Below are 141,391 nucleotides of genomic sequence, written 5' to 3'. Positions count from 1 at the left end.
CCTGGGTGGCACAGCGGTTAAGCGTCTGCCTTCGGCTCAGGGCGTGATCCCGGCGTTATGGGATCGAGCCCCACATCAGGCTCCTCCGCTATGAGCCTGCTTCTTCCTCTCCCACTCCCCCTGCTTGTGTTCCCTCTCTTGCTAGCTGTCTCTATCTCTGTCGAATAAATAAAAATCTTTAAAAAAAAAAAAAAAAAAGAATTCCCTCTGTTCTGTGCATTTTCCCCAGAGGCTTGTCCTCTTACTCTGCCTCTGGCATTCTGTTCCGGGGGTGCCACATTTCTTTAGTACTACTTCAGCCTTCCTGGAAAAGTCAAGGGGCATGCCTTCTCTGCTGAGCCATACAATCCTTTGCCTGACTCACCCCAGTAAATTCTGTTACCTTCTACTCATGGAGAAAATTTAAAAGTCTCAGGTGTGTATTCCCTGAACTTCTTGCTCTCCCATTATATAAACTCACCTACACCTGTATCCGTCTGGGTCTTCAAATATTTCTTGCATTGATGTGATAATGCTTGTGATCAGAAAGAGGTTCTCTTTTATATCCAAACTTTCTATTGCTGCATCTGCTTAATCCCCTACAATCCTGACACAAACCTGTAGACAGTACTCTGACAAGCCTGTGACCAGTTTTCATCATTTAAGAGTTGTGAAAGCTTTTTCTCATACGGGGGTATAGCGATGACTAAAATAGACATGACCCTACCCATCATGAAGCTTGAAGTCTAGTGGTGACTTTTTAAATCTTTATTCTTTTAATAGATTAATATTATCATCATTGAAATGCTAAGTAAGATTTTTTAAAGATTTTATTTATTTGAAAGAGAGAGAACAGAAGTGGGGGGGGGGGGCGGCAGAGCGAGAAGCAGACTCCCCGCTGAGCAGGAAGCCTGACCCTGGACTTGATCACCAGGACCACCAGGACGGTGGGATCACAGCCTGAGCCAAAGGCAGACACTTAACCAACTGAGCCACCCAGGTGCCTGCTAAATAAGGTTATATAGGAAGGTCTCCTAGCCACTCACTTTCTCTTCCTGAGAGATTTTCTATGTATATAAGAAAGTGAATTCATTCTGCACATTTTTCATCCCACAGTATATCCTGGAAATGAGTCCCTTGTTGATGGGCATTGAAGTTGTTTTCTAATTTTTTTTCAGTCCTTTCCTCAATGACTTCTTGTGCCTTATTTCAGAAACCTTTACAGGTGTTTCAAACCAATGCTTCACCATTGGTACCACTCCTGATTCTTCTGAAGTCTTTTTTGCACATTCCCCAGGGTTCTGTCCTTGGTCCTCTTCCTAGGGGTTCCATCCTTCCACTCGTTTCTGCCCTGATGACTCCAAATACAGAACTGACAGTCCTCCTCTGCATCAGACCACATGTCCAGTTGTCTGGGGATGCTTAAACCAGACATCCCAAGGGAACCTTAAACTCAGTATCCCTCATGGTATTCATTATATCTGCCCCTCAGAAAACTGTTCCCTACTTATTTCCATCTAGCTACGTGGCTCCCATTTCTTTAAGCCAGACTTCAGCTTCCCCTCCATCATCTTCCACACCCAGCAAATAAACCTGCAGATTTGAACCATTTAACATCTTTTTTTTTTTATTCTCCCAATTCCCTCCTCTTGATTCCTATTCTGCTGTTGGTTCAGCAAACCTGTTTTAGCTCACACTTGAATCTTTATGGTAGTTTTTGATGACTGTAGTTACAGTGGAATTTTACCAGTTGAAAGAAATATCCGAGAGGTGATTTCACCCAGTGAGCCGGGAGGCAATATGGCTACTCTAGTCCCTCCTCACTTGGCTTTTGGCATATTAGTGTCATTCTGTATAATAATTTGGATTCTCTGTGAGATACAGTCATAGAAAATCCCCCAAACCGAATGAGAACTTTTAGTTGTATTGCTGGATTAGATGTGTGAGCAATTACAGTTGACTTTATTTTTATGGTTTGTTGGTTTTACTTTTTTTTTGATACAAAAGAAATACATGCTTATAAAAAGCTCAGTACAGATATGAATAAACAGCAGAGGTCCCTGTCATTCCTCTCATCCCTTTCCCCAGAGGTTACTTTTTTAGCTATTTAGTATGTTCCAGGTGCTATTCCTCTGCAACTCCATGCCGTTGAATACTATTATCTCCCCTTCACGGATGACGAACTGAGGCACAGAGAAGTTAAGTGGCTTTTCTGAGGTCACACAGGTTGTTAAGTGGTTGAGCCAGGATATGACCTTGGCATCTGTTTCCAGAGCCCACCCCTTCTCACGTGACTCCTTAAGTTTTCAGATGTGATTTTCCCCAGAAAAGGGGAAAATGGCAGAGTGTGTAAAGAAACATGGAATGAGGGAAAGAAAGAAGTAAAAGGTGTAATTGGCCTGCATGTATCCTAACTGTAACCAGGGCTTAGGAGGAGGAAGTAGACAGGGTAGTGAGAAGTAGTAAAGAAGCAAGTGAGAAGTTGTGGTGTTGTGGGTATCGCTGACTCTATCTCTGTAAATGGGGGGGAGGGTGTGGTGATGCAAAGAATGAGTAAGTTCACCGTAAATGATAGCAATTACCAGAGTAGTATCATTGGATTTTGTATGGGAGGATGAAGACATTATTAGCTCATATTCTCATTTTAGAACTATGAGCATCTCCTTTCCATATACATGCTTGATTAATGCTGTTTAACATGGTAGATTCACTGCAAGAGTGACTTTGGCCGTTAACTCTAATTTGCATTACTGTAAGTTGACCAAAATGTGTTTAAAAGTTGCAAGTTTCAGAGTCAACCACAGAGCAAGAATGGAAGTAGGGATTAACATGGTAGATACACAGTAGACTGTTTATTAATTGATCAGTATTTAAAATTGTGGGGCGCCTGGCTGGCTCAGTCAGTAGAGCATGCACTCTTGATCTTGGGGTCAGGAGTTGAAGTCCCATGCTGCGTGTAGAGCTTACTTTAAAATAATAAATACAAATAAATACAATCTTCAGATATGATACCCTTGGATGGATTGGAATTCTGAATTTCAGGACCCACAAAGGAGGAGATTTTATGGCCTGGAAAAGGAACCTAATTTAATGTCTAACAGTTTTCTCCCCTGGCAATACACATGTAACCCAAATTGATCTTTGTTTTGAATTAAGGCCTCTTGCATCTTGACCCCTTCTGATTATCAAGATAAACTTAGTAAAGATTAATAAAACCGAAAGTGGACATGTATAGTGCAGAAACCTGTTGCCAGAATCTCTTAGGAATTTGATAGGAAAAGTAAAGTTTTCCTCTTTTCCTTGTGTCAGTCCCCTGGGCCTTGAGGGAGACTCAGCCAGTGGGGTAGGGGGGTAGTGTCTTCTCTGCTTTTATAGTTATAGCTCCCTCTTGGAGAACAGACTTGGGAAAAGGAATATGGGGGATATAGTTTCTTCTCTTATATTTTAAGAACTGTAGTTCTGTCTCTGGTAAGTAAAAAGTTTAAATCTTTATACCATGGTGTAACATTCCATCCTTGATATCTATTAGTATATTGTTACTAAAGGCTTAATCATTTTTCATTTATTTATAAGTGTGATTTGGGTCTAAGTAGAGGCTGCTGCTGTATGTGGATGCTTTTGCCGGGTGTTCATGGTTGTAGGTTTTGCTTTATTCTTTGTTTTATGTATGTCTTTGAAAGCTGCTTGTTGTTTTTTTTTTTTTTTCTTTTTTTTCCCTTTGTCATCCACAGGTTCGAGAACTTGTCCTGGATAATTGCAAATCAAATGATGGGAAAATTGAGGGCTTAACAGCTGAATTTGTGAACTTAGAGTTCCTCAGTTTAATAAACGTAGGCTTGATTTCAGTTTCAAATCTCCCCAAGCTACCTAAATTGAAAAAGGTAAGTACTTTTTCCTTAGCAGTAAAAAAGACAATATCCTGAGAAGGGAAACATCCATGATTTTACCTGTAAGGAAGCAGTTAGTGTAGCAGAAACCACGTGGCCTTTGGACCTGGGCATATCTGGGATTGAATTCCAGCTCCACTAGTTCCCTGATGGATGATCTTCTGCAGGTTACTTAATCTCTCTAAGGCTCAATTTTCTCACCTGTAAACTGGTGATACCACCCAGCCTTATAGAACTGCTGGAATGTTTAGAAATAATACATGTTAGATGCTCATTGAATATTAGTTATGAAGAATAATTATTTTGTGCATAAGCTGTGACTTGTTAATTGCTATATGTTACAATGTTAGCTGTGTTTTTGTCTTAGTATGCTCTGGTTTAGGAACCACAGGTGCCTCTCACTCTTCATGTTTTATGTTTGTTGATTAAGGGTAAGTTTCAGTAAAGACTTTCCAGATTTGTAGTCTATGATAATTCAAACCTATTGTGTTATTCTTAATGACTAGAAAGTTTAAAATGTGTTGTGACTGCAAGAATTCATTGTAACAAAGCCACTGTATTTCCCATCCTAGCTAATGGCTCATTGTTAGTACTTTATTGGTCTAATTATAAGCCAATCACTACTCCCCCACTACCAATTTTTAAAAAACCCTAAAGAAAAATGTTTTCTCACGTCCTTGCACACATAACTGTCTCAGAGCTCCAGAATGTCAAAATTGGAAGAAACTTTGTCTTCTAGCCTAGTTCCTTGCTTTATAGGCATAGCAGTAGGCCCAGAAAGGTAGAGTGATTTGCCTAAAGCCACCTACAAAAGAGGTTAGTATTAGAGCCAAAACTAGAAGCTGTATCTCTGATTTCCTAAACCAGTACTTTTTCTATTACATAATGAAAAGTATGTGTAAGTATTGCAGACTTTTCCACTGTTTTGGTGTTCACTTTATTAGGGAATTTAAGCAGAACTTTTATCCAGAGGTACACATAGAAATCTGCAATCAGATTTAGGCAAGATGCAGGTAGGCTGTTCTGTAACTTGCTTGAGTCTTGAGAGGAGATTTTTTTATTTATTGCCTTATTGAGGTAATGAATGCTTAGGCAATCCTCGTGAGTTTCAGGTAACTTAGCTTCCTATCAGAAAGAGTAATCCTGTTATATTTAAATTAGTATATTGTTCCCTTTCTTCTGCTAAGCATCTACTTTAGAGGTTCAGGTGTAATCCTTTTATATTTACATGGGTTATTGGTAACACTGGGCGCTCTGATTAGCCCATTAAACAACTGATGGCTTTCTAGCATGTATCTGCATGAACTGGATGCTAGTATGATCCTTGTATTTTGTGTTCTGTTTTCCTAGCATCCTGATACATTTTCCTGGTTTACTGTGGTCTGTGTACTTTCAGACTTAGAAGTGAATCGGGGACCATCTGTGTAGAGGCTTTATCAAATCCTTCTGAAGTCTTGTTAATCACTTACAGAGTTAGGGAGGAGTGGAGAGATCCACAAATCAAAGGCAGATAAGACGTTCTCACAACTGATGCAGACTTTATTTTCTTCCTACCCTGGAGCACAGATTGTTTTTTAAGAAGAAACAGGTTCTGAAAGAAATTTTGGTGTGTAAATATCACAGGTTTCCTAAATTTACACTGATTTCATTTCAAAATAAATATGCCACTAAATGCTTTGGCATATTGCCTTGTTATCTCTGTTCCCTTAGATATTCATGTTGAAAGGATAGGAATATTACATATGTGTGATATTCTAACTAACCAAGGGAAGTGGTCTCTGTTTTTGTTTTGATTTACTGAAATCTCAATAAACACTTGAATCTTTGTTGGTAGACTTGTAATTTTTTTTAAGGAGTTTTTATTTATTTGAGAGAAGAGTGAGAGAGCATGGGCCGGGGGTGGGCAAAGGCAGAGGGAGAAGCAGACTCCCTGCTGAGCAGGGGCCCTGACTTGGGGTTCCATCCCAGGACCCTGGGATCGTGACCTGAACCAAAGGCAGACGCTTAACCAGCTGAGCCACCCAGACACCCATAGACTTGTCTTTATAAATCGAGAGCATGACTAGATAATTTGGAATATCCCATGGGAAGGAAAAGAAATATTTTTGAAATGTTGCATTTCCACTTCTGAAATATTTAGTAACACCTAAGTAGGAGGCTTGAGTTGTTTTTTAAACTCATTCTTTCAACAAACATTCAAGTTTTTTAAAGTTCCTCTGTTCTGCATCATGTAGTTCGAACATTTCATTGTATGCCAAAAACTAAATTACATGAAGTTTCCATGCTATTCTGAGTACGTAGCATAGTGGGAAGGGCGAATCTTCTGAAGCTAGCCTGCCTGGCTTCAAGTCCTTGGTCACCTCTGTAACGGCTGTGTGATCTAGGGCAAGTTACAGAGTTATAGTTCATTTTCCTCATCTGTAAATGCGGGTAATAATTCTACCTACCTCATAGGGTTATCGTAAGAGCAAATGAGCTCATATGTTTCTAATGTTTCAGACAGTGTCTGGCACTTAGACACTGTCTTAGAGTTAGACACAGTTGCCATTGTTGTTGGCACTTAAACTAGAGAATTTAAACCAGTTCTGTGGCTTGAGTTTTCTCATCTGCAAAATGAAGAGTTTGAATTATATGCTCTTGACTGTCTAATTTTTCCGGCTCCAATTTCTTACACTTCAGATTCTCATTCCTTGGTGAAGGCTCATTCCTTCATTGGCACGCCAGTTGCTGTGCTACTTGACCTGCCACTAAGAAATTAGAGTAGGTTCTTATAAAGGCTAGTGCTGGGTTTATGCAAGAAGTGGCCTCCGGGGAGTTGGTTTCAGCAACCCTGAAGCTGTTGCCCCACTCACTTTCCTAGGTCATGGAGCTTCTTTAAGGGCTTGCTTTAGGACCTGTGCCACTCCTGTAGCCTTCTTCCAGGTAGAGAACCTTCCAGTGTGTCAGAACTGTGCAGAACCAGATCAGGTTTCAAGTGGGCATAGTGAGCTTTGTTTGGCACGTGGAATAAGCTGCTTAGAATGCACAGACCATTTACCCTTCCTGGCAGGTATAGACTATTGCAACTTCTCAAAGAATTCTAATTTGCCGTGACCCACTTTTTAGGTTAGAAAATGGATTCACCGATGTTAGGGGCCAGATCTTGAGCAAACTATTTAATTAGCAGCTGGTTAAGGAAATGCAGCTCTAATCCATCCTGTTTCACCGCCTCCCCTAAAATGTTTTTGGGATCTGTAAACTACTTACCTGGTTTTAATCAAGCAAAATGAACAAACATGCCCTAATAGGAACAGAGATTATTTGATATTGATAAGTATTTAAGAACTGTGTTTGCTACTTACAACGCCTTAATGATAAGTGTTTCTCTGTGTGTATTTGTGTGTATGTTGTATGTTCTCTTGCAGCTTGAGCTCAGTGACAATAGAATCTTTGGAGGTCTGGATATGTTAGCAGAAAAACTTCCAAATCTTACACATCTAAACTTAAGTGGAAATAAACTGAAAGATATCAGCACCTTGGAACCTTTGGTAAGTAAGTGAGAACTTGGAAACCAGGACTTATTGGTCATTTTCATTTTCATATTTCTTTATAGTGAGGGAAATGCTCGGAAATAATAATTGATCAAGAAGGTGGTGGTTTTTGTTATAATACTTTCTGTAGAAGTTTTAAAGATCAGGGCCTCTCTAGTTATGTGTTCCTGTGGCTTTGCTCTCCCTGCCTGATACTGTGGTGGTTTCCTTCAAAGGGGAATTCTTTTCTTTTTTTGTCCTTTTTAAGTTCATATATTGACCATAGACTTAAACATTAATCTTAAATTTTTTTCCTCAAACTGGCCAGGCTATTCTATACTTTTATACTTTTACAGAAAAAGCTATTCATACTGGATGGCATATCTGAATTGTAGATGGAACAGTCCAAGGACAGCTCCAGTAAGTTTTAGGTCTTCTAATTGATCTTGTGCCCCAGCTGGATCACTGTTGCCTTGTTTTGCATGGGAACCCCAAAGTCCTCAGTCTTCCTACTGGGATAAGCAGTAAAAAGTTAAGTGCCAGTTGGGTTACAGGCTTACTGTGTGACCTTGGGCAAATTGCTTCTTCTCTCTGGGCCTCAGTTTCCTCACTTATGAAGCAGGGAAGATAATAAGATCTGCCTTACTTAGGAGTTCTGAGAATAAAATAAGGTAGTGCACTTAACTTTGCTTTGTAAGTTGGGAAGCTGTGCTAATGAGGGTCCGGTCCATATGGAAGTTGTAGGGGAAAAAAGAGCTGGAGAGAGAGGTTAATGTAAGATGTGGGGCAGCCTCCCAGGCTGTTCTGTATGGCTGCCACCTGGAAAGTGGTATGAATTCAAGATTGTTAAGTGACTGATTTGCCTAAATAAAACGTTCTATAAATTTGGCATTGAGTTCCATTTTAATAAGGCTAACGGAACTCCCAACTTGTTTCACACTATCCAAAGAAGCCTATGGTTTCTTCTGTTTTTACGTATACATAAAGTCAGTGTTTCCATTTGACTTACCATGCAAACATTAATTGGGAGAGGTTTTTGCAAGCAGATACGAGCTGTCTCAGGATCCAGAAAAGCAGAACCCAAGAGGATAAGGCATCTTTCTCTACTATCACTATCTATTTTGATGTCACAGTACATTAAAATATTTGCGTTTCACCTAACTTGTACAGAATGCTCTGTCGATATTTCAAGGGAAGATAGAGTTAAATTGTGACTTCTTTTAACAAAGAGGGTTTCCTGCCAGAATTATAGCATCTTTTTCCTCCTAATCAATAATTAAGGCTCTGCTCCAACATACGTTAAATCGCCTTTTATCAAGTCCCTTTATTTTTATCTTTCATTCAGTGGACCATGTTTAGCTCCTGTGTCTCAAATGCTGGGAGCCTGCTTCTCACTTTTGCTTCTTGAATTTCCCCCTTTGTTCCGTTATAGTTATACCCAGATACTTGGGCTCCTTTCTTTTTACTAGTTCTATTCTTTACCTCTAACCCAATCACCATTTCCAATGTTTAAGCAAACATTAGTCAGTTTGACTGTATTCAGGGACATTAACATTGGTCCTTTGTATCCTCCTGTAACCCAGAGAAAAAAGAACAACTGTCCCTTTTTTAGAGATGAGGAAACCGAGTTCAGAGAGCTTAAATAATTACTCAGTGGCCACAGGATAAGTGGTAAAGTAGAGATTCAGATCCAGCTCTACCATTCTTTCCACTGCCCTTGGGAACGTGTTCTTTTTGCCTTCATATTTATTCCATACCCAAATTAACATTAAACTGGGAATTCCAACAGGAGCACTAAATTAAGTGCTGGTGTCTCCCAGTTGACAGGCTACCCTGAACCTTTCTTTACTGTTTTTGTGTCAGTGATAGGCGTATCGATTCAGGGTCACTGTGAGCATAAGAACCCCTTTTTTCTGGAACAGAGTGCCATACAGTAACCCCCCCCCCCATGCTGGATCACTGGCTGTTGCCTAACTCTCATGGCAACCCGAGTCCTCTTTGATGTTTCACCAGAAGCCTTTGTCCGTGTCTTAGCACACAGAGGCAGAGCAGAAGCAAACGTTATATGGGAGTTTTCTTAGACGTTCCTGACCTAGTCAGTGATGTATGAGGGCCCTTTGGTGGCTGTGACAGTCTAGCTCCCCCAGAATAGTGAAGAATAGGAAATGATCATTGTTGTGCTTACCATTTTTGGAGGATCTGCTATGTACCATACACTGTAGTAGATGCTTTACGTATGCTATTTCATTAGTAATCCTCAAAAGAACATTTCTACAAAGATAATAGAAATAACATGACCCTCGTTTTATGCATGGGGAAGCTGAGGCTTGGGAGAGTCCGAATTCCTTGTCCAGAGTCACACACCTGGCTAGCCAGTGACAGAGCTGCAGTGCTGCACACCAAGGGCCATCTGCAAAAGCCTGACCTCCCACCATTCTTCTGAACTTGCTGTTCAGATGCTTGGGGGGTGCTAGGTAGGTCTCCTGAAGTTATATCGTGGAGTAAAATAAAACTGTAGGAGAAGGTGAAGGGGGGGAATGTTGGGTCCATTTTGTCTTCTGAAAGTATTCTTCAGTGGGAACAACACCATCCTCATCCTCATTAACCACGTACATTTTGAGCACCGTCTACTTTGAGCCCAGTTCTTACAGTCATTGCAGTGATTGTGAATGCCTCTGCTTGCTACAGGGACATTAATCGAGAGACAAAGAAGGCATCAGTTCAAACTTCCTTGGACACCTTTTTTAAGAGACCTGGGCCATCCAAACCATCCCCCAAAGCCCTTCTAAATTCTAAGAAGGCAAGCAAAATTATTGTTAATAAAATGTTTAATGTTTATTATGGCTAGCCTATTAGTTTTAGGCCACATTTCTGGTGTGGTAGCATTCTGATTTTTGGGCGTTTTTTGTTTCTTGTTTCTTGTTTTTTTTGTTTTGTTTTTTAGCAGTATTTACACATTACATTGGGTTCCTGAATAATCTGTGGGTAGTATATTTTGGGCCTTAAAGCACAATTTTATTAAACAGTTTAGAGTACTACAGTTACTTGGAATTTTGTTGTTTATTTGCTTTCACTTCGTTTTCTAGCATACCGTTTGGCATGTTTGAATTATTCATAATGGGTTCTTTTCTCAAGAAGTAGCCAAAAATCTCCCAGATTCACGGAGTTTCAGAAATAGGCAGGCCTTGGAAGCCCTGTATACTGTGACAGGAGATGGAACTAGAGAAGGGGCTTGAGGCACTGTAGAGCAGGAAAGATCAGAGGTTGTACACATTTTTCTGCATCCGTTTCTAGGGAATAATTTTGAGAAGTAAATGGCTCATTCCCTTGAGTGAAGAATTTTTAGACTTTGGGAAAGCTGCCTAAATTTGCTTGTGGTCGTATCTTAGCTGGTATAGAGAGACAGCCTTTCTGTGAAGAGAAAAGAGTTCCCAATGTGCCAGCTAGTTGTCTGGGGTGGTATTTCAACATTTTTTCCGTCTTGGCAGGAAGTCCTACCTGGGCTTCTGGAGGTCAGGGCCTGCCCAGTAGGGAATCTAATCTGAAAACGACACAACATAAAAGCAGCTCTCCCTATGATTAGAAGGTCTGGGGACAGCTTTCTTAAGACCTCAGGGGACTAACTTACATAAGCACATTGTACGTTGGTGTTTTGAGGAGTGCATTTGCCTGTTGCCGTAACCCTGCTCTGTGTTCCCTGCCTGGCTCTCTGTTCCCAAGGGCTGCTCCGTGAAAATAAAACAAGTGTGGGAACCTCTTCTTTGACCAGGAAGATGAAGATTCTGTAAGTGTAGGGGTCAGCAACCCTTCCTCAGCAGGGCCAGATAGACATTTAGGCTTTGTAGGCCGTGTGGTCTGGTGCAGCTACTCAGCTTTGCCATTATTCTCGCACAAAAGCAGCTGTACATAGTACATAAACGAAGTGGCTATGTTAGAATAAAACTTACTTTACCAAAACAGACAGTGGGCCAGGATGGGCCAGTCGTCTTTTGCCAAGCCCTGCTTTAGGGTAGAGATTTTTAAATCATTTTATAACTCCTGAATCACTAAGATACCTCAAGTCCTGAAGATAAGGTTTTTTTTGTCCGCATTTCTTCCTGGGTCTTTGTGAATGTTGAAATAGTTTTCCCAATAAGGCATCAAAGCCTTTGAACAGTGTTTATTTTTTGCAACTTACTTCATTCAGAGATCTTAGTTTTTTTGTTTTGGTACTGCTTTCTCAGAGAATACCAAGCTTTTTCTCCTGATTCAGAACCTTTAAAAGTGACATTTACGAAGCTACATGTCCTATGCCCTCCGGGCTTATTGGCCCTATTCTGGAGGGTACGAGGCTACATGCTACTTGATGTTCTGTGTTTGCTTTTTAAACACTTGCCCCTCTTCTCCTTCCTGAGAGGGTCTGCTGTTACTTCCTGCTGCTCTCTCCTACTTGCCTATAATACACTACCTCTGTCCTCCTAATGTCTCCCTTCATCCTTAGTCACAGTTTACGAGAGCTGGGATTGAAATACTAGCACGCAGTTGTAATAACAAATGAATCTCCTGAGTAAAATACATGGACGTTTTCTTATCCATTTTGGCTACTCAGAAAACTTGCCTTGGCCCAGGCTTTCAGATACCAATTACTTTGTATTTTAGGTAGATTAAACCAAAGTTCTAAATAAATGAGGTATTGACAACAAAATTTGAGGGTATGGTAAAATCAGAAGAAGTTTGTATCAGAAAGGTCTGGTAATGGTGTTGATCCTTTCCCCCCAAATTAAAAAAAAGAGTATTTCTTTCTGAAGTTTCAACTCTGAATGCCCCTTCCTTTTCCCCAGCCTGTACTGACTCCTGTCTTCCCGGAGAATTGCTGTATCACTACACTTCTTGCTTTATTATATGCCATTCTCTAGTGTTTCACATCTGTGTATTCGAATACAAATCTCAAGTACTTCAAGATTGATTGCCTTGATTAATTGAATGAATTTTTTTCCCCATCCTGCCACCCCAGAGCTTTGAAGACTAGGCTTGATATCCAGCAAGTTCTTGTTGGCCATTTGATTACTTGAATGTTAAAACTTAGTTTTGAACCAAATTTATTAAAACTCTGATTTGTCTTATACCGTGAAAAGATCCAGTTTTAACAAATATTTTTTCAAATTCATTTTTCTTAAAACTAACGCTGCCAGAAAAAGTTCTCTGAGAAGGTAGATGTAGAAGGTAGATTGTAGAACCTAAAATCTAGTGGCCTGTTATAAAGTTGCGAAGGACTTGAAATGTTTTCCTATGTATAAAGCTGAGTCGGTAGCAGCTAAATGAATACAGAGCCTAGAATTTTACCTCTTCGGGAGATGGGTTTTGTTGCTTTTGTTCCTTTGGTTTAGAAATTTTGTTTCTTAATCCTTTTCTTCAGAAAAAGTTGGAATATCTGAAAAGCCTGGATCTGTTTAACTGTGAGGTTACTAACCTGAATGACTACCGAGAGAGTGTCTTCAAGCTCCTGCCCCAGCTGACCTACCTGGATGGCTATGACCGAGAGGATCGGGAAGCCCCTGACTCAGATGCCGAGGTGGATGGTGTGGATGAAGAAGAGGAGGATGAAGGTAAGTGGGTGTAACATCCACTGAACCTAATTTCTGCCTATCAGAGGTCGTGATAAGCTATTGAATATTCTTGCTGTTGAGAAAAATAATTACTATCCATGGGTATAGGCATTTCCATTAAATTTGGAACTAGGACCTCTATTTAATTTTAATAAGTTCTTAGGACATTGAAGCTTTCAAATGATCAAAATAAAAATGGTGCGTTAGCCTTGAATTTGGAGACTGTGCCCTAACACACTGAAGTATTTGTGGTTTACAGTTTACTAAAAGGACCATCATCTCGTGTCTCCCTGCCTTGTTCGTTACTCCCCTTTCTTGGTTACTGTCTGACTTTATCCTTACAAACTCAGCTTTGTCAACATTTCCAGATTGCATTTCCTGATGCCCGTGAGCTAGGTTAGGTTCCTGGTGCGTGCTGAAGCACCCCTTTGCTTACCTCTCAGCCTGTCACTCTCTGCTCTTCTTGTTCCTTTCAGCTATGCTATGATGATCGTCTTGGGTAGGAATGGTCTTTTTCATCTTTATTCACAAGGCCTAGCACTTCATAGATACTAGGTACAGTCCATTGTATCCAAATGTAAATAAAATAGCTTTCCTGATGGGCTTGTGCTCTCCTTGCACTGTGACTCACTGACTCTGAGCCACTCAGGATAAATAGTTTCTCGCCTCTCCAGTGGCTTAGAGGAAGCAGAGCGATCAGTTTTCACATAAGTCAGCATGAAGAAAAGTTACTGTCCTAGAATTCCTAATGTTGCTGGAATTTGTGGTATTACTGTATTTGAAGCGTTATTTTAAATTTCTTTAAAGGTAAAGATACACAAAACAAATGGTCAGGAAAAGTAGAGGAGGAAAACATCAGGCAGCTTGGGTGAAATTAAGGGTGTGATATTCTGGTAGCATCTTGGCAGATTTATGGCAGATTTGAGACAAGGCAAAAAAGGAGGGTATGTAGAATGGTAAAGTGGACACAGTAGGACGTCTCACTTTGTTCCGTATGTTCACATCACTTACTCCCTTCACTGAAGTTTCACAGGTATTCCTGCAAACTCTCGTGCCTCTTGTCATCTATTTAAGTTCGCCTTAAACAGGTTGAATGGCCACGTGTGCAAGAGCCTATTAGGAAATTCCTTGGAGGGTGGAGAGCAGCTCCTGAGAGGGAGTATCGGTCAGGCAACAAGTTTGAGCATTTCTTATGCACCAGGGCCCGTGGAATATAGTTTTGAAAGTAAAAACCGGATATGGTTCCTGTCCTCTTGGTCTTTACAGTCTACTGAGAAATGCTAAGTAGTCACAAGTGAGTAAAGCTTGTGATAATGGAGAAGTATCAGGTGCTCCTGTGAGAGCAAACGAGCTGGGATTAGGAGGTCTGGCAAGTCTGCCTGAGGAAGTGATGTTTAACTGAGACCCAAAGGTTTGAATCAGTGTTAGCCAAGCAGAGAAGAAAGGGAAGAGCATGCAGAAACTAGGAAGCCGGACAGCACAGCAGGCTCCAGGACCAGGAGAGGTAAGAACCGCTTGCCTCCAGGCCTGCACCGGACGCATTGGAGACACGGAGGTTGCATGCAGGTGCCTCTCAGCCTGCCTCTTGTTCCCCGCTCACCCTGACCCTCCCATCACAGGCTTATGAGTGTTTCTCAGGTGCCTCTCTGGCATCTGGCTTTGTGGTGGTACCCTTACCTCCAAGAAGGAGCTCATTGTTATTTATTTATTTGGGGGGTGGTGTGTGGTAACTTTTTACTATGGAAAATTTCAGATATAGACAAAGATAGAAATAATAGTAAAACTAACTTTCATGTTCCCATCAGTGAGCTTCAACAATTACCAGTTCATGGCTGATCTTACATTATATGTACACACCCATACCCACTTCCCCCTTTATTTTGAAGCAAATCCCAGGAGTTCTCCTTTCATCAGTAACTTTGTAGTGTACAGCTAGTGCATCAGGACCCCTGGCCTCCAGATGTGAAGGGACTCTGATGAACAAAGGGACTGAGTTGCTGCCACCTGGGAGAAAGGGGGCAAGTGCGGTGCACGGGTTTCCCAGGCGTTGGTGTAGCCCAGCATTTGTCTCGTGGACCGACCTAAAGCGCCCCATCACCTAAGCAGGTGTGCCTCGGGGGCCATCGAGGGTATTTAATGAATTCCTTTGGACTGTTTCAGAAGGAGAAGATGAGGAGGACGAGGAGGATGAGGATGGTGAGGAGGAAGAGTTTGATGATGAAGAGGATGAAGATGAAGACGAAGATGTAGAAGGGGAAGAAGATGAAGATGAAGTCAGTGGGGAGGTTGGTGTAGCTGTTTCCTGCTCTGTTTCCTATTCGTAGTTAAAAACATGGAGGTCTTTTTTTTTTTTTTTTTTTTTAAGAAAAAAGGAAAGAAAAGAAAGGGCTTCTGTGAAAGTAGTAAACTTGTAAATAGACTAATAGTTTGATTGATTTAATTCTTACCCCCTTTTAGTAAATACTAAGCGGAATGCTTACAGAATGCTAATTAGACACAGTGCTTGGCTCTGCAGGATGTTTTGACCCTTTAACTTATTGGGAGGAGGTAATGAGTTGAGTGTCCTTTCCATAGGGTGAGAAAACTGGAGCTGTTGAGAGCTGATGGTTTGTCTGTCCCTTGGTTGTGTTGAAGGGAAGGATATGTTCACCAAGTCTGAACTTATTCTCGTATGTTCAGCTTAATTCAATAAATACATCCTATGCCTGTTGTTTTAAAGAGTTGGGGATGCAAAGTTAAACAGGAATGTGGTCCTGTCCTAAAAGAGCAAGTAGTCTAGTTTATAGGATACCCAGTGATACAGTATCTCTGCGGAGCTGAATGCCATGGAAGGACAGGAGAAGGGAGTGACTTCACTCTGACAAACCTCAAGGAAATTGTGAAAACAGACAAAGAACATGAGAAGTCATCAAAAAGCACATTTCTTTGTAGTACAAAAATGTGAGGCTGTAGTAAGTAAAGTTCTGAAAGCAGTTTTTAAAGAAAATTTTAATTTAAGCTTATTCAGAAAAATGAACAGATTTTGGGACATTAAAATAGATAAAGATAATATTAAAAGTTTTCTCCTTGATGAATTGTTACATTTATTGGTAAATTATCTTTTTCTCTGTACTTCTCAAGTTGGCAAATTAATAGCACTCGCTGTGTACTGTTCTTCAGGAGGAAGAATTTGGACACGATGGAGAAGTTGATGAAGATGAAGACGATGAGGATGAAGATGAGGATGAAGGTGGGTCTAACTCATGCACTTAGGTCCCTCTCAGTTAAGAATCATGGGGAAATGTCCATTAATTTCTAATTGGAAACTACAGAGAACAAAATAAAATTCCCTTTGCGCCGGTGGCCTTCACAGGCGCTTGTAAGCGCTGTCAGTGCGGCCGTGCGGGGCGGGACTCCTGCCGCGCAGCAGTAACACCCGCGTGCAGGCCGGAGGCTGCCCTCAGTCCCACGCTTCAAGTGTGTTTTTAGACCCCATCGTTTGGATTACTGCCACACGTGAGATTTCTGGTCTGGGAATTCTTTCAGTAAAGTCTTAATAACTGGATCATAACTTTTGTAGAATGTATAAATAGCACCTTCCCAACTTTATCACTGTTATTTCTTTTCCCTACCACAACCAAAACCAATGAAACCTCTGTCTACTTGTTAATCACTGCAAGTATAGATTCTCACCTGTGTGGGTTTCAGAGTACCAGATTGTTTGCTCTGCTTTCCATTGGTTCATGCTTTCTCTATGTCTGCTGTCTGTGCCAGGCACTGCCTAATTTAATTTACACTGAGTACAATAGGTAGGGCTCAGTACCTGCCTTTAGGGAACTTTTAGGAACATCCTGCACGTTCAGGTAATTTCATTGACATAGCCATGAATTTTTACTTGCTGGAAAAAGCAGGACGATATCTAGGTATTCTTGGCTCAAATACCTAAGGATTCTAAGAAATACCTTTTGAGTTAATACTCACTTTTACAATGTGAGTCAAAGACAGCAAATTAAAATGGAGAAAACTGGGTTAACTTTGCTAACATTTTAGATGCTATTGTGCATTTTGCCCTTCTTCGTTCAGTGGTTGCTATTTATGCTTTTTGTTAATACCTCTTAAAATCAGCATCCTACCAACCTAATCAAGTTTACATTTTTTAAATCACCTAATCGTCAAAAGTTCGTTGTTGTTACCTCCATTAGCAATAACAGGCAAATATCCTTCGATTTTCTCAAAGTGAATTTTTGTTATTGTGCAGAGGAGGAAGAAAGTGGGAAAGGTGAAAAGAGGAAGAGAGAAACAGATGATGAAGGAGAAGATGATTAAGACCCCAAATAACTTGCGAAGAAAGAACTGTTCAGTATTGGTTGGACTGCTCATATGGATTTGGTAGCTGTTTTAAAAAAAAAAAAAAAAGTAGCTGTGATACAAACCCCAGGACACCCACCCACCCAAAGAGCCAAAGAATAGTTCCTGTGACATTCCACCTTCCTCCATTTAGCCCCTCTTGGAAATTCACCACCAAGCTTGGGGACTTCACCCCAACAAAATTGTAAGCATTGTTAGGTTTTCGTGTCAGACTTGCTGTAGCGTGGAGAGCTGTGATTGGTGAGCCGGCCGTCTGGGGCTACCAGTTACATCGAGACTGTAACAGCATTTTTACTTTCTGTACAACAAAGAAGCTTTGTAAATAAAATCTTAACATTTTGGGTCTGTTTTTTCATGCTTTTCTTTTCTTTTTAATGAAATTTTTTTACATTAGGACATTTTATGTGTCAACTGCCAAAAAAGTATTTTTAAAGACTTTAAGTGAAATAAACACGTTCCTCTTTGGTAAAGCCTAGTTTGTATGCTTACATTTTTAAATTAGACTTTAATTGTAAGCCCATGTTAAAACACTAAAGAACTGGTTTCTCTGATATTTTTATGGAAATGGTTGTTGAGAGGAAATGCACAAGTGTATAGGATCTTTGAACACTTAAATCTGATTCTCATTTCTCTACCGTGGGAGTAGACTTTTTTTAAAAAACAACGTTTGAAACTCAGTGCTCTGGAGCCCCTGAAAGCCAAAAAAAAAAATGTTAGATTCAAGTAATAGATGAATTAAGAAAAAAAGGATAGTATAAAGGAAAAGCCTTACCCTGGGTTCTGGGAGATCCTAATTCTAATTCTGCCTCTGCCACTGATTTCCTGTGTGACCTTACATTGACCTCTAGATCACCTCCCAATCTAAAATTGAGGGGGTGTGACCAAATGGCTTCTGAAGTCTCTTGTAGCACTGATGGTCTGTGACCCTCAGTGACAGGAAGGTCTAAAGAAAAAAACGGGCTTTGCATCAGGGCTGAAACATACAGGGTTTGACTGACAAGTGAACAGAGTATGGTTTGTTATCAAGACAGGCGTGCTAAGGAGGAATGACATGTGAAAAGCCTTGCCAAGGAACCGGGTAGGCACTGCCCAAGGTCAGCTCAGCTTTTCCAGAAGATGGAAATTTTCTCTATTCTTAAAGGGATTTGGAGGAGGGGTAAGATGTTCTGCAGTCTGTGTGTTCAGTGGCTCAGCCATTTAATAGATGCGTGACTTTGTTGTCAATATTTTTTGTAGTAGAAAGTTGAGGGTTGTTTTAGTAAATCTTAAACTATAAAAAGCCACTGGAATGAGTAGGGTTTTTAGTGTTAAAGACTGAAAGATTGAGTATTGTTTAAGATAAATATATATGAAGATTTAGTAGTGTTAAAGATCGGGCTCTAATTTGAATTTGTGTCTGGAAAAGTTATGTAGTGTTAACGGCGCCCCCAGATCGTGTACTTTAAAATGGGAAGTCTCTAGGCTTTGAAGTGGAATTTGCTTTTTGCAAAGGAAATTCCAAAAAATTAAATTTGATTTCTGGGTTAACGGCTACTATGTTTTCCTCAGCCACAAGGCCTTTGCCGTTTGGCAAATCTTCGATACATTATGAAGCAGTTTCTTCTGTAACTGGGTTTTGCATGTATTGCCAGATATCAAACAGTGACTTTGGACAATTGTTTTCCTGCCTTTTGACGTTTATAGAACTTTCCAGTATCTAACCAAGAGCCTAGGCTGGGCCAGGGTCCTTGACTGGACAGGGGGGAGAGGACTGGGACAGAGACAAGCCAACTATTGGGTGCTCACAGTAACTAGTAGGAAAGAGAAGACAGGCAGGAGTGATACTTATTAGGACCTGGAATTAGAGGTCCCTTAAGGGTTAGCGGAATTCAGAGGCTGGAAAAGGGGCATTCAACCAGGAGCTTTGGGGGTGACTCCTAGGAAGGAAAATATTTGAGCTGTACATGCTACCAGTACAGGTTTCGGAATAAAATAGGGTTTAAAATAAGAATGGGAGAAGGAGGGAGGAGCATGACTGAGCTGGGGTCTGAGGTGGGCAACTGCTGAGTACATTTAGATTCAAATAAGCAAGTATGCTTGGAGGATGGGAAATGCAGGAATGGCAGGTGAGGCTGGGGCAGTAATTTGGGACCTCCTCCTAGAGGGCCTTTGAAGGTCAAACCTTTCTTGGGCATTCATTTTGTAAAATGTCCCTTTGACCTACTACATGTGCTAGTGAGGATGTCTAGGAAATTATCAACCCAGGTTTTCATTTCTACCCTGTTTTTCTTTTAAGATGGGGTTTCCCAGAAGTCTATGACATGCTGACCTCTGGGAGGCCTTTGAGGCTCAGCTGCTCTTGACTAAAGACTATTTTTAAATTCTTGAGAAACAAGCTTTTTGGTGATGAGGTCACAGAGTGGACCATATTTCTGGAGTTGTCTCCCATCTGAAGGAGACCCTCATTGAGCGGGTTTGCTTCCAGCTTTTGCAGTGAATGAGTTACAAATGTGCAAAGATGGGTGGGAGCTGTGTTGGGTTGGATGGCTGGTGCAGGGTGTAAGGGGATGTCTCTCCCACACACCTTCCCTCCAGCCACAGCAGCTGGTCTCCCTGTGTGATATGTTGGGATGTCATGACTGCATCTGAAACACTTATCCTTTAAAAATAAGAGAACCAGTACTCATTGCAAAGATGGGGAAACTGAGGCACAGGAGAGCATGAGTCAACGACTGGCCCAAGGTTTCCTGGTGAAGTGAAAGAACCTGGCCAAGAAACCGCATGGTCCTGTTTTCAACTTAATGCCCTTACCTTCATTTTACTCATTCTGTTCTAGTAACCCAGGCCCAGGAGTGCTGGCCACTTGTGATGGGAACGCAGACCATCTTGTGTGAGATGCTGGCCCCCACCCCCATCACCACTGCGGGGACTCCTGACTAGTGCCCGCATGAGGGTAGTTACAGGGGAGTCCATGTTTCCATTCTGGCATTCCTACTTGGGCTACACTACCCTACCCCCAGAGAAAGGTGAGACAGAACCACGAAAGTAGTTCTACCGTTAGGCTATGACCTTCCCTTTTCTCCAGCCCTGTCAAGTGGTGCTGACATCAATTTTAATGAGGCGGATGATAGCGCTGTGTTGACAGTTTGAGAAGGGAGTCAAGTTACCCGCTGACTTAGACTTAAGCTTAGGTCGGCCAAACAGTTGCTCTGCAGGAAAACCACCAAGATTGCAGCAAGTGTAGAAATTCTTCCCAGAGCCAATTAGGTCAGCCTCATAATCTCTGACCAAGTATCTTCTAACTTGTCCCAGAAGTGTTGGGAGGGCATATAGAGAAGAAGTTACCCTTGGAGTTACTCTGTCTGATGAAAGGGACTTAACCCAGGTCAGGAGGGTTTTGTGAGGGGCCAGGTGTTCATTATGGCACAGCCCCCACTCAGCCCTGGGGAGCCAGGAGTGGAGTGTGGTGAGGAAGCCTTCAGTGAGAATCCAGAGATCTGTTTTAGCCCCAGCCTGGCTACTGTCTGGTATTTGACCCCCCACCTCCCCCCCCAACTTCCCTTCTGTGAGTCTCCAGTTCCTCTACGGAAAATATGGGGCCTGAGCTAAATGAGCTTACAGCTCTGTTCCAGCTGTACAAATCTGGGGTACACTCCAAGTTCTATTCAGCAACAGGGATGCTAGTGTCCAGTTACTCATGCCCTTCCGCGGAATAGGTAGGGGTGTGTTTGGGCTGGTGAAAAACGTCAGCTGTATTTTAGGCTGATGGAATACAAGGGCTACACCAGTAGCAGGAGACCAGTGAGGACGCTGGTAACAGTTATCCAGGCTAGGCTGGATGAGAGCCGCAACCCCAGGACTGACTGTGAGTAAGGTGTCTTGCAAAAACTGCGATAGGAATATTAGTAAACCGTCTTACCAGTCAGACTACTGCGCGCTCTGGAAGCAGCATTACAGACTCGGTAGCATGAGCAGAATGTTTATCTGTCACTAGAGGGCACTGCAGCTTCCACTCAGAGAAGGGGCAGATGGCCATTTATTGAGAAACAAGGATTCTGTCTAACCCCTGTGAAAAAATACACCATCATCCCCATTTTACGGATGTGGAAACTGAAGGGATTCTAGGCGAAGTGCCCTACCCAGAGTCATGTAGCCACTAAAGAGCCGGTCCGGCTGGGATTCTTTTTTTTTTTAAGATTTATTTCACAGACATAGCGAGAGAGGGAACATAAGCAAGGGGAATGTGAGAGGGAGAAGCAGGCTTCCTGCTGAGCAGGGAGCCCGATGCGGGGCTCGATCCCAGGACCCTGGGATCATGACCTGAGCAGAAGGCAGATGCTTAATGGCTGAGCCACCCAGGCGCCCCCCCCCCACCCCGACCTGGCTGGGATTCTAATTCATCTCTGCCTGAATCCAAAGCTTCTGCTCTATGAATGTGCCTCCTGACTCTGTTCTGATGAGCAAGTGGGCATGTTTCTTCCTCCTCCAGTCTGGGAGCGAAGTAGAGGCTGGCTAACCAGGCCCCGTTAGTTTGGAGGTTCAGGACACAGTAAGAATAGCGAAAGTTTTCAGAGTTGAAACCACAAAACGCTTAGGAGGACAGGCAAACTGAGCATTCTGTAAGTACTGACAATCAGCATTATTAATTGTTTCCCATTGTGGGAGGCAGCCCTGCCATATACCACCTTGGTGAACTTGAAAAAGACCCTTTGCTTTTTGGAATTCTGTTTTCCCATTTGTCAACTGGGAGTGTCTTGCCTATTCTGTCTGCTGAGTGTGAAAGTGCTGGACACCCATGAGGGGTAACTTCTTGAGAAGAGCTGGGAACAGCCTATCCCAGTGGTCTCTGTTGGTGGCAGACTAAGCTAAGCACTCATGTGACCAGGGTTCCCACACAGCTGTGCACCTGCAAGCGAGGTAGGTGAGAAGTGGGCATCTTAGAGGGGTTGGCCTGGCACTGGGGGACTCTGGGAGTGGCTGGCAAGACCCTGCAGAAACTTGAGAAGTCCGCAGGACCCCAGCCAGCCTGTAGTGTTGGGAACTCCTGTCAGGCCCGTGGCTTTGTCCTTTCCAGTGACTGGGCCGTCTTCTGCCTTATCTCTGATTGGCCTTTAGGTTCCCCTCCTGCTGGGACATCGGCCCATTGTGCCCCTGCTTCTGAGGCCACTGTGTGCCCTCCACAGCTACCTGTCTAAATCCTACCTACAGCCACCCTGCCAAGCTCAGGCCCAACCGGCTCCAATCTGAACTGACCTGAGCCCCACTGCTAACCAAAGAAATGCTGGTCCTGGTGTGTCCCTGGCACACTACAGTTTGGCTCTTTTACATCCATTGCCTTGCTCAAAGGAGGCAGTGTAAGGATTCTGACCCCATCTTTCAGATGAGGGAATTGAGGCTCAGGGGGACTGTTGCAAGACCCCAGAGTGCAGAGCAAGGCCACTTCACTTCCCACTTTGTGCTGTTCCCAGAGAGGATCAGGTGAGAGAGCTAACAGAGGGTTCCTCATGTGGATGGGGACTTCGGAAAATCAGAGCTCTCCACAATACAGAGGCTGCACCAGGTGGCAGATAGAAAAAGAAATGAAGCGGAGGAAATCCAAGTTCCCACATGGGCCACTTGAGACCGACCGTTCACTGTCCCACCTGGGACCTGTCATCCCTACCCTTGTTCAAGGGACCTCCCCACAGCCTGGCTCTCCTCATGCAACGCAGGAACTTTCAGTGACACTCCTGACCCACAGACACGCACGCAAAACCTCCCCGCCTTCCCAGCCGTACTCCTTGCCCCTTAGTCCCCACGTGTCCTCCCTGGCCCAGCCATCCGCACATTCCTGCATGTTTCACTTTGACTTTGTTCATTCTTCCTCCATCTGTGTGAGCAAAACCCACTCCATCTTCAAGAACCAACACAGAGCTATTAGCCTTCCTCCCTGGAGTCCTCCTTGATGAGCTGATGACTTGTCATCGCCGTCCTGGCACTGGCTGCTCTGCTCCCTGTCGCCTCCCCTGCAGATAGTGGGCCCTCTGGCCATGTATCTGATTCCTTTTGCTGTGCCTCACACGCTAGTACTCTGAGCGCATTTCCTCAGTGGTCAAGTGTATCAGTGTCCTGGGGCTGCCATGACAAAATACCCATCCACTGGATGGCTTAACAGAAATGTATTGTCTCGCAGTTCTAGGCGCTAGAAATCCAAAATCAAGGTGTCACGGTTGGTTCCTCCGAGGGCCATGAGGGAAGGATCTGGTCCAAGCCTCTCTACTAGGCTTGTAGGTCCCGTCTCTTCCCTGTGCCTTCTCCCATGGAGTTCTCCTTGTGTGCATGTCTGTGAAAGTTTTCCCTTTTTATAAGGACACTAGTCACCTTGGGTTAGGGCCCACCGTAATGACCTCATCTTCACTAATTGCAAATGTAAAGACCCTTATTTCCAAACAAGGTCACATTCTGAGGGTGCTGGATGTTAGGACTTCAACAGACACATTTGGGGAGGACACAGTTCAACTCATAACACCGAGTGAGTGAATTGTGGAAACCTTGGGGCAGAGAATGACTGTCAGGTGCTTAATCCACCCCCACCCCACCACCGATTGGGTGTTTGGACATACAAGCGATGTGATTAAAACTGGGGACTCCGCGTTTGAGAGCAGAGTCAAATCCTGATTTGCCTCCCATCAGCTTCGTGATCCTGAGTAAGACAGTTCTCTCAAACTACATTTCCCTCTCAAACCATACTAATTCACATTAATTCTCTTACTCCCCTTCAAACCCTACTAGAAAAATGAGTATATTTTGAGGAGCAAAAGGCCAAAGTGGCAGCAGTTAAATATAAGTCAATACATGGGGCGCCTGGGTGGCTCAGCCGTTAAGCATCTGCCTTCGGCTCAGGCTGTGATCCCGGAGTCCTGGGATCAAGTCCCACATCAGGCTCCTCTGCTGGGAGCCTGCTTCTTCCTCTCCCACTCCCCCTGCTTGTGTTCCCTCTCTCGCTGGCTGTCTCTCTCTCTGTCAAATAAATAAATAAAATCTTTAAAAAAAAAATGTAAGTCAATACAAGGAAGTCTGGAGACCCCAAAATCAGAACCCACCCATCCAGAGCTAACAAAGTTCTCTATCTCCAGACACCCATGGAAACCTCCAAAATGCAGGGAAATCCCGGCTCCCTAAACCAGAAGAAACCGGATCTCTTCTAGTTGAATCCCTCTACTAATCCTGGACCCCCCTGGCAACATGCCTACCTGACTTTTGTTGGATACCTGAGTGATGGGGAGCTCACTCTTTATAAGACAATGTATTGCATCTTAGAAAAACAGTTCTTTAGTAAGGAAGCTTTAACTTTATCTTGTATTATTATTGTTAGTTAGGTAAACAATCCTTTAAAAAAGCTCTTATTTATGCAATTTCCTATAACATTCTTGGGTCTAATTTTGCCCCGTGGAGTGATGGGGGGAACCCCAATTCAGCTTTTTAAATGGAGTCCTGTAAATATGTGACGATATCCATCATGCCCCCCAAACCCCAACCTCTCTTCCTCACAATTTATCTTAGTTGAATGTTTTTTTTAAAGATTTATTATTTATTTATTTGAGAGAGAGAGACAGAGAGAGGGAGAGTGCATGCTCGAGTGTGGGGGTGGGAGAGGGGGAGAGGGAAAGGGAGAGAGAATCTCAAGCAGACTCCACGCCGAGCTCAGAGCTTGGAGCCTGACACGGGGCTCTATCTCACAACCCCAAGATCATGACCAGCTGAAATCCGGTCAGACACTCAACCAATTGAGCCACCCAGGTTGAATGTTCTTGAAAATTTCAATTAATGACTACTCATGTGGTGAGATTCCAATGTCAGGTTCAGCCATGTTGGAGTATGCATTAGTACTTCATTCCTTTCTAGTGCCGTAATATTCTGTTGTATTACATTTTATTTATTCATTTTATTGATATTTGTGTAGACATGCTTTCATTTCTCTTGGGTATATATGGGGAGTGGAATTGCTGGTGCAAATGTTTACCCCATGTTTAACCTTTTGAGGAACTGTCAGCTGTTTTCCAAAGCAGTTGCCCCATTTCACATTTCCAGCAGCAGTGCACGAGGGCGCCAGTGTCTCCATGTCCTTGTTATTACCTGTCTTTCTGATTCTAGACATCCTCATGCGCGTGAGGTGGAATCTCATTGTGGTTTTGATTTGCATTTTTCTGATGGCTAATGATGTTGAGCATCTTTTCATGTGCTTATTGGCTGGAATATTATCTTTAAACACATGTCCGGATCAATTTGGTTGGCCTCAGGTTGGCAGTATCACATGGTTGAGAAAGGATTGCTGCAGAGGATTCTGAGCTACTGGGCGGTTTTTAGAAATGGCTGTGAACTGAGCGGACAGCCAGGGAGAGAACTCTGTCTGGGCTGGTGATGAATGTCTGGGAGTTGCCCATGAGGACACAGGAGATCTTGAAGCCCTGTGAATAGGGGAGATTGCCAACATTTCGAAGTGTGAGGGGAGAAGAAGTAAAGTTCTTGAAGCTTTGAGGACTCTTGGAAGTTAAAGGTGAGAAGAGCAGATGGAGACACATCGTAGAGGCCCACTCTCCTCGTCTGGGTGTGGGGTGGGGCAGGACCCATCAGAATGGGAAGGAGATTTGGCTGCTGATAGGCATGGAACCTCAGGATAAGGTCTGAGGGTCGGCAATGTTCCAGCAGGCCACAGGTAGTGGAAACAGACCTGCCAGAGTTTAGGAACGAGACCCATCCCTAAGTCTCGGGGCAGTACAAGAATCCGGGTGGACAGGTCTGGGGTGTTAGCGGTCTCACACCGATTCTTGTGCAGTCCTCACTACTGCCCTCTGGTGGTGGTTGCCTGTCTGTCACGGGAAGTTGAGAAGTTCCTCAGCAGGGACTGAGCTGGGAGTGGAACTCAGGCCTGACTTGTTCCAAACTCTGTGCTTTTTCCAGGACACTATACTGTCTCAGCACCGTGTGGTGACCCCACACAGGAAGAGATTATTTCATCTGGAAGGAATTTGGGATGGGGGGGTTTCAGCTTAAATGTCAACTCTTCAGAAAGATTCTTCCTGACTACCTATGAAAAGGTGCTCCTCTTATTAGTCTCAACACAGCACTCAATTCGTTTTCTATCATTGTCCTTATTATAATAATTCATGATTTTATATTGTTAAATAAAGAAAACCTCAGGCCCAAAATGGTGTCACTTAGACCCAGTTCCCAAACTGGGGCTTAATACCCAATCTCATTGCAGGTGCAACCTCCTCCAGAAAGATGGCCTTACCAGGTCATTCAGGAAATTTTTCTTTCCATCAGAGCCAGCGACTCTGTCACCTGGATCCTCTCCATCCCCCGAAGAAAGATGAAGGAATCTGCAGGATAAGATACCTTATCTTTTCCCCTGGCAAACAGCCTCCTCTGGAACAATCCTTTTCTTTTGTGAATAGCTTTCTTGCCCCCACCCTCTGTCTATAAACCCTTCCATTGTGCACAGTTCTCCAGAGTGCCTTTCTATTTGCTAGATGGGTGCTGCTCAATTCCTAAATCATTTCATCAAGCCACTTACATCTTCACACTTACTTGGCTGAATCTTGTTCTTCAACAACATCAGTGTGTGAATATAGTTTACTTTTACTGTGAACTACAGGCTACAGAAAAGGACCATACTCTTGTTCCCTTTTTATTCCTGGTGCCTGGGTGAGCTGCCTGACACACAGTAGGCACTCAGGAATGGTTTGTTGGATGGGTGAGTCAGGTCGCATTTGGAAAATGGAGGCAGGTGAGGTGTGTGCACAGGTCAAAATCCTCCGATGGAGTCAGTAGGAGTTGACTTTCACTTTCCAGAGCACCCAGGGTGTGATGGTGGGCTTATTTTCTCAGAGACAGTATAAAAATGATGTTTATGTTATAGGAATGAGGCCCAAGGTTGAGGAAGCAGGAAGTAGGTGTGGGTGAGGGTGTGACTAGCAAGGGTGCCTGTAAATGGAACAACTGAGAAACTTGGGAGAATCAGACAACTTGGCCCCTTAACACCAGGGCAGGTCCTTGGCAGCTGGGGTTGAGAAACTTGGGTGGATCAACAATTCACTTCTTTCTCAGAGGAACTTTCCAGAAAGCTGACTTCAAGAGCAACTTGGGCAACAGTCATGTTTGCCTGAGAGACTGAATGTGGCCTGAGTAAACATATGAAGTCAGTTATGTCTCAGTATTCACTGTCATCCTTCCTTTTCTGCACTTGTGCATTGAGCAAATATTTATTGGTGCCTATTAAGACCTAAAGTTCTGTGCTTGGTGCTAGGGATACAGTAGGAACAGTCCAGGTCTGCTCTCAAGGAGCTCCTGGCCCTGCAGGACACTTACAATACAAGGATCTAAGCGACATAAGGGCAGAGGTATGGTCTGTCTTGTTCACCATGGTTTCCCTAAAGCTTTGCCCTGGGTTTAGTGCTGAGTAGGTGATCCAGATGGTTTCTGACCCAAAGAAGTTCACAGCCTAAAGGGAAGACAGACAAGACAAGGGGCAGTTACCATAAAAGGTAGTAAGTGGGCAAATAAGAGTCTCACGGGAGCCCAGAGAAGATGGTTGGGGAGAGAAAGGTCTGAGAGGAAGTGACTTCTAGACTAATGGACCAGCAGGTGGTCAGGCATGGCTGAGTATGGTGGAGGTGGAGGAGTGGGAAGCCTACAGACTCAGGAAACAGCTTATGCCAAGGCCTGGAGGTGAAAGAACATAATCTTTCAGGGCAACTCCAAATAGTTCAGTAAACCTAGAGCACAGAATGGCAAAACATTAGGTAGGAGCGCCAGGTCATAGGAAGCTTTATAGGAACCAACTTAAGGAAGGGCTTAGCATAGTAGGGCTGACCACAGGCGCCTCAGACTCGAGGGTCTCAGGTCCGGGAACTGGGTCTCCATCCTCTCTCTACCTTTGTCCCCATGCCCCAGCACTCTGGACTACCCTAGTTTCTCCAAAACTAAGTTCTTCCTTACCCTCTCCTGCCAATGACAGAAAAGAAAAACAAACCCTCGATGGTTTTAATGTGTTTTTAAGACCTTCCCGCATACTCATCCATTTCTACATATCGAGCATTGCTTCGCTATCCAAGCAGAAAAAGCAACAGAAAGTACTGGAAACTGGCTTTTAAAAAAAGAATGAGCATGAAATGAAAATCGTGTGTTTTCCTCCTTTCTGTAGTAAGATACAGCACTATTTTAATTTACTGAAAGTTTTTATTTAATAATAAATAACATCAGCCTAACTTGCTTTGTGGGAAGGTTGTATTTTATTTATTTATTTATTTATTTATTTATTTATTTATTTATTTATTTATTTATAAGGTTTTATTTATTTAATTTAGAGAGAGAGTGAGCGCAGTGGTTGGGGGGGGCGCAAAGGGAGAAGGGGAATCTCAAGCAGACTCCGCACTGGGCACCAGGCCTGATGGGGCTCAATCCCACAACCCTGAGATCATGACCTGAGCCGAAATCGAGAGTCAGATGCTTAACCAACTGAGCCACCAGGTGCCCCTAGTTGTATTTTTAAATGTGATTTCTCCTTTTTTCCCTTTAAACTTAATGTTCACTTCTTCACAAATTATTCAAAACCATAATGGTTTTTTCTTTAGCACAAGTAGCACTACTTTAGTGCTGAGTCAAATTTTAATCTTCTCTGGACTCAGGCAGGGTCTTTTGCTCAGCCTCAGATGTCCAATGCCAGTTAAACTCGACAGACCGCACGTGCCACCCAGTCTAGCACACCCACATATCACGAATAAGTGAACCCTGCTACAATCCCTTTCTCTCCTTTGATTGCTTCCTCCTGGCCTCCCTGGTGCCCTTCAGAAACCCCCAACTCTAGGACCCCATCTAGCCGAGGGTCTATTTACCGTCTGCTTTTAACAACCAAATGTTCCCCAGAAAAGGTCTATTTGTGTCCCTTCTGTTTCCTCACCTCCCTTGGCCAACAAATCTGCTCCTTCCAGCGGCTCCCTGATCCCCAAGTTCACTGGTCTCTTCTTTCTTGTTCTCCTGGACTGCTCTGGGCCTTTGACCCTGTGGGTTTCCTCCCCTCAGGACCACCCTGGTTCTGTCACCTGCTTCTAGTCTCTTCTCCATTCCTGCCGTGGCTGCTGCCCAAGCTCATTCCTCCATGTTCATCCACACTGTTCATCCCTCTGCACGCTCTCTCCTACAGAGGTCTAACTATCCCTTGTCTTGTCCTCATTCAGAATGGCTCAGGTTTCTCTCCGGCCCAGAACTCTACTGAGCCTCAGACCTGCCTTTTCTCCCACCTGGTGGGCAGTTTCACCTGCATATTTATACCAGTGTGTCCAAATCCTACTCTTCTCACCTTCCATCCAGAGGTGCCTCCTCCTTGCCTTTTTCTTATTAATTTGCTCATCAGTTCTGATTAAGTCAAGCTGGAAATTAATTTTTTTTTTTTCCTTCAAACTGCCTCTTATTTCTGAACTTTGCAACCTAATAGCGTACTGCAACAGCCCTAGACTGGGAGGCAGACCAAGGCCCCGGTCCCAGCTCTGCTCTGGCTTTCTGGATGGCTTTGGGCAAGTCAGCCGAACTTTTTGAATCCATTGCCTCTCATAACAAGATTGGAGAGCACTTATTGAAACCTTACTACAGGCCAAGTACTGTGATCAGGGTTGTCTATAAATCATCTCACGAACCTATATAATTTTCTCATTTTGGGGAAAAGGAAAATAAAGTTCAGAAAGACTAATGTATTCATGATCAAGAACCGGTTAGTGGGAGGACCCGTGCTCAAACCAGCTCTGTAATTGCAACTCCATAATCCATTTTTTCCATGACACCGTAGGGCGCGCTCTCCCCGCGCCCAAGGCAGCCGTCTTCCCCTCTAACTCCCCTTAGGAGAATGTTGACTCACAGGTGAAGCAGGGAGGCCGCGACCATTACGGGCCTTGCTACCTACCCGGCCGGGAAATGAGCACAGCTTTACAGAAGCGAGCTAGATTGCCCAGTCCCGCCGCACCGCCCTCCTCGAGGGAGGCTCCGCCCCCTGCCTCGATTGGCTGGCGGGAGCGAGTTGGGGCCCGCGGATTGGCTGCGCGGTCGCCGGCTAACGTGGTGGAACTGACGTGGCCGCGCCGGCGCGTGGTCTCCACTGGGCTGCGGACCGGACTTCAGGCAGGCGGTGGGGCGGTGGAACTCGAGCCGTCGCGATGCCGCTGGAGCTGGAGCTGTGTCCCGGGCGCTGGGTGGGCGGGCAGCATCCGTGCTTCATCATTGCCGAGATCGGCCAGAACCACCAGGGCGATCTAGAAGTGGCCAAGCGCATGATCCGCACGGCCAAGGTGAGGGCAGAGGCCGGGAGGAAAAGGGCGCCGGCCGAGGGCGGGGCCGCGGGACAGCCTGCGGCGGGGAGCTGGGACCACCTTCCTCTGCTTCTCTTGGTAGCTCGCGTGCGGCCTGGCGTCCAGCTCGCCAGGTCCATTTCTAAATCTTTGGAGTCCTCCTCATCCCTCCCCACCCTCCTCACTTGTCTGCATTACTGCAGTTGCCTCCTAACCCGACCTTTGCCCCCTTCTGGTGGCAGAATGATCTCCCTAAAACACAGGTTTGATGAGGTTGTACCCCTGCCACGTTCAATGGTTCCCCATTGTCCATGGGTAGAGTCGAAACCCTTTAACATAGCCTTCAGGACCTTAATGACCTGGTTCCTTCCTGCCTATCAGTTTTCATTTCTCACATCCTTCAGCGACATTGAATTACTTCCAGCAAGTTCTGAAGTTCCTGAAAGTTGCTGTGGTCTCTCACTTGCCATTTCTTGTGTTTGGAAAATGAAACGGTTAAAATGCCAGGACTCTGGGTTCAAATTCAGACGCCACCACTCACCAGCTATATGAACATGGCCTGGTTACTTAACCTCTGTGAGCCTCGGTTTCATCATTTGGAAATCGGGTTGATGATAGTACTTACCTCGGGGTTGTAAGGACCAAATGGAATGACTTATGTAAAGCTCTTAGCACAGTATTTGCAGAGGACTCAATAAATGTTAGCTATTAGCGATAGGTTTATGAGTATTCAGTGCTCCCTCTTGGCAAATTTCTATTTCTGTTCAGACCTGTATTCATGTACAGGTCTACTTGGATGCTTTTTCCAATCCTTCCCCACAAGGCTGGGCCGGGCCCCTATTACTGCTCCCTTCGAATTGCATTGTCGCTGTCCAAATTTCTTGCTCTCTGTTCTGGCTCACTCCGTCTCCTCCCCTCCCCCCCAACCCCTTCAGTGAAAGCTGTTCACCTAATCAATTGTGATTAGGTATTTACCTTGCTCTTCTTTCAGGATTAACTCTGCTTGTATGGAAGCCTACTGGATCATAAAATACTTTTAAAGAGTGACAGCTGCACTAAATGGGCTGAATGCTTCAATTGCACCATCTCCCTTCATTCCTACTACACAATGTGGTAGATGCGATTGATTTCATTTTAAAGGCTCAGAGAAGTGACTTGCCCAAGGGCATACAGTAAATACTGGATTTCAGCTCTTTGCTCCTAACCAGTTATAGCCTTCGTGGTGTAACATTGCTTTCTAGGGGGGGAATTCCTGCTCTTAATTTAGGTAACAACCTGTTTGTGGAGGTGTGACCTCTGAATGCTGAGGTTGTAAAAATACCCTGAGATATTGAAGCCATAGAAACAAAGTTTTCGTTCTCTCTTAATTTTGGAGGTTGGTTCTGGGGTGAGGGGAGAAGAATCTAGAGGTTGAGCCTGTGGTACAGTGGAAAGAACACTGGACTGGTGTGAAGATACCACTTACTAGCTGAATAATCCTGAGCAGGTGACTTTTCCTCTCTGGGCTTCAGTTTCACTTATTTTATAATGTGCGTGTTTTTAAAATTAAAGCAGTGGAATCTTGTGAAATTCTTGTATTTTAGGATTTTTTTTTTAGTCTTTGTTGCCAAATAAAGTCACATTCCCATGTTTAGTTACCCAGAGTAGCTCAATGAAATGAATCTATTTGCAATATTAAAAGTTGAGTTCATTCAATTATTTTTATTTTCTTACAACAAAATATATTATTAGAAGTATGTACTATAAACTATAAATGTATTATAATTAGATTTACTAACTGAATATACTTTAGCTTCCAATTTTTTTTTTAAAGATTTTATTTATTTATTCGACAGAGATAGAGACAGCCAGCGAGAGAGGGAACACAAGCAGGGGGAGTGGGAGAGGAAGAAGCAGGCTCATAGTGGAGGAGCCTGATGTGGGGCTCGATCCCAGAACGCCGGGATCACGCCCTGAGCCGAAGGCAGACGCCTAACCGCTGTGCCACCCAGGCGCCCCTTAACTTCCAAATTTTGCTGCAAAGGGAGCATCACACCTTGGCCCATCCTGGGGTTTTGTTGCTTGTTTTGTTTTTGAATTTTGTTTTGTCAGGAGAGAATCAGTAAAAACTTGAACACCATCAGCATTGTGGTAAAACAGGGACAAGACTGTGTTTTCTGAACCTGGAGCTCACCATAGAATTAAACAGAGAAATCACTCAGTTTTAGGAAAGAAGCTGAGGAAAGAAGAGGAAGAAACTGCTTTTCTCTCTGAACAACTGCTGTCATGTGGAATGTAGTAGAACTTTATCTGACCTCTTGTCTTTAGTAGTTTCTGCGACTTCACTTTTATCGTCTTCCTGTAAATGAAAAGTTTGCCCAGAGCAGACAGGCTCTTCCACTCCTTGCGATAGAGCTGAGAAGCAAAGGGAACGGGAACCGACGCCCTGTGAAGGCCTCTCCCTTAGTTTGCCGGACGCCTGGCTGTAGCTGGCATCCGGGAGGCAGTCATGGGCCAGGAGCCGGCATCCGGGTGGCAGTCATGGGTGGGCCAGGAGACACGTGCTCTGCAGCCTCTGCAAAGCGATCTTCTCTCCAGCTCTGCCAGAGACTCACTGTGCAAGCTCGCTCAGGTTACTCTGGGCCTGGGGATCTTCCTCTAGACAATGAGAACTCTGTTGCCCAAGGTCACTTTCAGTTCTCATGTTTTTTAAACTTTCCTGACCATGCCATCTTGTGGTCTTTCCAGGAGTGGGAGCAGCACTGTTAGCACAGATATTTCTGGAAGTGAGGTTTTTAGCAGCGTGAATAACTCTGTCTGCAGAAATGTCAGTGAGCTGGAGACTTTAGAGGGTTTTCCTCTTTCTGTTGAGTGGTTTTTAAATGCAGTTTTGAGAGATTGGGGGGCTGACTGGCAGTAGAATTATAGCTTTTATAGCCGGGCGATCCAGGTTTTATGTTACAGCTTCTGTTCAGTAAGGCCTGGGCCTTTCTAAGTCTTGTCTGTGTACTTTTTGCCCCAGAACCTCTTGTTCAAACAAGGTGCCATGCAGAAAAGCATAAGTGCAGGACAGTTAAAGCAGAGTTGTTTGTTTTCTGCCCCACAAGGGGGCTCCTCAGAACAGCTGCAGGTCCTGGAGTGAGCCCAGAGCAGCTCTTGATGTACACGGAGACGCTGAGTCCTGAGAGCAGGTGTGACTTATCCAGAGTGAGAGTCAGATCCTGACTTCCCCTCAGTTCTGGCCCAGTGCTCGTTTTGCTATTCTCTGTTGAGTTACTCAACTTAAAATCTTCCTTAGCTGTTTAATTATTTTTAATGTCAAACAAAGTGAAAAGCGCCTTTTCTTTTCTTTTCGCATTTTAAGGGGGAAAAATAGGGGGAAGCCCCATCCCCAGCCTTCTCTTCCTTTGAGACTTTCTTGCTTCCCCTGTTCCTCTTTGCCTCTGTCAGTCGGCCTTATTTTTAAAGATACTGATGTCAGAGCAGTTACCCCAACATTTCCCTTTTCTCTGAGAGTCCACGACAGGTCACTGAAAGGAGCCCTGTTGTGTGTTGCAGGAGTGTGGGGCCGATTGTGCCAAGTTCCAGAAGAGTGAGCTGGAGTACAAGTTTAATCGGAAAGCCTTGGAGAGGCCCTATACATCCAAGCATTCCTGGGGGAAGACGTATGGGGAGCACAAGCGCCACCTGGAGTTCAGCCATGCCCAGTACAGGGAGCTGCAGAAATATGCCCAGGAGGTTGGCATCTTCTTCACGGCCTCCGGCATGGATGAGGTGAGTCCTCTTGGGTGCTGCTCCGTCATTTGCTAGGGGACAGCAGGCGGCCTTGTGGCTTTTGGCCTAGAGTCAGCTCCAGCCGTTGCTTACCTGAGACTTTTTTGTGCTTTCTAGATCTGTAGTTCCCAATCACATTAACTGTATTAATGCCCAGCTAAATGGGAGGCCAGGAGGAGCACAGGTGAGATTTTGTGGGAGGAGTACCAGAAGTTTCCAAATAAGTTGTCTTTGGGAGTAGGGGGCAGCCACACTGGCATCCCTGAGTCCCTAAGGCTCGTGGGAGACCCCTACCAGACCAGTTTTCTCCCAGCGGAAAGTGGCCTGGACTAGGAATCAGGAAACCTCCCTTCTGGTAGGGATCCGCCCCTTGCTGAGTGGCCTTGGCGGATTTGGGTGGGGGGCATTGGTAGTCATCCTGAGTGGCTCACAGAATGTCATGCTGACATCCTGGAAGGGTCCAGCTGGTGCCAGGTCTCAGGTCCTGTCTGCTCTGTGACCTGCCTCTGTGAGATCCCTTCATGTACTCTGTTTTCAAATGTAAAAATTTTAATTGTAAAAATAATAAATATCATAGAAAGTTTAGAAACAGGAAAAACTGACCCATAATCCCTATCTGGTAGCTCTTTTTATAGATTTCCTCCTGAAGTCTCTTATGTGCATGTTTTATTGCCTGGTTGCTATATTTGTGAATATTTAGTTCTGTGCATGCTTTTCCCATTTAACATTATACCATAAGCTTTTACCTATATCTGGATTTTCTTCCCCCAACTTTACTGAGCTACAATTGACATATAAGTCCCCACATCTTTTGCTTAAAGTTCTCTCTCTCTCCTTTTTTTTTTTTTTTTTTTTAACATTTATTATCTTTTAGAGCACCTGCGTGCATGTGCATGGGCTGGGGGGGGGCGCGGAGGGAGAGGAGAGAGGAATCCTAAGCAGGCTCCATGCTGGGCTCAGTGCAAAGCCTATGTGGGGCTCGGTCTCATGACCCTGAGATCACGACCTGAGCTGAAAGCAAGAGTTGATCGGCCAACCAATTGAGCCACCCAGGCGCACCATGCTTGATGTTTTTAATAACAATGTAATACTTCTTTTTTAAAAAATACTTGAGAGAGAGAATGTGCACGAGGGTGGGGACAGAGGGAGAGAGAAATTTAAGCAGATTCTGTTGAGCACAGAGCCTGACGCGGGGCTCAGTCTTACTACCCAAGATCACGACTTGAGCCGAAACCAAGAGTCAGATGCTTAACTGACCGCACCACCCAGGCGCCCCAGCAATGCAATACTTTTTTTGGGGATTTATAACATACCTAACCATTTCTCTGCTTTTGGACACGCAGGTTACTCTGTTTTTTTGTGCTCATAAATAATGCTGAGATGAGTATCATTTTTCTGTATTTTGTGTTGTTTCTTTGCTTTGCAGAAGTAAATCATTAGATGAAACCTGCAAGCATTTTTATGGCTCTTGAAACATTTGGAATGCTTTTGGTCAATCCAGAGTATTTGAAGTGATTCCAATTCATTCTGTAGGCCTCCCTGACTGTTTGTGTCCCTGTCCCAATCCCAAACTATGTCTGTAAATTGAGTTGAAAAGAAACATAAGTCTAGCCTAGGCTGTTGGTAGTTTGCACAGGGGCGGGGGGGGGGGCAGAGAACCTGGGCATCTTTGGGAAACGATAAGTCCAGGCCTCAGTTCTGTAGGACGAATTCCGTCCTTAATGCGCAGCTTTCATAAGCATGACAGTCTTCAGATCCAGTTGTGCATTTGATGACCATAATTTCCTGCTTTTGAATTATATGTTCTGGCTTACAGAGCATCTTCACTTACAGTAAATGTATTTTATTCCTACTCTGCCCCACTCTGCAGATGAAGAAATGGAGGCTCAGAGGGGCTGGGAAGTCTGTACAGAGTCACACAGCTAGGAAATGGGTCTCGAAGGTATAGTGTGCTTTCTCTGGCCCTTCAACTCTGCCTGGGCATCAGTCCAGGTGTGTGTGGCTTCGTGGAGCTCAGCAGAGTCTTTGGGCTTCCCCCTCGCTCTTTACCGCCTTCATGTTGGTGGTTAGAGAGCCTCCGGGCCCCAGAGCTGCTCTGGGGACCAGGAGACGGATTTTTTGAGGACAGCGTTCCTACCAGTTTTTTTTTTTTTTTTTTTAAGATTTTATTTATTATTTATTTGACAGAGATAGAGACAGCCAGTGAGAGAGGGAACACAAGCAGGGGGAGTGGGAGAGGAAGAAGCAGGCTCATAGCGGAGGAGCCTGATGTGGGGCTCGATCCCACAACGTCGGGATCACGCCCTGAGCTGAAGGCAGACGCTTAACCGCTGTGCCACCCAGGCGCCCCAAGGACAGCGTTCCTAAAGAGGTTGCTGGGCTTTTCTTCTGATCCCAGCTTAAAGAACGCTTCCTCAGGGAATTCTTCCTGTTCCCCAGCTTGGTTCCCCAGGCCCCTCTTAAGTTGTCCTGGTGCTCGTGGAATTGTGTGTTAACGCACCCAGCTCCCTCCCAGACTGCTAGCCTGGCCCTGCCTGCAGTGGGTGGTTGGGAGACATTTGTTGAAAGAATTAAAGAAGGAGCCAAACAAAAGAGAGGGTTGGTGGTTTTTATCAGATTCTTAAAGGATCTGTAAATCAAACAAAGTTTAAGCAGGAAAGAGCATGTGCTTTAGGACCTGAAAGACTTGGGTGTTGTTTTTGGTTCTACCATTAACTAACATTTCTTGAGTATTTATGATGTACCAAGTTCTGTGCTAGGTATTTTGAACATAACAACTCATTGACTCAAGTCTTAACCTCTTCAAATAGCACAGTTATCCCCCTTTCACAGGGAGGGTGTCAGTGGTCACTAATCAGCTAACTGCGCCCACTTGACCACACTCTTCCATCCTCTCCCTGGGCCTGTTTCCTCTTAGGGAAAGGGCAAGGCATTGATTAAAATACCTAACGTGCAGGCCTGTCTTCTGGAGCGCGTGAGCCCGTGTACACAGAGCACACGTCTCAAGATGGGGCCCTGTCTGTGTGTTCCCCGTGAACCCAGATCCTGGCACTTAGTCCATCCTGATCTTATTAGCACATCCGGATCTTAGTACACACTTAGTGCCTCGGTGGAAGGAAGGTCACAGTTGGAAAGTGACCATTTGTTTTCCTTATGTGATTGTTTCATGTACTCTGGGTTGACAGCATTTTGGGATTGCTCTTTGGCAATCCTCTAGAACTCAAACACTCAGAGACAGCTAAGCCCTCATCTTAAGAGGGCAGGTTTGGGTTTAGGAAACTACTAATCCTTCTTGTGCTGAATGTGAAACTTTTGGTCTGATGGGCTTAGTAATGAGTCAGTAACGAGACAGGGCCCGCAAAGGTCCGGAGAGAATTTCCAAAGATTACGCCAGTATTCTGGGTCTCTAGTGTTGTCTTTGGAATAGGCATACAGCCTTTCCCAGAGTCACAAATTTGAGAAGCACTTTCATTGGAGGACTAAGTCCTGACCTGTTTGTTAAAAATAATTAGTCTTGGGGCACCTGGGTGGCTCAGTCAGTTAAGCATCTGACTCTTGATTTTGGCTCGGGTCATGATCTCAGGGTTGTGAGATCCAGCTCCACCTCGGGCTCCACACTCATGGGGAGTCTGCTTGAGATTCTCTCCCTCTCCCCAGCTTGCATGCACACACAGATGTGTGCGCTCTCTCTCTCTCTCTCGTGAGAGAGAACATGAGTGAGGCAGAGGCAGAGGGAGAAGCAGGCTCCCCACTGACAGGGAGCCCGATGCAGGGCTTAGTCCAAGGATCCCGGGATCATGACCTGAGCCAAAGGCAGATGCTTAACTAACTGAGCCACCCAGGCACCCCAATAAATAAATCCTTAAAAAATAAAATAAAAAAATAAAAATAATTAGCCTCAGTGGTGTAGTTATTCCCCCATCCTCCACCACATAGTTGCTTCCCCAGGACAGTTTTCCTAAAATCTGACCAAAGAAAGGGGAAAGTGGAAGAGAGGTCACGTGGGAATTCCACTGCAGTGACACCTGAGAGCAACAATAACAGATAAGAATAATGGGAAGAGTATGACAGTGGTTCTCAAAGTGTGGTCCAGGAACCTCTGGGGGGATCAGGCGACCTTTCAGAAGGTCCACCAGTTCCAAACTGTTTTCATAGTGATACCCAAATGTGATTTGCGTTCTTCACTGTCATTCTCTCCCAAGCGTGTAGTGGAGTTTCCAGAGGCTGCGTGATACGTGATGACATCATTCCCCTGGCAGTGGCTAAGGGAAGGTGTGCTATGTGCTCTTTTATTTTAGTAACAACCTCTGTCCCAGGCCACACAGCTCACCAATTACAGTTTGCAGTTCAGTTGTTTTTAGTATCTTCAGAGATGCGGTGGCCTTCAGCACAGTCGACGCGAGCGCGTTTTTACCACGTACCCATTCAGTCATTTCTCCAGCCCGAGGCAGCCCCTCTTCTGCTTTCCGTCCTTGTACATAGTCACCAGTACAGACCTACTACACTTTATTTACCCACTTATCCGCTGATGGGCATTCGGGTAGTTTCCACTTTCTGGCTAGCAGGAATAAGGCTTCCGTGAACCACACAGGTTTTGTACGGACGTGTTTTTATTCTCTGCGGATATGTGGTAAGTCTGCATTTAGCTTTTGAGCGGTCGCCAGACCGTTGTCCAGAGCGGCTGCACCAGTTTGTGACCCTCCCGGCAGTGCAGGCGCGTCTGGGTTTCGCCATGTCCTCACCAACATTTGTTATGATCGGACTTTCTGATTCTAGCTGTCCCGGCAAGTGTGAGGTGGCATCTCATTGTGGTTTTGATTCCCATTTCCCCTGATGTAGCGTCTGTGCACGTGCTTATTGGCCATTCGTATAACCTTCTTCGGAAGAATGTCTGTCAGATCCTTTGCCAGTTTTTAATTGGGTTATATGTCTTTATATGTTCCAGATATTAGGAGTCCTGAGTCAGATACACGATTTGCAGAAGTGGTTCCCATTCTCTGGGTTGTCTTTCTACGTTTTGATGGTATTCTTGGAAGCACAAACATCTTTAATTTTAATGACATCCAATTCATGTTTTTTTCTTTTGTGCTTGTCTATTCTAAAATTTCTCAGATTTAGGGGCGCCTGAGTGGTGCAGTCAGTGAAGTGTCCGACTTGGTTTTGGCTCAGGTTGTGACCTCAGGGTCGTGAGACAGGGCCCTGCGTTGGGCTCGGTGAGCTCTGTGCTCAGTGAGGAGTCTGCTTGAGATTCTTTCTCCCTCTCCCTTCCCTCTCGTGCTTTCTCTCTCTCTCTCTCTCTCTCTCTCGGTCTCTCAAATAAATAAAATCTTTTAAAAAATTTCTCAGTTTTAAACCACAATGTCGTATCGCTACAGAGCTATCAGTCTGGTTAAAACAAAAAGCCACGATAACACCAAATGGTGGCAAGGATGCGGAGAAAATGGGTCATTCGTTCATTGCTGGTGGGAATGTATAATCACTCTGCAGAATAACACGGCACTCTCCTTTTTCTAAACACAACCTTATTTTAACACAGTTCACATGCGGTATCATATCACAATTCACTCACGCAGTATACTGGTTGTTTTTTTACAAACTGGACACAAAAAATTTTGCATCTGTGCGGGGATGGATGTTAACTGAACTTATGGTAATCATTTCACAGTGTATATGTACATCAAATCATGTTGTGCACCCAAAACTGATACTGTTGTGTCAATTATAGCTCAATAAAAAAATAGCCATTTATTGCACACCTAAAAAAACAACACAAATGACACGCTCAGCACGTAGCCCTCCAGATGTCATTTGGTAATTTATCCCAAAAGAAATGAAAACTTAAAATTCACACAAAGCCCTGTACATGCATGTCCATGACAACTTTATTTATTTTAAAGATTTTATTTATTTGACAGAGAGACAGCGAGAGAGGGAACACAAGCAGAGGGAGAGGGAGAAGCAGGCTTCCCGCTGAGCAGGGAGCCCGACACCGGGCTCGATCCCAGGACCCTGGGAGCATGACCTGAGCCGAAGGCAGACGCTTAACGACTGAGCCACCCAGGTGCCCCCATGACAACTTTATTTGTAATAGCCCCCAAACTAGAACAACCAGAGAGTTCTCTAGCTGGTGAATGGTTCCAGCCATAAAAAAAGAATGAACTGCTGATCCGTGCTGCAGCTTGGAGGGCTCTCCGGGGTATCACGTTGAGTGAAAAAGCCAGCCTCAGACGGTGGCGTGCTCTACGGTTGAGTTTATGTAGCAGTCTTGAAATGACAAAATTACAGAGGCAGAGAACAGCGGAATGGCTGTCAGTGGTTCGCGAGGGGAAGGGAGGTGAGTGGATGTGGCTGTAAAGCCTTGGAGTGATGGCGCGGTTTTGTATTGTGACTCTGGTTGTCGCCAGCCTGCACATGGTCAGACTGCATAGTTAGACGCACAAAGGGATACATGTAGAAATGGTGACCTTGGAATCGGATCATAGACTTTGTCAACGTCACTTTCCCAGTTGTGATTTTGTACTCTAGTTTTGCAAGGTGTCACCATGGGGAGAACTGGGTGAAGGGTACATAGGATCTCTCTGTGTTCTTTCTTTTTTTTTTTTTTTTAAAGATTTTATTTATTTATTCGACAGAGATAGAGACAGCCAGCGAGAGAGGGAACACAAGCAGGGGGAGTGGGAGAGGAAGAAGCAGGCTCATAGCGGAGGAGCCTGATGTGGGGCTCGATCCCATAACGCCGGGATCACGCCCTGAGCCGAAGGCAGACGCTTAACCGCTGTGCCACCCAGGCGCCCCTCTCTGTGTTATTTCTTAGTAGCGTCACGTCAAGCTGTAATTATCTCAAAATAAAAACTTTTAAGTTAAAAAAACCCAAATCCCTTAGTTTTAATTTTTAATTCCGTAAATACGAGTAGGGAGAACCTACATAAACAAAAACCCTGTAGAGTCTGTAGTCATTTTTAAGAGTGTGAACACCCAAACCTTGGGGGCCCCGTGCTGAATGGTGCACACCCAGGCTGTGCGGTCTCGCGGTTAAGTGCGCGGACTGTGGGGTCAGGTTCCGAATTTGAATATGCTTCTGCCGGTCATCCCTGCTGAGTCCACGCGGGGGTGGTTCAGCCTCTTTGTGCTTCTGTCGCTCAGCTGCAAAGCAGGGTCAGCACCTGAAGCCCTCTCGCAAGGTTGTCGCGAGGATCCCGGTGATTACTGACAGAAGGCGCAGCGCACAGCCGCCGCTGAGCCAACGTGAGCTTCAGTTAAGGAGGGCGACGCAGGCTGAGCGTCAGGACGTCTGGCTTCCTGCCCTGGCTCTGCTCTGGGTTGATCTCGGTGTGAGCCTGGGGAGTCCCTTCCGTCTCCGGGCCTCCGTTTCCTTTTGCACGTGAACTCGCTGCCAGCCGAGGGCTCTCCCAGCTCTGACGCAGGCCAGGGAAGATGCGACTAAGGGCGCTTGCACCCGGAATGCGCGCTTTCCTTCTCGGTCCATGCTGCCAGGCACCTGAGCTCCCGGGTGTGGACTCTGGAGGAGAGAGGGCGCCTCCTTGCATCTGTGAGGCGCGCTTGGGAAAAGTGGCTTGTTGAGGTCGTTCACTCCCGGGTGGCTTTGAGGTAGACGCAGGAGCAGCTGGGAGATGGAGAGGAGCCTGGGTGTGGGTGCTGGGGGTCTGCCTCTCGGCCTTCCCCTCCGCTCCCCGGGAAGGCCTGCGGTGTGGCGTGTGCCGCTCTCGCGCTGCGGCCACTGTCTCTGAGTTCAGGTTCTGGCGCCGGCCCTGTGTGCGTTCAGGCTCATCAGGTCACCGTTTTGAGCCCCAGGGGTCCCCTCTGTAGAAACAGGGTAATAAAGATGCCCAGCTCACATGGCTATGGGGAGAGGTCGGGGTGAGGGCCGTGCGAGATCTGCGTCCACCGAACAGTAGCCGTTCTGTTACTGAGAACCCTTTGGAGTTGTTTCGCTGCACGCGATCTGGACAGGGCGGCATCTCTGTCCTAGGAATGCCATTTGTTCCCAAGTATCCTCCTGGCCGACCCGGGCGTAGGCAGTGAGGGGAAATGCATTCTTAGAGCCTTTACAGGAGTTAATTTGCTGGCCAGGTCCCCTTTGTGAACCGGCACGTCCTGTCTGCCCGGCTCTTGGAAGTGGGTTGCCCCCTGGTTCTGTGTTTACCTGGCAGGTGGCTCCGAGTATTTACCCACCGTCACTTCCTTGTGGACGGTAGCCTTTTAGCGAGTGCCGCGTTTCTCCACGCTGGGCGCTGGCCTAGGGTGTGCTTCGTATGCTGAGGAAAGGTTACAGTGTGGTGGAATTTTACCAAGGCTGACAGAACTACCAGGGCACCTGGTCAGAGCTGCAGAGAGGCACATGCAACAGGGCTGAAATGAGCAGGGTTCCTTTGGTCTAAATGGAGAGTTCTATTGAGAAAGCAAACGGAGGCCATGACCATCGAGGTGGCCCCTGAGGGACGTGTTGCCCTCACACACAAGTGTCCTGTCCTAGCAGAGCTGCCCTTTGGGGTGCCCTCTTTCTTCCTCTCTTCTTTCCTTTGCCACCCCTGCCAGCAGGGCGCCCCCCTACCCAAGCCATGGTGTGCTCTGACAGGGCCACCGGGACTGTCCTGTCCCGGGCTTCCCCCTCCTCAGTCCCTCATGCTGGGCAGCTCTCCAGCACCCTCTGTTCTCCGCGGCTCATCAGGGTGGGCTTCTTTTTCCTTTTCCACAGGGTCTCAAATGCCGAGGGGAAGGGAATGGGCTTTAGAAAAATCCCAGCTCCTCCTCTTGCTTCTGTTACCCCTCTGATCAGTGGGCCATGATATGGACACACATTGTCGATCCTCATTAATAATTACTACCAATTAATTATTAGTAGTAAACCCTCTCCCCCACCCCCTTCCCCCTACTAACCAAGCGTTCTGAGTTGAATAAGTTTGGGAAGCACTGGGATAAAAAAAGAAAAGCTAGACAAGTGTATTTATTGGGACCCTGTAAGAGGGAGCTCTGGTGGAACCAGGTTGCTGGTGGGGCCCTTTCCTGCATGTGTAAGCCAGTGGATGCGCGGGGAAGGTCCTGTCGGCAGTTCCGTTCAGACTGAAAGCCTTTGTGCTCGGGGTGGGAGGAGGAGAATTGTGAGGCTGCCTGGCTGCACGGTACCCCTACACGGAAAGGGGTTGGACAGCGGGGTGGGCAGGCCTAGGGGAAGCCAGGGAGTCCGTGGAAAACAGGGGGGCCACTGGCGCCGACCCAGCCTGAGGGGCCCTGGGCACGGCAGTCCAGCCCAGGATCTGCCCCATTACTGCAGTTGGCACCCTCTGCAGAGATTAAGCCGCACTGTTCAGAATGGCCGCTAGGTGGGGCTGGCTCTCCAGGGGGGACTGGGAACAGGCCCCTTTTTCACTTGAAAACTGAATTCCGTGCAGATTTTCCAGCCCCCCATAGGTGAGCTTCTGCAGTGTTTGACCTGCGTTTGGTCCGTCCTTGCTCCTGCTCGCCCTGTGCCTCTCCTGTTCATGCCCTTGGGGGCTGTGTCATCATGAGCCCTTCTCTCCGGAGTTGAACGTTGTAAGGAAGAAAACTTAGCATAGGGTTTTCCCCCGCAGTAGAAAACACTCTCCATCTGCCAGATAGAATGAGAAAAGTGGGAGAAGTCGACTTTGTTCAATAAACCCATTAGAAGGAATGTTTTTCACTTCCATCTTAGGACTGGCTAACAGTGTGAGAGACACATAGACAGGAGAGGTGAGAGAACGATACCGAGGGGCCAGGAGAGGCGAGGAAGAAATCCTGCTCAGGGAAGGCCGCGCGAATTGCAGTGAAGGCAGCTCAGCAGGCCTGGGAGTAAGGGGCACTCGGGCCATGCTGGACAGTGTCTTGGACCCAGGGGCCTGTGAACTGCCTGTGAACTGTTCACTGGCTGCTCGCCCACTGTGGCTCTCCAGCAGCTCTGAGCTTCAGATACGAGAGGATTTACATATGAGGAAAGTTGGTCTCAGAGCGCAGCCTGGGGTCGGAGTAGGTCATCACCTGCACGCAAGATGGCAGGAAGCTCAGGCAGCATCGGGTTGATTTAAAGAGCCTGCGGGTGGAATGCCTTTCTCACACTGTTCCTTGCCACCGCTGTGCCCTCTGGGTTTTCAGGCATGGTGACTTAGCTCCTTACCAAATAGGATTCTCAGAGCAGCAGTGGTGGTATTACCCAGGAACTTAAGAGAAAGAGACCGGCAGGCCCCCCCCTAACCCAGCAGAATCCGAATTTGCATTTCATTTGAGCAAGATCCCTGGGAGATCAGTGTACCGTATTATAATGGCAGAAGCAGTGACCCAGCCGGTCAGGCCTTCCAGACCTACTTCTGAAACCCAGGCAGCATTTTACAATAGATCAAACTTAGATATTTGGAAACATTCTGAGACCTTCATTCTTCCCACTTCTTATTTCCAACTCCAGTTTTTAAAAATAGCAATGAAAGGTAGTTTTGGGGGTTTCTGTAATTTGATAACAAGCTGAGAATTTACTCTTAAAACTTGCGGCCGACTGATTCTGTTAGCATTTCTTGGCACTTGCCGATTTCCTGATCCTGAGTCTTATTGACGAACCCTGGTGGAGGTGAAGGGGAGGGTGAAGGGCCCTCGACAGGTAACCTTGAGCAGTGATGTCGTGTCAAAAAAAAGTGAACAAGGGGCGCCTGGGTGGCTCAGTCGGTTAAGCGTCCGCCTTCGGCTCAGGTCATGATCCTGGAGTCCCGGGATTGAGCCCCTCAGCAGGCTCCCTGCTCAGTGGGGAGTCTGCTTCTCCCTCTCCCCCTGCCCTCACTCTCTCTTGCTCATGCGCATCTGTGCTCTCTCTCTCTAATAAATAAAATCTTAAAAAAAAAAAGTGAACAAGGTTTGTTTTTCCTGTGGGCAGCATGGTTTGGGGGCTGAGAGGGTTTGGGTTTGAAGGGCCCTGGCCGCTGTGGATCACTGTCAGGGCCAGGCGATAAAATGCCCCACTTTTCCCATTTGTGGCAGGGGTTGAAATGGCCTCTTTCCCTGGCTCTTTGGTTTTGAGTAAAGGGTAAGGCCTCTGAGGAACATTCACTGTCTCACCACCTGGTTTTCTGGATCAAGATTAGGTCATGACCCTTTTGTGATGGGGCCCTGCGGTTCCTTGGGAACGAAGGTCTGGCCTGGGGTCTGATTCTTTTGCAGACCTCGAAGCCAGTCCAGGCCAGCGTACAGTGTTTGTTGGACAAATGGACGGTGGCTATGAATGAAAGTTTGAATTCGAATGGAAGGACTGATACAACACATCTTTCCCTGCTTTCGGGTTTTTGCGAGAGTCCCTCTTGCTGGGCAAGAGGAAGGGTTTTTCTGTCTGTGGCTCCTCGGCTGACTTGACCACAGTGATTTTGAACAGTGGTGAAAAAGAGCTCCCTCTTTGATTTTTATAGATGGCTGTTGAGTTTCTGCATGAGCTGAATGTTCCGTTTTTCAAAGTTGGATCTGGGGACACTAATAATTTTCCTTATCTGGAAAAGACAGCCAAAAAAGGTAAGTGTTTACTTTTTGCTGTATCTTCCCATTTTTACTCCTTTAGTGGAACCCACTAAAGAGTGTCCTGAAGACAGACGTTAGAAACGTGTTCAGTTAGCACATACTTCTGTTTTTCCTTGTGCTGACTTGAAAGAAATGAAGGATAAGTCAGTTCTTATAAGAACCTTTTAAAGATTACTTTATGATTTGTATTTATAGGAAATGGAGGCTATGGCAGTATACGTAAAACCTCTTAGAGATAGTTTCAACTTTGAGAAATAGTCCGTGCGTGTAGTGTAATCCACCCTCTGCACATTACGGTTTGTAAAGTGGTTTTGCAACATGAATCATCTCATTTGATCCTCCGAACGACCCTGGGACGGAAGCAGGCTGTAGGATTTTGATGCTTTATACGTCGTTCATAGAGGAGGCCTGCGAGACCACCCAGCTGGGAGGCCTCACGCTTACTCGTGCCTTTGAGTCGGGGGCCGAGCTCGCCCTGCCATGCTGTGCGGCCTCTTCATCCGGTGAGACGCTCATCTTTCTCCGAGGAGCGTGAAGTTCCTCTGCCTCCTGAATTCAGTTCCCTCCACCAAACGATAATACTGCAGGCGAGGGGAGTCTGCATGTCCTCAGGGTGGAGGGCAGGAATCCTCCAAGCTCCCCTCTCCCCCCACAGTGGCTGGCACAGTGTCTGAGAGATGCCTGTGGAGTTCATTTGAGTGATGAGGCCAGCAGTTGGGGTGTGCTTGAGGGAGAGTCAGAACCCTAAAGAGAAAGTGATGATGGTGTTGGTGTTGGGTCACTCAGGCCGCCCAATGGTGATCTCCAGCGGGATGCAGTCGATGGACACCATGAAGCAAGTCTATCAGATTGTGAAGCCCCTCAACCCCAACTTCTGCTTCCTCCAGTGCACCAGCGCATACCCGCTCCCCCCCGAGGACGTCAACCTGCGCGTCATCGCGGTGAGCAGGCCGTTGTCTGATCGGGCCACAGCAAAATGGCGTTTCTTGAGCCATTTACTGTGGGAAAGCTGGGGCCGTTCTTGTAGCCAGAGTTCTAACGAATCTTGACCTGCTTCATGTAATCTGAACATCCATTGACAATCTTGCTGTTATAGAATCAAATTAGAACCAATTGGGCAGTTAAGGAAGCAGATACATTCTAAAGAAGGTGATTGTAAATTAATTTTTCTTTAAACCAATCTTAATTTTTCCCACTATGAGATTTAAGGTGTAAGTTCTCATAATTGTCTGTATACATTTTCTGCATTATTGTATTGGCCGTTAGAGGTTCCTCGTCTGTGAATTGCTGGTTCATATGCTTTCTTGGTATGTTGTCTCTTGTGTATGTGTGTGTGTGTGTGGTAACAGAAGATTTACCATTTTAACCATTTTTAGATGTACAGTTCAGTGACGTTAAGAACATTCACATGGCTGGGCAACCATTACCACCGTCTGTCTCCAGGACTTTTCCGTCTTTCCAAACTGACACTCTGTCCCCATTAAACACTGACTCTCTGTTCCCTTCTCCCCCAGCCCCTGGCAGCCACCATTCTGCGTGTGTCTCTATGAATCTGACTGCTCTAGAGTTCTCATCTGAGTGGAATCCCACACTGTGTGTCCTTTGTGTCTGTCTTCGCGCACTTACACACCGTGTGCAAGGCTCCTCCGTGTTGTAGCGTGTGCCGGGATCTCATTCCTTGTCGAGGCTGAATAATATTCCCTGTGTGTGTATACCGCATGCTGTTTACCCGTCCCTCCGTCAGCGGACATCTGGGATGGCTCTACATTTTGGCCACTGTGAATAAGGCTGGTAGAAACACCTGTAGGGTTTTCTTCATGTTGAGTGGTAGGAGACCTTCTTGAAACTTCTGGGTGTTCCTGCTCTGTGCTGTGTGCCAGCTCTTTTATTTTTTGCCTGTAATTCTGAGCCTTCGTGGGGCTCAAAGTGGTTATGGTGACAGCCTTGAGGGGGCTTTCTCTCTCGCAGGATTTTGTCTACTCCACCTCAGTGATTTTACAGATGGCGAAATCCAGTCCCAGAGGGAAAAGGCCTTACTTGCCTGAGATCTCACGGCCGCTTGGTGGCAAAGCTGGGACTAGAATTCTTTGGCTCTTGTTGTCTCAGGCCACCTCCATCCCTTTCTCCTGGTAGCACCTGAAGCTTAACTGAATTAGAAACACGTGTATGTAATTATCTTACAAAACGACTGTAGTTATATTAGTGGAATTGTAAATATCATCATCATCCCGATGTTGTAATTAGCCAGTTTGGTTTATATTTTCCTTCTGGTACAGTATTTTGACTTTCTGGGGTTTTTTTCCACGATAGTGGAAGCTTTTGTAGATGTTGCTGCACAGTCTTCAGATGTAACTTAAAAAAAAATTAGCCTTCTTTGAAAACAGATGCTGCTACCTTTTTACCTAAACTTCTCTCTCTCCCAGGTGGTAGCTTTTTCTCCATTTCTAGCTCATCTTTAAATCATGTCATTTAAAAAATTTAAACGGATTTTTTTTTAACTCCTACAGCTCTGAAATATATAACGTAGAGAGTAAACATTCTCTGTAATCTCATCCCACAGAGATTACTATCATCATCAATTTGCCTTACGTGACTCTAGATATTTTCCTTGATTTCCTTTCTCTGTGGATATGGCCCCCCCTTTCCCTTCCGTTCTCATCCAGGGTGCCATCGTGTCCTCTCCTGATACCGGAGCACAGTGAGGGTCGCCCGCCTGCTCACCCCATCTCGGGCTTGGCCCACCCACGTTCCAGCAGGTTGACCCTGCAGCCTGCATTCCCTTGTCCATTATGTGCCCTCCAGTCTGGTTTTCAGGGCCTTTCCCACTCAGCTGTCCTGATCTTTTATTAAACCCCACCTGGACCTTTCTACTACACTTAAGCTTGCTGGTCCCCCTCAATGACAAGACTCCCTTGATGAATATCTTTTGTTGCCTTCAGTGAATTATAGATCACAGATGAGTTAATTATTTAGCATTTCCACCGAAGGATTGTTTTGAGATTGGGCTGTATATATTACTGACGACGATATTTGTGCGTACAGCACGCTTGCTTTCAGCAGCTCAGGCTAATTAAATGTGACAGATGCTTTCTGGATGAGGTTAGGCATTCGGTTATGGTTCTGTTGTTACTCCTGGTGGTTTGTGCCGTGTGAAGCATTCTTAGACTGCAGTCTTGCTAACAGTGGCCATTGTTTTTGGAGCATTCCAATGTGCCGAGTGCTTTTCACGCATTTGGAGCGGCCGTGGACAGGTACTAGTATTATGCCAGGAAGGAGGAGCTCAGGGAGCCTCGGCGTCTTGCCTCTAGTTGCATAAGCAGTGAGAGGCCAAACTGGGAGTCCAGCCTAGATCTGGCTCGCTCTGCACGTGCGCATTGTCACAATATTTAACCTTTTTTTTTTTTTTTCTATTTTAAAGGAATATCAGAAGCTCTTTCCTGACATTCCCATAGGGTATTCTGGGCATGAAACAGGCATAGCGATCTCTGTGGCGGCAGTGGCTCTGGGTGCCAAGGTGCTGGAGCGTCACATAACTTTGGACAAGACCTGGAAAGGGAGTGACCACTCGGCCTCGCTGGAGCCTGCAGAGCTGGCCGAGCTGGTGCGGTCCGTGCGCCTTGTGGAAAGGGCCATGGGCTCCCCGACCAAGCAGCTGCTGCCCTGTGAGATTGCCTGCAATGCGAAGGTGGGTCCTGCAAGACCCTGCCAGGCTCCACTGTCCTGGGAGGGGCCGCAGTGGGCTATCCTGCCAGGGGAGTCAGAACTCACCCTGCCTGAGCCCAGGCTCAGCTGGAGTCTGGGCTCACATTAGCAGCAGGAAGAGCATGTCACTTAAGGGAGCGTCAGCAGTCTCTGCGGCCTGCTAGGGTCCTGTTGCCATTTCCCACCAAGCCTCTCAAGCCTTTGGCTCCAGTGCTCTAGACTCCAGGGCTTGTAGGAGGGCAGGGGTTAGCCTCGTGAGACACTTGGGTGGTGAAGTCCCACTCCCTTGGAGTAAGTAAGCCTTGAGAAACAGTTAAGCAGAGGGGTTCCATGAGGCAGTGGGAGAGGGGCCTGTGATATGTCGAGGCATCCGTAGGCGGAGGAGGCCCTGGATGGGCGGGGCAGTGGGTTGTCACGGGGGGCTGGTGGGGGATGACGCAAATACCCCCCTCCCCCTGGGAACAGTGTGAGCTGTGCGGCATTGACCTTCAGACAGACGGGACGGTGAGGCCAAGGAATACTGCCGGCCTTGCTGACCATCTGGGCTTCTTGGAAGCTTGGCCTAGACCTGTCTTGGTCTCTGGACACAGCCAGGCACCCTGGGGCTGCTGGGAGTGATCTGTGCAGCTGTCTGGGTGGAGGCAGAGACCAAATACCAGGCCTGTGTGAGGAATGTTGTCATCTTTTATTCTAGTAGGGCCTGATTGCTTCCCTCAAATTAAAGATGCCTATGTACCAGGCAATGGAAATCATAGTAAGCAGCAGCAAACTGCCTTGCAGAGGAAAAGGGGAGAGAATTGCACCAGAAGTGCAGAAGGAGGGTTGAGCCCTTAATTTGGTTTTGAGCCTCCCGGCTCCCTGGGCAAACAGTGGCTACAGCAGGCTGATGCATCATCTGATAACATCTGCTGGCAAACCTTTGGTCCTGGCATGAAATTTTAGAATTCATTCCTTGGCCCTTACACGGACGATGTCGAGTGATACAGTGATTTGCTCAACAGCATTTATGGACAAGACAGAAGGCTGGCATGAGCTTCTGGTACCCGTTATTCCCCTCACCTGCCTGTCCTGTCTGCCCCTTTCCTGTCCTCTGAGTAGCTGCATTCTCAGTCTTGTGAGCCCTCCGTATTCCTACTTTACCGAGCAGGATGGCCGTGGGCCAGGACTCAGGATCCCAGTTCCTTGCAACTTTGGCCAAGTTACCTGCCCTCTGTGGACCTCAGTTTCCCATGTTTAAAGTGAGATATTGAACTGGATGATGACAAAAGTAATCGTAATTTTCCTTTATTGGGAGCATTCTATGTTCCACGTAGATTACGTACATTATTATCACTAATCCCTATTGTCGTCCGACAAGCTGGAGGCACTGTTATTTCCCATTTTACAGAGAAACTCCACCACGGCTTGTACCCACCTAAAGGGGATTTGGACCTGGCTCTGTTTGGCTGTATAACCCGAGCCCTTTCCTGTGCGATTTATCCAGAGGCCCCTCCTCTGAGCCTCTGCGTTCACCCCACACTGGCCAAGTCCCTGCTGTGTGTGAGATACCATTCTAGGCACCGAGGGGAGAACAGAGTCCCTGCTCCCAGGGTATCTGTGAAGACTGGTCAGGTCAGGGACCTTGGGTACAAAACAACATGAACCAGTTGACTTCTGTGAGGCTGGCACTGAGTCTTAATTTTATCCACAGCTGGGCAAGTCCGTGGTGGCCAAAGTGAAAATTCCAGAAGGCACTGTTCTAACACTAGACATGCTCACGGTGAAGGTGGGTGAGCCCAAAGGCTACCCTCCTGAAGACATCTTTAATCTGGTGGGCAAGAAGGTCCTGGTCACTGTTGAAGAAGACGACACCATCATGGAGGAATCAGTAGAAAATCATGGCAAAAAAATCAAGTCTTAAAATAAAGTGCCATTCTCTGAATTGCCTTGCTGGTACTGTCGGGTGAGGTGGGATAGGAGTGGTGGTGTCTAGAAACCTGGCTTTCATCTGCTTCTCCCGAGACATACATTTTTGGGCCAGGCACTGGCAAGCCCGTAGGCGGGATACAAAGAGCGAACATGCCAGTCTGTGCTGCAGGCTGGCTGGCCCAGAAGGGGTGGGTGATTTGCTCAAAAGCAAATCACTGTTGTCCAGTTGCTGTGTGGGTACACAGGTGTATGCGTGTGTGTATGTGAGAGAGAGAGAGAGCGAGCGAGCGAACGAGCTGGCTGTACAAGGTCCTCTTCTTTAAGCCTTCATTCATCCTGCCCGTGAAGCCAGTCCACATGACCTGAACTGTCTCTTCCCTCCAGACCTCCTGTCTCTTCTCCATTGCCCTTATTCCCTCCCCACCCTGGGACTCTGTATCCAGTGAGCTGCATAGCGGTCACTGGGCATCAGAGAAGGGATTGGTCAGGCATCTTGCAGGCTGAGAGATGCTGAACGCCTGCATATCTCTATGAGCGAAGAGAGAAAGGACATTCACTCCTCCTTTCCACAATACGGAGGTCCTGCTGCGTGCCAGGCCCTGCTTGAGGTACTGGGAGACGACAGCGCACAGCCCATGTCTCTTCACGGAGCTTCCACTCAGATGGGGATAAGGCACAGCAAGCCATGAGCGTAGTAAGTAGATCACAGGAAGTTGGGGGGGGTGCAATGAGGGGAAATGGGGCTGTGTAGGGGACATGGGGAGTGTGGGCTTGGTGTGTTTGTAGCTGGTGGTGGCCTTTAAGTACGGTGGTCACGCTGACATCAGCCCTTCCTTCTCACAATGAAATTACACACCCAGCTCACAGGAAGGAGCCGCGGAGTTTTGCTTTGTTGTAAAGCAGTGTGAACCTTTCACAGAGAGTCCGTCTCAGACTCCCCTTTGTTCTTGTGAACTAATACTGAGATGAACAATTCTTTCATTTCCAGATGCCTAATCTTTGTTCATATTTATCTGACCTTGTTCACTATCACGCCTTGTTTCAAAGTGTATACTTGAGTCTCTTTTCAAATGTGTATGATTAGCCGTTTGAAGTTCCTTTACTCTTGAGTGTAGAGCCCCCCTCCCCTGTGGATCCCAGAGCAGTTTCTGCAGAGGCACTGTTTTTTTTTTGTTTGTTTTTTTAATTTATTTCAGAGAGAGCACGAGTGGGAGGGACAAAGGGAGAGAGAAAATTTCAAGCAGACACCGTGCTGAGCACGGAGCCTGATGCAGGGCTCGATTCCACAACCACGAGATCATGACCTGAGCCGAAATCACGAGTCGGACGCTTAGCTGACTGCGCCATCCAGGCACCGTGAGGCACTGATACTTGTAAGTGCGGGCGGGGTGGGGAGCGGGTCTTGGGCTGTACTCATGTGCAAGAGACTGCGTCGGATTGATGTGCTATGAATTGAAGTGTGATCGAAAATTATCACCTGTGTATGACATGGGTGGGTGAACTCTGTGCCCACAGCCAGTAGCAGCTGGCCACCTTGTGCTGTCCTTGGCTGACCTGAGGGTGGAAGGATTGCTATGCCAACATACCTTTAGTCCATTCTGATTGGGAAGCTCAGGTCTAGAAGACATCATTGACCACCTGCCAGGCGGGAGATGCACAGACGGGTGCCGTTGGAGAGTTCATGGCCTGTTGGGTGCAGGCACCTCTACAAACTGTACCCTACATGTGTGGATTGCTGAGATGTTTTCTGGAGGTCATGGGAGCCATGGGTGGGAATCCTGGGAGTAGGGATGGGAGAGGAGGGATGGCCAGGGAAGGCCCCCTGGTGGTACTTTAGTTCAGCCTTGTAGGTTGAGAAGTGACAGAGGGAGGGATCTTGGGATTTAAGGCACAGACTTGGGAAGTGCCATTGTCCAAGGACATGCAGGTGATGGTTTGGCAGGGTGTGGTTCCACGGGGACGAAGGATTTGGAAGGCGGTCAGAAAGGAAGCAAGGGGGGTGTCTGGGTGGCATAGCTGGTTAAGCAGCCAACTTTTGATTTCAGCTCAGGTCGTGATCTTGGGGTCGTGAGATTGAGCACCACATCAGGCTTTGCGCTCAGTGTGGAGTCTGCTTGAGATCCTCTCTCCCTTTCCCTTTGTCCACGCCCCCTTCCCCCACCCCAGGGCTCATGTTCTCTCTTTAAAATAAATAAATCTTAAAAAAGGGAAGGAAGGAAGCAATGGCCCTAAAGCTGCGGAGTTTGGACTTTGTTCTATAGGTGGTGGGGAACCATGGAAGGCTTCTGGGGATATGCTGGACTCAGATCTGGCCCCCCACTCTCATGCTTACCCCTAACCTCACCTCACACGCAGCTTGGCTTCTTGAGAAGGCTGTCGCCTCCTCATAATACAGACTCCTGCCTACCAGAACCAGGCCGTGCAGGCCCACCTGTGCGTATCCTCTGCTGGGCTGACGTCATTATCCCCTGCTCCCTGACAAAGTAGACTGCAGAAACAGAAGAGATGCAGTAGGCAAGGAAGGGTCCCTGAATCTCTAAGAATCCGTAAGTGACCACAGATGGCTTCCATGTTGCTAAAGGCTGACCACAGAGATGCCAAAAGCTACGTAATACTGTCTTGGATAGGAACAGCTAGAAGGGAGGGCTTGTTTGTACATAGGCAAGCACTAAATGAGTTATATTCATATGCAGTGAACTCCCCATCACTGGCACTGTTCAACCTGGGACCAGCGGACTACCACAAGAAGGCTGTGGAAGGGACGCGAGGTGAGTGAGGTCCTGTCCAGGCCTACGTGCTGTCTACCTGAAGCAACGTGAACCTCCAGTGAAGAACACAGTTATAAGTATGCTATGCATAGTTATTAAACCACAGATTATAAAATTAATGTCATTTTAAAAATATCTGCGAACAGTTTGCTGTATTAAGAAATTTCTGTTAAGTATAAATCTGAAGGAGAATTAGGTAAGTGATTTTATAGTCATGGACCCCAAGGAAACTTTAGTTCTGTATTGAGAATATTCAAGGAGGTTCCTGCTATTGCAGGATGTCCGCTGGGTATGCTGATGGGTCCTGGCATGGTACAGTACTGTGTCGTTTTTAAAGCAAGTTCATAACCATTGGCTCATTTGAGCCTCCCGACACTAGTAGGCAGGGTCTTTACCCCCATTTTACAGATGACTCTCTGAGAAGTGAAATGACTAGCCCGAGGTCACAGGATTGCCCCGAAACTGCCGTTTTCTGGCTAGCACACACAGGTCTTGATACAGAATAGGCATTGGATCAAAGCCAGTTTTTGTCCTTTACAGTCCAGCTCTGTCTCTGATACATGAATTCCAAACTCAAGTTCCACTCTGGGTACAGGACCTCATCTCAGCCCAAGGAAAGTAATCCAAAGGCAGACTCAGTAGGCCGAAGCGAAGCACCACAGGTGAAACAGGAGCGAGCAGGCACCAGCCAGAGACCAGCTGTGTTCACCCGAACAGTATGGCCTGGTGGACGTGAGCATGACCCCACCTCCACCACTGGCTCTGTGACCTTGGGCAAGTTACTCATTCTGTAGCTCAGTTTTGCTCTGTGTAGAATTGGGATAACTTTCTACCTCCTAGGGATGATGTCAGGATCAAATGAGTTAATAGTTGTAAAGCATTAGAACAGTGCCCGACAAAGTAGCAGGTGCTGGTGTTAGTTGGTCCCAACTGCCACAGGTCTGGAAATAAGTCTTTGTTTGCAGGGATAAACAGACATGTAGGGTCAAGCGCATCCGCCTTCTGTCAGGAATGCCCTGTCAGAATTCGGCTCTGGGTCATCCCCAGTAGAATTAATTCCCCTTTTTTTCAGGATTCCCGGAGCAGTGTGCTTAGACACTATGCTATCTGTCCAGCTAGAGTTTTAAGTGATTTGGTTACAACCAAAGACACTCTTCGGGTTCCTTCTGCCTTGATTTCCACTTTATTACATTGCCCTGTATGAAAGTGGCATTTTTAGGTCAGAAAACGATTGGAAATTGGCATTTTTCTGTGGTTCGAACCACGAGTGGGTTTCAGCCTCTACCTTCTTCACCCTACCCCTGCCCTCTTGCCAACACCTAAGAAGATACTTTAACGCAGTATGATTTCAAAACCATCTGGGGAATTTGACAAATAATGATGCTGACTCTTCAGAACTGAGGCACAGACCCAACGAAGAGGCCTTCCCCTTCCTTCTAGAGGAGCTGGCCTGTGAAGCCCTCCTGGTTTGGCCTTCTCCATTTCTGTCACTTCTTAACGGAAAATGAGGTTCTCTGGGTTTTCTTGGCAACACCTGCAACCGAGGGATTGGAGGAGCATGGGGATGTTTGGGCTGTCCAGACCTTACTTTTAGCTCCTCCTCTTTTAGTTCCAAGACAGTCGGGAAAACTGCCTGTGGTTGCTAAGCACCAGTCACCCGCTGATTCCTTCCCAACATCCCTTGAGGAATGAATAAGCAGTAAAATCTCCCACATTGAAAGCTGGGCTTGAAGAGCTGGGACAGAGGGCAAGTAAAACACTTGCCTTGTGGCTCGGGGGTGGCCCAACCCTTAATCACCATGGGTGACTTTAAGGAACTTTCTTTTAGGACCTTAGTCTCCCCAAATGTCCAGTGAGGTCAGGCTGGGTGATTCATGAGGACTTCCCAGCTCAGCTGTTCTTGGATTCAGTGATAGTCGGTTGGGGGTCACTGACGTGTCTGGGAGGGAAAGGGACACCCTGAACTTTACAGGGTGGGGAGGGTATAAGACATAGCTGCCCTTGGAAAGCTTCCAATCTAGTTGGAAAGCAAGGTCCCAGATTTGTGGCTGTCATAGTAAGAGAGGTTCTTGTGGCTTGGGGAGACTTCCTGGGGCAGTTAAGCCAGGGGAAGGCTGAGACAGGCAAAGGGCAAAGGTGCCGAAAACTCTGATCGGAGCGTCTCTGAAAAGAGCAGTAGAAGCTAGATGAGCATAAGGAGTTTGGGGGCAGACTAGAAAAGCCTTGAATGCTAAGGTAAAGTGCCTGCTTTTTTTTTCCCTGTGGTCCTTGGGAACCTCGTGGTAGTTCTAAGGTTAAACGAGGTTTTCGGCACAGCACTCTGGCTGTGCGATGAAGGATGAGAATGGGAGAGGGTTCAGGCCCCAGGGTGTTAAGATGCTCTTGCTGCTGCTCTGAAGAGAAGTGACATGGACAAGCTGAAGCAGAGTGGAGAGGAGGAGGCCGATCAAAGGGATATTGGGGAGAAAAGGCTGGATGACTCATTCATTCACATTTATTGTGCGCGTACTAAGTGCCAGGCCTTGCTGACTGCCCTAGGAGGGAGAGGCCTGAGGCTGAGGACAGTGTATTCCGACATGTCACTTGTGGGTGGCCCCTGGACTCAAAGCAGTGGTGTTCATGCCCTGGTGGTGGTGGTGAAGGTCCGATGGAGAGACCCGGCAGAGGACCTGTGTTGAAGGCATGTTTGAAACCAGCCTAGGAGAGGAGTTTTCAAAGCCCAGGGCATTACCAGTGGGGGAGAGGATGGGGGTGCTTGGGGAGCTGGCAGTAGAGCAGCCCCATCGGGTCTGGTGAGAGAGACCAGAGCAGTGGAAGGTCTAGGGCGGTCACGCCGGTCTCAGCCGCTAGGGCAGCCGAGAGATGCTGATGGCCCCTTCCCAGAGCCGCAGGGCCGGGTAGAGCGGCTCCTGGAAAGCCGCGCGGAAGGTGTGCAGGTGGCTCATGCCGCCCGACACGTCGTAGAAGGAGAGGATGCCGGCCTCGTAGTCCAAATAGACGCCAAGACGGTCGGGGTCGTCGCGGGGCCGCAGACGGCTGCGCTGGCCGTCGTGGAAGGCCCAGTACTCGAGGTCGTAGCGCTTGAGGCACCAGGACTGACGGTTGCAGCCCAGGCGGGCAGCGGCCGAGGCCCCGCAGCGCCGCAGGGAGGCGTAGGCTGCGCCCACCCACCAGCCGACGCCGGCCTCCTGCACATCCACTTCCCAGTAGTGACGGCCGGCGGCGTAGCAGTCACGACCTAGCACCTGCCACAGCTTGTCAAAGCGCAGCGCGGGCGTGTGTCCCAGGCGGCCCCATGGGCCGCAGCGCACTGTCAGGCGGTCAGCGGAGAGGCGCAGGCGCGCGTGCATGGTGTCCGGCTCCAGCGTGGGCGTGCGTGCATCTGCAGAGGGCGGGGACACGGGGGGGGGGGCACACCTGGTGGGTGGGGCCAGTGCAGCGCCCCGCCCCCGGGGGGCTGGCTGGAGCGTGCATCCGGGATCCCCACAGCTTCACCGTATAAAATGAAGCACCCGGGAATTGCCAGTGGATAAATAAAAAGCCACCCTTTTAACCCTGATCACCTCCGAGGAGGTGGCTGGGGGACACGGGAAAGTGAAAATTTCACTAAATTTTGTGCCATAGAATTTGTTGGCAATTTCTAAAAATTCAATTAAAAAATCCTATCCTTATTAACGCTTGGATATATAGCCTTCCCGTTTTCATCTTGCCACTTTATAGTTTTTCTTATTGGTATCATGCTATACACGCTTTAGGTTAATCTTTTTAAAATTTGTTGATGTACTTATGAACATTTTACCCTATCAAATAATATTCTTTTATCAGAGCGTTTTAATGGTGACCCTAAGATTTTGATTTGTTGGGTGTATTATAATTTAACCTATCCCTCCCCCTTCTCAATATTTAGGCCTTATTTTTTTATTTTTTTAAAAAGATTTTATTCATCTGTCAGAAGCAGGCTCCCCGCTGAGCAGAGAGCCCTAAGTCGGGCTCTAGCCCAGGAACCTGGAATCATGACCTGAGCCAAAGGCAGACACTTAACTGACCAGGCGTCCAATATTTAGGCTTTAAAAAAAGCTTCTGAAAACACTAATGTAATTACATCTGATTATTGCTTGAGGATACATTCCTAAAAGAGGAATTGCTGGGTCACGATGGATAATTTTGCTTTTAAGTCCTTTGGTAAATACTGCCAACTTGTATCCCAGAAATGTCACGCTGACTTAACTCCCAATAATCATTCTCACTGCATTATACCACATCTATAGACATGAAAAACAAAGTCTAGGGGTGCCTGGGTGGCTCAGTTGTTAAGTATCTGCCTTCGGCTCAGGTCATGATCCCAGCATTCTGGGATTGAGCCCCACATCGGACTCCCTGCTCAGCGGGAAGCCTGCTTCTCCCTCTCCCAGTCCCCCTGCTTGTGTTCCCTCTCTCGCTGCCTCTCTGTAAAAAAAAAAAAAAAAAAAAAGTCTAGATGGTAGGGTATGTGGATAGTAGACACTGTTGAATCGTTTTCTCCTTAATGTTTTGGAGCTTCCTGTAGTGAGATTTTGTACATCTTTTGTTAAGATTTATTCCTGATTTTTTCAATGTCACTGAAAATAATGTTTTTAAAATTTCATTTTCTAATTGTTTATTGCCAATATACAGAAATATGATTTTTTGTAACTGATATTACATCCAACAGTTCTAAATTCACTTAATATTCTAACTTATCTTTTATTTTAAAGATTTTATTTATTTATTCGACAGAGATAGAGACAGCCAGCGAGAGAGGGAACACAAGCAGGAGGAGTGGGAGAGGAAGAAGCAGGCTCATAGTGGAGGAGCCTGATGTGGGGCTCGATCCCAGAACGCCGGGATCACGCCCTGAGCCGAAGGCAGACGCTTAACCGCTGTGCCACCCAGGCGCCCCTAACTTATCTTTTATTTTAGATTTTCTATAACCGTCTAGGAATAATGATGCCCCTCCCCCGCTTTTCTAATCCTTGTAGCCTTCGTTTCTTTTTCTTACCTCAACGCACTGTATAGGACATCTAGAACAATGTTGCGCACCCTCTTCTCCCACTCCTGGGTAAGTACCCAACAGAAACGCATACATATGTGCATCAAAAAGACACGCACAGGAATGTTCATAGCAACATCATTCACTACAGGCCAAACCGGAAACAATCCTAAATGTCCTTCACTAGTGTAAAGTATGCTGTATTCGTACTGTGGAATACTCTCTACAGCAGTGAAAACAAACTACTTCTGTGCACAATATGGATAAATCTCCTGAATATTATGTTGAGTGACAGAAGCAAGACACAAAAAAGTACAATCTGAATGATCTAGTCCTATAAAGGCCAAAGACAGGCAAAACTAATTTACAGCGTCCAGAATCAGGAGAGTAGGAACCCTTGGGGAGTAGTGAATAGGAGGCTGCATGAGGAGGGCTTCTGGAAATTTCCATTTCTTTGTCTGAAGGAGGTTACAGACCGTATTTACTTTTAAAAAAAATGATTGGGGCACCTGGGTGGCTCAGTTGGTTAAGCGTCCAACTCTTGGTTTTGCCTTAGGTCATGATCTCAGGGTTGTGAGATCGAGCCCTGCCATGGGCTCCATGCTTGATGCAGGGTCTGCTGGAGATTCTCTCCCTCTTCCTCTCCCTTCCCCTCTGCTCTCTCTAAAAATAAATAAAATCTTTTTAAAAAAATGAGCAGCACTCCTTTGACTTCTGTACTTTTATGTATTTTACATTTCAAAGTTTACTTTAAAAAGCATATGCCCAGTAATTCCACTTTGAGAAATTACTCCTATAAAATAATAAGTGAATGGATATCCCTTAGCTCATTTTTTAATTCAGCAAGTATGTACAAGAATCGCTATTTATTGCAGCCTTGTTTATAGAAATGAAAATGTAAAGCAGCCTAATTGCCCAGCATTATGAGATTGGTTAAATGTGGCCTATTCATTCAATGGAATACTGTGCATCTTTAAAAGTAATATTTAAATCTATTGAAACAGAAAATTGTTCAAGGTATACTGTTAAATAATTTATAGAAGGATATAATGTGATCCCATTTTTAAAAATCTGTACACATATATGCTTTTAAAATGTCTGAAAGAAGGTATGCCAAAATATTAATAGCAATTTTCTTTGGGGAGGCAATTGTTTTCTTTTTATATATCTGTAATTTCTTTTTTTATATCTGTAATATCTAATTTTCTATAAGAAGCTTGCATTACCTGTAATTTTTTTAAGGGAACAAAGATTTTCACAATATATCACTAAGTGAAAACATGGGTTACAAAACAGCATGTACAGTATAAACTATGTTTGTAAAAAAATATATACATTAAATACATCCATGTGTGTGTGTGTGTGTGTGTGTGTGTGTGTGTGTGTATACACCAAAAAAAGCTAACAGGGCAAACAGTAATAGTAGTTATCTATGGGAAAGTGATTTTCTTTAAAAAATTTGTTTCCTAATTTTTCTACAATGAACATGTATTCTGTCTTTAAGATTTTTTTATTATTATTATTTTTAAGTAATCTCTACACCCAACACGAGGCTCAAACGACTCCAAGATCAAGAGTTCCATATTCTACCACCTGAGCCAGCCAGGTGCCCCTTATTTCCGTTATTTAAAAACCAGTAATAAAGGTTGAAAAAACCCAAGTTGGGTCTGTTAGGGAAAAAAAGGGGGTGACCTCCATTTCTGTGACCCTTCCCCCACCCATGTGCTTGGCCCTCTCCACCCTCCCTTTGTTCCCCACTCCCACAGCTTACGTTTTAAGAAGAGTGATCGCTCTGGTGAGGGGCTTGTTTTCAACAAGGAAACTGGCGTGGTGCTCGTGGAGCCTGAGAGCTGGCAGTTCGTGTCTGCAACAGATTGTGAGACATTAGTTCCTGGTGCTCATGCAAGCACAGCAAATCACAAAACGCACTAAAAATATTACAGAACTGGAGATTTGCATCATCTCTCCCCCAGAAGTCCATGCAAATTTAAGCAGTAAATGCAAATTCAGGAATTCGCAACAGGAATACTCTAGGACAATACTCAGGCCTAAGGAGAAGTGTATTTCTGAGGGTGGGAAGTAAATTCAGGCCGGTGAGTGAGCCCTGAACCTGGGGAAGGGACAGCAGGCTCAAGGTGGGCCGTGAGAATCAACGATGTATTCAACAATCAAGAATGGGGGCAACCGCCTGGCAGACATGCAAATTCCGGGATAAAACGGAAAATGAGAAATTAATTAGGTCATTAGAAAAGGTCATGTCCAGGTCTCATTCCAGTGCGAGGGAGTTCAGGGGAAACCCAACCCATGGTCCCTGTCTTCCACAACTCTTATCAGGTAAAAGAGGTGAGAAGTGAGCTCACGTGAGCTCCCGCCAAGGCACGAATGCTCCAGGTCACAGAGAAGAGAGAAGAAATCAGGGCAGACATCATGGAGGAGGAAGCACGTCAGCTAGCCCCTGAAGGACAGGGAAGATTTGGACATCCAGAGAAAAGGATGGGAGGCTAATACCAACAAGAGGGTATTAGCGGGAGCACAGGCATTAAGGGCCGGTGCTCATAGTGGCACGTAAACTGGGGAGCCATGGAAGGTGTCCGAGTGAAGGCAGACAACTTCCAAAGCTGTGGTGGGGAGTGAATGGGGCAGGGTGAGCATGGAGGCAGAGGCCCTGCTCGGAGTTCGGAGCTCGGGCTGAAGTCAGGCAGGAGGGACGGCAAAGGGGCTGGGGGAGGAACTGCAGTGGCAGACGAGCCAGGGCTTAACTGTTACTGGGAGCAGACTGAAAGTCGAGCAGCAGCAGACTGGGGGCGGGGGGGAGATGCATGTCCCCTTCTCAGACGTGCAGTCTCCACGTCCCCATAAAAAACAGCTCCTTCTCCTGGTCCTCCTGTACTCTCCTCCCCCTGCTGTATTTTTCTTCAGAGCACTTACCGCTGACATACTCAGTTGCTGCTGTCTGTCTAGCCCCCAGGACACTGAGCTCCACAAAGGCAAGACCTTTGTTGTTGCGCCCTGCCGTGCCTGACAGAGCAGGGGCTCAGTAAGTGTTCTGGAGGAATCACAAGAGCGGAGATAAACACACGCACAAAGGTGTTTCTGAGCACCTGCTTTGTGCTAGGCCTGGCAGGGCATTGGGGGGGGGGGGCAGAGGGGCAGATGGCCAGCACACCTGGCCCAGGGTGGTGCGGAAAGGCTTCCCCGTGAGCACAACTGGGCTGGCCCTGCAGGGATCGTGGGACTTGGCCAGACAGAGGGAAAGGAGGAAGGGGAGTTGGCCATTCCAGCTGCGAGCCCAGAGCAGGCAAAGATAAGGTGCAGCAGAGTCCTGGGAGCGACTTAGGGGCAGAAGCAGGGCAGGTTGGTTGGGAGAGGCAGGACACGGTCTCAGAAGAGGAAGGAGGTGAGGTCTGGAGGGTGGGCAGGGCCTCACCCAGGAGTCCTCCATCGCCCAGCTGCGGGCCTTTGTGTGGAAGAGACATGAGTTAGGTCTTTGCAGCCGTCTGTGGGTTAAAGGGTACTAGAGGAGTTAAGGACACAAGGTTGGTCACGCGGCAACTTACTCTCCTTAAGGCGAACGTCCAGTGGCGTCTGTACCATGCTCTGCATGGCGTCCACGAGGCCCTTAAAGAAGCTCTTGACGGGCTCGAAGGAGAGGGGCTCGGGGTAGCACAGCTCTCCCAGGCTCATCTGCTGCTGCATCTCTTGCTCGACGGCCCTGTACTCCTGCGAGGGTATGCGGGGCTCAGGGTGGCTCTGGGAGCAGCGGGTGCTGTCCCAACCGCCACCGCTGCATCCTGGGACAAACCCAGGCCAGCAAGGGTGGGCCCTACTCTGCCCTGGCACCTGGGAGCAGCCCAGGCTGTGCCCCCGGAAACAGAGCTCCGGAGAGACCGCACTGTTGATTTCTCCCTCCCTCCCTTCCACCTTCCTGGAGCTCTACTCAAGCCATCAGGGGCAGAGGAAGGAAGGAGGCCGGCTCACTGCACCTGCCCTTAAGTTGCTCACCGCCTTGCAAGGGGCCCCAAAACTTTCCAGACACTGCCACAGGGGTCTGCCAGAGATATGGGGGGACAAAAGGAATGAGAGGCCCGTTTTCCTGGGGAAAGAGCCCCTCGGGCATGTCCACAGGAGGGAGCAAGAAACCATATTCCAGGAGGGAAGCCAAAGACCCTGGAAATTCAGCTGGAATGCCGACTGAGGGGAAGTGCCCCCCACCGTGGGGATGTGTCCTGTTTACTGCCTGGACCTCACCCTTTAAATAGCCTTCCTGTGTTAAATATGGCTTTGCTAAGTAGAAGCTAGAAAACTCACTCTCCCAGCCTCCTTTGCACCAATGTGCAGACACGTGACCAGACTCCTCCAACCCAAGACCTGAGTTGTGGAAGTGCTGGTGAGGCAGTGACAGCTGCTGGTGGTTCTCAGGGACAGCGGGGGCGGAGCCTGGATCAGTGCTGGGAGCTGGGACATCTGGCCCAGCAGAGAAGCGGCGGGGGCTACACTGGAGCACACTCGGGCTGTGGTCTGGTCCTCATTCTGACTTTCCGGCCCTCCTGGAGGTCCTGTGGCCTGCCAAATACTCTTTCATAAACTCCTTTCTTGCTTAAAACAGCTATGGTGGACTCTTGTTTGCAGGTAGGAGACTGGTCTGCACTTTCTGAAGGGCTGTCCTGGGCAAGGAGTGCCTTGAGTGAGCAGGCCCTGGCTAGTGGGCAGTGCTGCTCAAGACGGGATGGGCAGATGGAGGCCTCAGGAGGGAGCGTGCCTGGGCACTCTGCTGTCAGGCTAAGGAGAGCCCACCAGGCAGGATGCTGGACCTTAGGAGGGACCACAGGATGATCTTCAAGCCCCGGGCAGCCTAGGGGGTGCTGGTCTGGAGTCCGTCCTCATTTGGGGGGGAAGAAGGTAACTGTGGGGAACCAGAGCTAAGGTCACTCCCAGGGGACTGGAGTAGAGCTGGCCAGGGAGTTAAGAGCACGAGCACGGAGGCCAGGGAGTCACTCCGGGACAGGAGGTGGCTCACAGGGCAGATGGGTGGAGTGCGACTGGGGAGGGGGCTGAAGGATAGATGGCATCCTGGTATCCCCAGCTCCAGCATCTAGCACAGGGTGTGACACATAGTAGGTGCTCGGTCATTATTTGGAATAAGGAATGAAATCAAGCACAACTCCTTCTCACCTTTGCCAACTCAGCGAACAGCTCTCTAGCCACCCATATTTCAGCTCCCTAGCGTCATCTTGGATTCCCCCCACTTCTACTCACCAATCCAGTTGTGTCTCAAAGCTGCCTGCCTTTCCCTATCCCGATGCCCATCCACTGGTCCTGTTCTCCACAGTCCGTCCTCCACCCTGTTACCAAAGTGACCTTCCAAAAGCATTAACCTGACCAAGTCATTCCCCAGCTCAAAACATTCCCCTGGCTCCCAAATCTTTACCAGACAATAGCCAGGCACATACAGCCCTCCGCTAACTAGCCCTGGTTTCCAGCTCCAGCTGCCTCTCCCAACACCCCCTCCTCCCTTGTACCTCTGCCCCTAAACCCTAGTGGTTCTCCAGCCTGCCAGGCCCTCGTGTGCACATGATTCCTTTCTGCCTGGGATGTCCTCTCTGCTCTTCCCTCTGTATATCCTGGTGAGCCCCTCCTCATGCTCCCACACCAGCTCCACGGTCACCTCCCCTTAAAAGTCTTCCCTGACTCCCCATGCAGAATTGGACACTTGTTAGCCATACTTTTGCTAGCTCGCTTGGGCTGCACTGTAAATAACTATTCCTGAGCTTGTCCCCCCACCGCAAGCTCTCGGTGTCAAGCAGGGGCCTGATGCGAGCAGGTTGCTCAGTAGATATTTGGTGAATACGTGAGTGAGCAAATAGAAGGGAGGAGTGATCAATGATGAAAGAGAAACATTCTTCTCTGTGGAAGCAACCCTTTGTATTAGATATCCCTACCATGTACCATTATTTTAAGGAAACAGACAAATGTACTCCTCTGTGCACCTTGCCCCTCTTGAAGTATAATATCCAATGTGCCTAGGAAAGCACCCCAGAACTGTTAGGTGTACTCTTTGTTAGCCAACAACGAGACACACAGGCTGAACTGACCAAGGCCACATACACACACAAGCCTAGAAATATTTGCCGGGGACTGGCTTAACTGGTTTTGTACTGACTGATTTACTTGTCGGTCTTATTTTCCAGCCAAAGCCTAATCTGTGATTAGACTCAGTGACACCTGTATTTCGTTGTCCCACAAGCCTGTAAAGCATCTTACAAAGGTTATCTAATATGGCAAGATTTTCCTCTACAGTGAGAAAACTTAAGCGAAGAGAACACCGGGTGAGACAGTAAGCTGGAAGCCAGAGTGAGATAAGGAACAAAATGTATGCCACTAAGTCTCTGCCAAGCCATTTGAAACCTATGTAGCTCTGAGATTCCCAGAAGCCAGGCAAAGAAGGAAACGGGAAGGGTTACGTGAGCAGGAAAGCAATCCCAGTGCACAGGGGGCCGCGCAGGAGTATCGACAGGAGAGGGGAGTCTCTCCCGTCATTCCTTGGGAACAGAAGCACCATTCTAAACAACGCGTGTCACTAAGACAGCAGTAAATCACAGGGGCTATTTCCTAGACTCTCCCTCAGTACAAGGTAGCAGCCTCCAACGGAGCCCAGTGGCCAAGGAGTGCCATCCTCCTCTCCCCTTTGGGCAAATTGCGAGTCACCTCTTGGAGCCTGCTCGGTAGCTGGGAGGACACCTGCCTTTCCAGGAGGCGGTCTCAAGTGCGACTGCACAGGCAGAGGGCCGGGCAGCCGTGCTGGTGGCTCTGGACTCAGGCCGACCTGGGTTCTGATCACAGCTCTGCTGCCTACCAGCTGTGTGACCTCAGACGAGTCACTTCACCCTCCCTGGGCCTCAATTGCTTATTCATAAAACGGAGTGAGAATATCCACTTTGCAGAGTTTTAGTAAATATGAGAGCTACGAAAGAGAAAGTGCTTGGAACATAGAGCCCCCCGCCAAATGGTGGCTGTTAATATTATGTCATTAGTCCAAGATGTATATACTCTTGCTAACAATGCCTGCTTCCTTACCACTTGTGTGGGGGCAAGAAAGCCTGCATGCTGACAAGGCAATGCTCTGTGTATGCACTCAGTGCATAAACCCTGTGTTCAATGCCAGGTAACCAAGATGAAATGTGGGGGGACGAGGTGGGGGGGCAGGAGCCCAGCATTACCTGCAGCAGCTGTATGGGATCGGGCTCCTGGCTGACGCTCCAGACCTTGTTGGAGAGACTATGCATGCCATCTATTTGCTCTTTGCAAGATTCGATTTGCTCCCTGTATGCCTGGAGGGTTAGCTGCGTGTTTTTATCAATGAATTTCTTGGCCAGCACTTCCTCTTCTTCAAGTAGTAGTCTGAGTTCAGTGAATTTTCCTGTCAGCCAGGTTTTACTTGACTCTGCATGAGCCTGAAAAGAAACCAGTTGCAGATGATATCACTGCCAACCAGGAAATCCGGAATAATCAACATGAAACAAATTATTATAACCTCTAAAAAGTGAGCTCAGCAGGGTGGCCAGGCAAGTGTAAGATCAGCTTGTAAAAACTCCAGCTTTCCCAAGTACCACCTATAACCAGTTGGAAAATACGTGGCGAAATAAAGATAGAGGGGAAAAAAGAGCAAAGTACCTGAAAATAAACCTAACAAAAATTGTAATGAACTACATAAAGCATAAAATTGCACTAAAAGGCATTAAAAAAAACCCCAAAAAACCCAAACCTCTGAATGTGCAGAAGAAAAGACCATACTCCCAGCTAGAAAGATTCATTATAGTCTACAAATTTATTGCAATCCCAGTCTTAATATGTGGATTAAACAAATGGTAAATTATGAGGGTGGAGAATAAGTGTTAAGAAAAGCCAAACATTGCTTTAAAAAGATCAATGAAGGATAAGCTGCCTTATTAAATATGAAAACAAACTGTAAAGCTACAGGATTTAAAACCATGTGGCTTAGGCATAGACAATGATCAAGAGCACAAGAGTTCAGAAATGAACTCTCTGGAGGTGAGGCTGGGGGAAAGATGGCAGAGGAGGGGACCCTATTTCAGCCGGTCCCCTGAATTGAGCTGGATATGTACCAGACCATCCTGAACACCCACGATATCAGCCCGAGAGGTAGGACGATACATCTGGATCTCTACAAACGAACATCTCCAGCGCTGAGTATTGAGGTACGAAGCGGGGAGCCGTGAAACCGCGCACAGATATCGGAGGATAAACGGAAGGGGGAGGGAGCCGCCGCGTTCGGGCGCCGGGAAGCGGTAGCCACCTGCACGGGGGAGGGCGGACTCGCGGGGACCGGCACCCGCGAGAGAACAGACAGAGACCGTGATCGGGAACGCGCGCCACCAGTCTGAAAACCCGAGTCCGGAGCGCTCACTCGAACTAGACTGAAACCGGGAGCTCGGGAGCGCGCGCGACTTGACTGAAAACCGGTGCTCCGGAGTGCGCGTGCACCACACTGAAACAAGAGAGCTCGGGAGCGCGCGGGGCGGCCGGTGGCCGGCGGCGTTAGAAACACAAAAGACAGAGACGCGCCGGCCCTGGAAGTGAGGGCTGGGATGCCGGGTGTGGGGCGCACATCCCGGGACGCTGCAGGGTTGAGCAGCACCAACAGAAACAGAGTTAAAGTGGCCAGAACATCAGTGGAGAGCAGACTGAGATCTCTCTGTTCTGTGACAGAGGCTGAGATTCGGCCGCTGCTGCTCTGACTCTCAGAGGAGGCACAGCAAACCGCCAGGGAAAGCCGCCAGAGAACAAAAGCCTGGAAATACCGGCTCAGAGAGTGCCCATCCCCATCCCCCCTCGCAGGGGACACGGAGACTCTACCCAAACAGGGTTGCCTGAGTATTGGCGCGGCAGGCCCCTCCCCCAGAAGGCAGTCTGAAAAATCAAGAAGCCCACATCCCTAAGATCCCTATAAAACAAGGGCGCACGGCCTGGGTCCCGGTCAATAATTTGAGCTCTGGACAACCCCGCAACCTCTCCTCATCAGAATGACGAGAAGGAGAAATCCACCTCCCAGCAAAGAAGAGATAATGAGTCTGTGGCCTCTGCCACAGAACTAATGGATATGGATGTAACCAAATTATCAGAAATGGAATTCAGAGTAACAATGGTCAAGATGATGTGTCGGCTTGAAAAAAGTATTAATGAAAATGTTAATGAGAATATAGAATCTCTAAGGGCAGAAATGAGAGTGAATCTGGCAGAACTTAAAAATGCTATGAATGAAATGCAGTCTAAACTGGATGCTTTGACTGCCAGGGTGAAGGAGGTAGAAGAACGAATTAGTGAGTTAGAGGATGAGATGATAGAAAAGAAAGAAAAAGAGGTGGCATGGGAAAAAAGAATCCAATTTCAAGAAACTAAGCTGAGGGAGATTACTGACTCAATGAAAAGTTCCAATGTCAGAATCATCAGCAACCCCGAGGGGGTGGAGAAAGAGAGAGGTCTAGAAGAGATATTTGAGCAAATCGTAGCTGAGAACTTGACCTAATCCAGGGAAGGAAACAAGCGTTCGTGTCCAAGAGGCAGGGAGGACCCCTCCCAAGCTCAATGAGAACAGACCAACACCACAACATATAATAATACAATTTGCAAATCTTAGATCCAAAGAAACAATCTTGAAAGTAGCGAGGGGAAGAGATTTCTTACAGACAGAGGGAGGAATATCAGAATAACGTCGGACCTGTCCACAGAGACCTGGCAGGCCAGAAAGGGCTGACAAGGCATATTCAGAGCACTAAGTGAGAGGAACATGCAGCCAAGGATCCTTTATCCAGCAAGGCTGTCATTCAGATGGCTGGAGAGACAAGGAGCTTCCAGGACCGGCAGATACTGAAAGAATATGTGACCACCAAGCCAGCCCTGCAAGAAATATTAAGGGGGGTTCTATAAAAGAAGAAAGACCCCAAGAGTGATACAGAAGAGAAATGTACAGAGACAATCTTTAGAAACAAGGACTTCAAAGATAACATGACATTAAAATCATATCTCTCAATAATCACTCTCAATGTGAATGGCCTAAATGATCCCATAAAACGCCACAGGGTTGCAGATTGGATAAAAAGACATGACCCAATGATATGCTGTCTACAAGGGACTCACTTTGAACCTAAAGATACATCCAGACTGAAAGTGAAGGGATGGAGAACCATTTTTCATGCCAACAGACCTCAAAAGAAAGCTGGGGTAGCAATTCTCATATCAGACAAATTACATTTTAAGCTAAAGACTGTAGTTAGAGATACAGAAGGACACTATATTATTCTTAAAGGGTATATCCAACAAGAGGATCTAACAATTATAAATATCTATCCCCCAACAGGGGAGCAGCCAACTGCTAACCAAAATAAACAGACATATAGATAATAATATGTTAATAGTAGGGGACCTCAACACCCCACTCTCATCAATAGACAGATCACCTAAGCAGAAAATCAACAAAGAAACAAGAGCTTTGAATGACACACTGGACCAGATGGACCTCATAGATATATACAGAACATTCCACCCTAAAACAACAGAATACTCATTCTTTTCAAATGCACATGGAACTTTCTCCAGAAGAGACCATATACTGGGTCACAAAACAGGTCTCAACTAATAGCAAAAGACTGAGCTAATTCCCTGCATATTCTCAGACCACAATGCTTTGAAACTGGAACTCAATCACAAGAAAAAAATTTGGAAGAAACTCAAACACGTGGAAACTGAGGACCATCCTGCTTAAGAATGTTTGGGTAAACCAGGAAATTAAAGAAGAACTTAAGCAATTTATGGAAACAAATGAGAACGAAAACACATTGGTCCAAAACCTATAGGATACCGCAAAGGCAGTCCTGAGGGGGGAAAATATAGCCATTCAAGCCTCACTCAAAAGAATAGAAAAATCTAAAATACAGACCCTATACTTACACCTTAATCAGCTGGAGATGGAACAAAAGAACAGGCCTAACCCACACACGAAAAGCGAATTAATTAAGATTAGAGCAGATATCAATGAATTAGAAACCAGGAATACAGTAGAGCAGATCAACAAAACTAGAAGCTGGTTCTTTGAAAGATTTAATAAGATCAATAAACCACTGGCCAGATGTATCCAAAAGAAAAGAGAAAGGACCCAAAGTAATAAAATTATGAATGAAAGGGGAGAGATCACGACTAACACCAAGGAAGTAGAAACTATCATTAGAAACTATTATCAACAAGTATATGCCAATAAATTAAGCAACCTGGAAGAAATGGATGTCTTCCTGGAAACCTATAAACTACCAAGACTGAAACAGGAAGAGAGTGACAACCTACATGGGCCAATATCCAGTAACGAGATTGAAGCAGTGATCAAAACTCTCCCAAAACACAAGAGTCCAGGGCCCGACGGAGTCCCCGGGGAATTCTACCAAACATTTGAAGAAGAAATAATACCTATTCTCCTGAAGCTGTTCCAAAAAATAGAAACAGAAGGAAAACTACCAAACTCATTCTATGAGTCCCCAAACCAGGCAAAGACCCCATCAAAAAGGAGAATTACAGACCGATTTCCCTGATGAATATGGACGCCAAAATTCTCAACAGGATCCTAGCTAATAGGATCCAACAGTACATTAAAAGGATTATCCATCATGACCAAGTGGGATTCATCCCTGGGATAAAAGGGTGGTTCAAAAGGGTGGTGAATCAAGGATCGATTCACAAATCGATCAGTGTGATAGAACACATTAATAAGAGAAGAGACAAGAATCACATGCTCCTCAATTGATGCAGAAAAAGCGTTTTACAAAATACAGTATCTTTTCCTGGTTAAAACCCTTAGAGTATAGGGATGGAGGGTACATTCCTCAATTTCATAAAAACCATCTATGGAAAGCCCACAGTGAATATCATTCTCAGTGGGGAAAAGCTGAGAGCCTTTCCCTTAAGATCAGGGACACAACAAGGATGCCCGCTCTCGCCATTATTATTCAACATAGTACTAGAAGTCCTTGCAACAGCAATCAGACAACAAAAAGAAATAAAAGGTATTCAAATTGGTAAAGAAGAAGTCACACCCTCTCTCTTCGCAGATGACATGGCACTTTATCTGGAAAACCCAAAAGACTCCACCCCCAAATTACTAGAACTCATACAGCAATTCAGTAATGTGGCGGGATACAAAATCAATGCTCAGAAATCAGTTGCATTTCTATACACGAATAATGAGACTGAAGAAAGAGCAATTAGGGAATCCATTCCATTTACAATAGCACCAAAAACCATAAGGTATCTTGGAATAAACCTAACCAAAGAGGTAAAGGATCTATACTCTACAAACTACAGAACACTGATGAAAGACATTGAAGAAGACACAAAAAGATGGAAGAACATTCCATGCTCATGGATCAGAAGAATAAACATAGTTAAAATGTCCATGCTACCCAGAGCAATCTATACTTTCAACGCCATCCTGCTCAAAATACCAATGTCATTTTTCAAAGTGCTGGAACAAACAATCCTAAAATTTGTGTGGAACAAGAAAAGACCCCGAATTGCCAAGGAAATGTTGAAAAAGAAAAACAAAGGTGGGACATCACATTGCCTGATTTCAAGCTATAATACAAATCTGTTCTCACCAAGACAGCATGGTACTGGCACAAAAACAGACACATAGACCAATGGAACAGCATACAGACTCCAGGAATGGACCCTCAACTCTATGGTCAAGTAATCTTTGACAAAGCAGGAAAAAATATCCAGTGGAAAAAAGACAGTCTCTTCAATAAATGGTGCTGGGAAAATTGGACAGTTATATGCAAAAGAATGAAACTCAACCATTCTCTCACACCATACACAAAGATAAACTCTAAATGGATGAAAGACCTCGATGTGAGACAAGAATCCAATAAAATCATAGAGAAGAACATAGACAGTAACCTCTTCGACATCGGCCACAGCAACTTCTCTCATGACACGTCTCCAAAGGTAAGGGAAACAAAAGCAAAAATGAATTTTTGGGACTTTGTCAAGATAAAAAGCTTCTGCACAGCAAAGGAAACAGCAAAACAAAGAGGCAGCCCACGGAATGGGAGAAGATATTTGCAAATGACACTATAGATAAAAAACTGGTATCCAAGATCTATAAAGAACTTCTCAAACTCAACACCCAAGAAACAAATAAATCAAAAAATGGGCAGAAGATATGAACAGACACTTTTCCAACGAAGACATACGAATGGCTAACAGACACATGAAAAAATGTTCAACATCATTAGCCATCAGGGAAATTCAAATCAAAACCACATTGAGGTGCCACCTTACGCCAGTTAGAATGGCAAAAATTGACAAGGCAGGAAACAACAAATGTTGGAGAGGATGTGGAGAAAGGGGATCCCTCTTGCACTGTTGGTGGGAATGCAAGTTGGTACAGCCACTCTGGAAAACAGTATGGAGGTTCCTCAAAAAGTTAAAAATAGAGCTACCCTATGACCCAGCAGTTGTGCTACTGGGTATTTGCCCCAAAGATATAGATGTAGTGAAAAGAAGGGCCATATGCACCCCAATGATCATAGCAGCATTGTCCACAATAGCCAAACTGTGGAAGGAGCCGAGATGCCCTTCAACAGAAAATGGATAAAGAAGATATGGTCCATATATACAATGGAATATTACTCAGCCATCAGAAAGAACGATTACACAACATTTGCAGCAACATGGATGGCACTGGAGGAGATTATGCTAAGTGAAATAAGTCAAGCAGAGAAAGACAATTATCATATGGTTTCACTTATTTGTGGAACATAAGGAATAGCAGGGAGATCATTAGGAGAAGGAAGGGAAAAATGAAGGGGGGGAAAACAGAGGGGGACACGAACCATGAGAGACTGTGGACTCTGGGAAACAAACTGAGGGCCTCAGAGGGGAGGGAGTGGGGGATTGGGCTAGGCCGGTGATGGGTAGTAAGGAGGGCACATATTGCATGGATCACTGGGTGTTACACGCAAACAATGAATCATGGAACTACATCAAAAACTAAGGATGTACTGTATGGTGACTAACATAACATAATAAAAAAAACAAACATAAAAAAATAAATGAACTCTGCGTGCACATGTGTGTATGTGTGCATGTGTGTGTGCGTGTGTGTGTGTGACAGAGAGAGATAATGGTGGCATTTCAAATTACTGGGAGGCAAGAGTGAACTATTACATAAATGGTATTGGTACAACATGCAATTAACCAGGGATTTGAAAAAAAAGTTTTCGTAGATCGTCATCTTACACCATATATAAAAATAAATGCAAATGGAACCCCACCTAGGAAGTAGCCTTGCCAGAAAATGAGACTCGACGTCTGATCACCCTAAAGTTAACTTATAGATCCCGTTTAGAGGACGCACAGGGGATGGAGGAACATAGTAGCCCTCAACTTACGAAATATGCCAACCGAATGCATTTTGAAAACTTTATTTCACTTCTCATTCAAACAAAACATGGCATTTATAACGCAGTTGGGAATGTGACCCCTGGTTGGATCCTGGAGGATATAAGGGAACGGCCGTGAATTTTCACAGGTGTGATGATGATAACACGGCTGTGCATGTCAAGAAAAAAAGCATCATCTTGTGGAAATAACATGCTAAACTTTTACAGATACAATGATATGTCTGATATTTACTTCTAAATATATGGGTATGTTTGAGGTTTTCTACAATAAAAGGTAAACCAACAAAATAGAAATCCCACATAGATTAAAGCACTGTTATAGATTTAAAAAATCTATCAGAATGAAATACAAAACAATTTTATTTCTAAAAATTTGAGACCTCTGTAAGAGGAGCCTAAAACTCAGATAGCTAAAAGGTAGCCACAGTGGGTTTGATCACATAAAAAAATGAAAGTCTTCCTAAGAGGGAAGGTTCTGGGGACAGCGGCTCCATGACATACAGTCACCCATCACATACAGTTAAAAAAGAAATCATTCGATTTAAAATGGACCAAATGCATGTAAGTGCCAATAGCCGGATGAAGGGGTACCCGGCCTCTCAAATAGTCGAGGAAGTGAGCAATGTACCAGAAAATACTTTCTGGCCATCGGCCTGGAGGAATTCTAAGTGACCAATAATAGCAGAGCCTGGAATGGTGTGTGGAGTAGGCACTTACCTACACCGTGCGTCACGGCGTCTACTGGCTCTGCGTTTTTAGGGGACCATGTGATGATGCCAAGATTGTAAATGCGTCCATTCTTTCATGCAGCAGTCCTCTTGCAGGAATTGATCTCAGAAAACGTTTCCACGCATGCATGGACATCTGTGTGCCAAATGCTCACTACAGCACGGCTGGTGATAGAGTTGGGCAAAATCTTCTGTATGGGAAGTATCTCTGTTTATTATATGCACTATGTGGCATTCGTACGATGTCGTAACAGGGAGTGAGTAAAAAGAAGGCAGGCTCTGATACACGCTACAATATGGGTGGGCCAGTAAGTCATGCTAAGTGAAATAAGCCAGACGTAAGAGGACAAATATTGTACGAGTTCCTTTTATGAAACAATAGGCCCGTTCGCAGAGACAGGAAGTAGATGAGAGGTTGCCAGGGGCTGGCGGGAAGGGAAGGAATTGCTTAGTACAGTTTATATTTGAGCTAGTGGAAAATTTTTGGAAACACAGAGTGGTTGTAAGTGTACAACACTGTAAATGTCATTAGTCCCACTGAATCGTACACTTAAAAATGGTTAAAATGGTAACTTTCATGTTACGTATATTTTACCCCACACACGCGCGCACAAAGGACGCATATGCCCTGGCTTGGAAAACTCCAAGACACCACGTGAAAAAGAGCAAGTTACAGAATAATACATATAGGATGATCCTATTTCTGTAAAAGATAACTAAACAAAAATTATGTACAGACACAGGTATGCCCGCCTCCTGAAAGTTCGCGTGAGTCCACTTTGCTTTTCCGAAAGACCTATGTCATTATGGTAATGGTTTTTGTCCTAAAAGCGAAAATCCTCTTAAGGTTTCCTTCAGTTAGAAAACGGGTATTAATGTAAGTCTTTCCTAAAACTGAAGTGGCTTAACTCAAAGTTTCAAAAAGTGGGGATGCTATTTCCTCTATGCCCTTTCTACCCACGAACGGTTTCACAGAGTGCTACTTTGGTAGCGGGGTGAGGGGACCTGTCTATGCATCTGTGTGTTTGCAAGTGCGTTTATTTTGTTTTTAAAAAGATTTTATTTATTTATTTATTGGAGAGACAGAGGCACGCACACAAGCAGGTGCGAGGGGCAGAGGGAGAAGCAGACTCCCCGCCGAGCCAGGAGCCCGATGTGGGGCTCGATCCCAGGACCCCAAGATCATGACCTGAGCTGAAGGCAGACGCTTAACCGACTGAGCCACCCAGGCGCCCTTGCAAGTGCATTTAAATGTCTGTTAGTTCTAGTCATGTTTGGGAAAAGGTACGGGATTGGGGGATGGTGAAGAGATACCCCATCTGGCAGTTTCTATAGTTCTATACTGTATTCTAATATAGTACCGTGAACATTTTAAAAAAGGAACATGTGTTCACGTACTATTAGTATGATTAAAAAAACAGAAAATCATTTTAAAAGAATCAAAGCAAAACATAGGTCAGCCTCTTTCCTCAGCCCCAGCATCAGCCCACACAGCAGAACGGCCCCCTGGTACTTGGTGGGCCGGCTCCCCATGGTGTCACGTTCTGTTCCGAGCGGGGCAGGAGCACGTGGTTTGGCGTGATCTGCGGAGTGAGGGCCCCAAGTCTGTTTGCTGTACGGTGCTCTAGGCGGTGCTAGGTCCTGAGGCGAGCTGGTACCAACCACATGCAGTACAGGGTACGCTGGCCTTGGGCTAGCCCGGGAAGTAGTCTGCTTGACAACATGGTTTCTATGGCTCAGGGAACATGGACACCGATCTCTCTCTACTGAACGACCCAATGAAGGAAAGGAAATGTGTGCCAAACTCTTGATTTATAGACACATTTTGGAGGCAACGTATGTAAATGGAACACCTTTCATTAGAAACCAAGAGAGCAAAAAATCTCTTGACCGAGCAGTTTCCACAGCTCCACTTAGTAAAGAAGAATGTATAAAACAAGCGTAATGACACAACACATTGTTGTAACCTCAGTCCAGGAATAACTGTTTGGAAACTTCCACAAGAAAACTTAACGTGGAAGCAGATGAGGCTGATCATGCAAATAGTTAAAAAGAATGAGAGAGAGAGAGAGAGAGAGAGAGAGAGAGAGGGAATGGGAGGGAGGGAACTCTGGCAATGAAACAAGGAAGTACGCAGTCTGGTGGTTTGGGCCACATTGATTCAAAGTGAAACTGGATCCCACACTGGAGTGGGCTGGGGCGGGTGAGGGCCTGAATAGTCTAGTTGAAAGGTTAGGGACTGGGGACAGAAGGAACTTGGGCAGCGACAAAGTCCACTCGTGGAGAGTGGGGGATTTTGCACTGGGAGTGCCGGCTGCTATGTGACTCCATTTCGGCCCAGGGCCCTGGAGGCCTGTCTGGGTCCCGTGGAGGGCGAGGAGCCTGCGAGGAGATGGAAAGAGCTGTTTTGCTGATATCTCAGTATGACTTTGGATAATGCTTCTATGGGCGCCTCTCAGCGGCATCCCGCTGCTCCCCAGCCCTGCCCTATTCCTGCTAGCTAGGATGTCCTGGCGACTCGGACAGGTGGCCATGGCCTTGCCCAGCGGGGGTGGCAGAGACTGGTGGCATCGTCACAGTCAACAGCAGCATGGCCTGACTGAGTCCTCATCTTGCCATTCTCACCCTCGCAAAGGCTGCTTTCTGTCCCACCACTGGTCCCCGGACCCTACGCGGTGGTTCAGTCCCTACAGCTCTGGTGGGTCACAGGGAAAGGCACAGAGCCCAGGAGGTGTTTATTTCCCTCCCCAGGGTGCCAGGCTAGGCCTCTGTGCCTCGGGTCCATTTCCTGTCCTTCCCCCGCCCTGCTTGGTAGGGAGAAGGGCTGACTCCTGTGTGGGAATTTCCAGGCTGGGTCTGGTCAACGGGAGGAGGAACTAGAGAGAAGTGAGGGGGGAGGAGCAGCCAGGGTGTCCGTCCCGCCAGGCAGTGTCTCCATAAGAGGCTGCATCCCTGTGTCCCCTCTACCTTCCAGCTCCCACAGGACAGGCCTGCTCTGGTTCCAGTTCTGGCCAAGGTGGCCCCGGCCCCCTGCTCTGCATCCCCCCTTGTCTGCGCAAGCCGGGGGTGAAGGTGCCTCCTGCCTGGGCTACTGCCTCGCCACCCCTGGCTGGCTTCTCCGCCTCTCCCACGCTGTGTCCCCATTCCCTGCATTCGCCCCCTCTGTCCCAAACCCTCAAAGTGGCTTCTGTCTTCCTGGGTGGGCCCTGATGGATACGGCTGCAGCCCCAGGTCCTCCTCTGCCTTCCTGTGGGACTGGCAATGTCTCACTTCTCTTCCTGGGTGCCCCCATCTCCGAGGACCACTTCGGCTCTGCCAGCCTCTGTACATCGTAACTCCCTGCCTATGTCTGGATTCGACAGACAGTAGCCAAACTTATTTATATGTTTATTTTTATAGTATATATATTTACATAAATTTCCTCCTTTTATAAAAGTATCTAAAAGCTCCCTGGGGAAAAGTGGGAAGATTCCGAAAGAAGAACATAACCGCTCTGCTACCCTGACACCTGATCCTTGTTTGAGTTAGGGCAGCAGGCAAGGGGTGAGTTTTCCATCCACCTGTGCGCTCCGGCCCCCTGAACGGGCATGATGGAGAAGGAAACAGCCTATCAACAAGGACGCCAGAGAAAAATCATTTCATGGGTGTTGGTTGAGGATTAATGACCAAGGCCTTCTTGATTGTTCTCTGGAAAGAAGTGGTTGGTGAGGCCTTGTTTACTGGTTTCTGAACACTGGACTTTGGACCACGTGTGAACTTGATTGGTTCTCGTTTGCTTACAAAGGTGTTTTATGGATTAATTTCCAGGCGAATGGCCTTTTCCCCAGCAATGCCTCTGCAGGAGAAGCACGGAGCAGCACGGCTGTCCCCGACCTCTGTGCCACAAAGCACACAGGTCACAGTGCAGCAGAATGCACAAGAGTCCTAGACATGTGTGCCCACGGAGCGGGATGAGTCACTTCTAGGAATGCGTCCCGAGGGAATAAATTAAAAACGTTCACCGCAGTGTTGTTTTATGTTAGTGAAAAACTGCAAAACGATCTAAATGTGCAACATGAGGAAAACGGCTTAATCGTGGAGGATCCGCCCAACGGGTGTGCAGCCTCTAACACTGACGGTGATAAAGACCCTGTAACGACACAGGGAAGTGTTGACCTTGAACAAGCCACAACAAAACCCCCACATATACAGCGACATACAGTTTTGGTCGATAAGGGAGAAGGAGCTGCCGTGGAACTCCCCCTTCCTCATTCAAACACAAAAATGCTGACACGCAATGAGCAAATCTTTAAATTACATGACTAAGCTCAAAAACAAAAAGCAAACCCACAAACAGACGACAAAAAGCAGGAATCCTTAGCTGCCCAAAACAAAGAGGGAACTTGCTGGCAGAGCCGTGCAGAAGCTGAGCTGAGTGACCCTGGGAGGGATGGAGGCTACGACAGCCACCGCACACTGGGGGCCCAGATGTCTCGCAGGGTGCTCTGGGCACCTGCCCCCTGCACCAAACCAGGAGCTCCGAGCGCCGCTTCACCCATGAACTGCGCACGGGAAAAACTCCACCCACTGGCCTGGGAAAGGGGCAAGGGATCTTTGTATTTTACTTTTTTAAAGATTTTATTTATTCATTTGAGAGAGGGGTGAGGGAGAGCACAAGCAGGGGGAGTGGCAGAGGGAGAGGGAGAAGCAAACTCCCTACACGGGGCTCGATCCCAGGACCCTGGGATCCTGACCTGAGCCAAAGGCAGACACTTAACTGACTGAGCCACCCAGGCGCCCCAGAGGCAAGGAATCTTGTCATCCATCAAGGGTCATGGGCAAAAAGAGAGTCACCAGCAAAACAAATAAGCCCCAAAACAGGACTGTATTGAGAAGAATTCAAGTCCGAGTTCACGGACCCTCAAAACTGAAAAATTCAGGGGCATGCTCGCTCTCTCTCAAATAAATAAAATCTTAAAAAAACAAAAACTGAAAAATTCACATAAAAACAGGTCTGGAACTACTGAAATGGACAGAGCACCCTGCAGGAGCTCCAGCCACAGGCCTCTGAAGCTGTGCTCGCACAACCCAGGGCGTACAGGATGCCAGGAAAACACCTGCTGAAGGCAGGAGGATGACACGAACGACAGAGCGCACGAGGAAGCGAACCACCACGCCTCACTCCACAGTGGGGACGTTTGTACATTACAACTGTAGAGAGATGCTATTAGCATGGTACAGAGAAAGGTCTCTATATCAGAGTTGTGTCGAATTGTACAGAGAATATGTCTCAAACTATATAAAAGCATATAATGTACAGAAAAAAAACCCTCAAAATGTGAATAGTGGTTTGCTTGAAGTATGGATGAATTTTTTTTAAATTCCAGCAAAATTAATGTACAGCGTTATATAGTCCCAGGTGTACGATGCCGTGCTTCCACGATCCCATACATCACTCAGGGCTCATCACAGTAAGCGTGCTCTGAATCCCCACCACCTATCGCACCCATCCCCCCACCACCTCCCCTCTGGCAGCCACCAGTCTGTGGCCTATAGCTAGGAGTCTGTTTTTTGGTTTGTCTCTTTTTTGTTTTGTTTCTTAAATTCCATATATGAGTGAAATCATATAGTATTTGTTTTTCTTAGATTGACATTTTTGGTTAGCATTATACCCTCTAGATCCATCCATGTCATTGCAAATGGCAAGATTTCATTGTTTTGCTTTTTTTTTTTAAAGATTTTATTTATTTATTTGACAGAGAGAGAGACAGCCAGCGAGAGAGGGAACACAAGCAGGGGGAGTGGGAGAAGAAGAAGCAGGCTCCCAGCGGAAGAGCCCGATGTGGGGCTCGATCCCAGATCGCTGGGATCACGCCCTGAGCCAAAGGCAGACGCCTAACCGCTGTGCCACCCAGGCGCCCCAAGATTTCATTGTTTTTTTATGACTGAAAAATATTCCTTCTCTCTCTCTCTCCCTCTCTCTCTCTCTATATATATATATATACACACACACTACATCTTCTTTATCTATTCATCAGCTGATGGATGCTTGGATTGCTTCCATATCTTATTATTGTAAATAATGCTATAATAAACAGAGGGGGCGCCTGGGTGGTTCAGTAGTTAAGCGTCTGCCTTCGGCTCAGGGCGTGATCCTGGCGTTCTGGGATCGAGCCCCACATCAGGCTCCTCCGCTGGGAGCCTGCTTCTTCCTCTCCCACTCCCACTGCTTGTGTTCCCTCTTTCGCTGGCTGTCTCTCTCTGTCAAATAAATAAATAAAATCTTAAAAAAAAAAAAGTAATAAACACAGAGGTGCACATATCTTTTTGAATTAGTGTTTTCATTTTCTTTGGGTAAACACCCATAGTGGAATTACTGGATCATATGGTAGTTCTATTTCTAATTTTTTGAGGAACCTCCATACTGTCTCCCACACTGGCTGCACCAGTCTGCATTCCCACCAACAGTGCACAGGGCTCCTTTTCCTCCAGATCCTCTCCAACACTTACTGTTTCTTGTATTTTTTTATTTTAGCCATTCTGACAGGTGTGAGATGGTATCTCATTGTGGGTTTTCTTTTTTTTTTTTTAAAGCAGGCTCCACAGTCAGCGTGGGGCTCGAACTCACGACCCTGAGATCAAGAGTCGGATGCTCTACTGACTGAGCCAGCCAGGCGCCCCCCATTGTGGTTTTGATTTGCATTTTCCTGACGAGTAGCGATGTTGAGCATCTTTTCATGCGTCTGTTGGCCATGTGGATGTCTTCTTTGGAGAAATGCCTGTTTCTGTCTTCTGCCCACTTTTTTTTTTTTTTAAGACTTATTTATTTATTTGGGAGAGAGAGAGCACGCATGCATACACGACTGTGGAGAGGGATGGGCGAGAAGATCTTCAAGCAGACTCCCTGCTGAGTGCAGAGCCTGACGCAGGGCTTGATCTCATGACCTTGAGATCATGACCTGGGTGGAAACCAAGAGTCGGACGCGTAACCAACTGTGCTACCCAGGCGCCCCTGTCTTCTGCCTACTTTTAATTGGATTTTTTGTTTTTTGGGGGGGTTGAGTTGTGTGAGTTCTTTATGCATTTGTAAGGAACCACAGAAGACCACAAAGAGCCAAAGTAATTTTGGGAAAGGAACAGAACTGAAGGCATCACAGTCCCGGATTTCCAGATAAACTATGAACCTGCAGCGACGAAAACAGCACGGTACTGACACAGAGACAGACACAGAGATCGGTGGAAAGGAATAGAGACCCCAGAAATAAAGCCACAACTATATGGTTAATTAATCTAGAACAAAGGGGGCAAGAATATACAATGGGGGGAGAACAGTCTCTTCGATAAATGGTGTAGGACAGCTGTGTGACAAAGAAGGAAACTGGACCACTTTGTTACATCATATGCAAAAATAAATTCAAAATGGGTTAAAGACCTAAATGTTAAAGACCTGAAACCATAAAAATCCTAGACGAGAGCACAAGCAGTAATTTCTCTGACATCGGCTGTAGCAACATCTTTCTAGATATGCCTCGTAAGGTGAGGGAAACAAAAGCAAAAATAATCTGTTGGGACTACATCAAAATAAAAAGCTTTTGCACAGCAAAGGAAACCATCAACAAAAGCAAAAGGCAACTTCCTGAATGGGAGGAGATATTTGCAAATGCTATAACCGGTAAGGGGCTCAGTATGGCTGAATTTTTAAATCTCTGTTTCTTGACCAGGAATGGAAACATAAATGCCCCCAGGAGCCAGACAGGTAACACAGTGAAGGAGGTAATCAGGTGGGGGCTGGGAGACCTGGAGACAGGTACCCCTCTCGTGGGGGTGTCTGCTGCTCAGCTCCAATGGCTCCCACGTGGGAGTGGACGCCTGGCACGGTCACATCTTCCTAATTGCCTCTATCTGAATTTTTATACAGATCAAACAACCAACCAGTCGGTCCCAGCTTTAAAATGCTGACCACTAATCTCGTTCTTCTTAGTACCTTCTGAGAGTCACGGAGCTGTAAGTCTAATAAATCGTATGCGGGATTTGCATGCTGAAAACTTCAAAATGCTGATGGAAGAAAACAAAAATCTAAATAAATGAAGAGATATGCGTTCGTGGATGGGAAGATAACATGGTAAAGATGTCAGTTCTCTCCAATTTGATATACGTGCTGGATACAATCCTACCCAAATCCCACAATAGTACAGTATAGACAAGATCCTTCTAAAATTTAAATGGAAAGGCAAAGGAACTAGAACAGCTAAAAGGGTTTTGAGAAAGAATACAGCGGGAGATATCAGTTATTTCAGGACTTATTCTCGCCTGTAACAAGACCATGTGATAATGGTAGAGGGACAGACTCACAGATCAATGAAACAGAATACGGAACCCAGAAACAGCCCCACCCACGTACGGCCAACTGATTTTCAACAAAAGCAATTCAATGGAGAAAACAGTTTTTCACAAATGGTGTTGGAGCAGCTGGATATCCATAAGAAAAAAAAAAAAAGAACTTGAGCCAAATATCACACCTTCTACAAAAAAGTAACTCGAAAGAATCATGGACTTCAATGTAAAATGTGAAATTATGAAACTTTTAGGAAAAAAAAAAACAAAGGAGGAGATCTTCAGGATCTAGGGCTAGGCAAGCACCTCCCGGTCATGACGCCGCGGGCACAATCCATAAATGAAAAAAATGGGTAAACTGGACTTCTTCGGAATTAAAAACTTTCACTCTGCAAAAGCCCCTGTGAAGACAGTGAAATGTCAAGCCCCAGACTGGCAGAAAATATTCGTAAGCCACGTACCTGACAAAGGAGTCCTATCTAGCATGTACAGACAGCTCTCCAAACTCAGCAGTAAAGAACCAGACAGACCAATCCGGAAGCAGTAAAAAAGCATGAGGAGACCTCTCACCCAAGAGGACGGACAGGCGGCCAAGAAGCACACGGACAGGTGGTCGACATCACTAGCCGCCGGGAAACGCAAATGCAGACCACGCCGCCGCAGCCCTGCACACCTACGACAACGGCTAAAATCCGAGCGTGTGCAAACACTGCATGTGCGCGAGGGACAGGGGAAACTGGACCTCAGACGTTGAGGGTGCGAACGTCAAATGACACAGTCACGCTGCAAAACGGTTTGGCGGTTTCTTAAAAAGCTAAACATACAAGCCCCATCGGACCCAGGACCAGCACTCAGCATTTATCCCAGAGAAATGAAAACTACGTCCTGACAAAGACCTGTACACAATTGCTCGAGGCAGCTTTATTTGTGATAGCCTCAAACTGGAAATGACTTAAATGTCCTAACACAGATGAAAGGTTCAAGCTAAAAAAAAAAAAAGCAGCGGCACACGCTACTCCTGGGTGGCTGGGATACTCTTCAGCAATACAAAGGAATGAACTTAGCAGCTCTGTCCACAATAGCCAGATTGTGGGAGGAGCCGAGATGCCCTTCAACAGATGACTGGATTAAGAAGCTGTGGTCCATATATACAATGGAATATTACTCAGAAAGAACGAGTTCTCAACATTTGCAGCAACATGGACGGGACTGGAGGAGATAATGCTAAGTGAAATAAGTCAAGCAGAGAAAGACAATTATCATATGATTTCTCTCATTTATGGAACGTAAGAAGTAGGAAGATCGGTAGGAGAAGAAAGAGAAGAAGGAAGGGGGGGTAAAAAGAGGGGGGAATGAACCATGAGACACTGTGGACTCTGGGAAACAAACTGAGGGCTTCAGAGGGGAGGGGGGAGGGGGATCGGGGTAGGCCGGTGATGGGTAGTAAGGAGGGCACGTATTGCATGGTGCACTGGGTGTTATCCGCAAGTAATGAATCGTGAAACTTTACATCAAAAACTAGGGATGTACTGTATGGTAACTAACATAACATAATATAAAATTTTTATTAAAAAAAAAAACAAAAAAACCCCCCACAAAGGAATGAACTACTGATATACAAAACAACCTGGATGGATCTCGAGGGCATGATGCTGAGTGAAAAAATCTCAAAGGTCATACACCATATGATTCCATTTTTATGACATTCTTAAATGCCATAATTATAGAGATAGAGAACGAACTAGTGATTGCCCGGGGTTAGGGGTTGTTGTGGGGGGTAGGTGGGGGGTGACTATAAAAGTGTTGCCCGAGGGCGATCTTGGTGGGGATGGAACTGGTCTCTGTTTGGGCTGCTATGACCCGAATCTACCAGTATGACGAACTGACACAGAACCACACACACACACACACACACACACACACACACACGCACACACACACACGCTGTCAGTCCTGGTTCTGACACTGCAGGGGAGCTCAGCAGGACCTCACCCTCGGGGCAAGCTAGGGGAACCTTTGCAATACCCTGTGAATCTGTAATTATTTCAAAATAAAAGTTAAAAAGTTGGGGAGAAGGTTAAAAGGAAGAAAATCCCATTCCTTAGATGAAGCTGAAACGTACCCCCTTAGAGTCTGCACACGGGTCCTAGTTCTTTCCTTGGGGGCCCCCAAACCATATCTGCTCAGAGATCGGCAGTGACTCTGTGTCCCGATTCTGTTCTTCTGGCTGAGTGGCCCCAAGCACCTCCCCCATCCCTTCCCGAATCTTTTCAAATCCACAAGAAATGCTCTTGAAGACAGGAGGGACACTGAACAATGCAGCTGGGGCCACAGGTGTAAAGCACGACTGTCCCGGCACGCGGGGGCACGCGGTCACAGACAATGCTTGTTGGGCCCACAGGGGGCCAAGTCTGTGGCCTGGGCTGGCCTGGGCCTTGGCCTCTCCACTCTTCTGGGGCCTGGCCTCAGGACGCCCTGGGAGCCAGCTACTCCCACGGTCAGAGCCCGTCTCTCCGCTCGGACTTGTGGGGGTCAGTCCTCAGGGGAGAGGTGCTGGGAGGGCATTCCACCTCAGCCCTCATTTCGAGAAGGGGGCAGCCGAGGCTGAGAGGGGAAGGGACCGGCTCAGTTCACACTAAAGGACCAAAAGACCTAGAACAACTTTTTTAGAGTCAAATGGCAGCTCACGACGACGTCAGCCCCCACTTCCCACTTGAAACCCACAGAAGAATCCATTTAAATAAACAATGCCGTGAAAGGAGAAGCCTGAGCAAAGTACTTACTTATGGAATATATTTATACCCTACTTTCTTTCTTTCAACAAGGCAGTGACCCCCAAAGAGCTATCTGCACGCTCTTCACGCTGCGTTTGCTTTGTTTAAGGTGACTTGGGGGGCAGGGGATGGACGATCGTCCCTCTAAGAGAATGGCCTTGGTGGCGGCGGCAGGAAAGGCTGTCCCTCCATTCTGTGAGGCGCTGTGGGGCAGGGCCAGGGAGCTGGGCAGGGGCAGAGCCACACAAAGCGGACAAAACGCCTGGTTTTGTGTTCTTTCTCTTCGCAAGAGCCCCCTAAATTCTGGAAGTGCCAAGCCCCACCAAACGCGATCTGCCCCGTAAGAGGTGTGTATTTTCCCTCGGCTCCACACTGAGGAGAGCCCTGTGTCCGAGGGGCGGTGCGGACGTGTCAACTAGAATAAGGAAGAAATGTCCACTTGCCTTGAGCTTCTCCGCAGCGTCTTCTATTTGGGTTATGTTGCCAGCTTGCTGCTGCTTCTTGGCTTCCAACTGCCTCAAACATTCTTGGGTGTGTTTCTGTGTGTGAAGGAGTTAGGAAAAATTAATACTTAACACTGTGACTCTTGAGATAACAAGCCACCCCGGCGGTCATCTCCCACCCCCGCATTCCGCTTCAGTCGAGGTATCCGAGACTCACAAGGTGAGACGACTGGGCCCAGAGTCACGGAGCAAACTGGAGGATGAGCTGGAACTCGGGTTCCTCTGATCCTCACAGGCCCTCGTCAGATAGTCTTCAAACCTTGATGCCCCCCTCCCTTTTTTCTAGAACAATCCTACTTGTGACCTGATTTTCTCAAATAGGACCTCACATCAAACAGCTTGGGGAAGGAAGAGCATCCACTCATAGAGTCAGTATTAACTGAGCACCTACTAGGTGCCAGGCCCTGTCATAGGGGCTCCCCCCATGGAACGTACATTCCAGGGAGCCTGTGGCCCTTTGGCCTGGACTGGATTCACAGGACCTGCATGTGTGAGGTCTGTGGGGGTTCATGCTCCCATCTCTCTCCCACCTGAAATGGCTCCCTTCCATATCTCTGTGTTCTGTGACTGCCATTTTTCCACAGGTGTGCTCTGTGACCCTCTTCCCCACAAGTCTGACCACTCCTCTGTCTGGACCTTCTCATGGCTGGCCTTACTCTCAGCTGCTGGGCCCAGGTCTGGCTGCCCAGCCAACTGAAAGCTTCCTGAGGGCGAGCCCGCTCCATTCCTGGCTCCCACACCAGGACCAAAGGAGTGACCTGGAAGCATTTGCTGAATCGAACACAGTGACCCAGGGCTGCCAGCTTCAAGTGGAGAGCTGGGGCCACCCCGCGAGCTGTGATGAGTACTGGCCCAAGTCACACGAGACTTCCTGGGTCTGAGTCCTGGCTCCTCTTTCAGGGGAACTGAGCGAGTGCCCTCACCTCTCTAAACCTGTTTCCTCAGCTATAAACATGGAGCAAAGCCCAGAGCGTCGCTACAGAGAATGAGAAGTACACAGAGCGCTTGGCAGGCACTAAGTACTCCACAGACAGACTTCTTACTGTCGCTGTAACGTCCAACAAGCATTTGCTGCCGTGTGCAGTTGTATTCTAGGTGGCGGGTGAGGGTGGGGGCACAATGGTAACCCAAGTATAAGCCACAGCCTCAAAATCCAGGAGCACATCCTTACCCCACTGTGACTTCTCAGCCTTCAAGTCTAGCTGCTGTCCATCACCCAAAGACAGCCCAGCCTTCTGGTGCTTGGGCCTTGCAGTCCCAGGATGCTTCTCCTGTCAATGCTACCTGGTAAAATCCTACTCAGCCTTCAAAGACAGTTCCAATGGCACTCCTCCAGGAAGTCTTCCTGGGCTCCCTGTTCCTACTTCACATTGTCTTCTCTCCGGCTTCGCAATGACAATACTTATCACATTGTATTGTCACCATTTGTTCTCACCCCACCAGCCAGAGAACTTTTCCAGATGAGGGAAGAATTGATCTATTCCTTAGCTCATGGCACAAGGTATGTGCTGAAGGGATGTTTGATGAGTGGATGGAAGGACAATGGATAAACAGGTGATCGAGCAGGTAGGTGTGTGAACACAAAATGAGGAGGAGGTAGGTAGGTAGGTGGGTGGACCTGCCTATGAGACATCTAAGCCCTATCTCTGGAAAGCAGCCATGTTAACTCTGGAAACAGCTTCTGAGGAGCTAATTATTATTACAACCATTATATTGATAAGAAAAGGAAGACCTTGGAGGCGGAGGCAGGGCTTAAACCCGGGACTCCACCAACTGGACCAGCTCCCACAGGGCCCATTTTCACCTTGAAGCTCCAAGGTTGTCACAATGTGAAGAGAAAGGTCATTAATCACAGAAGACTTCTTGGAGGAGGAAGTGGTAGAATCTACATCTGTCAGAGACAGGAGGGCCTGCCTATCCCAGGGAGGCAGATGGATTTGACCAGAACCACAGAACAAGCTGTCCCCAAGGCCAGAACAAGAGTGGAGAGCCCCTGATCACTATTGGGATTATGCACAAGTGAGGGCTCCAAGGTGAGCAATTGCCAGAGGGGCCAATCTAGCTGTGGAGTCCTGGCGTCAAAGCCAACCTCAGCTTCCAGAACCTTCCTTTTCTTATCAATAAAACGGCTGTCACAGCTCCCCACCAAGCTGTTAACTGCGCGGAAAGGGAACTGGCGTGGAGGGGAAGGGTGGAGGGGAAGGGCGGAGTGGGTGGCTGGAGGCGCCTAGGGCAGTCAATCAAGCACTCCCCAGCCCCTGACTGTGAACTCCCGGAGCGAAAACCAGAGATGTCTGTGTGGCTTTTCGCCTGCGTTAAAGGGCAGACCTTCTTCCAACCCTAGGGCAGTGTGGTGAGCCCGCTGTGGTGGACGAGGTCAAGGACATCCGCGTATCAGCCGCGGCGCCCAAGTTCTCCCAAACCCACCTCCTCTGAAGCTCCAGGCCGCACCAGGAACTGGCCGCTAACCCGGCACGCCCCACCCCGCCGGTTAGGCCCCCCGCGCGCCGCCCGCGTCCCCACCTGCACGTGCACCGCCTCTTCCAGCGCCAGGCCGACCGGGTGGCCGCGGTGCGCACCCAGCACCGGGCAGAGCGCGCACACGCAGCGGCGGCAGCGGCGACAGAAGAGCTCGGCCACGCGGTCGCCATGCTCGGGGCAGCGCCAGCCGCTCGCGTCCTCGCGCTCCGCAGGGCCCGGCCCCCCAGGTGTGCCGCTCTGCACCCCTGCGCCCGCCATTCAACCCTCGGGTCCGGGCGGCCGCGGTGCGGGGGAGGGGCTCCCGCCGAGAAGTGAAAGCTGGGCCGTGGGGCGGGGCGGCCCCCAGGCCGGCCCAGCTCCCGCAGGAAGGAGCCGCGGTCTAGACGCCATGCGGTTCGGCGGCGTGCGGCCCCGCCCTACCTGCCCCTGCAGCGGCCGCGGCGCGGAGGGCTCCGGCCGGCCCAGCGGCGCGCACGAGGCCGCAGCTGAAATGGGTTTCGCTGCAGACGGGCTGACTTAGAGGAGAAGGCCTTCCGCGCTCAGAGTTGCTCGGAAAACTGCAGCCCCGGGGATGGGGCCGGGGTTGGCCGTGGCCTCCCGCCTTGATGTGCGTTCCCTACACCTTTCCCGTTCCCATGATTCTCTCTGTCCTCTCCCCAGGAGAAATCACTGTTCCCACGATTGTCAGAATCGCTGGAAACTCCAATGGCCCCAGGCTGTCTCCCTGTCCACCAAATGTAAATTATACAGCCGACAGGAAAAACACTATGGCGTTTCCTCAAAAAAATGAAAAATGGAACTATCCCATGATCAGCAATCTCGGTTCTGGGTATATGGAGGAAGATTATGAAGTCAGCATCTGGAAGAGAGAATCTTCACTCGTGGGTGCATTGCAGCATTATTCACAATAGCCAAGACGTGGAAACAACCAGTGTCCCTCCATGAATGAACGGACAGGAAGATGTGCTGTGTGTGTATACAATGAAATGTTATTCAGACCTAAAAAAAAGGAAGTCCTGCCGTTTGCCACATGGATGAGCTTGGAAGACTTTGTGCTTCGTGAAATAAGCCAGGCAGAGAAAAACAAATACTGTTTAGTTTCACTTATATGTGGAATCCAAAAAAACAAAAAACAGTTGAACTCCTGCAACAGAGTGGAATGGTGGTTGCGGGGGGCGGGGGGAGGGGTTGGGGGGGAAAGGGTACAAACTTTAGTTGTAAGATGCCTAAGTTCTGGGGATCTAAGGTACAGCCTGGTGACTACAGTTCATAATACTGTACCGTATACTTGAAATTTGCTGCGTGTAGGTCTCAAGTGTTCTCACCACACACTATGTGAGATAACAGATGGGTTAATTAACTTGATGGTGGTAGTCATTTCACAAGGTATACATATATTAAATCATCACATTGTACATCTTTAAAAATCACATACAGTCTAAATATATACAACTTTTGTCAATCGTATCAATAAAGTTGGAAAAAAAATTCTCAGTTCCTATGCTTGGCTCTTAATACCTTCCATCCCTGCCCTGTCTATGCTGTACCTTTTGCTTCTTTCCAGAGCAGGGAATAGGCAGTTTTCTCTGCTTGGAACCTCTTTTCCCCAAATACCCTTTGCCCTGCTTACTTCTATTTATCCTTCAGTTGTCTGCCTAATTATCACCTCCTCCAGGAAGCCTTCCTTGCTTCTCCCCCAGAGCAGCCCACACTTCCCCTATCCTGGCCCTTCTCTTCCTTCCAACCATGACTAAAAACTTCAGAGGGCAGGGACCAAGTCTGTTTTATCTATTTCCCAGCCTGGCCTGTGGCCCAAACAGGTAGATACTTAATTGGTATTTGTGGAACAAATCAAGAAAAGGAAAGCTCCAGGTATTAAAATGTCTAGGCAGATGTTTATTATTTTGTTACATTCTTTCCATTGCACGATTTTACATCTATTTATTTTCACTTTTATTTCTTAATTTTTTTTTTTTTTTACAAAGGTAAAAGGAAGCTCAGAAACAACATTAAACAATCAAACTATTTCAGGCACGGTTTCATGTTAAAAGCATAGATCTATTTTTGATTTCCTTCTTCCCTCTATGATACAATCTTAAATTTAGTTCCAGGAAGAACATTTATTGTAGAGCTAAGGTGGATATGCCCCAGTGCTCATCTCCCAGTGCTGTCTTCATTCTCAGAAAGCTCCTGAGTCAACAGTCAGGGGCTCCCGGAGTACGGAGTAGAGATGAGTGCACATTCTGCTTGCCCTGAGCGTGCGGGCCTGGCCCTGCAGATGCTGGGCAACTTCTACTTCATCAGCCAAGAACATAAACAAAAATGCAATTTTAAAAAATGGCTTAAAAAAATATTTGATAAAAATTACCTATCCCTCTCCCTTGCTGTGAAATAATTTAAATAATTTATTCTAGTTTAAAAAAAAAAAGCAAACCCCAAAACAAGTTTGTTCACGGATGCCTTCACATTGTTTTAAAGCATGAGGTCTGGGTCCCTTAGGGGTAGGGAGAGCTCGAGAAGGTTCTGTGCAGAGAAGGCATTCGGGATGCTCCCCAGACTCAGCCCCACCTCCAGCTGTTTGCAGCCAGTGCCTGTGGGCGTGATACTTCTTCATTCTCTGAGAATGACATGGGGGATAGTGTCATTATTCTGACCAGGAGGATGATGCCTGCCTGGCCCATGTTAGAATTAGAGCTGGATGTGCCAGGGAGCGGAGGGGGAAGGGCTTTGTAAACTGTGAAGAGCTGGCCACAAATGAGGTGGGAGAGGTATCCCCATCCAGGGGAGCTCCGTTCCCTCACAACGCCTGGGATTTGGCCTTTGGTGAGCCCCAGTGACCAAGTCAACAAGAGAGGGAATGTGGGCGTCTGGTGTGTGTAGGCAGACATGGCTAGGGGAGGGGGCACTCTGGGGCCCAGAGCCCTCATCAAGTTGTAGCCAAGGTCCCCGAGAGACATGGGATGGCGCTTCCAACCTGGACTTAGAGGATGGGGTTGGAGTCCCAGAGCCTGTCAGATGCCCACTGTCCTCGCCTCCACTCCAGAGGTACAGAGGGGCCAGCCCAGTGGCTCCCCATCCTCACCGTACTACAGAGAGACCTGGGGACATAACAACGTACACAAACCCAGGCCCCACTCTGGAGACTCAGCTTCAACTGGCCTGGGGTTGGGAGTGGGCATCTGTATTTCTCGAACCCTCCTAAGAGAACTCTCATGTACAGCCTGGGTTGAAACCTACCAGGCTAGGTGGCCTCCCCCATTCCCATCTTAGCTCCAGGACTGCCCTGTGCAATGGGCAAAACCCCATCGCCTGCACCTCCTCGATAAGGAGGGGGCGTATTTAATTTCCCACATTCCCCATCACTAGCTAGGCTGCTGTACTGACCATGAGAAAGAACGTTAGCGAATGCGCTCAGAACACAGATTCACAAAGGAGGGACACGTAAAAACTCTCAGGCTAGAAGGGAACTTCAGGGCCATCTGGCCCTCCTCCCTTGCCTAGGGCAGTCATCCCTCTCCGAAGCAGGTGGCCATGGGGCTCTGCTGGCACCCTGCAGTGCTGGGGCTCCCTACCTCCTGGACTGAAATCTGCCCATATCCTCCTGGAGTGGGCAGGCTCTGTGGCCCGAGGGCTTTGGGGGTGGCAGTCAGTGGTCATGGGGACCACTCTGATGTCTGGTCCCCCACATAAGGGATAACGTCTGTCCACATTTGACTGATTCCGGTTGAAGAGAGGATGGTGTGGGCCTCCTATCCGTGTTCTAGCATTGGGCCAAAGCTTGACTTATTTCCCTGCAGTTAAACTTCCTCTGCCCGTTCACCAATGTCTTGTGACTTCCCACAGCAGACCCAGATCGTCACCCTATCGGTAGTTTTCCTCAGGTCAAGGCCAAGGTTTCTTGTCTCAGATGGCAGATCCGTAGAGGGCAGCACATCCCAGGGTCCCCAGGTTCAGACGGAGAAACTGAGACCAGAGAGGGAAGGACTTGTAAGAGGTCACTGCCAAGGTCAGAATAAACAGATTCCTGCCATGTGGGCTGACAGCTGCATCAGATCAGAAACAGCAGAAAGACAGATCCAGCAGACCAGAGGCTTGACCCAGCCCTGCCACGAACCCTCTGCGGACCTTGATCCCTTGTCTCTCTCTGGGCCTCAGTTTCCCCACCTGTAAAATGAGGAAGTTGGGCCAGATCACTGTTTTTCAAACTTCTAAATGTTTTTTCATAGAAGTCAATGGATAAATCAGAAAGAAGGGGAGCTATCTGGTCGAAGGGGGTGGGGGGGCATGGCCCTCCTGCTTAGGCTTCCTCCCATTCTGTGGACCACAGTTTGAAAATCACAGGCAGGTTCCCCTCTTAGGTCCTTCCAGCTCTAACTTTAGACAGTGTTCTTTCCCTTGAGAAGTTATAGGTCATCGTGGACCCTTAAACACAGAATTAAACAGAAGGCAAGTTATCATCTAAAAAGAGTCAACTCAGACACCGTTGTTTTGAGAAGGCAAATAGAAAAACGGCACCGCATCCCTCCCACTAGAATCTTTCAGCAACCGAGAGTTTCGTTTTCTGGTAAAAAATATAGAAATAGTGGTTGTTCTTGGGGGACTTGTGGTTGGGTTCTGGACCTCCCCATGGAGCCAAGTGGTGTCCCTGAGGGCGGGGAGGGCAGAGATCTCTGCTCAGAACCTCTCTGATCTCATCCGCGAGTTTTTGACCTCCAATTCCAACTGTTTGGCCTGCACCTCACGCTGGGTCAACAGCTCCCGGAGCCTTCGGATCTCCTCCTGTTGCCGATAGAACATCTGCAGCAGCTGGGAAAGCACAGAACAGAGGGAGAGATCACTCGATGTCCCAGGATGTAGGGGCCGGACACCAGCAGAAACACTGCCCGCCTTTTCACTCAGAAAGGTGGAGGCGATGAACACGGCTAAGCCCCGAGGAAGTGGCCATCGCACAGACCTTTATAAAACCTTTCCTTCACCCGATAAATGAAATTTTAAACGACTTGATGTTTCAGACATTTTTTGCCTCCTTAGATCCCTGGTGGAAGAGAGGAAAGGATGCTTGGCCCTGAAGTCTGGAGACTGGAGTTTTCACCACTAAACTGGCTAAACTGTGTGACCTCAGGCAAGTTACCTACCCTCTCTGAGTTTCAATTTCCTCCTCTAGAAACTGGGGGTCAGAAAACGAACCCGGGCCTTCGCATCACTGCTGCGCTGTAGAGAACCCTAGCAGAGGCTCGGCGCGCCCCCTAAGATCTTCGCTAAGCCACTGCGTGCTCGCCACTCCTCCACGAGGGTGGGAGTGCTCGCACCCCCCTGCGCCACTGTGGAAACTGAAGCTAAGAGATTCAGCCACTGGCTCGGAGGTCCTCCCGTCGGTACTCAGCAGAGGCCGGATCAGAATTCCTCTGTGAGACGCCAGCGCCTGTGTTTTCAGCCACTACACACGGACTCCCAGGGATGGGGAGAGAACTCGGGTGATACACCGCGGGGCTACCCCAGGACCTGGCACGCGCTAGGCACGTCACAAATGTCGACTCTGAAACAGAAAGTCCTAGGGTCAGAACTGGAAGGGAGGGACTCGAATACCAAATCAAACCCTCCGCATCTTGCAGATGGTTTTCCGCCACCTGGACGGCAACCCGCCATCCTGGCCGACGTGCAGCGCTCACCGCCTGTCTGGTGAATGAAGTCACCAAGTGGGTCAAGCAGCCAGGACGGGCCCCACATTTTCTCCCGACCACCCCAATGCAGGCGCCACCCCCTGCATTCACACCTCGTTCTCTGTCTTTGGTGGGGGACACTCCATGTCAAAGCCGTTTGTGAGCCGACTTGTCTTCTCTTCCGGCCTGTGTTCTGCTGCTGCCTGCCTGGGCACCTTCTCCTCCAGCGGCGAGAAGGTTCTCCGGCCAACTTCTACAACCACCTTCTCTGTTTGGTTGGAGGGGGCCGTGGAGACGGAGGGCGGTCTCTCTGGGAGCAGTGGCTGGGGGCTCAGCAGCTCAGAGCAGGGCCTCAGGGACACCATGACTGGCTCTGGGAGGGAAGTGAAGGGCTGGGTGAGGACAGAGTGTTCATGAGCAGACGCTGACATGCTCACGCACAGAGCCACGCGCCGACGCACAGAGCCACGGAGCAGGCGTGGAGCTCTGGCCGCGTGCAGACAGGAACCAGCCTGCACCGGGGGAACCGGAGTGCAAACACACACTCATGTGATCATCTAAGCGAGGCCGGGTTTGCAGAAGCAGCAGGGTGCACGCCCTGGAGCTGCCCCCAAACACCGAGAATGCCTCCAGTGAAGCCTTGTCCTCGCTTTGTAGGGACAGTCCCACACGCACTGCGCTCTGCCATCTACCAGTTCATGAATCCTCCCAACAGTCCTGAGAAGCAGGGGAGGCAAGGTATCACAGTGATGGAAGAGGCAAGAGGCCCGGAGAGGAGCAGACCAAGTGCTACCCAAAGGGGAGGCAGAAGGAGAGGGAGGTCCCAGTCACAGAGGCAGCTGCCGGGGTGGGGCCGAGGAGCACACATTGCCTCCCCTGGGCTGGCCCTTAGGTGGACAGGACAGGGAGGGGGTCAGCACAGGGAAGAAGGGCCTGGGGTGGGGGTGGGCAGTGGGGGGCTGCTGCCTAGAGGGTCTCTTAGGTTGAAAAGTAATTGCAAAGGTGGGGATGGGAGGACGGGCAAGGGCACCCAGCTGAGACTATCCACTCACTCTGCACAGCCTGGAATTCCAAGAAGTTTTCCATGGAGCAAAATCCCTTGATTTGGGGACTTTCCTGAGCACTTGGGACAACCCCTCCCTTCTTGGACCCATATGTGACCATCCTAGCCACTGGGGACTGACTGTCAAGGACCATTTGTCTGGGGTTACGGGAGAACACAACTATAGGCTAAACCCCTCTCAGCTACTTGGGGCCACCGGACACTCCACTTCCCCTCACATTTCCCCGGGGCCTTTTGTCTGCCCCCCTCACCTTTATTCATCCCACGGAGCCACTCCTGGGCTGTCAGAGACGGCCGGGCTCCTGCCGTGGGCGGGTAGATATCCTCTTGGTAAGACTCCGACTGTAGGAGAAGCCAGGAAAGTGAGAACTGGGGTGGCAAAGGGGCCACCCAGATGGGAGGGCCCTTAGGGAGCTGGGGTCCAGGCTTTCCCCACCTATGAGTTGAAGAAACCAAGGCCCAGAGAGCAAAGGGACATGCCCCAGGTCAGACAGCAACTCAAGAGCAGAGATGGGGGGGACTCAGAACCCTTAGCTCCCAGCCACACTGCACTGACAATAAGAAAGGCCTTTCCCTTGAGGAGTGGCCATCAGCCTCCTTGCTGCTACCCCAGGGGCATGGGCTCCGGGCTCTAGGTCCCAGGGCCTGTCCTCTGCAGGGGGGGTTCCCGCCTCCCTCGCAGATGGCCACACCACCCTTACCCGCCGGGGTACAATCATGGATATAGGCTCAATGAGGCCTTTGGTTGTAATCAGCTTGTAGAAGCGGAAGATCTCGCAGGAGGTGACGTCGAGACCTCTCTTTGGCATGACACCTGCGGGCAGATGGCCAAGGAGGGCTCAGAGGTTCCAGCTGGGCTGCGGTCACAGGCACCCAGTGTGAGTGGCAAAGGCAGACTGCACACCTGGGCAGGAGCAGAGAGCACCCTCCTCCCACCGCCCTTCCCTCTACAGACAGTTCAGGAGCAAATGCGTACGCTGGGCTGGGCCCTGGGCTGGGGAAATGGTGGTGAAGTAATCAGACTTGGTCCTCACCTCCAAGGACCTCAGTGATTTTAGCTAGACCTTACAGGAAGCGTGCTCGGCTCAAGGCCCTCCCTCACCACCCCCTCCGCTTGTGCCCGAGCTGCTCTGAAACAGAGCTCCTGCCCCCATTTTTCTGTTGATTAGTGTTGGCACGGTGTCTTTCTCTTTCCCTTTGTGTTTAATCTAACTGTGTCTTCATGTTCAAATGGGTTTCTTATAGACAACACAGAGACATGTCTTCTTTCATTTGTGTTTTTATCCCCAAATACACGCACAAAGTAGAGGCTCTCCTAGGTCAGTATTTCTTAGGTCATGGCTCCTGTTGTAACTGCTCCACCTTGGCCTAGAACGCCTTCATTCTCTCCCCATGCTTCCCTTTTGGCTCCTCAAGTGTTGCCTCCTCTGGGAAGCCTTCCTTGACTTCCTGCTGCTTGCTCCCACAGAACTTCCTGCACACCTCCATTTGAGCTCCCAGAGTCAGTGTTAATCCACCATGTGCCCTCCCAAATGGGGGCCCCTCCAGGGCAGGGACCTCATCTGACTCGTTACTGCCTCCCCCGGCCCCGTGTGGCCTCAGTGTTCCATACTCACCCATCCCCTTCTGTGGGCTATGGGAGCGGTACTCTGTCAGGTAGCTCAGGTGAGGTTTGTCGGCGCTCACCTCGTAGTAGCGGATGTTTCCATCTCCCTGGGGAGGAGGAGGGTACAACTCAGAGCCGGTTCCCACCTGCCCCCTCCTGGCCCCCCACTGTCATGGGGCAGGAACCTGGTGTTCACAGCCACTTCACACAAGAGAACACCAGGGGACTGTCATCAGAGCAGCAGGGGGTCCTCCTTTTAACACTCAATCCCCCCAACCATGACCCAAAGCCCACCAGGTGCCTCCAGGCAGAAGCTCTGGGAGCACAGGCCTGAGTCCCACTCCCAGCTGCACATAAAGGTCAGGGTGGCAGGTCCTGAGACCATCCAGTGGGTCTTACCTCTGGGGCATTTCTGGTTGTCGCTGTCCTAGAGACTGGGGAGGGGCGGGGGAGGAAGGGCTGCCCCAGGCACTGGTGGGTGGGAGCTAGGATGTCAAGCTACAGGATATTCCTGCCCAATGAAAACCTGCTCCACCCCAGATCCCAAGGCACCCCTACTGAGAAACACCCACGGTGCCTCCTCGTCTGGTCCCAGAACTGAGAAGGGACAAGCTTGGGGTGTCTGACAAAGCCTGGCCCTGGGTGTTCCCCAGGAGCCAGGAAGGCGGGACGGGGGTACCGTGCTCACCACAGGGAGAGAGTGTCCGGGAACTCCTGCCCGTCCCTGTCCCTGCCCTGCAGCCCAACGGCCCCAGGCTGCTGTCTGGCTAGCGGTAGGGCTAGGCGGGGCGGCCCTGCGACCGGCCTCAGGGGCACAGGGAGCCACCTCCCTCCCACGCCAGGCTGACCTTCCCCACCACGTAGAGCATGTTGGTGTCCGCGTCGTAGAAGGGAAACAGCACGCCCGAAGAGCCATCCAGGTCCGTCTCTGACACAGGCTGGGAGAGGTTGTCCTACAAGGAAAGGGAGACCAGGGAGGCCTGCGGGTCACTCCTGGAGGTCCTCAGTGGTGTTCTCGGAGATGGGAATCCCTGTCAAGGGGCTCTGGGTGTGTGTGTGTGTGCACGCGTGCGTGTGTGTGTCCATGTGCGTGTGTGCGCACGCCTGTGAGCGTGCATGTGAGAGGGAAGGAGACAGAGGGAGAGAGACCACCACCTTTTATTCTGGGGGCATTTGCCTTCAACGGATCACCGCTCACACGCCTGATCGCACACCAGCCCTTCCCTGCTTGTTTTATTATTTGTTGTAAAAGATGAAGAAGGAGGTTCAGAGAGAGGAGGGGACTTGTCCGGTCTTTGAACTCCAGCCAAGTGCTCCTTCAGATCAACACTGCTCGGCCTGGCTCTTACCCTCACCCCCCCAGCCGCTCCGCCTGCCCACCTGCCTCAGTGTCGTACCAAGCCCTTGCTCCAGCTGTTCCTTCCGCCCAGAAGGACATGTCCTCTCTCCCCCCACCTTTCCCTGCCCGGTCCTGGTCCCCGAAGTGGCCACCTGCCCCCCAACCCCCACACCACGGCCACTCCCTCCTTGGACGAGAAGATGCGCAAGGTCTGGGCTTGCTCCATCCGGCGAGCCTCCCCCCATTTTTCATCCCTGCATCCTCAGCACCAGGCAGGCTATGCCAAGTACACGCCTGAGCAGTGAGGAAGGGAATGAACGAAGGAGTGGATGAGGCCAGCCTTCCGCTGCAAGGTGCTGGTGGGGGGAGGGGCAGGGAGGGCCACATGGGAGACTCACCTGGTCCCACACGGCCAGCTGCCGGTTGTTCCATCGGGATGTGCCCGTGGACAGCAGCTTGTTCAGGCTTCCCAGAAACAGCACTTTGTTGGCCCGGTGCCCCGTGCAGCTGGCTTCCTGCACGGACAGGGGCGGTCAGGGGCTCGCGGGCAGCAGCGAGGGTCTTGGGCCTGCCTGCCTTTGCTGCTGCTGCGGGACCCGGAAAGCCTTCCTTGTCCACCGCCTCGCTCTGCTTAGAGAATCCTTCCAGAGGCACCGCCTCCCGGAAGCCTTCAGAGACCCTCCCATCCGCATGGAGTCTCTCCTAATATTTTTGCTGGGAGTTCTTTTTCTGAGCTCGGATAGGGGCAAACTTCAGCTCAGCTCCATGCTCTTGCTGCAAGATGACTGAACGCTCTCTGCATGCAAGGCACTGGCTGGGCGGGCCCTGTCACCCGGGGTATCTCGTTCCGTCCTCGTAGAGGGGGGACTAATGGCCTGCCGCTGCAGATGAGGAAGCAGAGGCTCAGAGAACAGCAAGAGCTTGTCTACGGTCACACAGCAGACAGGCAGGAGCGTCATGCCTCCTCCAGAGCTAAGGCACACTGACAAGTTCTGGAGTTAGACCACGCTCAAAGCTCAGCTTTCAAATGTGGGCCAGTCACCTGACCGCTCTTCAGCCTCCGTTTTCTCATCCAAAGAATGGGGGTGACCTGTCCTACCTCCCAGCAGTGCCAGCAGGACAGATGGAGACAGCCCATGTGAAGGCTCGGCCACAGTGCTGACAGCGACTACCCTGTTCTCTGAAGCCTCCCCCGGCCCCTCACCGCTCCTTGCTCCTCTGCCCCCAAGCCGGACCCCAGCCCAGCACAGACCTGGAGGACGGCCCCTGCCCGGGGGTCGAGAATCCGAATCTTGCGGTCTTTACAGGTGGTGGCCAGCAGGCTGCCATTGGTGTTGAAGGACATGGAGAGGATCGCGCCTTGGTGGCAGCTAATCGTCCTCACGGGGTTCATGATTACAGACTCGTTTGTGTCCAGGTTCCAGACCATCACCTGTACAGCAATGAGCTGGCTCTGAGCACCGTGGCCACCCCGCCCCTGGCTCCCACAGGCGCACGCCCGGCAGGCTGCGTGAAACACGGTATCCCCAGGAGGGAAGCCGCAGATGGCAGTCTGGCCAAGAAGCCTTGGGTGGGAGGATGGGTCTGCCGGCTGAAGCTGCCACGTGGCAGGAGGGGAAGCCGGGAGTCAGGCTGTCTGGCGGGGAAAAGAAAACACCATCTGCTTTGGAGCAACAAACCGTCCGTGCAGGGAGGACCCCAGGGGACGAGCTAGTCCAGGGGCTTTCACACACTTATTAGCGGCAGTTTCCACCTCACACAGGTACACAGGGCTGCCATGTTGAGCTGCCATGCTCAGCTCCAGGGCAGTCCGTTCCCGTAGCCCGTGATGTGAACTGCGCCCCATGCAGTCGTGTGCAGAACAACTCGCACAACCATATACTGTAGCCCTGCACACATCCTACGTAAATAGATAAAAGAGCACTTCTGATCAGAAGGGGGTTAGAGGCTCTGTCAACCACTCCCATCCCACCCTTTATCCATTACAGAGGTCCCCAAAGTGCCTCTGTAAAGCCCTATGTTGTGAAGGGAAGAGTTTAAAAGCCATGGCTATGGTCACACCAACCTCATTTGTGTACAAATTGAGAAACGGAGGCCTAGAGAAGACAAGGGACTTTCCTAGTTCATACTGCAAGGCAGAGACTGAGTTGGAACAGAATCTAGGGCTCCTCTAGTATGAATTTTCCCAATCCCCAGGGCTCACAGAGTGCTAGCTTGGCAGTCAATGGGGCAGTGGGAAGCTTCTCTGGATAGGGCCCAGCCCATCCCCCCCAGGAGAACTAATGGGTTGAATAGTGCCCCTCAAAAAACTCATATCCACTGGAGCCTCCAAAATGTGACCTCGGTAGGAAACAGGGTCTTCGGCAATGTAATTAGTTATGATGAGGTCATACTGGGTTGGGGTGGACCCTACATCCAATGACCGGTGTCGTCCGAAGACGAGAGGACACGCAGAAACAGAGGAGAAGGCCACGTGAAGCTGGAGGCAGGCTGAAGTGACGCAGGTGCAGGCCAGGGAATGCGTGGAGCCACCGGAAGTTACAACAGGCACGGGAGGGTGCTTCCCTAGGGTCTTTGGAGGGAGTGCGGCCCTCCTGACACCTTGGTTTTGGATTTCTGGTCTCCAGAACTACGTGAGAATCAATTTCTGTTGTCTCAAGTGCCCAGTTTGGTCATGTGAGGGCGGCCCCGGAAACGAGTGCATGGACCCACCTTGAAGTCGTAGCCAGAGCTGAAGAGGATGTTGGAGGCCGTGGGGTGCCACTCCACCAGGCCCACCCTGCGGGTGTGGCCCATCAGCTCCTTCTTGCAGGCTGTGAGGTTCTTTGTCAGCAGCTGCTTGGGGATGTCCCAGATCTTAATCTTTCAGGGAAGACAGAGCCGGGGGCGGGGGAGAGGTTGTTAGCCAGGGTCACCCCGGTACCCTGGCCATCTTAAGCCACAGCACTGGCAGCGTCCAGCAGAAGGGCCAGGGGAGTGCTCTCTGTATCCACCTCTCACTTAGTGGAGGCGTAGCTGGACCCCTCAGAGGGCCAGAAGCTTTGCCAAAGTCCTCCAGCCCAAGCAAAGGCTGGCATTGCCAGCGTTGAGCCCCGGCCTCCAAATCTGCCTCCTGGTCATCTTTGCCATCCTAATGGCCTGCACTGTGGGCAGCTGGGCGGGCCACAGGCCTGACTCCCAGGCTGGATGCCAGATCAAGTCCACCTCCCAGCCTTGAATATCCCTCAAAGTGCAACTGTCCACCCCTTCCTTGTCCCAAAGGTTCAGGCTAGGGCCTTCAAACGCCAGGAGCAAGAGTTTACGCTCTATCATCAGAACACTAGGGAGCCAGTGCCGTCTCTGGAGCAGGACAGGGTAGGAATGAGCTCCTTCCTTTGGAGTGGCCCCCTTGGATGGCCTGAAAGAGGAAAGATGAAGGGCCAAAAGGCCAGGCTGGATGGTGTCATGGCCTATATTCTACAGGAAGGGCCTGGGAAGAGGGCTGGGGCTTCCTTTCGGAGTAGTGTTGTTGAGGATGGAAGGGGTTTCCACAGTAGAGAGTAAGCTCCCTGTTACAGAGCATACAAATGGAGTCGGGTGGGGGAGGCAGGGGGGACACGGCGGGGGGGAGGCAGGGGGGACACAGAGGGGATGGCGGTAACTTGATGCCCTTTGTTGTCCTTCAGAGCTCTCAGGCCCCTAGGTGACCGTACACCCCCTTTCCCTCAGAGACACACAGGGTTTTCAGGTAGACTTCGCTTTCAATTCAACATGTATTTATTCCCTGGTCATTTGGTCATAAAACCAGGCAGGCAACCCCATGAGTACCAGAGGCTCCGGACGATGCGTTGGGTGAATGCTATGGCCGCACAGAACCGGCCGCTGCGGGAGGACGGACTCTGGGCAGATCTGTCTGGGAGGCACAGATACCATCCCCATGCTCCTCAGAGCTAGAGGGCCGGCCCTGACCCCAGGTCCCAAGGACAGGGAGGACACAGCCGAGAGCTTTACATGCCAGGGCTGGGGTTAGGCACTGCCACCCCCAAGAGCTACGTCCACTCCTCCTGCCCCGGGGCATCTGAGAAGGAATGGTGGCAAGAGATGAGGCTAGCCAGGAATTTCATAAAGACCTTGAAGGGAGTCTTCGAAGAGGCCTTGAAAAGGCAGGTATTCTACGAGTGGGCACAGAGTCAGACATTGGCTATCCCGCCACTGGAGACAAGGCCAGTTCTCCCAGAGCCTGACTGCCTCTTCCGTGAAGCCACTGCAGCAGACACTGTCCTTTATGCCTCAGCATCCCCTACATGGAAGCTGACACAAGTCCTCTTAGAAGTTTCTCCCTGCTTCTCCTGTTTCCTTTCATCAGACAGTGAGAGTTCTGCAATACATTCTATTTCCCTTTTTGCCTTGACTGCTAGGCAGCTCTGAGGTAAACCTAGAGCTCAGCGGTTGCAACCCGTCCTAGCCAATGTCCCGTGCATCACTCCTTTACTTCCTCCATCTGTGGCTGCTGCTATTTAGGGAAGAGGCAGAGCTCAGTGGAAATACACTGGGCTCTGGAATCAAGCCTGAGTCTGAAGCCCTGCTCCATGTCCACAGCCTGTGTGACTTTGGGCACACTGCCGCACCCCTCAGACCCTCAGGTTCTCCATCAGGAAACTCTCCTACCTTGTGGGGTTGCCGGGAAGACAGGGTGAAATGGTCTGTGTAGTGAGAGTCAGGGCCGTGGGCTGTGTCTTTTAAGCCACACTCACTGCGTTGTAGAGGTGGGCACAGAATAAATTATAAAGAAATAACATGGAACACTGTGGGGATTATGACCCTGGTATAGAACAGGGGCTCAAAAAGTTGGTGGGACTGAAGCTTTGGGGATGGTTGCGGTGCCCATATTCAAATAAGGATCCCGCTTCTATCCTTTTAAAGCTCCCTTCCCCACAGCATTTTAGAGTTCCCCCAGAAGATGGGCTTTTCCACTGGACTGCGAGTCACGAGTCTCACTGGATCCTCATTAGATGGTTGGGAGCTATTATGCCCATTCTAGAGGTGGTGGGACTGAGGTCCAGGGAGGAGATCTAAAGGGGTGGTGCCCCAAGTCCAGAGCCCACAACTTCTCCCGCACAATCTCACTTCGCCCCTCCCCCAGAGAGTGACCTCACCTCATGAAGGATCAGGGGGTCAGGAGCATCCGAGCCAAGAACAGACACCATTCCACCTCCCCGCACCCCAAGCCCGCTCCTCTCGGGACAGGGAACCGCCTCACGCGCTGACACTCACTGTGGTATCTTCAGAACCGGAGGCGATCTCAAAATCATTAAAAGGGTTCCACTTGATGTCTAAGACGTTCCCTTTGTGCCCGCAGACCCTTGGGTAGTGGGGGTCCAACTTTCCTGTCTGCAAAACAGTGCCCAGGAGTGTTGGGGAGAAGAGGGGGTTAATCCCACTCAAGCATCTGGACGGTCACTTGGCAGTCAGCGATCACTGAGTAGACAGGAAAACGTAAGGGACAGAACGGGGCGTGAATCTAGGCCCGACCACCATTCTCTGTGTGATGCCGGGGTAGTCACATCACCTCTCTGAGCCTCAGTGTTGTCCTCAGTAAAATGGAGGCAATAATAGGTATTTCCCAGGGTTCATGTGAGGATCACAGGAGCTGAGGTGTGGAAGGGTCTAGTACAGGGCCTAGCACATGGTAGGCATTTGGTAGAAGGATATTTCCCTTCAGACACTGCTGGTGGGAATGCAACAATGGTACAGCCGCTTTGGGAAACGGTCTGGCAGCTCCTTAGAAGGTTAAACATAGAGTTACCATGTGACCCAGCAGTTCCACCCCGAGATTTATCCCCAAGAAAAATGAAAACACGGGCCTACAAAACCCTCACACGACAATGCTGTAGCAGCATTATTCATAATAGCCCAAAGGTGGAAACAACCCAAAGGCCCACCCGAGGATGGACGGATATACGAAATGTGGTAGTCACACAACGGGGTAGGATGCGGCCAAAAAAGGAGTGAGGAACCGACACACGCCACAGCATGGACGAGCCTCGGAAACAGTCAGGGAAAGGGGTCGGACATAAAAAGCTACACATCGCAGGATTCCACGTAAATGACCCGACGTCGTACCAGATGTGGTTTCACTGTTAAGAGCAAATTCATACACCTTCTGGTCCCCGGTATTCAGAACCCTGACGAATACAAATGAAAACTCCAGAACAGGTAAATCCATAGAGACTGAAAGCAGATTCATGGCTGCCCAGGACCCGGGCGCGGGGGGCGGGGGGTGATAGGAAGTGACTGCTAGCAGGTATGCTGTTTCTTTGTGTGGTGATGAAATTATTTGGAATTATTATTTTGTGATGTTTGCACAAGCATGTGACTATATTAAAAACCTACTGAACTGTACATTTTAAAATGGTGAATTTAGGACACCTGGGTGGCTTAGTCGGTTAAGTGTCTGCCTTTGGCTCAGGTCATGATCCCAGGGTCCTAGGATCAAGTCCTGTGTCGGGCTCCCTGCTCAGTGGGGAGCTTGCTTCTCCCTCTGCCTGCTGCTCCCTCTGCTTGTGCTCTCTCTCTGAGACGAATAAATAAATAAAATCTTTAAAAAACATAAAAATAAAATGGTGAATTTTATGGATATGTGAATTATATTTCAATTAAAAAGAAAGAAAGAGCATCTCCTTCCCTTCCCCTTGGCCTGCTGAGAATTGCGGTGGGGGTGCTGGGAGGACACACGGACTGTGGAGACTGCCAGCTCTGCACACGGACCTGGACTTCCTGGTCATGGGACCACCGGGCCCGTTCAGTCACAGAAACCTGTGACAGCGACCACACCCTCATGTCACATGTCGCACTGCATGGCCTGGCAAAACAGGCACCGGACCAAGACACCCCGCCTGCCAGCGCAGGCTTCGTCCACATCCACCATCCCACCCCAGGTGCTGAAGTCCCCCCACCCCCCGCATGCTCTGCAACCCAGTTTTCCATCCACAAGGAAGAGACAGCTGAGAAGAACTGGCCAACATCCACGACATATGTAGGGGACAGGCCCTAGGCAAGGTGGTGGGGGCACAGGACATATGTAGTACGTAAGCTGGCAGCACCAATGCTTTCGGGGTCTTTAAAAATGACCTTTCAAGAACAGAGCAGATTCAAGGAACACCCACTGCCTCTCCTTGCCTCACCTCCCCAACTCTGCGGAAGCCACTGAGTGCCCAACTGAGATTGAGCCAAGACGCAGCGGCGCCTCCGACCTGGCTTCATAAGGCTTCGAAGCCCCAGCTGCCGCAGGAACAGACACGGGGCTTCGGGATCCCTCCGGCAAACCAGCAAACACAGACACCGAGACCCTGGCTCACGGGGCTTTATGCATGCGTCTTAGAAGCTCTGCAAACAGGTAGCGGTCCTGGGCTCCCCTTCACAAATACTCAGCCCAATTCAGCTCCCGCCCTTCAGGAAAGGGTAGCAGACACCCCACACCTTGACTGGATCCCATGGAGGGGAAACTCTATCCAGGGCACTATTTGATAAATTGGAACATGAAAGGTAGGTTAAAGTATTATTGCAATGTTAAACTTCGTGAAGTTGATAATGGAATGTGGTGATAAAGAGAATACTCCTACTTTCAGGAAACGCTGAAGTATTTAGGAGTAAAGGTCAGAGATATATGTAATTTATCCTCAAATGAATCAGAAAAAAAAATTATGCCTTCACACATAGATTCAGACAGAGAACAGGAAAGAATTCGGACTTGGGTCATTTGTGGGTGATGCGTGAGGTCCATCCGGGCTCCTTCCTCAGCAAGGAAGAGAGGGGCAGGCTCCCTGGCCTGCAGTGGGTAGCGCCTGGAGCCAGGCCGTGGAAGAACATGCAGCCAGGGGCCCTGGCCCAGGTGTGCGCAGGGCCACCGCTCGAGCCACCAGCCTCCGCCTAGCCTCCAGGCCCTTCTGCACGCTGTCGTCGGTGAGCTTTCAAAAATTAAAACCCGATCGTGTCACGCACCTGCTCAAATTGTGCAAGCTTCTCCCCTCGTGTGTAAGATGTAACACTCCGCTCCGCGCAGGACTGTTATGAGGGTGAAATGAAAGATCGTGCAGGAAAAGCCGAACAGCGATATGGTGAGCGCTCAAGTAAGAGCAGCTTTTGTTACGTGTAAATGTGTGTGCGCGCGAGCCCATGTTTATCAACAATGAAGGAAAAAAGACTGGAAGGAAATGCACCAAAATGCTATTCATGATTATCCCTAGACGGTGGGAAAATGGGTGGTTTAATCCTCTTCTGTGGTTTTTTTTTTTTAATTTTCCAAACTTTCGATAAAACTGTGTGGATTTTGCAATAAATAAAAGGTATTTAACACAAAACTCCAAACTGTCTGAAAACTCGGGTGCTTCCGGAATGAGCCAAAAACGTTCTAAAACTGCAGATCTTGAAGGTTCTCTCAGAGACCGGGAATGGTAAAAACACAGCAAAACTCTCTCCTCCTGCCCCGGTGGCAGGCATTACTAAGGGATTACAGCCGGCTCGCTGGCCCCAGCCCAGAGGGACCTGCTCAGGGTCCCAGGGAACGGGGGGGGGGCGGAGCGGGGCTGCAGCCCAGGGCTCTGGCTCCCAGCTGTGGTCTGTGCTGCACTAGCCGTGTTGGAGGGCTCTCTGCCCTGAGTCAGGGTCCTGCCCCCCTTCTGCCCACAGCCTTTCCTTTTCTTAGGCCATTTCCTGGGTCAAAGGGCATGAGCAGTGCTGGGTCTTCTGCTCTGGCACACCCAATTTCTCTCTGGCCCAGAGCCCTGCCCTAATTTTTGTCTGGAAGGTTTCTGGAAAGAGCTGATTGTCAGGCTGGCCTGTGCTGACAGGAGGCCAGCGGCGCTCAGACCAGCATGGAGACTGGGCTAAGCCCAGACTCGGGAGGTGCTTCGGGGCCAGGCATGGCTCAGCCAGGCCAGCACTCCTCCCAGGCCCCCCAAACAGAGACCCAGCCCCAGACAACTTCTCTTCCTCCTCAGGCAACGAGGGATGGCTAGTTTCCCACCCCTCCCCCCACCCCGGGGCTGGCAGGCTGCTCTGCCTAACAGGGTTTTCTGCTGAGGTCTGACATGAACAGACACTATTAGCCAGTCTCCCGGGCTATTGACTGAGCTGCTAAAAGCCCTGTCGTGACAGGGACATTTATAATCGGGAGACCACTTCCGCCTTGCAGTCCACTAGGCCAGCAGCCAGCCAGCGTCAGGCCTCCTCTGACGGAAGGGGGACACAGCTCTGAATCAGGGGAGGTCACCTGCTCTCCTCGCAGCCTGCACAGATGCCACTTCCAAGTCTCAGTGGGGCTGCCCTGAGGCAGACGCAGTGGACGGACGGTGGGACCCAGAGGGCAGAGCTGGGCAGGTGGGGGACACTCTGGCGGGGGGGCAGATCTCAGCTGCTGGGATGGGACAGCTGTGAGGCCACTGCCACAACCCCCAGCGCTCACAGGGGTGCAACCATTCCCACACGAGTGTCACGGCCTCCAGGGACCCTTCCAACCGCCCAGGGTGGACCCGGGAGGCTGGGGGGGGGGGTAGGCACAGGCGCAGGTAGGCTGCACAGTGTAGAAGAGGTTAGGCAGGCAGGCTGACCGGCTTCCTGGGTTTAGTCCCTGCTGCAGCCCTTACCACTCTGCGACCTCGGGCGAGCGACCTCCGCTCTCTATGCCTCAGTTTCCCCATCTACAAAATGGCAACAGCTTCACAGGCTGTGAGTGATCACATGAGTTCCCACAATAAAGCACTTACGACGGTGCCTGGTACATGGCAAGCTCTCAGGAAATTCGCCGGTGTAGCTCATTAGAGCGAATGACAATGACCTGGTTTTCTTGTCACTCAGAATGTTCTGAGGGGCCCAGGGATGTACTCAGGGTGAGGCCAAACTGTTCCGCAGGGGACACCCATCTCTCCCTACACAACTGACGGGCGATTGCGCCAGGGTACCCTCTGTGAATGAAGCCATGCCCCGATCGTACTGCAATGAATGAACTCAAGCACGCTCTCATGCCTGTAAGGAACAGGTGTGTAAATGTTGTTCTTGGGGAACCGTAAGTTAGGGAGGCATTTATGTGCCAGGCCAGTGCCAGGTGCTTCACTCACATTATTTGATTTACCTCCCAACCACCCCGCGAAGAATCCCCGTGTACAATGCGGCAGCTGGGGAGCAGAAGGGTTGACAGTCACGTGCTAAGGGCAGCAGAGCCCCGAGACCTGGGACTATTTCCTCCCACTGCCTGCTCTGCCTCTTGCTGTCCTCTTGTCAGACTTACCACTGGCATCATGCGCCACTTTCACGGAGGACCTCCCTGGAACTGGAAAAAGTAAAACGAGACAAAACAGAAAGCAATATGCCATTCTGGCCCACACCCTGCATTTCTAGGAGAATCTGAGTGTGGAGGGAATAAGTGCGTTCCAGGGAAGGCTGAGGTTCAAACTGCTGGCGGGGCCAGAGCGGAAGCCTGATGAGGAAGGCAGGGTTTGTCGACAGACAACGGGGAGCTCTGGGAGCGGCTGAGCCGGGGACGACATGGTCAGACGCGGGCTTGAGAAACTCAGTCTGGCCCTTGTGAGGTGCCCCCTCCCTTCTCCAGGCACCTGGCGGCCACCGTGTCAGTCTGGCCCCCACCGACGAGATCCACTCCCTGGGCCCATCCCCAGGGCTCTGCCTGCCCTTGCGATCACTTCTCCCCACCCACCACACCTCACAGCAAAGTCCACCCCGCACACCCCCGCGGGCGGCTCGGCTGCAGGCCAGGCCCCAGGCTTGCCTGTCCCCAGACCTTCCTACCACTGCTGCTTCTGTTCCCCGAGCACAGACAGCCCTTGTTGGCCAGGCTGCGGGGGCCTCGCTCCAACAGGCTGGCCCCGGGGTCACAGTGAGAGGAAGGAGGCTGCCTGCAGAGTCACCTGGCCCCTGGGGCAGCCTGGCCCTGCTGACAATGACCTCCAGGACACGGTGGTGAGGCCAGACACCTTCCAACACTGGTACTCCCGTATACACCCCATTAAATACCTAGCTAGCTTGCCTTCCCTTCCTTCTCACGACACTAGTTTACCCACACCTTTCTGTGCCTGGCTGGGATGAAATCCCTGGTGACCGACAAGGACCCCTAGAAACCAGAGCCCAAACCGAGATGCCACACGCAGGCCCGTGAAACGAGAGCGAGGCCCCACAGCCACGCCCAGGGCTGGGCCACGTTCTGGTCCTCACCCTCGGGGCTCAGGATCCCTTGGGACATAGTCTCCCTGAGCCTCAGAATCCTCGTCTGCACGATGGGGCAGTACTTCCTGTGGAAGGGGCTGAGGAAGGCTTCGGTGTCAGCGCTGTCCTGGTCACCACATGAGAAAGGGCCCTGCAGGCCTGTCCGCCGGACGCACTGTGTCAAAGGCCCAGCACACATGTCCTCTCCCTCTCCTCCAGCCCAACTCGAGCACCCCATGCGCTTACCCGAGAAAAGATCAACCAAATGCAACGCGTGCCCCTTTCTGGACCCCGATTCAAAGGAACCAAGCGCAAAGAGGAACTTACGAGGCAATCAGGGATATTTCCACATGTGCTGGGAATCAGGCGACACAGGAGCTCTTGTCAATGCTGCCATCAGTGGCATTGCGGTTGTGTCAGAAAATGTCCCTAGCTTTTAGAATTGCATGCTGAAGTTTATGGGGGGAAAAATGACAAACTGTCCAGGATTTGCTTTAAAATACTTCAGGAGGGGGCACCTGGGTGGCTCGTTCGGTTGAACGTGACTCTTAATTTCAGCGCAGGTGATGATCTCAGGGTTATGGGATCGAGCCCCACGAGCCCCACGTCGGGCTCCGTGTGGAGTCCGCTTGAGAGATTCTCCCTCTCCTCTCCCTCTGCCCCTCCCCCTGTTCTCACGTGCTCTAAATAAATCGATAAATAAAATCTTTAAAAAATACTTCAAAAAAAAAAAAGGATGGATGAAGCAAGAATGGCAAAGCCTTGAAAATTCTCGAATCTGGGTACAAAAGAGGTCATAGGATTGCTTATATCTACCTTGCATTTGAAATTTTTTTGTTATTATAAAAAGAACCAGATTAGAGCTTAGCTACTGAAAACATAGTTCGCAAACCAGCAGCATTGGCATCCCCGGGAAGGAGGGATACCGAAAGTGAGGAATAAAAATTCAGGGTGCCCGGGGCTGTTTGAATTTCAGACAAATGACAGATAATTTTTTCAGTATAAGTACACTAGATCCACTATTTTACTTATACTAGGAAAGAGCTCGGCAGTGTCTTGTGAAACTAAACACGGCAAACCACTTCGGGACCCAGCGATTGTACCCGTGGGCATTTCCCCGGAGAGACGGAGGCTTACTAGGTCCACACAGAAACCTGTCCGTGGATGTTCACAGCAGCTTTATCCCTAACAGCCCCGCACCGGAAACAATCACCTGGCTTTCAGTGACCCGTTAAACAACGGACTCATCCACACCACACAGTACTCCTCGGCAATAAGAATGAGCTATCGATCCACACGACAACCTGGACGGGTTTCCAGGGAATCAGGCTGAGGGACAAAAGTCAAACCCAAAAGGTTACATGTCGTATGGCTCCATTTGTATGACATTCTTAAAATGGCACGAGGATAGAGAAAGTGAACCGACGAGTGGTTGTCAGGGGTTACGGAGAGGGTGGCGGTGCAGGGAAGTGGCTAGGGCAGCACGAGGGATCTTGGTGGCAGTGGGAATGTCCAGCGTCTAGACTGTTCCTACGTCAATACCCTGGTTTTGATACTGTAGTCTCGCAAGATGTTACTGCTGGGGGGGCACCTGGGTGGCTCAGTCGGTTACGTGTCTGCCTTTGGCTCAGGTCATGATCCTGGAGTCCCAGGACTGAGCCCCGCATCTGGCTCCCTGCTCAGCAGGGAAACCTGCTTCTCCCTCTCTGCCTGCCCCTCCCCCCGCTTGTGCTCTTTCTCGCTCTCTAATAAATAAATAAAAACTTAAAAAAAAAAAAAGATGTTACCGCTGGGGGGACCTGGGAAAAGGGCACACAGAATCTCTATGTGCTATTTCTTAAAATTGCGTGTGAATCTACAATGCTCTCAATATGAAAAAGTTTAATTACAAAGAAAAGAAAAGCAATAAAAAAAAGTTATCTGGTGTTTATTTGAAATTCAGGTTTCACTGGGCATCCTGTGTGTTACCCGACAAACTCCAGAGCTTGCTGGAATGCCAAATGCCCGGCCCCGCTTCTGACCACCAAATCAGAATCTGCGTTCTGACACTCAGGTGTGAGCTCTGATTAGTGGCTTCCAGCTCCTGTCGTGTTTGGATTCCTACGAGTCTGTGATGGCAGCAATTAACGTGTGTCCTTGAGCTGTTCATGGTATTTCAAAAAGCCCAAAGGGAATCACACATTTTACTTAGGATCACACTGCACAGGACAAGTGAGTTTTAACTTCCCACTGGCTTCCCACTGGACTCAGAATAGGGTCAGACTCCTGCCCTGGCCTCCAAGGCCTTTCCAGTCCCAGCCCTGCCCCCTCTCTGACCTTACCTCCCACTGCTCTTGCCCCTGTGACAATTTGTACCAATCTGTGTCTCAGACACACCAAACCCAGGGCCCACACTGAAGCCTTCCCACCTCAGGGTCTTTGCACTTGCCATTCATGCTGCCCGAACATTCTGCTTCTAGAGCTTCAAGGGGATCACTGCTCAAATGTTCCCTCCTCAGAAAGGCCTTCTCTGATCATCCTATCTTTCTAAACTAGGTCCACTCTCCCCACCCAGGTCCACACGCCACCACATCAGAGCAACTTATTTTCTTACATCAGTTGTTAGTACCTATTTATACTTAGTTCATTGACTTAGAAACTGTGACATTTCTGAATGAGGTGTGAGTAATACAAATCTGAAAAATACATTAATTATTTACTGAATTAAGAATACAGGGGGCGCCTGGTGGCTCAGTCGCTAAGCGTCTGCCTTTGGCTCAGGGGCGTGATCCCGGCGTTCTGGGATCGAGCCCCACATCAGGCTCCTCCGCTGGGAGCCTGCTTCTTCCTCTCCCACTCCCCCTGCTTGTGTTCCCTCTCTCGCTGGCTGTCTCTCTCTCTCTATCAAATAAATAAAATCTTAAAAAAAAAAAATAATACAGTTTGTTCAGCGGGTAGAAGCACCCAGAGCTTGGCAGAAACAAGTCAAATGGGTCATCTCTAGGGGACCTTTGAACTCTGACCTTCAAGTCTTTCCATAAATCCCATTTTACACTTGTCCCTCCCCAGCTTGAAAAATCTCAGCTCTGGGATACAGTTCACACTTCTTATCGTGGCATTCAAGGCCCCTCTCATCTGGCCCGAATCTATTTCCCCAGGGTACTTCCCTTCCTCCCCTTCCACACAGGGCATTCATGTTCTGGCCAGACTGTTCTCTGCATTACTGCCTGGTCATATGCACAGTCTCACCTCCAGGCCTTTGCTGGTGCCATTCGCTTTGCCAATGATGCCCTCCCTATTTATTCGGATGAACAATCATTGGGTAATTTGCTCAGCCAATGAAAATTTATGAGCACCAACTGCATGCCCAAAATGTGAGATATACCTACATATATACCTACACACACACACACACACACACATATACATATGTGTATATATATATATACACATATGTATATGTAAACAAAGTACCAGTTCTCTCCCCCACCCCCAACTATTCCAAGTACATTAGGAGTCACTAGCAGAAGAACACAAATGACCCTAATGCGAAGTAATCAGGGTATGGAATCCTAAGAAAGGAATATGCTATGGAATACATCCTATAAAGGAGAATGTTGCGGAGATTTGGGACAGGGAGAAAGAGAGGCTATTCATGAACATGGTACATATTTCCATTTTCTTAGGTCATCTTTAATATTGGTCTTTCAAGAATGCTCCGGAATTTTCTCCTTTTCGGCTTTGTTTATTCCTATGCACCCAATCTTCTTTTATTCCACTGCAAATGTTTACATATTCCAAGTGTTCTAGATCTATAAAAATGCAATTCATTTTTGTATCCTGATTTTTGTATCCAGCCACCTTCCAAACACTCTTATTATTTTTCCAATAATTTGACCGCATTTTATTTTTTTGGTTTCTACGTAGGCAATCTATAAATAAGAGTGGTTTTATGTCTTCCTTTTCAATCCTTACAACTTTAACTTATTTTTCAGCCCTACGGTGCAGGCTCGGACCTTGAATTCATTGCTGATTTTAAAGGGCTGATTCTAACATTCTATCTTTACGAATGTTTGCACCAAATTAACAAAGAGATCAAATATCACCAATATTACCAATAATGGGTAAACTGACATGTGTCACATGATGTAATGAACCGAGGATACGTCATTTGTTTAATATTCTTGCCCCAAACGTATAATATACATCTAATCATGAGAAAACAACGTCAAAAATCCAAATTTTAAAATGTTCTAACAAAATAGCTGTCCTTTAGCTACTTAAAAATGTCAGTATCATGAAATAAAATAGAGTAAGAGATTTGACAACTAAATACAGCAAATGATTCCCAGTTGGATTCTGGACCAGAAACAAAATTCCTATACACACGTATCGAGAGAAAGATATGTAAGAGATAAAAGGCAAATCTGGCAGAATGTTAACAACGGGTGAGTCTAAAGAAAAGGTTTTAAAACTTCTGTTTCTTATGTTAGTGAAATTCCCTTTTCCTCATTTGGTAAGAATTTGTATCATGAATGGGTACTGAGCTGTATCTTATGCTTTTTTCTACATTTATGGAGATGACCATATGGCTTTCTCCTTTCATTTGTTAATATAATGATTTACATTTATAGATTTATTAATATTAAACTGTCCTAAGTTTCTGGGCTAACTCCAACTTGGTTAGAATATATCCTTTTTAAAATTCACCACTAGATTCGGTTTGCTAGCCATTTTACATATATCTTGAGTGAGACTGGCCTGTCATTTTCCTTTCTTCTGTCCTTGTCTGGTTTTGGAATCAAGGTTACACTGGCTCACAGTACAAGGAGGGGAGCAGTCCCTCTTTTCCTATTCTCTAGAAATATTTGCAAAAGATTGGAATAATCAGTTCCTTGGAAGTTATATAGAAATTGCCTGTAAAACCACATGAACACAGCACCATCTTTATGTATGTGTTTGTGTGAAATGTAGCATATAAAAAAAAGGCATAAAATGTAAATGTTCAGCTTAATGACCTGCTAGAAAATAAATTACCCATATATCTGCCACCCTCTCAAGTTAAGACACGAACTATAACCAAGAGAAAGGAGACCCCACCCCGCTCCTGCCATGGGACACTCTCCAATTGTAACCACCCACCCCGCCCCGCCTCAGGGGGTGATAATTATCCTAGTTTTCTGGATAGTCCCTTGCTTGCTCTTCCTTAAAATTTTTCTGCTTACTTATACATCCCTTAAGGTAGAGTTTAATTTAGTCTGTATCTACCTTTACGTAAACAGAATGAGACAGTTAGTAATTTGTTTGGTATCTTTCCCTCAAAACCGTCATTAGGATTCATCCACGTTGGGGCATCTGGGTGGTGCAGTCGGTTGAGCGTCCGACTCTCGGGTTCAGCTCAGGTCTGATCTCAGCGTCATGAGATCAAGACCCGCGTCAGACTCTGTGTGGGGGGTTTGGGCTCAGTGGGGAGTCTGCTTGAGATCCTCTCTCCCTCTCCCTCTGCCCCTCCCCGTGGCGCTCTCGCACGCTCTCTCAAATAAATAAACCTTAAAAAAAACGATTCATCCATATTGTGATATGTATATATATGTTGCTCCTTTTCATGATTATGTATGTTCCATAGTATGGATATATCATAATGTATTCACGTAATTCTTGGATGTTTGAGTGCTTGCAGTTTGGTGATGATACGCACACTGTCGTTGTGTTCTGGCACACGTAACACACTGCATGGATATGCCTACTAACAGGGAATCTCTGGGTCATAGGGTGCGTGTATTTTCCTCTCTCCTAGAAACCATCATATTTTGTTCCAAAACACGTGCGACAGTTTGCCCTGTCCCCAGGAGTGTCTGAGAGTTTACACGGCTCCATTCCTCACCACCGCTCGCTACTGTTAGATCTTTACATTTTTGCCGATCTGGTGGTTGTGGTGGTATCGCACTGCCGTCTACCGGTAAGATACTCCCGACTGGGAATTTAAAATGTATCTTTGTTATTGATTTCTAACTCAATTGCTTTTTTTTTTTTTAAAAGATTTTGTTTATTTGTCAGAGAGAGAGCGAGCACATAAGCAGGAGTAGCGGCAGGCAGAGGGAGAAAAAGGCTCCCACTGAGCAGGGAGCCCGATGCGGGACTCGATCCCAGGACCCTGGGATCATGACCTAAGCGGAAGGCAGACGACGCGTGACTGACTGAGCCACCCAGATGTCCCTGATTTCTAACCCAATTCCATTCAGATCAGAAAACCTGGTCTCTGAGATTTTATTTCGTATTTATGATTTTAACTTCTCAAGTCCTTTTTTGGGGTGTGAGGCGTCTAAGTCTGTTGTTTATTGCTTCCGCCGACTCACTTGTGGTGGCTCACGTGCCTGGTGATCTCAGATCGTGAACCTGCCGGATATTACTCTGTGGGAGTCCTGTCCACGTGCGGGACGCTTTCCCCTGGAGAAACTTCCTATCTGCCTCAGCTGGGACCCAGAGGAGCTGCCAGCCGGGATCCTGCGAGACCCTCTAGAGGTTCTGCCTGCCGTTAGGTTAAGCTGTACGAAGCTCCACTCTGGGCTGAAAGAAGGTTAAACTTCAGCAACTGCGTATGGTCTCACCTCTACTGTCAGCATTGCCCACAGGACAAGCTGCTGTGTTGTTTGCTGACTGCTTAGCTCTCCCAGTTAGATTTTTGGCTCAAGATGGGTTTCTTTTTGTTGGGGAGGAGAGGCAGCTTTGGAGATCTCCCCAATGTCTTGTGAGCCCGGCAATGCGTTACAAATTATATTTTACTCAGGACTGAATTATTTTGCCAGGGGGTGGAGGGCAGGTCTTAGGAGTAGCTAGGCAACTGCTAGAAGCAGAAATCCCAGGAGATGTATTTTTTTTTTCCCAATGAGGAAACCAAGGCTCAAAGAAGTGAAAGGACTCAACGTCACCTGGCTGGTAAGAGGCAGGGTCAGGATCTGAACCCACACGTGAGACCAGAAACCCAGGCTCTCTCTCCTTGCACCCTGTCCACACTGCCTCCAGGGAATTGTGTGGGCCCGAGGCCTAGCCGGCGTCCTTACCTGGTTCAAGGGAATGACGAAGAAGGCCCCCCCACAGGAGCACTCAGTCACGACTGCAATGAAATAGGGGTTCACAGCGCAGAAGTGATTGTCTTGGACGCTGTGGGTGATGGGCACCGAATCGTAGCAGTTCTCCTTGCTGGCTGGTTTGCCAAAGACGTGGCGGAACTTGGAGCTCCGGTACTGGGGATGCCATGACATCTGCGGGAAGCGAACACGACAAGAGGGGCGTGAGGCTCATGGCTCGGACAGCGGGACACTCGGGGAGCTCCCCGGGGAGGGCAGGGCCAGGGCTGTGGTCGGTCCTATGCGGACAGGGCGCCATCAAGGGCAACCAGATGACCCGGCTGTCATTGTGGCTACTTCTGTGGATCTGGTGAGATGGTGTGTAATCATCACTGACCTGTTTCCTTGTCATCTCTTCACGCGTCAACCCAGAAGGCAGAAACACCAGAGAGAAAACTCACATTTCCTCCCCATCGGCCCACCCCGCTCAGCCCAGCTATGTGATCACACTGTGCTCTCTAGAGCCAGCCTGCCGGGGCTCCAATTCCAGCTCTGCCTCTTACCGGCTGGGTGGGCAAGTGACTTAACTTCTGCAGCCTCAGTTTTCTCATCTGTAAAATGGGGATCACAAAATCATCTGTCTCAGACTTGTCGTGAGGACTGAATTATAGGTCCCTTGATCTACAGCCATAATTACTACCACTGTTATCATCCGGGCATCTTGAGCTTCCCTAGCTCCTCATTCAGGCCCGTATTTGTTCACTCTAGTTACTAAGCACGACTGTGTGACTAGGCCCTGTGCTTGGCACTGGGGGTTAGGAAAAAATAAGCATGAGCCCAGCCTTACAGGAGTGAAGAGTCCTGGGGGTAAGGCCACTAGGGGAAGGTGGGCCACTGGGACCCAGTGTACTACAGGTAATAGTAAAGGTTTGTACATGGCAGTCCGGGAGGGCTTCCCAGAGGAAGTGACATGCCAGCTGTGATTTGAAGGATGATGAGTAGAAGTTGGCCATGTTGGTGGGACAAAGGTGAAGGGGGCTGAGATATCCCAGGCAGATGTAACAGCCTGAGCAAAGGCCCTGAGAGAGAAGCAAACGTGGAATGTTTGGGGAATTACACGTGGCTAAGATTAGCACGGAAATGTGAAAAAGAAAAAATACATATGCACACACACACATAAACATGGAAATGGGATGATGGGAGTGAAAAGAGCACAAGCTGGAGGGGTGAGCACGGCTAGGTCTGGGACGGCAGAAGAAGGTCTCGGCCTCATGAGTGGCCAAACACGTGACACCACGTGGCCTCTCAGCCCTGCCGCTGCCGGGGTCAAAACGCTGACCCCAGGCTCGGACCCCACCGAGTTTGCCTGTCCACACTCCTCATCTAGGCCAAAGAGAGCCTTTCAGACACCAGACCTGGCTGTATTCCTCAAACCTTCACCCCCAACCTGAGGTCACCCTTGGGCACTCTCAATTCACTGCCATCCTGCAGGAGCAAGGCCGAACCCAGCCTGGCATTCGAGGCCTTCCGGTGGGGCACCCCCCTCCGTATTCCAAGATTCACCTTTTCTTGCTCATCTTCTAAAATGTACTTTCCAGATAAAGAACCTCCCAGCTTGCCTTGTACTGGCTCTTGCATTTCCAGTCCCTTGCCCTCCCCTCTGCTTGGCCTGCTCTTCCCAGCCCTGTAATCCCTGTACCCATCCCCACAAGTCCAAACCCTCCCTCCCCCAGCTCCCAGGCCCCTCCTCCAGAGTCTTCCTTGCCACCCCAAGTAGCAGAGCTCTTGTCCTCTCCTCTCTTCTACCCCCACCAGCTGCATCTCTTCCCTGCCCTCAGGCCCCTGACCCTGCTGGCCCTGATTCCCAAGTCTGATGTCAGGGCACATCTCCCCGGCTGCTTGCAGGTTCTTCAGAGAAAGGCCTGGGGCTCTGCCGCAGGAGTGCCCAGCGCGGAGCTCTGCCCAACCCCAGGCCCTAGGAAATTCCCAAGGGCAGGCCTGTTTGGCTGGGCCCCCCAGGGTTAGCACAAAGAAGGCATTTGCTCCGTGCTCAGTTCAAAGGCACAAGATTAGACTGTTGACCTCAAGAGGTCATGGTGCTCAGGGGTCTGACTCGGGAGCCAAACCCTCTACAGGAAGCCCACCAGCCTCCTGGGACATTTCAACTCTCCATTTGCGACCTGTGTTTGCCAGAGCTGCAGGAAGTGGCCCAGAACGCAGGGACAGACTGACAAATTAACGTCCGTCTGATCCCAGAAAGGACGTAAGAAGCCTTACTAAGAAGCCTTACAGTAAGGGAGCACATACAAGATAGAAGCAAATGGAAAAGCCATGGCGAGGCAATGGGGACAGAGGGAAAATGCAGGAACAAAGAGATGACCTGATATTCGGGGGGAGCTAAGCTACTGAATGTGCACTGTCAGGTCCCCCACACAGTGGAGATGCACCTCACACTTGGGTCTGAGCCTCCTAGTGGCCAATTCGATAAGGGGAACGGAACCAGAAAGGGATTTAGGCAGTGTGTGTAAGATACACACCACCACTTGCTAAGGAGCAGCCTGTCTTTTCTCTGCACTGGGTCCTGAGGGAAACAGGTCCTGGGGGGTCTTCTTAGAAAAGAACAGCAAGGACCAAGATGTCCCCAGGGTCTTGGTCATTAGATGGCAGCTGAAGAGCTGCCTTGGGCCGGGGTTGGGGGTAGTATGGTATGGGGCAAGTCAGCAGGCTCAGCGCCAGGCCCCTCCACTCGGCCTCTCCTTCAGCAGCAGCAATGCGGGGGGCTAACCTGTCTGTGGCCAGTGGTGGGGCTCCCCTCACGTTCCAGCCTCCTCGCCACTGGGCAGCCACGGGATTAGTTCTAGACAATGGATGGGGTGGGGGGCAGCGGGGCATGTAAGCCCTGCCTGTGACCCTCTCTTCCTGGGCCGAACGGAGAGAAGGGCACATGTTCCAGATGACGCAGCTTCCATCATCCTGGGTCCCCAAGGGATCTTGTGGAACAGAGGACGTCCCCCAAACAGAGACATGTTGGACATATAGTGTGATAGAGACATAAACTGGCAGAGCGAGCCACTGAGCAAGTGGGGCTGTTTGTCACGGAGGACAGTCTGTCCATCCTAACACCCTGCCCATGCAGCCCCCACAAATGGCAGACTGGTGATGGCTGTCTGCTCGGCGTGGCTGGGGCACAGGAACCCACGGGGCAGAGGGGGGCAGGGAGGCAAGACCCAGATCACCTCAGGAGCCATGGAAAAGAACGTACTTAAACTCTGAGGGCAAGAGGGAGCTCCTGCAGGGATTAAAACAGGGGATCGAGGAGCAGAGCTCACTTTTGGGTGGATTCCCTTGATTGCCAAGAGCAAGACAGCACGGAACAGGGTTCCTGGTGGATTACCTGGGTTGGAGTAGGGCAGAGGGGATAGAGAAGAGGGGACCTGTCAGTGGAAAACGGAGGAGAGGGAATAAGCCAGTGTTCGTGTCAAGTGCTGTGGGCTGTGGGGTAAGCGGGCCGGCCGTGGCCGCAGAAATACCATGACCTGAGCGGCTCACCTGTCCCGGCCCCTCCCGCCACTCCCAGTGCTCTTCCTTCACCGCCGGAGGCTCGCCCCACACCCGAGGGATGGCTCCCAGCCCAGGGTCAGGGTCAGGAGGCCCCAGGCGCCCCAGGCAAGGACTCTCCCTCAGCTCAGTCACCTCCATGGCAATGACAAGTCACAGTTTTTGGGTGCTTGCTACGTGCCAGGTGCCATACCCGGTGCGTTCCCTGTGTGCGCTTATCAGGTAGGTGCTAGCTCGCCCCCCAGTACAGAGGTGAGGTGGAGGCGGGGAAGCGAGGCGGCACAGCTAGCGAGCTGCAGCTGGGGGCTGAACCAGCCCTGCCTCCGGCCCAGCTCCAGGTTACGAGGAATCTCGCCCCTACCTGTCACATGCTCGCTCTCACCTCAGCCCCGAAGGGGAGGTGTCATGACCATTCTCACCCCCACTTTACAGAAGAGTACAACGAGGCTCAGGAAACTAGGTGGACACCTTCTGGAAAGAGCGCTCTTGGCCTCCACTGATGAAGCCAGTGGCTGTGGAACAGTGACAGAAAACTAAAACTCTGTGTTAGTGACCTTCTGTCCCCTGGCCCCCAACTCCACTCCCCACTCTACCCCACCCTGCCCCACCCCGGCGCCTTATCTCCCCTGCCAAAGTTCTTCCAGACCTGTGGCCGCAGAAGGAAACTTACAGAAGTGGGGGTGGGGCCGAGCCAGGCAGGCCGGCTCTCCCTCCGCCCGGGGTATGGGAGTGTGCACACCTCTGTGGGGGAAGTCTGCAAGTGTGAGTGCGCTGTGTGCAAATGTGTGCGTGAGCACTGCACTCTTCGCACGCACCGGTGTGTGTGCTCCTGTGCGTGTGCATGCACGTGTCTCTCTGGGTGTTCGGTTGCACCTGGGCGTGCGTGTGTATCCGTGCATGCGGGAGTTTCAAGACTCAGCGATTCAGAGAACAGGAGTTTTATTTCCCCCACAAGCAGGCACTTGCCTGGAAATGCAGACCACAGGGGGCCCTCGGCACCACGAGGGCCCTCGCCCATGGGCTGGGCCAGAACGGAGATCTGGGCCAGGTTTAGCCCATGCCACCAGTCCTGTCCTGCCTGGTGCCATCCAGCTGGGCCCACATCCAAGTCACAGCATGCCTCCTTAGGCGTGGCAGGCCGGCCCGCTGGGGCACAAAGTGGGGGGTGGCACGGCTTCTGCTGCTGCGATCCCATGTGTGTTTAGTGGGCCTGACGCCATGGGATTAGGCTTTGTGGGCTGCAAATTCCCAGCTCTCCCTAAAAAGATTTAGTCATCTCTGGATTTAACATCCCATTGAGTGTATTTCTTAGTCCCTGACAGGAGAATGGCTTGCTGCCTGGCCCATCCCTTCCAGCTCCCCAGCCAGGTGGGTGGAGATTGTTGTCCCATTGGATGAGGGCAAAACTGAGGTGCCGGGGAAGTGACGTGACCAAGATCACATTAATAGGAGCGATTGGAGGTGGGAAGCAGAAGCCAAGGCTTGACCCCGAGGCCCCTCTTCCTGCTACGTGCTCCTCTCTGACGTGTGTGTGTGTGTCTGTGTGTGTGTGTGTGTGTGAGACACACACACACACACACACACACTTTTTCCCGCCTGCCCCCAAAGGCCTGCCTTCCCAGCCCAGCCCTGCATCATTGCGGGACAAGGGTTAGCTGCTGGGTGAATGAAACCAAACCCAAGCTGGGTGTGGGACAAACCAGCATAATAGATTATTCATTAATTGCCTGTTCCTGGCCTCAGGGAAAGCATGGCATTACCCAATTTGGTGCTAGACTCAGGGGTGGGTAGGGGTCTGGTGCTGCTGGCTACTATTGTCCTTTTGTAAGTTTGCCGTTCCTCATCTAATATTTGCAGTTGTATTTGTCCTCTTAAAACCTGACCTCGTGGCCACGCGAGCTGCCCTCCTCCGAAGGTCGAAATCACCACACGTAGGTCAATGGAGTTAATAGAGGGGAATTAGAACCACAGTTTCCCAGGCTTAAAAAATGAAAAAAAGGCTACGGTAAGACCAAAGAACACTCTTTTTGAAGGCGATCTACAAAGACCAAGAGTTAACACAACAAACACCTCATTATGGGCGGGTCCCTCACCTTGACTCCAATCCTTGACTAACTACTATTACCCATCATAGGGCTTATCCTTATCCTGACCTGGGCTCCAAACTTGACAGGAAAGCTTTCTCTTTCTGTGCTGAATCCTTCTCAGGGCCTCTGATCCACGCCAGAAGGGGGTAGGACATCTGGCTCAGGAAGCAAGGCCCCAGTGAGGTCAAGGCGCCCTGCTGCTGACACACATCTCGGCTTAACCAGCCATTCCCATGGAGGCTTCCTTTCTCACCAGGCAGAGGGAAGAAACCACAGGTCTTAGTGACTTCTGGCTCCTTAGAATTTTATCCACAGTCATTTCTGCTCGTCTGAGGCCAGGCCCTGGTTTGTCACTTCTTGACACAAGGTATCTATTTTTGCCTTCCACGGGCCAGCAACAGGGTCTGCAGTGACATGGGGGGAGGCAGGGACCTGGGGCCTCGGGGTCTCACCCCACTGGCTTAGTCTTCTTCCTTCCTTAAGAGCAAGAAGAGGCCTTGTTGCTCTCCACAGAAGTAGGGGGACTGCCTGTCCTGGTTTGCCTGGGATGTGGGGAGGGGAGTGGGGGGGCGTATTCCCAATGCGAAAATGGGAAATGCCTGGGAAAGTCCCAGGCAAACGGAGGCAAGTTGGGCACCCCACCAACCACAGAGGTCTCCAGAAAACTGTTCTCTGATTCACATGCAACCATTCTAAGTCACTTGTAACCTTGGCTCTGGCAACTTGCTCTGTGAAAGAGAAGGCTCTAGAATGGACTTCCTAAAGAGCCCAACATCCTGAACCAGAGCACAGAACACTTCAAAGCAGAAGAACACAAGGTTTGTAAAGGGAGGTGAGTCTGACTTCACTCAATCAGCAAGCTCCATCCGCTACTGGCTTAGTACTTCTTCCGGGCTGCCCTGTGTTGGGACTGGGGTGCAGGGGCGGGGGATGGGCAGTTCTGTCCCTGCTCTGCTCACGGAAGGCAGGGGACGGCGTGATCTTAGACCATGAAAGCACAGGGCTGCGGGCTGCGACTTCGAACGCCCATGAGCATCCCTGACACCAGACCACTGGGTGTGGGACCCCCGTACCGGCTCTGTCTGACACAGGGGCCTCGTGGCTTCTAAATTACAGTCAAAATGAAGTAAAAGGAAATAAAACGTAAAATGCAGCTTCCCCATCACATCAGCCACGTTCCAAGCGCTCAGCAGCCGCTGGGCTATTGTGGCTCTGGGTACACAACCAACAGCGTAACTCCAGAGCATGTCCCCGACACCTGCGTGACTTCGGCGGGTGTCTGTTTCTTGACCAGCAAAATTCGGCAAAGTCACAACGAACAGCCAACGCAGTGCTTACTATGTACGAAGTATGCTCCACGTAGTAACTCAAGCCTCGCAGCAATCCCCAAATTACTATTATCCCCCCATTTTTACAGATGAGAAAGCTGGGGGCCGAGAGAGGTGAAGCAACTGGTCCAAAATCACACGGCTAGTAGGCAGCTGAGCTGACATTCGAAGCCACGCTGTTCAGTGCTGGGTCCGCATTCTCGCGGGACTGCCCAGACAATGAAATAACATAATCCGCACAGCACATGGAGTGATGCTAGGTGCACGCTTAGCACTCAACGAATGTTTGCTGTGAAGACTGCCGTGTTTATAGGACACTAAGATTTGATTTCGTATACAAGGGCCCAACGTCTTGGAGATCTGAGTAAAACTCCCAAACCACAAAGTACAAAGCAGCCGGCTAGGCACAGAGTTCTGACCCCTGGTGCTGACCACGTTGATGGAGACAACAGACAAGCTCCCGTGAAAAGCTATCTAATAATCCCACGTGGTCAAGAGGAACCCGAAGAGTGTGCGTGTGCGTCTCTCCGGCGGGGGCCTAGCTCAGCCCTGTGCGGAGGGGACCGGGGCTCTTGGTGGGGGTGGGGGTGGGAGTGGTGCTGGCAAGACAGGGGAAGCCCTTTGGTTTTCTGCAGCAGCACAGCCCCCGCAGGAAATCGGGGACACTGCCTCTGGGCAACCCTCCGCCAGGCCTCCCCCACCCCCGCCGTATCAGCAGCACAGGCAGAAGCACCTGCAGCCAGCAAGTGAAAACAGCCCTGTCTCCAGGTTCTCTGCCGTGGGTCCCCTCCTCTGCCCCGTCTCCTTCTTCCCGGTCTCTGGTCCTTCTGGTCTGGCACAGATGCCTCCCGGCAGGCCCACAGGAAATACAGATTGAGTTAGAGACAGAGCCAAGAAAATGCCTCTCTCCTCCTGATGAGATTAGGCCCGAGCGAGAGCCTCCTCCTGACATCTGACACTGCCCAGAGCCAGGTCCCCAGCACTGAAGAGGGGCAGGGCACCTCCAGTGATCGCCTGACCTCCCCTGCCCCAAGGCCTGTCCTCCGCCCCTCCCTCAAGCCTTGCAAAGCCCAGGCAGCCCTTTCTCTGGGCGACTCCCTTTCTCCCCCACCCCAGCCCAGGCTCCTTTCCTGACCTCACTCTGACACCATCATTTTCCTTAGAACCCACCACCCCAGATCCCCTCTGTCCTCAGGAGCAAGCCCTCTGCTGGACTTGGGGTGTGGGGCCCCACACTCCCCCTGGCCGCATCTCATCTCCACAAACTCGTCCTTTAGCCAAAACGGTTTATCTGCTCTCCCCTCAAAGCACCGTGTTTTCCGAGGCACCCCATCTTTGCTCATGCCCCCTTCTCTCCGCATGGAAGCAAATCAGCCCACGGAAGTGCTTAACCGGACTCCTGGGATGCTCCCCATCTCCCTCCACCTTCCTGGACCCAACAGAACCACCACCGGGGAGCCGCCCTGGCTCGCTGGCCTGAGCACTCTCTATCCCGCGAGGCTGCCCGGGACAGGGAAAGAGAATCAGGTTCAAATCTCGGACCTCCACCTGTCTCTGGGCCTCAGCGTTTGTGTCTGTAAGAGGGTCCCCTGCTCTCTACCTCACAGAGGCTTGCCAAGGACTGAACAAGATCATGGCTGTAAAATACCTTGCAAACGTCTGGTGCCAAGAAAGAGCTCAGCTGTGGTTGCCCTCTTCCCTCCCCCGGTCCTGCGGCCCGCGTTCCTGCTGCTCCCTCCGTCCAATCAGCCTGCCATCCACCCATCAGACCGCCGAGTCTGAATGGTCCTCCCCTCTGCTTTGCCCACACGCAGACCAGATTCCACAAGCAGGTACCTGGGGGGCGGGGGTGGGGACCCACCTGGCTCCTGGACTACCTTCCACTCATGCCACCAGCCTCTCCTGAACCCCCTCTCTGAGGAACGGGGGGGTGGGCAGGCCTGTCATGTTCACAGCAGGTGCGCTGGTCAGGTGGGAGAGTCCTGATTCTGACACCAGTTTCCTCCACGACCTCGGGCAAATCTCATCCCCTCTCAGGTTCTGTTTACTCAGGCAGGTAATACTCTTACCTTGCCCAACTGTTAGGGTGGTCCACTGAACGCTCTGCAGCCCACATGCACCGAAACCCGGGACTGTGAGGACGACAGAGCTGTGTACCTATCGGCTGTCCCAGGCCTCGGAGGGCTCGTGCCCTTCTCGCCTTGCTTCTCTGGAGACACAGAACCCAGCTTCCTCCTGTTTATTCCCCTGAATCAGGCCCAGACCAAAACTTCATGCAGCTTTATTGCCCCACAATCTCCTTATCTGAGAGTTTCAAGAGACAAGGGTCACTGGGGACTTTCTAAGGCCACCCTCAGGAGGCTGTAATCTGGAGGCTCTATTTCCTCCTCACCATTCATTTCCCATCAGAGCTTCTGAAAATGTCTTTGGACAGAGAAGACGGACAGTGGAGTGCCTCGCTCAGAGTTCCACAGTGAGTGGAAGCCCTCCAGCCCCAGTTCTGGGATGGGCACCTGCCAGCCCACCTCTGGCCCACAAGTCAGCTCCCACACGACCCTGTTGCAGGGAGCCTGGGGCCCAGAGTGACTTCAATCTGCATTACTGGGGCCCTCCCAGAGCCTGGCCTGTGCTGGGCGCTGTGGGGGAGAGGCTGGGATGACCCTGGCAGGGACTTCTGCCCCTCGGGGGCTCAGGTTGATAGGAGAGGCCGACATGGAACCAGCGAGCTCAGTTCGGGAGGAACGGGACTGAGCAGGCTGCAGCGGGAAGATGGAAATCCGGGGAGTGGGTGAGAGCCTCTGGGCAGGTCTGTATGAGGCCAGCCTGAAAGGCTGAGTGAAGAGGGAAGGGCTGCGTGGTGTAGCGGGGGAGGAAGTAAAAGACACATACAGGGAACGGACCACAAGGGTCGGGTCTGGCTGGGGTCTGGGCACGTGCCAGGGAGCAGTGAGGGCTCCAGCTGCCTGGAGGGGGGAGCTGTGGAGCACGGTGAAGAGGAGAAGGAGGAAGATTCCGAGGCCTTCCTTCTCTGGGCTCGGGAGGAAAAGAATGTGCCTGATTAGGGGAGAGCGCAGAGCCTCGGATTTATTGACCTGGAGTCAAGGGCTGACCTGTCTCCACAGGTCCCGGCAATTCTAGAGTGTGGAGCCGGGAGGCCTGGCTCCTAGGCCACATCTCAGCAGCTGGGGTTTTACATCAGAAAATAGTTTCCTCTCTTCCCTCAACACATTTCCCTGTGCTAAGCATCCCCAGATATGACCGAGGGCCTGCCTGCCTGTTTCCTGCTCCTGCCTGGGCAGCCCAGCCAAGCGCACTGGAGGGCACTGGGCAGTCCCTTCCTGCTTCTCCCCCACCTGCTTGGAACATGGACATAATCAATTCTTCAGGTGGCAGCGGCAACAGCGGCCAGAGAAGGACAGCGAGGCCACCGTCTTCCCGTTTCCAGCCTCCCTGAGCTTCCCCCGAATCATTTGTTCAGACTGGGCCCGTGGGTCAGGGAGGGTAGGCGGTCCAACCGAGGCTGAAGAGTACTGGAAAGATGTCCGTGCCCCAGGCTGAGGAGGCCCTTCTGGCCCAAGACTCCCTGCTGGGCCTGCTGACAGTATCTCATTTACATTCTGCATGAAGCTTTCCAACCGGGGGTCTCCACCAACCAGAATCACCTGGAAGGCTGATGAACTCCCAGATTGCTGGGCCCATCCTAGAATTTCTGATTTAACAATTCAATCGTGGGGCCTGAGAACCTGCATCTCTAACAAGCTCCCAGGTGACAGGGATGCCGCTGATCCGGGGACCACTCAGAGCCACTGTCCTACCACCCAGCTCCAAGATTTGCAGAGTCCTTCCTGCTCACTGCTCAGTTTACTGCTCACATCCACCTTGGGGTGGGGAGAATTACCCCCACGTCATGGACGCGGCAAGCTGCGCTCAGCTCAGAGCAATGCAGTTACTTTCCTGAGGTTACACAGCTGCTCGGCAGCAGGAACCTGTCCTCCGAAGGCTCCGTGGGCACACAACCGCTTCCTAACTCGGGCCCCTTGGAGCTGTGATTCCTGCCTTTCCAGCTCTCGAACAGTCTCAATATATAAACATGGGCTCAGGCCAGCACTCAAGAATCAGGCGGGCGCTCGGATACCAGCCTCGCTGTCTGAACAGCAGGCATCGAGGTCAGGCGGTCAAGACACGGGCTTCAGAGTCAGAGACCCAGATACAAACCCAGACTCACCTTCTCTAGATCTTGCAACCACGTGGGCACCTGCCTCTCGCCAGGCTGCTGTGAAATGGTGCCAAGGCTGAACAGAGCGGTCAGCCTGGCGCACAGTGAGTCCTCAACGAATGGCAGCGACTGGGGGGCCCAGACAAGAGCCAGCGAGGGGTGCGGGGAAAGATACTAAGCCTCTCTGTGCCTCAGTCTCCTCATCTGTAAACTGGGGTCAACGACGGCACTTAACTTACAGGGAAATGGTAAGGATTCAATGAATATACTCATTTTAAATGCCTTAAAGCAATGCCTGGCGTGGGGGAAGCTCTGACACACGGTCCTTTTTGTCAAGCTCAGTCATTTCAGCAGTGAACGCACACTTTTCATTAATACATGTCAGCAAAACCATTAAAGAATAGAATAGGCTACTGTGAGATCGAAATTTAAAAATCACAGTGGTGCTGGTTGTACGAACAGTGTGAATTACTCCAGGGCACAGCACTGAAAATGGTTGCAGCGGTAAATTTTATGTTATGCAAATTATGCCCCAATAGAGAAGGAAGAGCCGAGCTAGCAGCAACTAGGAAGCAGGGCCCGGCTCTCCGGAGGCCGTTAGCCTCTCCTCTTCTGCCTCTGCTCTACTCTCCCCGGGGAGGCAGGTCCTCCCTCCCCTGCTCACTCCTGGCGAGTCCGGCCCTTCTCTGCCTGTGCCTCCCTCGGCAGGAGGGTGAGCGTCCTCACGACTTTCCCAGGCGCTTTCAGGAAGGGCCTGCAGGGTCTGGGCTTGGCCAGAGGCGTGACTCTCCCCATCCCCTTCCGTCTGGCTTGCTGTCCCTCCGTGGAGCCGGCTCCCCCAGCTCCTGGTGAAGAAGAGCCCCTGAGGGAGCAGTGCCTGCTCACAGAGACTCCCACTGGGCTGGCCGGGAGCCCCTCTCTGCCCGGGTAAGGTACGTAGCTGTTCTGAGACCAGGGGCCCAGCTCCAGTCTGCTCTGCCCCCCCTGGCTGTGTGACCCTGCTCAAGTCGTTGTCCCTCTCTGGGCCCCAGTGCCCCATCTGTACAATGGGAATGTGCATCTCTGCTTGCCACCGTCCTGCGGCTTCAGGGAGGCTCTGAAGGGAGAACGGAGGCAAACGTGCTTTGTTTCCCTATTGTGTGATGTGACCACATGGAGAGGAGGCAGAGATGGTTACAGACATGGTTGGGGCCTGCCTGCTGGGCACAGACACCCGTCTCACCACACACCTGCTGGGACACCTTGGGCAGGCTAGTCAACCTCTCCAGGCCTCAGATTTTGTCATCCTAAAACAGTAAATGAGTTCATGTATGATAAGCACTTAGAACACTGCCGGGCACACAGCAAATCCGAGATAAATTCAAAATAAGTAATAATAGCATTCTACGGAGTACTCACCGTGAGCTAGGCACTGCCCTATGGTATTTAACTGTATTAATGGGTTGAAACGAACGTTTAGCAAAAATGCGTACAGTGAACAGGGCTTACAGATTCAACCAGAATCACAAAGTGTCCATGTCCTTTCTTTCTTCTCCGAGTGACAATACTTAAAGATCCAAAGATTTGGGGGTGGAGGGGATCACCTGTGCTGGGAGGCACCCAAATTCCCTTAACAGGCTGGCAGCAGAGAAGCCCTTGTGCCCCTCCCCCACCCCCTTTCGTGCTGATTTAAACCTCTAATTCTTATCTAATCTAATTCTTAGCCAGACACACTAACTCAAGCTTTCAAACGATCTTATTACATCTGGGGCAGAAAACAGAATATTTCAGGACTGCCCAGCATCAGGGACCCAGGTGGACAACCAGCCCAGCTCTCTGTCCTCCTTTCCATACCATTCTGTCTGAAAAGCACGAGGGTTTTGGCTTGTACCATTCTAGTGATGGGAAGCTCACTCCTTCCAAGGACAGAGCAACTCAACTGTCAGACTGCCTTCTTCTACTGAGAGGAAATCCACACTTTCCCTCCTGCCCTGCCTCCGTCCCTTGAGCCCCACAAACAGCATCCACTGCCTTCGCCCCATGACAACCCTTCAGAGATCTGAGGCCCCTGGCCACGTGCCCCTGCAATGGCTCCACTCAGGTAGGGAAGTTCCTTGTGTGACCAAGTTTCCCATCTTCTCCCTATAATGTTCCAAGTTGTCCCCATCTCTCACCCAGGTTGGAACCCAGACCGTACTCAAATACTCCAGATAGTGGGGCGCCTGGGTGGCACAGCGGTTAAGCGTCTGCCTTCGGCTCAGGGTGTGATCCCAGTGTTATGGGATCGAGCCCCACATCAGGCTCCTCCGCTATGAGCCTGCTTCTTCCTCTCCCAATCCCCCTGCTTGTGTTCCCTCTCTTGCTGGCTGTCTCTATCTCTGTCAAATAAATAAATAAAATCTTAAAAAAAAAAAACAAAAACAAATACTCCAGATAGAGGCTGAGAACCACTCAATAGAGCAGGTACCCCCAAAAGATCCCAGATTCACTTCTTAGAATAGTAGCACTGGCCAGACCTCAAGAACTCATGGGGTACAGAAAGCGAAACTGAGTCAGCTTGTCCAGGGACATCCCTGAAGGGCAGAACCAGGAATGGGATCAGGATTTCTGGCACCCCACCCTGGGAGAGTCCTCTAAGACATGGAACAAAGTTTCCTTTGATCCTGTGCCTGGATACAGTACCAAGTATTTTTTCCTTATCTGTGTTGCTGTTCTCAGAGGGACAAATTCCAAGCATGGCTGGGGAAGAAGTCTTCTAATTGTAAGCCCGGGGTGGGGAGTGATCATTCACCCTAGCTGGACCCTCCTGAGACTCAGACCTTTGAAAGGTGGGCTGCATTTCTCCAGACTGTGGTTTAGGCTGGGAAGGACGGGGCTCCTTAGGGTCAGGAGGGGAGACAGACCCTAAGTCTTTGCTGCTAGAAAGGTCAGCATGGCAGCAGCCCCATAACGGGAAAGGTAAATCGGAGCACATCGACTCACCCTACATTTTCCATGTCTCCAGCTGGAGACAGACCCCTGTGCTGGGCTCTGTGGGCCCAGAGGTAGCCATGGGGTCACTGCCCTGGGAACAGGTAGAAAAATGGAGAAATCATACTCCACTGAACAACGTTCGATCACAAACGCGGTGATTTGTCAGAAGTGGCAGCTGCACAGAAAAAGACCAGGACGTTAGAGTAGGGGGGCTTTTTTTTTTAATCATTTACTCTTTCCAAAGAGAAAAAAAAATGAGCCCCAGCCCACCAATATTTTATATCTTATACGAGTAACTATTACCAGGAGCCGTACAACACACACACGAGGCGAGATTCGCCACTAACCGGAGTGACTCTAAAGCTGTATTTCAAATGCTGTCCCTCACAATTTAAAAACGTCTTGGGCTGACTTCTTAGCTTGTCATGGTTTTGTTTTTTTTTCCTTGTCTTGTGGCTGCCGACGTGATCATGCCCGGAAACGCAAGTGTTAATTTCTTGTCCGCTCGTACTCGTATTATTAGAACCACTACCAACCCACTGTTCAGATAGGAATCGTCTTTTTTTTTTTTTAAGGTATTATTCATTTATTTGACAGAAAGACAGAGACAGAGCACAAGCAGGTGGAGCAGCAGGCAGAAGGAGAGAGACAAGCAGACTCCCCGCTGAGCAGGGAGCCCAACATGAGACTCGATCCCAGGACCCCAGGATCATGACCTGAGCCGAAGGCAGACGCTTAACTAACTGAGCCACCCAGGCGCCCCCAGACAGTAATCTTCTAAAACCACTTCTCCATTTTGTGAGGATTAGTTTAGTTCAAACTAGTTAATATAATCCACAAATCCAATCTGGATTAATTAGTCTGGATTAACCTGGATTCATTAACCAGGTTAAATGAACGGTACTAAACTCCTGAAAACAAAGTAGGGGCGTCCTTGCCATCCTTTCTCCGAGGGCTTTCCCCTTCTCTCCAGAGACGTCTGGAGACACGAGGCACGAGGCTGTCCGACGGCCTGAGTGGTGTCGGAGGGTCTGCACCTGCCAAACGTGAGCAAAGCTGAATGATTTTCTCTTAGCTAATATGCTTCCCTGCACCCCGAGGGTCTGGCATCCCTCACTCGGGAGGCCACCAGAACAGAAGCTGCGGAGACCATCAGGATTTTCAGGCTGCAGAGGATGGCAGAGATCAGCTAGTCTAACCCCCTCTCTTTCCAGGCGAGGAAGCAAGGACTGGGGAAAGGATGTAACTGGTCCAAGGTCACCTGGCTGGTCAGTGGCAGGTCCCAGAGAGAACGCAAATCTCTAGTTCTTGATGCTAAAACCGGCTGCTTCCGTGTCCCAGCCACAGGCCAGCCCCTCACTGGGCCGTTCTTGGGCCCCTGCAGCTCTCAGCCCTCTGCAGCTGTATCCCCTGCGGCGTGAGGTCACTCGCTGGCTCTGAGGGTGGCTGGGGGTGGCATGGAGGTGTGTGTCCCAGTCAAGTTACGAGTGCTATCAGGATGCAGGGGGGGGGGGGCATGGAGCCATCAGTAGGCCCCGGTTCCAGGAGTCACTCCGCTTCACTCGGAAGCTTTGGTTCCTCATCTGTAAAATGGGACTAATCAGACCTAGCTCATGGGCCGTTGTCTGTATCCCCATGAGGTCCCACTGATGTCTGCAGGCTGGGAAGTTACCCCCAAGGGGCGTTATTGCTATCCTTACACTCTGGAAGGTTTTGTGTAGCGGGGTGAGATCTGGGGCTGCTCCTAGGGCCCGAGGAGTCTGCCTGTCCTGCCAACCACAGCTCCGGACACTGCAGGACTTGGAGGCCCTGCAGCCTGGTGGTCCCTCCAATGAGCCGGCCTTGGCCTGGTGCGGTGGGGAACAGCTGTGGAAGTGGGCTCCGGGCCTTCTGAGGCGTGCCCGAAATCCTGCTCCTGTCTCTACAGCTCTATTCTCCCCGCTCTCATCCTCCTGCTCTCCCACAACCTTCTCACCTCCTCCAGGCTGTCTTTCTAATCTCCCTACCTGACTTCTCCTAAGCGGAGTCCCACTTGGGCGACCGTGAGACAGAAGCATCCCTTCTTCCAGAACCTTCCACGGCTTCTCAGCTGGGCACTCAAAACCGAGGTGTGGCCCAGGAGTAAACCAAGAAAAGAGGTGAGGCACGGTGGGGGAGAGAGAGCGGGCAGACAAGGGCAGTAGGCCTGGGTGCAGACAATAAGGGGGTGCATTTTCTACAGACAACTTAAAAACAATAATAAGATCGACTAAAAGTCTGACTTTTTATTATCATGAGATGCCTGCAACTCTCAACAGTGTCAATGAAGAAACACTCCCCCCTGCCAGGCCAGGCTGCTCCCACCTCCCTGCCCTTGGCAACTGCCCAGGACCTGATACTATTCCCTAGACTGAGCCAAACTGGACGGTATGGTCGCCACATCCCAGAGAGGCTCGGCTTGCTTCCCACCACCAGCCCCCGGCTGGCACTGGTTCCTCTGCCAGTAAGTCCCTCCCAGCTCCCTGCACATGCAGCTGCGACGAGGTTCAGCTTAGCTGCTCCCTCTTTTGGAGTCTTCCTGCACGCTTTTGGAGTCTTCCCGCACACATTCCTGTCCACCCCCTGGCTGGCCACAGCCCTCCCCCCAACCCCAGGCTTCCTGACCCCTAGCCCAGGCCGTATGCAGACCCAGCAGCATCAGGTTCTCATCTCCCAAGGAAGACAGAGGGAAGGAACCACCCTCTGAAGTCTGGAACCCACAGCACAGCAAACCATACCAGCAGAGCCACTGTCTCACTGTGTGACCTCGGACGAGTCCCAGATCCTCTCCAGCCTCAGCTTCCCCCGTACAAGGACCCTATCATCTCCAGATGACCTGCTTTCCTTGTCCTCAGTCACCCCCTTCCCTCAGCCACACCCCGCACTTTGTCATCACGTGAAAATGTTCCATCTGTTTCCAAAGTCACTCATTCAAGCGCCCCGTGCTGACCGCAGTCTCCCCTGTCATCTGCCAGATGTGACCAGGCCTTTGTCAGCTCCCCTGTTGGACGGGGTGTTGGAGCACCCCTGTCAGGCCCCAGGAGAGAGCCTGGTACCATGGACTGCTCTCCGGGGCGACATGACCCATTCGGTGCAGCCTCGACCCTGTCGCCATGCTCGGATCCAGCCTTTCCGAAAAGCCAGCTCCAGGGACGGCATCTGGGCCGTGCGACATCCACTGGCTGTGAGGCCTGTTTCTTGCGTCCAGTAACCCGGGACAGGTTTTGTGAGCCTTCAGGATTACCGCCCGTCTCCTCTGGTCTGTGAGCCCCCCGGGACAGCACCTCGGTCTGCTCTGCTCTGTTCTGTATCCCTCGCACCGAGCTGGGCTTCACAGGCACTCGGTGACCCATACATGAATAAAGGTCTCATTCTCAATTCACAAATTGAAAAATAACTTTGTAGGAAATGAATGAAAGGGCCTTTTCGGGGTGAGGCTCTAGGATAATCTGTGTGGGGCAGGTCTCTGTGGTCTCTCTCCAGGGTGGGCCCTAGGTCAACCTACTCCTGGTAATGATCGTAACGAGGATGAGCTAATGACCCAGCCAACAAGCTCTCAGAGCTCTTCCCTGTCCATTATCTCTCCAGCTCCCCTCGAGGCTCCCCCCATGACTCACAGCCCTGGGTGTTTAATGACCAGTCCACTGGGGCATTTCTGAACTCTGAACTGGCGTATGTTCACGCTGCAGCGTAAACACTTTCTTCTTCCTAAGGGCCAGCACTCAGGAACCTTTTCTTTGTGGGGTGGAGGAGGAAAAAGTGACGGATGGGTTCAAATCCCAGCTTTATCTTTTGCTGGCTGTGTGACTTTGCAAAAATCACTTAACCTCTCTGGGCCCCTGTTTCCTGATCTGTAAAAACGTGGACAGGAATATCTGGCCAGGAGGTTGATAGAGAGTTAAATGAGTATAGCTACATTAAGTCTAGTGTGGGGCCTACTGCATGTCATATATCTGATTGATTCTAAGACACAGTTTTTTAACATTTAACATCTCTGAAACTGGGATGCAACTTATAGTTTGCTATTTTTTTTTCTTAATGGATTATAAAATAATGGTATATCTCACAACGGATGGTACTGTGTAGTCAATAAAATGTGACAGTAGCTTAGTTTCTTTATCTCCATTGCGAAGAGCTGGGAAGGCATATGAGAGCCCCATGGACCAAAGACCAAGAAAGCACATCGTTGAGGGCAGAGGGTCTGCCGGGGTCTGGCATACTGAGGTGGAACCTGAAGCCACAGGCCCTGCCCTAGCCAGCGGGCCCTCTGGGCCTGTCCCTGCTGTCCCAGTCCCACTCCGGAGGGGTGGGGGGCAAACGCCAGGGGAACCCTTACCTTTCCGGATCTGACCCTGTGCTCCTGCTGATGTAGCCTGTGGTCCCTGGCTTGGACAGTCTGCTCACCATGCTGACTGTGCTTGCAGCCACCTCCAACCCCGGTCTCTGTCCCAACAAGAGTCCTAGAACCTATCCCAGGGACCTCTCCTTCAGTGACGCCTCCATCAATCCATCCCTGGCCTCTGCTCTCAACTGTCCTGGAACGCCAGCCAGGGGGCTATCATCCAGGCCTCACCTAAGGCCGTGTGCTCTGGGTGCCTCCTTGAACCCTTCAGCCTGCTGATGTCAGACTGTTAACACTATCTACGTTATACTGTCACATATATTACATACGGACAACTTGTCCTAGAAATAAATGTCAAATAGCATGTAAAAATTTCAAAATAGAGAAAAGACAAAAGTGACAGTGATAATCAACCAGCTTGATGTGTGTGTGTCTATTTTCCCATATTCACAAGTGTGTAGATACGTTCTTCTCCCACAGTCAAACCCACCCCACATACTGTTCTCTTCCTCACTTTTCCACTTAACGTGACCTCGTGGACCTCCTCGACCCAGAACCGTTTCTCCTCAGCGATCTCACGGCACTCCCGTCTTCCACCCCTTCCCTTGGCACGTCCCTTAGCCCCTCTCACCCAGGTGCTGAGGCCTGGCCCGTGCTTACGGCCGGATGGCTTTCTGCAGGCACTTGCTCTCCTCACCAGACAGGGCTGTGACTGGGTCACGGCTGTCCTTGGGGCTCCCTCTAAGCAGCGCCACACCCCGGTAGAGACATACTCTTGAGCTCTTAAATCAAGGGGTAGGAGGTGAATAGAGGCTGTCTGTCCATTGGGTTTGATGGAGGCCTTTTAAAAGGTCTGCCGGATATTCTCTGAGACCCAGAAGGATGCTGGCCCTGTATTTCCCAAACCCCCAGGGGCTCTAGACATCACAATAAACAACAACGAACAGGTGCCTGACATTTTATAGTTCAAAGGCACTTCCACGCTCTTTATCCAATGTTAAGCCTCACAACCACCCTATAAATTAGGCAAAGCAGGTATCTACGTTTGAGCCATTCTACAGAGGAAGAGGCTGGGGCTCAGAGAGGTGGGCCATTTACCCAATGACCTTCTTTGCTTTCCTCCCTTCCAATGTCTGGCCAACTCCCATCCCACTAACAACCCAGCTGGACATCACCTCCTCCAGGAGTCTTCCCCACCTCCAGCCCACCCTAGGCTAGGTCAGCTGCCCCTCTTTGAGGGCCACAGCCCCTGGGCTTCCCTATCAGAGCCGGAGCCCCCGCCCCCATCCTCCGGCCACGTGCCCTTGCAGGCAGGGATGGGTCTGGTTTCTCTCCATCCATATGCACAAGCAAAGGGAAGTCTCCGTAGATGGGTGCCCGGATGAAGACCCTTACATCATCAAGGCAGGAAACAGTCTTGCCTCTTTATGGCTGAGAACAAGGGGCATGAAGAAGGGACATGACTTGCCTACAGAGCACGTTATGGGCCAGGTCAGGTCTCCCTCCTCAGAGGCGTGGCTTCCTCTGTTCCACTGCGTCTTTTGTTGTCTGCAATCCTGGACTGCAGGCCACTGCCCCAGGTTCATTTCTGTCTCCTCTTGCGCTGGCTGGGCCCTACCTGGTTCAGCCAGGTGTGCAGGGCAGTGCTGTGGAGGCGCTCTGGCCGGGGCAGGCTCAATCCCCCAGCCTGAGCCAACACCCTGGGGCAGCCTTAGGGACAGCAACAGAAGTTGCCCATCTACTGAGCACCTCCGTGTGCCAGCACTTGCCACCTACGCCTCACTTCATCCTGCAGCTGGCACCATTATGATGCCATTTTGCAGGTGGGGCGGGGTGGGGGGGGGTGGGGAAGACCCTGGCCCAAGGCTCCCCTGGTAGCCGTGCTGGGACTGGAGGCCAGGACTGCATCCCTAGCAGCAGGCGGGCCCAGGAGTTTGCGGGCACCAGAGCCAGAAATAAATGCACAGTCAGAGTGCAGGAGACAACTCCCAGGGGGCCTCAGGCCTGGCAGAGCCCCAAATTCTCCGTACCCATCTCCAGGCCACCTCCCACCCAGGGCCCACAGGAGGGCTGCAACTCTGGAGCTCAGGGCACGCGGGCCTGCCCCGGCAGCCCAGCCCTGCGGCCGAGGGCGCCCCCTGTGGGCGGGGTCGCGCCACTTGCCAGCCCCCTGCAAACTCTGGGCTCAAGGCCAGACTGAAAGCAGCTGCCGCATCAGTCCTGCGCGAGTTCTCAGCATCCTATTTCTTCTTAGTAGAATGAGCCCGCACAGATCCGCTCCCAACGAGGTGAGAGATGCTGCACAAGAGCCTCACCTTCCCTCTCTGTGAACCGAAGCCGCGCGGGGTGAGTGGGGCGGGGGCTCACGGGAACCCACCAACTGACATCCAGGTAGCATGGTGATGAAGGCTCTGGACACTGGAGCTAGATGACAGGGCTTCAAATGCATGACCCCTGCAAACTGCCCTACCTCTCTGGGCCTCAGTGTCCTCATCTGTACAATGGGGAGAATAGGGCGCCTGGGTGGCTTAGTCGGTTAAGCGTCTGCCTTCAGCCCAGGTCATGATCCCAGGGCCCTGGGATCGAGCCCCGTGTTGGGGGTCTCTGCTCAGTGGGGAGCCTGCTTCTCCCTCTCCCTCTGCCTGCCATTCTGCCTACTTGTGTGCTCTGTCAAATAAATACATAAAATCTTAAAAAAAAAAAAAACAAACCCGGTCAGATATTGGCCATTTCACATAGTTTAATCTAAGATATTTCTCATGGCAACCTACAGGACTTTCGGAGGCACCTCAAGGCCTAGTACACAGTAGGTGCCCAATAAATGTTTGTTCACAGAAGTGAAGTCACCTACTCCTGGCCCTGCATACAGGTGTGACTGCAAAGCACCTCCAACCTGGTCTGAAGGAGGGAAGGCACAGCCTATAGACTTAAAATAACAAGCAGAAGATCCTGCTGCACTATTTTCTGGTTTTCCTGAAAAATCTCTGTCCCCTGATATCTGGCAAAGAAAAATAAAAACAAAGCCACACTACACTCTATAACAATCCAGGTTCTGGCCATTTAGAAGTAACAAAAGTCTAATGCTGAATGAAGCCCCTTCCCAGGGGAAAAAGGCTAGCTGCCTGCCTCTAAGAGGATTCTTTTAATGATGGGGGGGCGGGGGGGAGGCTAGAACATTCTTTGGTTATCACCGTGTTCACTGTTCCAATAAAGGCTTCAGTTACAGAGATCTGTTCGGTCCCCAAGGCAGGTTGTTGGAGCTGAAAGAAATTCAGCAATCACTGAATCTACCCTATTTCACAGATGGGGAAAGTGAGGTCAGAAAGGAAATGGGGGGATGCCTGGGTGGCTCAGTTGGTTGGGCATCTGCCTTTGGCTCAGGTCATGATCCTGGGGTCCTGGGATTGGGCCCTGCATCGGGCTCCCTTGCTTAGTGGGGAGTCTGCTTCTCGAAACTCTCCCTCTGCCCCTCACCCCGCTCGTGCTCGTTGTGCTCTCAAATGAATAAATAAATAAAATCTTAAGAAAAAAGGGGGGGGAAGGACTGACCCAAGGTCACACAGTGGGGTACATGAAGAGGTCATCCTGGAATCCATGCCTACTGATGTTAGTCTTGTGGGCTTTCCTCTGGACCACGCTGCTTTTATGTTGGCCGGATTCCAGCAATGGAAGCTTTAATGCTACTATTTTTTAAGCTGTACTTTTCAAATATCATGTTTATTAAACCTCAGATAAAATACCAAGAGCTTCGCTATAGGAAAACTTGTTACAAATAACAGCACTGCATTCACCTCTCTCTATAGTTACTTCCTTAGGGTACAGTCCCCAAAATAAGAATCTAGGGGCAAAGGGCAGTTAGAATCATTTTCCTGGACTTTTGTAACAGGCTGCCAGATTGCCCTGCAAAATTAAATGCTGCTGGAGAATCCCCATAGCCTTGCCAGCAGAGAGGTTTATCCTTTTGTATTTATTTTTGCTAATTTTATAGGAATAAACGCAGACTACTTCCACTTACTATATGGTATGTGTTTTCCAAAAAAACAAATACTCTGGTCTTGGAATCAGGATCCCTGGGGTAGGTTGCTAGTTTGCTGTGTCAACTTGGACAAGTCATGTCCCCTCTGGGGCAAGGGGATGCCTATCTAGACAATGAGGGGGTTGAAGAGATGATTTCTTCAGATCCCTTTCAGCTTGGACATGCCATAATTCCATAGTACATTTTCAAATTATTAGCACAGGATGACTTTGTAATAGCCAGAACCTGCCATGCCCCTAAATCAGGCTGCAATGCTGAGCAGGAAAACAGAGCCCAGATTACGCATATGTGGAGACGACAAGAGACTTAGGGAGCACTTACGCATGTGTGTTGCAGCTATGTTCGCGTGACACCACATATACTTAGTCTGCTTTTATGAGGGGGTAATAATACTCATTTGTGGTCTAGCTCCAGGTTCTGGGAGGCTCCACCATAACCAGAGGGCATGGTCATGGTCACTGTCAGTCAGACCAAGAATCCCAGACTTGCAGTCAAAGGTAGTTCACCCCCAGCAAGAGCTCATCCAGCCTCTGCTCGCATCCCTCTGATGACACAGAGCTCACCACCTGCCCAGGCAGTACGAAAGCTCTTGGGTGGGGGCAGGTCATGAAGTGGACAAGAGAGACCAGAAGGCCCAGGCTTGGTTCTCAGAAACGACTCCCTCCATCAGGACAGGCAACAGAAGATGAGGAAGAGGCACTGGAGGCAGGAAGGGCCTGGAGAGGGGCTCCTAGGGCTCCACCCCTCCCCCCAGAGCTCTAAGGCGGCTGCTAAGCCAAAGGCGCTCCACAAGTGCGGGAAGCCCAGAGCACACATTCCAGCCCTGATGCGGGCGGGTTCTGATGCAGCCCCAGGCTCTCTACTACTTGCTCTGGGGCAGACACCTCAGCTCCTGCCTCTTCGCTTTGCTCCCTTTGGCTCTGGCAGGAGAAACAGTGCTGGGCCTGGGGCTGTTCAGCCTGGAAGTGAGCAGACTTAAGGGACCAGATGATTGCCCCAGGGTGGAGGAAGAGGAGGGAGATATTGTCTGTGCCCAGCAGAGGACCAGCAGCTTCCAGCTATTTAGAGTTAGTGAGCTCCCCATCATGTGTAATGGGGGCAGCAAGGCCTTCCGGGGGGATCTTACGGAACCACCGGGCCAGATGCCAGAGGTTGTTTTTTTTTTTTTTTTCTTTACCCTGAGAGCCTGGAGCCACAGTCCCTCAGACATGTGCTCTGTCCCAGACCCAACCCCACCCAGATACAGCTCTCCTGGCACTGTCGCCCCTCTGAGGTCCACACACACGAACCTATCCAGCCCTATCATACCTGGTGGGGCAGGGAAGGGAAAGAGGACGTGCCACACCATTCTCTAAATCCTGGTGGGTTCATGGGTCTGGTCCAGGCAAGTCTACAACTAATGGTCCCATCACCCCCAGCTCAGGGCTTCCCCAGCAAGGGAGACTTGGCGGGCCGGCTCTGACGGCCCCACCCTGCTGGCCCAGGCGGGCTCGATGGGGACCTCGCGCTGTCGCCTCCTTCAGTTTCCTGTACCTGGAAGCTGAGGCCCTGCAGGTCCCCGAGTCAGGAGGGGGAACGTCCAGACGGGTCTCACGGGGGCACCCAGGCCACAAGGGGGTGGGGGGAGCTGTCGGGACCGGCTCGCCACACCCAGCGTGAGCGGTCCTCAGTGCGGGCAGGAGGGGTGGGCGGTGCAGGCAGTGCAGACCCCAGCCAAGAGCCGTCGGTAGCGTGGACCTCACGGCGGCCTCTGCCAACTACGCGGAGCGGAAGGGGCCACCATTGCGCCCGCTATCCCAATGGGGAAACTGAGGCCTGGAGAGGAGCAGTGCTTTGTAAGGTCACGCGGGGGTGCCGGAAGACTCGTCCCCCCGCGCCCCGCCGGGTCCCCCGCGGCGCGCCGAGCCCCGCATCCCTCCTAGGGCGCTGCAGCCCGGAGGCGCAGCGCGCACACTTCGCGCGCACCGGGAAGGCACGGCCGCTGGCGCGGCGCCGCCCTACCTTGATGACGACCGCTCAGGTGGCGGTGGCGGTGGCGGCGTCCGGCTCCGCGCTCCTCACCGCCCGCCGAGTGCCCGCGCGCGGCGCCGCCGCCTCCTCCCCGCGCAGCCGGGAGGGCGGGGCCGGTGGGCGGGGCTGGGGCCGGGCACGAGCCCCGCCCGCGCGCCCCGGGTCCAGGGGCACCCCTCCTTCCCCACCCTCCCGACCGCGCTCCTGGCCCCCGGGACTGGTCTCGAGGCGCGCACGCGCACAGAACAGGCGTGCACACCGGCGCGCACACGCCGCAGTGATTGGGGCGGGCTGCCCGTCCACCAAGCGGACGCTGGGGACGCGCGGACTCGCCGCTCCCTCGCTGCGTGCCGCGGGGCAGGGAACTCGACCTCCTGAGCCCTCGTTTCCAGTGTGG

At 49.5% G+C, this 141,391-nt stretch overlaps 4 protein-coding genes across 4 annotated transcripts in view; 2 read left to right on the top strand and 2 right to left on the bottom strand.

Annotated features, from left to right (window-relative positions):
- ANP32B (acidic nuclear phosphoprotein 32 family member B) overlaps nt 1–17,648 on the top strand; it is a 23,320-nt gene extending 5,672 nt beyond the window's left edge. The window contains exons 2-7 of the mRNA XM_045780374.2: nt 3,711–3,860; nt 7,271–7,393; nt 12,771–12,960; nt 15,121–15,245; nt 16,120–16,189; nt 17,198–17,648. Coding sequence (XP_045636330.1) covers nt 3,711–3,860; nt 7,271–7,393; nt 12,771–12,960; nt 15,121–15,245; nt 16,120–16,189; nt 17,198–17,265 — 726 coding nt within the window. The 3' untranslated portion in view covers nt 17,266–17,648. The remainder of the gene's footprint in view (nt 1–3,710; nt 3,861–7,270; nt 7,394–12,770; nt 12,961–15,120; nt 15,246–16,119; nt 16,190–17,197) is intronic.
- Nucleotides 17,649–30,405: 12,757 nt separating this feature from the next.
- NANS (N-acetylneuraminate synthase) lies at nt 30,406–51,507 on the top strand. The gene is made up of 6 exons (XM_045780288.2): nt 30,406–30,605; nt 34,143–34,358; nt 45,779–45,878; nt 46,671–46,825; nt 49,303–49,569; nt 51,277–51,507. The coding sequence occupies exons 1-6, from the start codon at nt 30,474–30,476 to the stop codon at nt 51,484–51,486; spliced, it is 1,080 nt and encodes a 359-aa protein (XP_045636244.1). The 5' UTR covers nt 30,406–30,473; the 3' UTR covers nt 51,487–51,507.
- A 5,227-nt stretch (nt 51,508–56,734) lies between these two features.
- Nucleotides 56,735–89,180, bottom strand: TRIM14 (tripartite motif containing 14). The gene is made up of 6 exons (XM_045780287.2): nt 88,580–89,180; nt 85,997–86,092; nt 66,488–66,721; nt 62,828–62,990; nt 61,042–61,134; nt 56,735–57,644 (listed from the first exon to the last, which is right to left on the bottom strand). Exons 1-6 carry the CDS (start codon nt 88,793–88,795, stop codon nt 57,109–57,111), a joined length of 1,338 nt encoding a protein of 445 aa, XP_045636243.2. The 5' UTR covers nt 88,796–89,180; the 3' UTR covers nt 56,735–57,108.
- A 1,245-nt stretch (nt 89,181–90,425) lies between these two features.
- CORO2A (coronin 2A) lies at nt 90,426–141,101 on the bottom strand. The gene is made up of 12 exons (XM_045780754.2): nt 140,986–141,101; nt 116,442–116,642; nt 103,459–103,575; nt 100,918–101,067; nt 99,458–99,637; nt 98,604–98,720; nt 97,715–97,819; nt 96,877–96,973; nt 95,962–96,074; nt 95,512–95,602; nt 94,311–94,570; nt 90,426–93,343 (listed from the first exon to the last, which is right to left on the bottom strand). Exons 2-12 carry the CDS (start codon nt 116,640–116,642, stop codon nt 93,212–93,214), a joined length of 1,563 nt encoding a protein of 520 aa, XP_045636710.1. The 5' UTR covers nt 140,986–141,101; the 3' UTR covers nt 90,426–93,211.
- Between the last annotated feature and the right edge of the window lie 290 nt (nt 141,102–141,391).

The sequence above is a fragment of the Ursus americanus genome, chromosome 18 (genome assembly GCF_024610735.1).
Source record: "Ursus americanus isolate L20-20 chromosome 18, mUrsAme1.1.p, whole genome shotgun sequence".
Taxonomy (NCBI): Eukaryota; Metazoa; Chordata; class Mammalia; order Carnivora; family Ursidae; genus Ursus; species Ursus americanus.
The sequence above is the reverse complement of the archived record's forward strand: the minus strand, read 5'-3'. Positions and strand labels throughout refer to the sequence as shown.

What these genes read in the sequence shown, in the direction of transcription:
- NANS (XM_045780288.2), top strand. Translation starts at nt 30,474, where the DNA reads ATGCCGCTGGAGCTGGAGCTGTGTCCCGGGCGCTGGGTGGGCGGGCAG. An exon ending in CGGCCTCCGGCATGGATGAG is followed by an intron (nt 34,359 to 45,778) that starts GTGAGTCCTCTT and finishes TGATTTTTATAG; the next exon opens with ATGGCTGTTGAGTTTCTGCA. An exon ending in TCAACCTGCGCGTCATCGCG is followed by an intron (nt 46,826 to 49,302) that starts GTGAGCAGGCCG and finishes TCTATTTTAAAG; the next exon opens with GAATATCAGAAGCTCTTTCC.
- TRIM14 (XM_045780287.2), bottom strand. Translation starts at nt 88,795, where the DNA reads ATGGCGGGCGCAGGGGTGCAGAGCGGCACACCTGGGGGGCCGGGCCCT. An exon ending in AAGAGGCGGTGCACGTGCAG is followed by an intron (nt 86,093 to 88,579) that starts GTGGGGACGCGG and finishes CTTCACACACAG; the next exon opens with AAACACACCCAAGAATGTTT. An exon ending in ACGCTGCGGAGAAGCTCAAG is followed by an intron (nt 66,722 to 85,996) that starts GCAAGTGGACAT and finishes GTTTCTTTTCAG; the next exon opens with GCTCATGCAGAGTCAAGTAA.
- CORO2A (XM_045780754.2), bottom strand. Translation starts at nt 116,642, where the DNA reads ATGTCATGGCATCCCCAGTACCGGAGCTCCAAGTTCCGCCACGTCTTT. An exon ending in GGGCAGGGGCCGTCCTCCAG is followed by an intron (nt 98,721 to 99,457) that starts GTCTGTGCTGGG and finishes CTGTCCGTGCAG; the next exon opens with GAAGCCAGCTGCACGGGGCA. An exon ending in TGCTCTACGTGGTGGGGAAG is followed by an intron (nt 96,974 to 97,714) that starts GTCAGCCTGGCG and finishes CCTCCTCCCCAG; the next exon opens with GGAGATGGAAACATCCGCTA.